Source organism: Tauraco erythrolophus, chromosome 2 (assembly GCF_009769465.1).
Source record: "Tauraco erythrolophus isolate bTauEry1 chromosome 2, bTauEry1.pri, whole genome shotgun sequence".
In the NCBI taxonomy this organism is placed as follows: domain Eukaryota; kingdom Metazoa; phylum Chordata; class Aves; order Musophagiformes; family Musophagidae; genus Tauraco; species Tauraco erythrolophus.
In genome coordinates this window covers 61,860,761-62,004,939 of record NC_141466.1, presented here as the reverse complement: position 1 = coordinate 62,004,939, position 144,179 = coordinate 61,860,761, and the positions used below count along the sequence as shown (strand labels likewise).

General features: G+C 41.9%; 3 protein-coding genes across 11 annotated transcripts; 2 read left to right on the top strand and 1 right to left on the bottom strand.

Moving 5' to 3' along the window:
- The first annotated feature begins 4,275 nt into the window (after nucleotides 1-4,275).
- Nucleotides 4,276-4,960, top strand: LOC104379853 (rho-related GTP-binding protein RhoA-B). Its single transcript, XM_009987213.2, has 2 exons — nucleotides 4,276-4,297; nucleotides 4,365-4,960. Exon 2 carries the CDS (start codon nucleotides 4,367-4,369, stop codon nucleotides 4,958-4,960), a length of 594 nt encoding a protein of 197 aa, XP_009985515.2. The 5' UTR covers nucleotides 4,276-4,297; nucleotides 4,365-4,366.
- Nucleotides 4,961-30,088: 25,128 nt separating this feature from the next.
- LOC104375681 (b(0,+)-type amino acid transporter 1) lies at nucleotides 30,089-40,854 on the bottom strand. The gene is made up of 6 exons (XM_009982083.2): nucleotides 40,111-40,854; nucleotides 38,099-38,232; nucleotides 35,233-35,362; nucleotides 33,064-33,188; nucleotides 32,174-32,261; nucleotides 30,089-30,322 (listed from the first exon to the last, which is right to left on the bottom strand). Exons 1-6 carry the CDS (start codon nucleotides 40,852-40,854, stop codon nucleotides 30,089-30,091), a joined length of 1,455 nt encoding a protein of 484 aa, XP_009980385.1.
- Nucleotides 40,855-53,790: 12,936 nt separating this feature from the next.
- On the top strand, nucleotides 53,791-133,141 carry PUM2 (pumilio RNA binding family member 2). Of its 9 annotated transcripts, none has more exons than XM_086631412.1 (21): nucleotides 53,791-53,810; nucleotides 82,561-82,629; nucleotides 88,738-88,843; nucleotides 89,140-89,327; nucleotides 89,974-90,146; nucleotides 94,835-95,105; nucleotides 95,393-95,486; nucleotides 97,427-97,552; nucleotides 98,707-98,846; nucleotides 100,597-100,735; nucleotides 108,692-108,835; nucleotides 109,897-110,178; nucleotides 114,993-115,229; nucleotides 121,728-121,995; nucleotides 122,552-122,681; nucleotides 124,571-124,705; nucleotides 124,941-125,078; nucleotides 126,741-126,866; nucleotides 127,844-127,965; nucleotides 129,238-129,430; nucleotides 130,160-133,141. In XM_086631412.1, exons 2-21 carry the CDS (start codon nucleotides 82,579-82,581, stop codon nucleotides 130,289-130,291), a joined length of 3,195 nt encoding a protein of 1,064 aa, XP_086487538.1. In that variant the 5' UTR covers nucleotides 53,791-53,810; nucleotides 82,561-82,578; the 3' UTR covers nucleotides 130,292-133,141. The 9 variants fall into 9 exon arrangements, with proteins under 9 accessions (XP_086487538.1, XP_086487544.1, XP_086487541.1 ...); XM_086631418.1 differs by lacking the exon at nucleotides 53,791-53,810 and adding an exon at nucleotides 54,195-54,248; XM_086631415.1 differs by lacking the exon at nucleotides 53,791-53,810 and adding an exon at nucleotides 54,216-54,248 and having other exon boundaries at nucleotides 97,430-97,552; nucleotides 124,571-124,699.
- Nucleotides 133,142-144,179: the final 11,038 nt, after the last annotated feature.

Sequence of the window (144,179 nt, the reverse complement as noted above, 5' to 3'; positions counted from 1 at the left end):
CCGTATGTGCCAGTAATGGCGTACTGAGTCCTGCACACTGACTTGTACTGTAACGCTAGCAACAAGCATCCTGTAGTCTTCATGCAGGCAAAGCTCCTCAATGAAGTAAGGAAAGCAGGAGCTAGCTAAATATGAGCAGTTTACAGGCTAGTGTGAAAAAGCTCTGAGTAGATGTGGGAGGACAGGCAGGAATGATAAATACCTGACTCTAAGCTGCTAAGAATTTCTGGCATATGTAGGAACCAGACCACTTGTTGCATGTCACAGCAGGTCCATTGCTGTCCAATGTCATAGAATCATAGAATCATAGAATCATAGAATCATTAGGGCTGGAAGGGACCTTCAAAGGCCATCTAGTCCAACCCCCCTGCAAGGAACAGGGATATCTCCAACTAGATCAGGTTGCTCAGGGCCTCATCCAACCGGGCCTTGAACGTCTCCAGGGATGGAGCATCCACCACCTCTCTGGGCAACCTGTTCCAGTGTTCTACAACTCTCATGGTAAAAAATTTTTTCCTAATATCCAACCTGAATCTACCTCCCTCTATTTTAAAACCATTACCCTTTGTCCTATCACAACTGGCCCTCCTGAACAGCCTCTCCCCATCTTTCTTGTAGGCCCCCTTGAGGTACTGGAAGACCGCTATAAGGTCACCCCGGAGCCTCCTCTTCTCCAGGCTGAACAGCCCCAACTCTTTCAGCCTGTCCTCATAGGAAAGGTGCTCCAGCCCTCTTATCATCTTCGTGGCCCTCCTCTGGACCCTCTCCAACTGGTCCATGTCCTTCTTATGTTGGGAACTCCAGAACTGGACGCAATACTCCAAGTGAGGTCTCACAAGGGCAGAGTAGAGGGGGAGAATCACCTCCCTCAACCTGCTGGCCACGCTCCTCTTGATGCAGCCCAGGACGCGGTTGGCCTTCTGGGCTGCCAGAGCATATTGCCGGCTCATATTGAGCTTCTCGTCCACCAGTACTCCCAAGTCCTTCTCCTCAGGGCTGCTCTCGATCCATTCTCCGCCCAGTCTGTATTTGTGCCTGGGATTGCCACGACCCAGATGTAGGACCTTGCACTTGGCTTGGTTAAACTTCATGAGGTTGGTACGGGCCCACCTCTCCAGCCTGTCGAGGTCCCTCTGGATGGCATCCCTCCCTTCCAGCGTGTCGACGGCACCACACAGCTTGGTGTCATCGGCGAACTTGCTGAGGGTGCACTCCATGCCACTGTCCACGTCACCGACAAAGATGTTGAAGAGTGCTGGGCCCAACACGGACCCCTGAGGGACGCCACTCGTGACCGGTCTCCACTTGGACATCGAGCCGTTGACCACTACTCTCTGAGTGCGGCCATTGAGCCAATTCCTTATCCACCGAGTGGTCCATCCATCAAACCCATGCCTCTCTAGTTTAGAGAGAAGAATGTTGTGCGGGACAGTGTCAAAAGCTTTGCACAAGTCCAGGTAGATGACATCCGTTGGTCGACCCTTGTCCACCGATGCTGTCACCCCATCGTAAAAGGCCACCAAGTTGGTCAGGCACGATCTGCCTTTGGTGAAGCCATGTTGGCTGTCACCCACCACCTCCTTGCTCTCCATGTGCCTTAGCATGGTTCCCAGGAGAATCTGCTCCATGACCTTGCCAGGCACAGAGGTGAGGCTGACCGGCCTGTAGTTGCCCGGGTCCTCCTTGTTCCCCTTTTTAAAAATGGGGGTTATGTTCCCTCTCTTCCAGTCATCGGGGACCTCGCCAGACCGCCACGACTTCTCAAATACAATGGCCAGTGGCTTGGCAACTTCATCCGCCAGTTCCTTCAGGACCCGCGGATGGATCTCATCAGGTCCCATGGACTTGTGCACCTTCAAGTTCCTCAGATGTTCCCGAACCTGCTCTTCAAGTACAGTGGGCGGTGGTTCATCCTCACAGTCCCTGCTAGTTCTTTCCACAGCTTGGGTGGTAAGACAAGAGGTTTTATCAGTGAAGACTGAGGCAAAAAATTCATTGAGTACCTCAGCCTTCTCTATGTCCCGGGTAGCCAGAGCATCAGTACCCTTCCGGAGGGGGCCTACATTCTCCTTGGACTTCCTTTTGTCCCCTGCATACCTATAGAAGCATTTCTTATTGCTTTTTATATCCCTTGCCAAATTCAATTCCTTCAGGGCCTTAGCCTTCCTCACTTGATCCCTGGTCACTCGTACAGTTTCTCTGTATTCCTCCCAGACTATCTGTCTCTGCTTCCACCCTCTATAGGCTAACCTCTTAATTTTCTCTTAATGTCCCTGAAGAAAAATAGAATTGAACTCTCAGATCCCCTTGTGATCAGTGCTCTCAGCAGAGAAGTCAGACTGATCTACCTACAAACTGGAATGCCAAGGCACAAAAAGAGAAGGTGAAAAAGACCTGTGTATTTTCATACAGAAGTTTAGGCTAAATACAGCACACATAAAAGCACATCATCCCAAACAAGAAATGCCTTCGTTATCCTAAACAGCTGCATGGGACCCACTGGCATCGCTCTTCCAGGAAATAAGTGGGGCAAGCCAGAAGCTGATGACTTTAATTTGTCAAGTTCATATGGCAAGACTACCAGATTTGTACTTGAATAAGACTCAGGTCTGACGGAGTGAAATTAGACCACCACAGAAAACTAAAGTGGCCTCAGGTCTCCAGCTGACTTCAAATTAAACAAAAACAAGTTCCTTATCCTTAGGGTAAAATTTTTAGACCTAAACGCCCTCCTCTCAGTTGAAGAACTCTTCTGTAGCTGTATGAAATAAATGGGCTGACCATGTAACTGTACTAATGAGCAGTTACGTATCTGCATCACCAGTAATGCCTTTGGAAACAGTTCTCTCTGCAGAGAGACCAAATTAATTAAGTCTTTGTCAATAAATTGCAGTCTTTGTCTACCGGGAAGACTGAGACAGAGAATAGAAGTTACTTGTCTGGTGCCAACAAGATAGCAGGGAGTTCAGTCTTCATCTCTGGAGTTCAAGGTAGTATCCTTAACACTGGACAGTACTTTCTCTTTAGACTCTCCAGTTGATAGACTTCATTTCATTACTTTAATGATCAAACACTGGAAAAGGCTGCCCAGAGAGGCTGTGGAGTCTCCATCCTTGGAGATATTCAAAACCCAACCAGACACAGTCCTGAGCAGCCTGCTGTAGTTGATCCTGCTCTGAGCAAGGCAGGGTGGACTAGATGATCCTTTCCCACCTCATCCATTCTTTGATTCTGCAATTAATTTCCCTACGATGCCTCAGCATATCTGGAAATAGGTGTCTTGATGGTCTGTCTGGCAGGTCTGCTGCTGTTTTACACTCTAGTACTGTCAGCCCCACACACAAAAGTAGTTTGGCACTCAATACTGAAATACTTACTCAGGATGAGTCTTTGGCAATAGGAACAAGGAAATTTCTCAGGTAAACAAGCTGTGATTTGTTAATGAATTGTGTAACTTCCACCTTATTGACAGTAAAGTAGGTTTCTTTAAAAACCAATGATGTCAACATGTTCTCTTTGTAGATTGGTTGGCTATATTAAGAAATATTGACCTATTCCTTTAAATACTGTGATCATGATGATAGTCTTTGAAGAGTGGTGGTAAGTTCTCTCTGCAGGGGAACCAGTGACCTAAGCAAGCTGAGGCAGCAACAATACTAGAAGAAGCCAATCAAATCCTGAACATCTGAACATCGAGAAAGAGAAGAAAGTTGATGCCGGAAATTACTATCCTGTAAGTCTAACAAACCTCTATCTCATATAAATTAACCATGAATATATGAAGACTGAGAACACTTTCGTAACTCCCACAAGACAATAGATCTATGCGCAAAAGCAGCATGGACTTACATAGTCTAGCTGTCGCCATTGGTAGAATTCTACTAGCAGACCATGGCAGGAAAAATGTAGTCAATAAAACCAATCTGGATAGTTGTTCAGTACCATGTTTTATACTCCATCTCACTCACAAAATTAAGTCATTCAATCTAGAAAATGAAATCTGTTATGGACTGAACACTGACAATAAACAATGTCTGAGATAATAAAACAGAAATATAGGGCACTGCAGGAATCTTGGTTACATCCAGACTTGGTTTATACCTTCATTTTTTGATCTATAATAATAGTCAAGAGCAAGGTACTCACAATTTCAGAAGATTCTGATAACAGAGAAATTAAAAGGGGAAAAAATAGGGAATGAAGGTAAGATAGGAGTTTGGAGAGAAAAAAGGAGATAAGAGGAAGAATGCCAAACTAATGGGATTTCTCTCCTCTTCTCCTTCTACCCTCCACAAAAGCTAAAAAAAATATTAAAAAGCCCAGCATGGGAATAATCCATTTTGTACTTTATCTTGGTTTTCAAGGGATGGCTGCTCTTAGGAGAAAGCTAACTGTAGTCGGAGATGACCGCTGTGGTAAGACATGCCTCGTCTTTGCTTTGCGTCACGAACAGCTTCCCAAGTCCTACGAGCCAACTCTGTTTGACGCTTACGACACTGACACAGAGGTAGACGGGAAGGAGATGAAATTAATTCTCTTTGATGTGGCAGGGAAGAATGAAGTCAGTTACCGAAATCTCCGCTCAGTGTTCTACAAGGACACCGACGTTATTTTAATGTGCTTCTCTGTGGACAGGCCTGACTCACAGCAAAAAATCCTTGAGTTTTGGGTACCAGAAATCAAACTGCTCTGCCCTGCAATACCTATTATTCTGGTGGCTACCAAGATAGAGCTAAGGGATGATGAACGTATTAGGAAGAATCTAACTCCTCCAGGCAATGGGCCAATTAACACTATAGAAGGAAAAGCTTTAGCTGACAGCATTGGGGCACATGCTTACCTTGAGTGTTCTGCCAAGACAAAAGAAGGTGTTGATACAGCCCTGGAGATTATTAGCCAATGTGCATTAAATGAGAAAAGGAGAAGAAAGAGGCACTACCGATGCTGCCGAATTTTGTAAGAGGAGTGAACATTATTTTGTTGTTGGATTTCATGACATGGAAAGGTGAGTAATGTTTTTGTTGCTGTTGTGTGAGTGCTGTAAGGGCTGCTTTTATGTTATAGGAGGAAAAAAATGCCTTATGTCTGCAAAGTGTCACACTTGAAAAGTTGGATTGGTTTCCTTCTCCACCTCCAAAACGGACTGAAGAGCACAGTTCCAGATGTGAGTTGAATACTGGTCTTGAGAAATGGAAATTACCAAGCTACATACAGTTCTCCACAGAGGTTTTTTGGTCAAGGGAGATGCACACAAACTAGGACAGAAACCTACAACAGAGCTATTGGGAGAAGCACAAGAACATGTTGTTCAGTGAATCCTGGTGGCAAGACTTAGTGGCTAGCAGCTGTGCTGAGCAGGTTTCCTAGTATGCACTGCCTTCTGTACACTTCTTCCATACACTTCCTTGTAGGATGCCCTTAAGGAAAGGAGTCACCACACACACACACACACATATCCAATAGTCTGCTGTGCCGTGGGTTTCTGACTGGCAGAACTGGTCTGACTTTAAGATTCGTTCGTAAAGCTGGCCTGGGCTTGGTTCCGTAAATGCATCAGGAATGCAATGTATAGCATAGGGTACAGTGAAGGCAGTGCTATCTCCACTTCTTCTTCAGGCACAGGTAAATAAACCGGGGTAAACCAGCCCAGCTCTGGGGTACGATAATCCAGTTCTTTATAGAATTCCTACCTTAAAAGGAGAGAAGGAAAAAGACCAGACTGCAGTTTCTAAACCTCTTTGTCCTTATGGTCTGAATATATCTTAAATCTTTCTGTCTTTCCTTAGCACTTGCAGGCGAAGACATGAAGTAAAGGGAATGCTAACAACCACGCTCTCAGCTTTGCGAGTCATTAACAATCTGGAAAGAGACTGAGATGTGCTGTCAACCTAAGCAGAAAATCTGAGAGAGGCACAGAGATGGACCAAAATGGAAAGACTTTGAGTGCATCTCCATGCTCCTCACTACTCTGAAGCACTGAGATTGCTGGCAGCCCCGGGGATGAGTTATGGACTGACATTAAAGGTGCAAGTCTGGGAGCAGGCAAATAATGTGACTGCAGGATTTGAAGGCACATGCTGTAACACAGTAAGTGGACAGAAAAATGTTTTAAGGTAAAATCCTTCTGATCCTGAAGTAAAGGTACACAGCTAATTAAGCATGACTGTCATGAACTAGGAGAACATGGAAGTCTATCACTTTCTTTTGCTGACTTCCTCAGTGGTGGTTTCATCACTCTTGGTTACAGTTTCCCAGGGGGAAACAAAACAAAAGTAAACACAAATTTCTAATCTGATTATGCCACCTGGAGCTGTACACTTAGCAAAGTAGCTTTTCCAGGTGAGAGGCCTAATAAAATACACACGTAAGATTTTTTCTTACCCATTCTTCCCATCAGTATTTGCCTATTGATGGTATCATGGGTAGAAATACTGAGGTTGGCCAAGTATTCATTATTGGGTGGGTTGCCACTCTCCTTCTACATCACTTTTTAGTAGCAATTTTGAAGTCCACAGTCACACTGTGGAATAATAACAAATGCTTCAAGGATGACACTTTACATTTCCAAAAGTACCTTTCTTCCAAGAATCTCTGAGCATTTTTCAACATGAATTACCAACCCACCTCTTGGTGATAAGTAGATGTTATTTCCATTTTCAAAACTGAGTAACTTGAACTGCTGCCTAAAGTAACTGTGAACCATCTACTCCTTGGAGCTTTCTTTTTCTTGACTTGTTTTCCATGCCCTTTCCCTTTTCCCTCCTGCACCATTCTTACCTTCAATTTCCCCTCCTCTCTGTCTATAATTATCCCCTCGGTGCAACCTGATATTGTACCCAAACTTTAAAACTGTTGTCCCCATGCAACTGGGATGTGAGGGTGTGCTGTGCATAAGTGCTCTTCTGATTCAGCTAAGGACATACCTTAATGCGTTTTAAAGAGCTGTTTTTATGTAGATAGGTTTAAATTGTTATTTCCATTTTATATGTGTATGTGTGGGTGGGGAGGATTAGACTGCAGAGAAGTTAAAGAGCACAGGTGTCTCAGGTGCCTCTGATGTGGAGTACTGAACTGGAGAGAGGCAGTTTTCCAAAGATGCTGAGCACTTGCGGCTCCCACTGCTTGGAAAGCTCAGACCACTTTGGCAAATCTGAGCTTGCGCTGCCTGTCGCTTAGTAGGACACTGGTCAGCGTGTTGACTGGTGTCTGTTCTCAGTCTAAACAAACAAGTATTTTCCTCCAGAAGGGTGCTTTGTTCAAGATCAGGGTATCTGGTTTCAGTCCCGGTATTGACTGTACATATCTGTGAATTGTATCTGTGAACTGTACATATCTGTGAATTAAACTGTTGTTACACTGATCTTAGTGTCTATTTCTTAATATTAACTTTTTAAATTGTTTTTATGTGAAATAAAAAGCTGACAATCTGTTTCCACTGTATACTCCTCTGCAACTGGAAAAGAGAAATCCGTGGGAGATCTTTCATCATCCTTTTGCTAAAGCTGTATAGATTCTCTTTTTCCCACTTTTGTCAAAAAATCCTAATGCTCTTCCTCTTTATCTGTCTCAGAGCACTTTTGCAAGAGCAGGTGACTATGTGGCTGTTCAAGAAATCTGTTGGACAGTTGTCCATACTTTAGAGCATCTGGCTCCCATGAGAAATCCGCAGACTGGGCAGTTTCCTCTTTTGTATTTTAGCATTGGCCTGCAATTCAGAAAGGAGACATAGCCCAGTAGTCAGGACAGTAGCCTAAGACATATGTATCTGAGGTTGCTTCTCTGTTCCATCGCAAGCCATGATCTGTATGATCGTACAGAAGAGACTGTGCACATCTGCACCGCAGAGCAGCTGGGTGGAGGCAGTCCACCCATAGCAGCATGGAGCTCCACAAGTGCTTGTTCATCCTTCCCATTTAGGATTGTGTGTTTAGGAGCCATTGCAGCCTGCAGCATCCTCCAGCCGATGTTAGGCTTCCTACTCCCAGGCCTGCTGGAACAGTGCTTGTTCTCAGGCATGTGAAGAGCTCAGATATTAGCCATGGGAGAGGTAGAAAGTCTGTATGAGACTGACGCTGGGAAAGTGATACATGACCATAGCTTAAACCTGGAAAAAAGATCGATAGTGACGAATCCATACAGAAGCAAACTGCCAGCAGTCAATATCCAGGCTAGACTTGAGCCAGAAGTGCTATCCTCTAATGGAAGTCTTTCTCCCAGCGTTGGAGGGGAGAGGAGGGGAGGGGAGAAGAAGGAGAGGAAGAGGGAAAGGAAAACAGAGAGGGAGGCAGAGATGGAGAGGGAAAGGGAGAGGGAGAGGAAAGGAAAGGAAAATCACAAACTGTTTTATTAACCTTTTTTTTTTCACTTTTGTGAATTTAAATATTAAATATGACTTTTTATTAAAGAAAATAAAAAGCAAAGGAAAGAATTACTGTGGAAGAGAAGATGGAAATTAACTGAACATTCATGTATCATTCAACAGGGCCATTTCTAAGATGAAATACACTGTTTACTCCCACTACAACAGTTTAAGACAGATGTCCAATTGAAACAGCAGGGGAATTTATACTATATTAGTTGGATATGATGATATGTATTACAATTAAGTAAGAGCTTCTATGCAATTTCAGTGAAGTAAATATGCAAATAAATGATATTGATGTCTTTCAGTAAAAAGAAAGAGAATCAGTATATTATAATAATAAGGGAGTACGTGAGAGCAATTTTCCATTTTCAGTGCAAAGATAGTTTATGTATTTCATGCAACAGTGTTTTAGTAGTCTGCATGCCTAAGAATGTTGTCAAGACAAGGTTTGTAGACAAGCTGACTTTGTTGGGAAAAAAAACAGACAAGCTCCTGGACACTAATGTCCTCAAAAACCTCTCCCAGATCTTGTCTGATAAAAGACCTGACTTCTCTCTATACAGCTCTAGCTATTGTGATAAGCCACGAAAGCCATGACAATCTAGAACGCGTTTTGTACAGAGATTTAGGCAGAACCTGTAAGCTTCAGTAACATCTACAAAGTGACATATCAGTAGTGCTTTAGCAAAAACATACCCACACAGCACAGGGCTTTGGAAAGAAGAGAAGTTTGAAACTAAAAAAAGCCCCATGTGTTATTTCCTTTTCATTGCCTGTTTCGCGGATGGAATGGAGAGAGGGCAATATGTCTTACTTAGCAAGACCGTTCTCCATTTTGTATTAGTTTCCTGTGTAAATATGTCTTCCCAGTGGACAATCTATCAGTCTACCTACTAATTCATCTGTTTATTCAAAATTATCATCAGACAGGAAGCATGCTATATTTTATGAAAATAGATTCTCCGAGGCTTTTGTCTCAGTTTTCTTCATAACATCTTGCCACTTAATCAAATTCATTTTCTGAAATGTACTGCATCTGTTTTAAATAATTCATCAGCTTAGAGTGTATCTCCGCAGTCACTCGGAGAATGACAAACTGATACAAGAGCCTGTAATTTGTTATTATGTTTTGATGGAAATAAGGGGCTGGATCATGGTATTCCTTCACAGCAGCTCAGAGTAGCGTGTGACAAGGCAGAAGGAGTGCAACTTTATTTGCCGAAACTAAATTTTAGGTCCCTAAGGCCTTGGAGCCTCTTTTTGTTCAGCTTCATCTCTGCTAGTGGACACGTCCATCATTTAAACTATCTCTGCACAGCTGATGTGTTCACATTTTAATCATCTGCTCCGTTCCCGAATATATGCTTTATGCCAGCTACCTCCTGTGTCAGGGTGAGACAGCTTTTGGAGGGGACTTGTCTCAGCACATCCGCAAACTGGTAGAGGAACATCCAATTCATGAATCACACCAATGACTGGTTTCTGAGCAGTTCGATGCTCCTGGGAGCAACTCTGTCAGCTCAGGTGTGTCTGAACCAAGCCGTGTCGCAAGGTGGATGTGCCCAGGTGCTGGGAGCAGGGGATTTAACTGCCTGTCATCACCTAACTGGGTGGGAGGGAGCTTGCAAGCTTGAAGGCATTAAAAAGAGCAATCTTCTCCCTTTCAGTCCTTCTGCTCAGGCAGTAGGATAGTCTTTGCAGAGGCTATGCTTGGCTCAAACCCAACTGCCAGCCCAAGTGAACAGGTCATTGCCACAGGCTGACGAATCCAGTAGCCTGGTAGAGTCAAGGCTGCCACAGCTCCCTGCCCCTGGGACCAGCTGGCAGTGGGGCTGAGCATGTATCCCCAGTAGGCACATGAGCACAAACACACATATTCAACACATATCTACATATATACACGGCCAGCATCACAGAATCATAGAATCATAGAAATGCTCGACGCACACAAACATTACCAAGGGCCTCACCCTGTTCTGCTCTCTGGCTGATCAGGATGAAAACCCATTAATGGAATATATATATATTTATACAGACACATGAACAGTGTGGATCCCTCTAGCCATTGGCCTGAAACACTGTCATGGTTCAGGCCGATCCGGCAACTAAACTCACACAGCCGCTCTCTCACTCCTTCTCCAGTAAAGTGGAGAGGAGAAAAATATAATAAAAGGGCTGAGGGTCAAGACAAGAACAGAGGGAGCACCCACCAACTATGGTCCCGGGCAAAACAGACTCGGCTTTCTTAAAGCTAAACAATTTATTAACAGTTACTTAAAAGAATAAAGACAAGCAAAACCAGTTACTTGAGAGGATAAAATGAAAACAAGGACAGATCTTAAAAACAACACCTCTCCACCCCCCCTTTCCTTTTCTTCCCGGCTCTACCTCCTCCCCCCAGCGGCGCAGGGGGACAGGGAATGGGGGAGTGCAGGTCAGTTCATCCCATGTTGTTACTGCCGCTCCTCTCTTAAAGGAGGAGTCCTTACACCCTCTTCCCTTGCTCCAGTGGATCCCCTACTCACGAGGAAAATCCACAAACTTCTTCAGCATGAGTCCTACCCGCAGGATGCAATCCTTCCCCATTGGATTGCTCCGGTGCGGGCTTTACCACAGTCTCAGATTCTTAGGGAATTGTTGCCACTCGCTCCGACGTGTGTCATCACACAGACTCTAAATGCGTCTCTACCTGTGCCCATGCTTCACAACTGTCCTCGGGCTCAGGCATCTCCTCTAAACAAAACACCTCCCCACTGACGGGGGTCGTCCCACGGACTCTAGATGCGTACCGTCCTCAGGCCCAGGCACCTCTTCTCCGACGTGGGTTCTCCATGGGCTGCGAGTGGGTCTCTGCTCCACTGAGACTGTCCTGGCTGCAGGGGGGCCGTCTGCCGTCTTGCCACCGGTTGCAAGGGAAACTCAGCTCCGGCACACCTCATCCCGTTCCATCTGCACTGACTTGGTGTCTGTGTGGCCGTTTCAATCAGATGTCAGTCCTCTCTGGGTGAACTCGGCCCGGTGGGCACCCTGGGAGCGGGGCTCTCCCCGAGTTCCCCAAGCAGTTCCGCCACTGCCATCCTCAGCGGGTGGCACCGGCCTGGCATGAGCCGCCGCCCAGCCAGGAGCTGGGAAGTGAGGGCAGCGCCCCTCTCCCCTCTCCTCACTCCTGGGAAAAGGCACACCTTTCCAGTTCTTTTGTCCCAATGTAAATAGGGCAATTCGCAGAGGCGCCGATTGGCTCAAACCCCGAGGGGGATGGGAGTCCAATCTGGTGGCCAGCTCCTGCCACCAGAACCTCCACCCCCACAACAAACCATCACAAACACTCAGTCTACACAGTGGCTGGCCCCTGGATCATCTCATCTCCAGTTGGCTCTTGCACAAACTCACACAAACAAGTCTCTCAGTTGACTTCCAGACCCCACAATCTCCCCAGTAGCTGGCCAGGACCTCGTGGTCCCTCCAGTAGCTAATGCACAGATCTCACATGCCTCCAGCATCCAGCCTAGACTTAAGGTTGCTTCAATACCTGGCTCCCAAAGCCTTTTATGCTGCTTGCCAGCTAGTCCAGTTTGACATTCACCAGTAATTCACCTAGAGCCCCAAACACATGTGCACACAGAGTAGAGAGCCACTCAGCCAGGAAAAGCATCTGAAACGGAGGTCAATGAGAAGACAGGCCTTACTAACCAGGCATAGGGTATGGCCAGACAGACATACTGACCAGCCACCTCTTTACATGGCACTGGCCCCTTTTATCCCCTTATCGCTCTCTTTTCCCACAATTTTTCCTTCCCAAACCACCCAGATCCCTCTCTTTCCCCGCCCTTGGTTCCTCCCCTAAACATCCCACAGTAAGTACTATACAATCTCAGGATGCTCCTCCATAATGTATCCCGCACCCCCAAGGCAGTAACTTACCCTCCTCAGTCCACGAGAGCCCTCCCTTTAGCTCAGGGTGCTGGGTGTCTCCCTGGACCCTGGGCTGAGGCTTCCTTGGGACAGCCTTGCAAGGGGACACATTGGGGGCTCACGTCCCCCACCGGGTTATTGGGGTTCTTCCCTCCACCTTTCCTCTGAGCTCCTTCATGTTCATGGGGTGAGGCTGTAGTCACATTCCCCAGCCACCATGGGAAGATGCTTTTGGGTTTCCTTCCTGCTGCCTGGCCCTGCCCATCGTTGACCGCTGTTTGCCACCACTTACTCCTGGAAGGAGATGAAATGTGGCTGTGTTTAAGGCCTTTGGCAGGGTAAGTCTAAATAAATATTTATCAGCAGCCAAATGTAGAAGAGAGAGCTAATAAAAATGCATCTTTTGGAAGGATCCCTGTCCACCAGTTTTCTGCAGGAAGGTAAATTTAAATTAATGTTGCACTAAAGCACTGCTTTGCTATTAAAAATGATGAATGGGTCCGGGTACATTTCCAGTGACTTGCTGTAAACTTGGTATATGCTGCATTAGTAGTAAATTGTCAAACGATGATAGTGCACTGGAATACAACGGAGGCAGCTCAAACATTTGCTTCTTTTCATCCCAGTCTTGTTGGAAAGGGCACACTGGCTTCTTCCCCAACAACTGGAGCTCAAGGCCCACAGGACTTGGTCAGCCCCTGCCGTGGTTGTCAGAGCATTGCCATGGTCCCCTTTGCTAAGCCAATGCTTCAGCCTTGAGTAGGGGCCACGAAGGGAAAACTGAGGGCTCAAGAATGAGCACCACTCAACATCTCGACACCAAACTTGTTATTTTCCTCTGCTACTACCCAGACAGCTGGATTCCCATCACAAGACAGATTTGGCTTTATAATTAGATGGATACAGAAAAGTGGATCTAGTGGAAGGTGTCCCTGCCCATGGCAGGGAGGTTGGAACTAGATGACCTTTAAAGCCTCTTCCAACTCCAACTATTCTATGATTCTAAGTCTCGTGGTATTATGTATCAGGCCTTTCTGACACACTTCTGAGATGATATCCATATGGATCAAGAGACAGGATTGCAAACTCGGCACCATCCATGTTCGTACAGTGCCTAACATGAGGGGCTGAACCACCTCAGAGGAGAGGGAGGAGCTCCCATGGTGGCAGGGTCTCATGAGGTCCCTTGCTGCTGCCTGGCCACAGCCCAAATGCTTTAAGACAAGAGCAAACAATCATGCCTGGTAAATTCTGCTAACCAGAGATCTTCCCAGATCCTCAATCTGTTAAGAAAAGAGGCTAATACAGTGCCAGCACCACAGTTGCTTCTCTACACAATCGTACATCCAATCTCAAAGACCCCTGGGGAGAGGAAGAGCCCAGGATCAATTCTTACTCACTGTGACTCATCAGGAAGCTGTCCACCCAGCACAGGACCCAATCCTGGCACGCTGCTGAGCCCTAACTCAGCTACAAATTAGTGTTAAACATAAATGTTATTTATCTCTAATTAATTATTAAGGCAGTATGTAACAGCTCTCAAGAAAGATCATACTGGTATGTGTCTGGATGCAACACAGCCCTCCCTAAATCACACTGAAAGCTGATTTTCCTCCTGCTATATAGCAGATTACTTCAGGCTTGGTGCTGGTACATAAGGAGAAAATTTGTTACCCTTCTGGAAAATCAATAGGCTCTTGGCAAACTGGATTCAGTGCTGTTAATCATCTTGATGGCACCATCTGCCTATGTACCAATGTACAGCAGGAGAACCACCCCACTGCCTGCCAGAGGGTCCTGCTGCGGGCACAGAGGACCTCTGCACAGGGACCTGCTCAGTGGCTGCAAAGCCCTGGCACAGCCAGGCTGGCACCACTCACTGCAGCCGAAATGCTTCCAAGCCCAGCTGAAGTTGCAGGAGGATCAGGGGACTGTGAGTTCAGAGCTCCCCAGGGCCTCTGCCACGTCCCCACCATGAACGTTCTGCTCCGTAGATGAGGCAGTGCCTCTGCCTGGTGCCCAACAAGCAGCGGAATGCTCAGAGGAAGAGCGGAGGAGTCAAAACCGCTGAAGAATATCCAGGCACTTGAGGCAGCAGTGCTGGAGCGTGCAGCGCCTCAACATCTCACCGGCATGTGGAGGACGTGAGAAATCCCACGGCAGAGCTTGCTGGCTGTGGACCATGGTTTGTTGCCATATGAGGCTCTGGTATGAGACGTCCCCAACGAGGCAGGGTCTTCTCGCTCCTAACAGAGCTCAGTGCTTCTCCAGAAGGCAAAAGCAAAAAGCTGAGTGAGGACCTTTCCTACAGGGCCAGGATGGGTTGGAGAGGCTGGAGCCAAACCCGAGGAAGGGATGAAGCTGGTAACACATTGTAGCTTGAGCAAAGGAGCACTGTCCGGGCTTACAGGGGGCATAGCTGTGGCAAAAGTCCTGGCTGCGGCCTCTGGAGATGTGTTCAAGAGCAGCTGGGATGGGGAAAGGACCCTCGCACCAACACACGCAGCTTCCCCATCCCATCTGCCAGGTCTCTGCCTTCCCCCAGCACCGGCCGGCATCGCGCATGACCTGCAGAAGGCCAGGCTGACTCCAGCGATCTAGGGGGAAACGGGCAGGAGCAAATGGCAGTGGCTGGCTTGCTCCTGCTCAGTATTAATCGGCACTTTTCTGAATCACGGACGTGGCTTTGTCTGTGGGATATCAACTACAAGATTCAGAAATTAATTCCACTTGGGAGCTTTGGATGACTCAGACTGCTATGAAAACACCCCAGGGCAGAAATGAGATGTAGGGCAAATTCGCCCTAGGGGTATCTTTCAATGGAATTTAACTGAGGATAAATTTAATTTGCAGAACTGAAGCATATTTTATTTACTCTTTTTAAGTAGCGTTTTAAATTGAAATATTCAAATAGACAATCAAGAAGGTCTTAATGGGTTGCATTTATTGAAAGCGAGTTTGATTGAAATTCCTCCACCTCGGAGTCCCAGGCGTATTTTATTTCCCCACGTGAACTATCTGCTGAATTTCTCTATTGCACTAACGTATGAAAATCTGAATTCACCAAATAAATAGACAAGATGACACAGTGCTGATGTTAGGTTGCCCACAACTCACCCATTGATCCTGCTGGAAGATGCCTGGAAGTCTCAATGGAAAAGCAGAATGCAGTAGTCATATGTGGTTTTAGGAGTTTGTAAAGATGGAGCTCTTTCTCATGCATCACCAGGCTCCCAAAGATGGCTCTAAGTTATATCAGCCCTCAGGGTTCATTTAACTGTGCTGCCAAATGTCTGCTTGGGAAAAAAAAATGTTTTGGTAGTTGGAAAAATATTGAGGCAAAGGATTTGAAACGCTGAGCCACATGGACTCCTGCCTCAGCTCTCTCAGTGCAGCAATACTTCATCACAGTCAATAAATGTTTCATCACCATTTCTGGCTCAGTGTAGGGACGCTGTAAGGAGCCCAAGCTCAGTTCTTGGCTCCAGTCTCCACTCTCTGTGTGCTTTGAAGAATCATTTCAGGTTAATAGAACAGGACTTCAGTGTCCTGTTGTCTTCACGACAGGCAGGCTGTATGCTGGGGACTCCAAAGGAAAAAACGTGGAATTATAGAATCATAGAACAGTTTGGGTTGGAGGGGACCTTTAAAGATCATCTAGTCTAACCCCCCTGCCATGGGCAGGGACACCTTCCACTACACCAGGTTGCTCAAAGCCTCATCCAGCCTGGCCTTGAACACTTCCAGGGATGGGGCATCCACAGCTCCTCTGGGCAACCTGTTCCAGTGCTTCACCACCCTCAGAAGGAAGAATTTCTTCCTTCAATCTAATCTAAATCTCCCCTCTTTCAGTTTAAAGCCAGTACCCCTTGTCCTATGACTACATGCCCTTGTAAAAAGTCCCTCTCCAGCTTTCCTGTAGGTCCCCATCTAGGTACTGGAAGACTGCTAGAAGGTCTCCTCAGAGCCTTCTCTTCTCCAGGCTGAACAGTCCCAACTCTCTCAGTCTGTCTTCATAGGAGAGGTGCTCCAGCCCTTGAATCATCTTCGTGGCCCTCCTCTGGACACACTCCAACAGCTCCATGTCCTTCTTGTGTTGGGGACTCCAGAGCCGAACGCAGTATTCCAGGTGGGGTCTCACGAGAGCAGAGTAGAGGGGCAGAATCACCTCCCTCGACCTGCTGGCCACGCTTCTTTGGATGCAGCCCAGGATACAGTTGGTTTTCTGAAGTGGAGTGAGAGACTGGAAGGGGGTCTGATGCAGCTCAGGGTGCTCAGGAGGATCAGCCTGCTGCTCCCTGAGTGTGGGAGACAGACAGGCAGCAGGCTGCGGCAATGGAGAGGAGCAGGCAGTATTTTGGCCATACCTTCTTCCCCTGGAAAGCCAATGCTGATGTACATCATCAGAGAAATCCCGACAACAAAATCTCAGGAAAGATCTGGGAAAATTCCTTCTGAAATAAAAGCCTCGTGTTGGAGTACACATCTGGATCCCATTTGTTCGCCGCCGTCTCTGGCAATGCATCAGACTGTTTGAAAGCTCCACTCAACCCACCCAGTCCGTGAGAGACAGAGAGCTGGATCTGGCTGCATTTTCATAGACTAAAGTCTGGGACAGGACCAGGGGCTGAAACTTACTTGAGGGAGGAAGTTCAGAGAAACCTTTGTGTCCCTGAAAAAGGAGCTGCACTGGCCTTCAGGAGAAGCTCAGCAGTAAGTGACGGGCAGTTTGGCCACGTCTGTCCCCAGAATGGCACTGCTGCAAGAGAGGGCTGGTTTTCAGGCTTTGTGACTAAAATGATGAACGTTTTATATTGGGTTTGATTTTCTTGCTTTACTGGTGGTTGTGCCTGCTCGTCCCCTACGCCTCTCAGCCAGGGATAACGCAGCACATGCCTGAGCCAAGGGAACCAGAACGGCTGGCAGAGAGGACAAACCTTCAGGTGAGACTCCTGCAGGAAATCAAGGGACGAGTGACGTTCCTGCTGCTCAGCGGAGAAGCACTAACTGCGCATACGCCGGGTCTGTTGCAGTGCCAAGTGCAGGGCTCTGTGTGGCACAGGGAGCACTCCCACACTGTCCCTCTGTGTGGGACAGTGACATCCTCCTGCTGGGAAGTGACAGAGTGGCTCAGGTCACCTAAGCACACCCCAATGCTCAGCACCCATCCCTGGCAGCCTCTACCATCCACCTGGGGAGCTCAGTAGCAAGCAACAGGGCTATAGGGTTGGAGGGAGAGGATGGGCCAGAAGGTCCATATGAACCTCCCCAGGGGACCTCCTCAGTGTCACGGTGGAAAGAAGAAGCGAGATTTCCACCCGTGAAGCAGCAGATCACTCCATCTCTGGTCCAGGACAGTCTGCTCCCTGTCTCATCACTTTGGGGACTGCAGGCACTTTGGGGCACAACTCCCATCGCAGTGCCTGACTTCACTCAAGGGCTCCAGCCTCAAGTACCATCTCTAGCTACTGCTTGCCAAACACATTAGAAATCATACTAAATACAGCAATGCTGGGTGGGAAAAAGTCTGTTTTCTTCAGTTCATAATATGAAGATGCAAGACTATGTCTAATTTGTACACTGAATTAATCTTCACCCTTTCCTCCACTCCTTCACCTTGATTTCCACCAAACCCTTTTTCTCCTTCTATTTGGTAGCTGCAAAACTGAACTCTCCCCACCCGATGGCATTGTAGGCTGTGGAGTTGTCCCTGCCCCAACAAACTTCTGGCTCTTTCATCTCTTGCTCTGTGTCTCCCAGTGACTCCAAAAAGCCATCCAGATTCATCTCCCTGCTCTGTTCTCATTTCTCCCTTCTTCTCCTGACTGTTTCTTTGGGTCATGTATTCACCACGAGGCAAAATCCCTGTGTTTTTTTCAAAAAACCTCAAGATAGAACCCGTCTAAGCCAAAGCCACCCACACAAAATGCTGGTATAGCATCCTGCATGGCATGGATCTTCCCACAGAAAGGACTCTCAGCATCCCAGAGGCATCCCAGGGCAGTGGCTGGAGAAAAGCCAGGTAACGCATCATAACCCTGGGGAATTCGCTGCTCAGAGTAGTAACAAAGAAACAGCATCATTACCAGGTCGAAGTAACCTGCTAATATTCAAAGCATTTTTAGTGAATTAATTAGCTATAGCTAATGCCTTTCATGACTGCCTTACTACATCTGCCCGGAATGTTTTCAGAGCAAACAGCCAACGTTTTTTCACTTTCTTTTCTTTGTCCTCTTACAAAAGAAAATAGGTACGTTGTTTTTGCGTGTATTCTTTGCTTTGCAAGCTTTATATGAGTTACACATCTCCATTTCTACTTGAAGCTGTAGCAATACAAAACAACTCTGTGGCTGCTGACATGTCATGAGCAGGGATCCAGGTATTCCCTACAGGAGAGGTAGGGGAGGGGAGGGAGATACATCCTCATGGACAAGTTGAGCTGGTGGACTGATAACTCTGTTTTTCTCCTGCCCCACTGTCCTACCTGAGGGAACACTGGAAAGGGAAAACTGAGTTTGTTTGCCAGTCCCAGCTCTTCTAAGAAAATGTTCCTGGAGGAAATACTGTCCCAGAAATCATTTCCATGTGTCATGATTTGCATGTGTGATCCAAAGCATATTGAATTGCACAGTAATTGGGGCTCTGCATCCACTGAAAACAGAAGTATGTTTCTTCTGCACAGTTCAGGCATTGTATAGTGCAGTTATGCTGAGAGGATCTCTGGCAAAAGGTTTAATTTTTGAGGGGATGCTGCTCACCAGCCTAGGCTGCGGCTCTAAGGGTGTCTCATCGCATCTCCCACAGCCAGGAGGAAGTGGCCCACCTTTTGTGGGAAGGGCCTAAACCTTAATTAGGTAATTACCAATTCAAGCCAGCTGGATGATATACATCAGCCTTCAGGAAGGCTTTACAGTTCATTCATTCCAACTCCAGCACGCTTCCCTCTTTCAGGGTAGCGGCTTTACCTTCTTTATCAAAGGACTTCTCGCTCTGGCTCTTTTGGCTCTGGCTCCAGCTCAGGAGTCGGGGTCGAGGTCTTCAGGGTCTCTCGTGAGGATCACATCAGGGTCACCAGATGTTGCTCACCAGCCTAGGCTGCAGCTCCAAGAATGTCATTGCATCTCCCACAGCCAGGAGGAAATGGCCCACCTTTTGTGGGAAGGGCCTAAACCTTAATTAGGTAATTATCAATTCAAGACAGCTGGGTGAGATCCATAAGGGGGCTTCTGCATACGTTCAGCACCTAGCAAAATGCAGGTCCTAATTCACAGCTACAGCTTCTCTGTGTTATGGATCAATCCACCAGAAATAAATGCTAACTTTCTTCCACCAAAGCACGAAGCTATGGAAAACATACACGAAATTGACCCTTTGCCATTATCTCATGTGTTTATCTGTTCGTGCTCACCTTGGACAGTGAAACCAAAAAGTCAAATTCACTTTGTGCTCGGTTACACAACTTGAGTCTTGAGTTTTACCCTGTGGGCTTCCCAGAGCTGGGCTGGGCAGGGTCCTGCACGCTCCGGGAGGCAGCTCCTGCTTCCCAAACAGCTTTGATCTCAAGACAAGACAAAGAGCTGGCTTTTCAAAAGCACGCTACAAAAGTACCTCTGGGGGTATCCAGCTCCAGCATGAAAACATTTCATCTGGATTTCCAACATGGCAGAGGAATGTTTCTGTTGCAAATACAGCCATGAATAACTCAGTTTTCATGAATCTGCCAGATTTCACACGGACTCGTGCTGATCCGAGCCTGGCAAGCTGTCTTCCCTTCTAACCGCTACTACTCGAAGCGAAACAGCGACGGCCCTCAGGAGACGGCCCTGCGCGGGGCAGGGGGGGCGGCTGCAGGGCCACAGTCGCAGCCCCAGAGAAGTCTCCGCGATGCCGCTCCCCGGGTGGCTCCGGTGGGCGCTCGATCGCGGGTGCCCGGGCTCGGGCAGCGGAGGGTGCAGGGCCCGGGAGCCCGCTGCTGAGGGGGGCAGCGCTTGTCCCTTCTCCCCATCTCCCCTCCGGCCATAAGATCCGCTCTCCTCCTCGCAGCGGAGCCGGCGTTTGTCTGAGCAGGGGCAGAGCTGACTGATGTCACTCACTGTCGTGGTTTTAGGCTGATCCAGCAACTAAAACCTAAAACTCACACAGTCTCTCCTTCTCCAATAAAGGAGAGAAAAAAAAAAAAAACAAAAGGACTGAGGGTTGAGGCAAGAACAGAGGGAGCACCCACCAACCATGGTCCTGGGCAAAACAGGCAGCGTTTTTCTCAAAGCAAAACAGTTTATTAATGATTACTTAGAAGGACAAAGGGAAATAAAAACCGATTACTTGAGAGGACAGAAAGAAACAAAACCAGATCTTAAAACCGACACCTTCCCCCCCTTCCTTTTCCTCCCGGCTCTACCTCCTCCCCCCAGCAGCACAGGGGGCAGGGACTGGGGGAGTGCAGGTCAGTTCATTCCGTGCTGTTACTGCTGCTTCTTTCTTAAAGGAGAAGGAGTCCTTACACCCTTTTCCCCTGCTCCAATGGATCCCCTACCCACGAGGAAAAAAATCCACAAATTTCTCCAACGTGAGTCCAGCCCACTGGAAACAATCCTTCCCCACAGATTGCTCCGGTGTGGGCTATACCACAGTCTCGGGTACTTAGGGAGCTGTAGCCACTCGCTCCAGCGTGGGTCGTCACGAAGACTCCAGATGCCTTTCTGCCTTGCCGTGCCCCCAACACGACCATCCTCGGGCTCAGGCATCTTCTCCCCACGGGCTGCGAGTGGGTCGCTGCTCCACCGAGGCCGTCCTGGTTGCAGGGGGGCAGCCTGCTATCTCACCATCAGCCGCAGGGGAAACTCGGCTCCGGCACACCTCCTCCCGCTCCATCCTCACTGACCTGCTGTCGATGCAGCTGTTTCTCTCAGATCTCAGTCCTCTCCAGGTGAACTCAGCCCAGTGGGCACCCTGGGAGTGGGGTGCCCCCGAGTTCCCCAGCTGGCTCCGCCGCCGCCATTCTCCGTGGGCGGCGCCGGCCCGACGCAGGCAGCCGCCCGGCCGGGAGCCAGGGAGCGGGGGCAGTGCCCTCCTCCCTTCTCTGGTCGATCCTGGGCGAAGCACCCTTTTCCAGTTCCCTTGTCCTGACTTAAATAGGGCAATTCGCAGAGGCGCCCTATTGGCTCAACCCCGAGGGGGATGGCAGTCTGATCCGGTGGCCAGAACTAAGCCTAACCCGGATCCAAAACCGGGGAGGTCGCAGGGAGCAAAATCCCTCTCCTGCCACCAGAACCACCCCCCCCTCCACATCAAACCATGACACTCACCTGCCCCCAAAACCCGCCTTTCCGCTCTTTCAGTGACGCGAAGCGGACCGCGGCACCACAGAGCGGGCTGCGGGTAAGCCGGGGGCTGCCCGCTGCCCGCCCGCGGCTGCGCCATGACACGAGTCCTGCGGTGGGAGGGCGAACCCCCGCCGCCTCTCCTGCCCTCCCGAGCGCGACTCCGCTGCTTCTCCCGCTTCGCCGCCCGCCGCAGGCGCGGGGGGAGGAGGCTGATGCCACCGAGGTCTTCATCAGGTGGCTGCCACCGCCATCTGCCGGCACCTCCTTCCTCTGCAAAATCATCTCCACGGCCTGGGGCTGCCGGACCGACGCCCTCAGCTCCGAGAGCTGCCCGTGGGCAGCGGGGTCCCCACCCGCGCCTCGGGGGCACCGCACGGGGGTGCGGGCACAGCCGGGTGCGGGAGGTAACGGAGGGGAGAGCTGAGCGGGGGTCTCAGCCCGAGGCTGTGCGATGCCCGCCGTGCCCGCCTCCCTCCCGGCAGCCGCACCTCCACCGCGGGTGTTCCCCCACCACCCTATCCCAGCCCTTGGCTCGCGTTCGCGTCTCCCGAGAAAAATGTTTCGGTGTTGCCTGGGGCGGCCTTTTGCCTCGCAGATGCGAGGAATGGTGTTTTTCCGCACAGAGTGGACGGACAGGCAGCTGCTGGGCGGGTTGGCAGCACAGCCCTCGGGGCAGGAGGAGCAGGAAGGGTTGGTGCTGGGAAAGGCAACCCGCTGGGAAGTTGGAGAAGGCTGCGGGGGATTTTTAAAGGCCATTTCTGACCACACAGTGGCTTGGAGTCCAGGCAGCACCGAGGGGATGAAGAGTCACCATATTCTTCTTCATCCACAGTCACGGCTGTGCCTGGTACACAGGGAACCTGATACAAACCCGCAGCAGGATCCGGTCCAAACTCTTCCGCTCAGTCCACGGGGCTCAGCTCTCTGCCTCTCTTGTAGGTGTGGGAGATCCCAGGGACCTCGATCCTTGGAATGTTTTGCAGCACCACCTGGACATGTTCAAATGCACATTCCACATCCCACCTGCTCCACGCTGTCTCGAAGTGCAGGAGGCATGGCTCCTGCCCGCACAGGTGCCTTCGCTGCCCACATCGCCCTGATGGATGGCCGTCTGTTCAAGGACACCAAAGTGGTGGTCCATCTGGATATGACTTACAGGAATGGCCCTTCAGCCAAAATGAAACCCTGCGTATTTTCTGCAGGCTCTACATACTTAATATGACATATAGGTAAAAGGGGCTGCTTGGCCTAGGGAGAAAGAAGCGTTGTTGGTGCCATTTGACCCCCCCTCTGCTTCCTCTTCAGTAATATGATTTCTTACTTTTACAAACATGAATGAACTAAGCTTCACAACAGCCCATCGAGACTGAAGTCTCATTAGCCTCCTTTTAAATAGGGTGGGATGCGAGTGGAAAGCTGAGCGTGCAGAGCCCTGGAGTAAGGGCACAGCAAAGGGAGGACAGCAGGACCAATACTCTGAGATTCCCGGGGCAGGTCTGAATCCCTAATTCAGGGATCAGAAGCAATGGGGCTGTGGTGATGCCCCTTGTGCCAGGGCTCATACTTTCTGCTGAAAACCTGTGTTCATTCTGGAGCTGTCTCTTCAGAGGCATCGTGACCTGTTGATGAAGTATGGCAACCGCAGACTGAGGAATAGGAAAAGGCAAAGTACTGAACTGTTGCTCTACTTTGTCCGTTAATGGCACAGATGTGCCATGCACTACAATATACGCCCAGAACATACAAACAGAAAGGAAAGGAATCACTGCTGAATAAACTTTTATTCTGGCATTTTTGAACTTCCGTGCATGTGTCTTTGCTGCTTAGGAGTTGTCCATGTCTGGATTTTACATAGGTAATTCAGACACACAAGCCAAGGCTTGCACATACAGGAATTCTCTTTCAATCTACTACTCATTTTCCCTTTTCTCAGGTCCCCCATTGCCTGTCATCTCACTACATGAAACCAGGGCATAGTCCATGAAATTAAACAGTAAGAATTAATGACCAACCTATACAAGAAAAAGATGATCATTTATCTGTCCAGCACTCAAGTCATAGGGTTCACTGCCTCTGAGGACAAATCCGATGGGGTAGCTCAGTTCTAAAAACAGAAGGACTATTTCACTATCCATGAGTCTCACTGCTAGTTCACAAACCCAAGACCACACATTTATTGTATGACCCTGGGTCTGCATCCTTTTTTAGCAAAAAATCATTCCTTTGGAAGGAACAAGTCACATACACAAAGACTCTGATGATATTCAACTAACTAGTCAATACACAGTAAAAGTAAAAGTACAAGATACAGATCCTTCTAAACTGCTAGACTGAGTCATCCTGATGGGTAGATTTATCACAGCCTATCCAAAGTTTCTAATACTAGCACCAGCTGTATAAAATAAGGGTTTGCTGTTGCCTTCCACTGAGTCAGCTGAAGCTCCTAGAAGTGTTTACCTTTATATAGCAAGCTACGCCTACACCAGTGACTTGACATCTGGTCAGCAGCTGGTGATAAGCACCACAAGAGTTGAACGTGAGGCCAATGTTGCTCAGTATCTTCATGGGCAGCCTGGATGATGCGACAAAATGCGCTCTCAGCAAATTTGCAGTTGGTACTAAATTAGAGGCAGTGACTGACACACCAAATGATGGAGCTTTGATCCAGAGGCACCCAGAGAAACTTGAGGATTAGGCCAGCAGATGCATCCTGTAGTTCAGCAATGAGAAGCATGAGTCCTGCATCTGGACTGGAATAACCCCATGCATCAACACAGGCTGGGAAATGACTGGCTGAAAGGAGCTCACGTTATACATAGTAGCCTACATTAGAACGGTCAGCGGATCAAGGGACATCAGTGTCCCTGTAGACTTGACACCTGTGAGGGCACACTTGGAATGTTGCATCCAGTGTTCTGACCCCTCCCAAGTTCAAAAGGGAAGTGAAGGAACTGGGGAGGGTTCAGTAGAAATCTGCCAAGATGTTTAGAGGCCTAGAGTATGTCACCTACATGAAGAAGCCGAGCGAATTGGGCTTGTTGACTCTGGCAAAAAGGATAAGAGGCAATCTAATAGCAACCTACAACTCCATGAAGGAGAGTTACAAAAATGATGGAGCCAATCTCTTCGACAGTAGCAGATGATACAGTGAAGGGCAACAGCCACAAGCTGTGGCTTGAGAGGTTCAGACTGGACTTTGGGAAAATTTCCTTATCAGGAGGGCAGTGCAGAGAGATGGTGGGCTCTCCATCCTTGGTATTTTCCAAGACAGTCACAGGTGACCTAGTCTAGTGTGGGGAATACTCCCGCTCAAGCACAGAGTTGGACTAGAGACCTCCAGAAGTCAATTTCAACCCACACTTTAATGGTCTATGATTCCCAGAGTTGACTGTATTTATTTCCCCTCTGAAAACAGAAGCTCTAAGACCCCTCAGTGTGATGACCTGAAGAGCAAGTTAGCACTGCTGGGAGGCTCCAGCGTGACCTTGTTTACTCCCTATGTCCCAAGAAAGCTCAGGAGAGACTGAACACCAAACCCTCTGCGCTGGCAGTGAGCTGGTATGATAAATCCAGCCAATCTAAGCAGGTGAACTGTGTTCCTGCAACGGAGGAAAATTAAAATCATTACCAATTCTGTTCTGTCTCACCCAAGGGGAAATTTATCCTCAACCACAAATGATGACAATCACTTGAACTTGGGCATATGAGCAAGGCTTATCAAAAAATCACCAAAGGAGAATTTTCTGTACCTTCTCACACACTGGACCATCCTTGACTGTCCTCAGGTGTATGCCATCTCTGATGCTTCTAAGAAAGTCAGGAAAAGACCCAGAATATATTCAGCTTTGTGCAGGTGCTGGGTTTTTGGTAGCAGGGTATAGCCCCTGTAAAGAGCTGCAAGAAGCTTCCCTGACTAAGTTGGACCTGCCTCTGACCAGACCGAGCTGATCAGCGCCTCTGTGAATGACATATTTAAGAAGGGGACCAAGAAACCCACGCCATATGGGACCTGCAGTGAGGAGCGAGATGGGAGGAAAGGGGCTGGCCCCCCCCAGCCTCCCGAGCAGGCATCTGCCCATGCTGATCCGCCACCACTTGACTGGTGGCAGCCACAGCCGCGTGGCTTGGAGAGCCCCGAAGCTCCCCGCTCCCGGGGCACCCGCTTGGCAGGGTTCATCCTGCCGGGACTGTAGAGGTTCATCAGGCTGGTCGGGCCCCACGCAGCTGCATCAGAGTGAGGACCGAGACCTGAAAGAAACAGTCACGCAGACACTAAGATGGAGCAGGAGGAGGTGTGCTGGAGCTGAGGTTCCCCTGCAGCCCATGGTGAGACGGCAGCAGCCTCCCTTCAACCATGGAGATTAACGGTGGAGCAGAGACCCACACACAGCCTGTGGGAGAAGACCCCACGCTGGAGCAGAGATGCCTACGCCCCAAACTGTTTGTAGAGCACTGTCTCCCATGGGAAAGGACCCCACACTGCTGAGAGAAACAGTGGAGCAGAGATGGATCTGCAGTCCATGGAGAACTCTATGCTGGGGTAGGTGGCTGTGCCCTAAGAAGCCATGACTTCATGAGAAAAGCCCATCCTGGAGCAGTCTGGTGGGTAAGGACTGGATTCCGTGGGAAGGAGTCGTGTTGGAGAAATTCATGGAGAACTCTCTCCTGTGGGAAGGGACCCCACACTGGAGCAAGGGAAGAGTGTGAGGAGTCCTCCTTGAGGAAAGAGTGGCAGAAAGAGCGTGTGACAAACTGACCTGCAACCCCCCCCATTCCCCGTTCCCCTGCGCTGCTGTGGGAGGAGGTAGAGCTGGGAAGAAGGGAGGGGTGGTAGGAAGGTGTTTTTAAGATCTGGCTTTGTTTCTCGTTAACCTCTCTGAAGTAACTGTTAACAAATTAAATTGATTTGTCCCCAAGCCAGTCCATTTTGCCCGGGGTCATGGTTGTCGGGTGATCCCTACCTGTTCTTATCTCGACTCTCAGTCCTTTTGTTCTATTTTTCTCCTCTCTACCCCACCAAGGGGGGGAAGTGAGCAAGGGGCTGCGTGGTGGCTTAGCTGCTGGCTGGGATAAACCACGACAGTGCACCAAGGTAAAGCTCCTGACTGGTGGTTGCAAGTTGCCAGCTGAATCACGGGATTCAATTATACTCAGGGTCTTGAAACAAAGTCTAGATCTTATGATTACCTTGAGGTCCAGTTTTCCTCAGAGCCCATGAAGGAAGGGGCTAAGCACAGGCCACAGGGATCTGGAGCTTCGGAGACAGACAGGACTGATATGATCTTATGGTACGACCTGTACACACAACGGCAGCTGTAGAGCTCTGCCCACCATCACATTTGTTACTGTAGTAATGAACGGTGAGGACACACTGCCTCTTCCTCACACTGCTAGTGTCAGTGTCTAATGAAGGAAAGAGAGATTCTGATTTGCATATGCTGGGGCTGAAATAGATAGGCAATCATTTTGAAAAATGAGTGTAAGCACATATAAGCACCCGTGCATGTAGTTAAACCTCCCACCCAAGAAGAGATGAGCCTGATGCTGCTTGTTTATGTTCATGCAGTAACATTTCCATGGAATTGCTTTTCTTGGATGAAAAACAGAAACAACCACGTCAATGCACTTCATTTTAATGTCCATTTCATGTAATTATCTTGCCATTCTCTGAGCTTTCAGCATCTTGTTTTGGCTCTATAAACACCTGTGCTTGAAAACCCTAGGCAACGTAAATAAAAAGAACATCTTGTTACAACAATATCTATGGAAAATTAGATTGGCGAAAAATATGATACTTGCAGCTTTTCAGGTCCCCTATATCCATACACAAACCAATAACATATAAAGGCTACTTATCCAAAGTGTTAAGTCTTCCTGTGTTCATGATTACTGTTCATACGTCACAGGTGCACAAAAAGAAAGGATGGGCTACATAATAAGATGCTCGACTGGACCTTGGGAGAAACAGTCACATTTTCCACACATTTCTTGTGTGACTCTGAGCAAGACACTTAATCCTTTCATCTTCTCATCATCTATAGTATATCACACTCACAATATCAAACAGTGGCAATAACTCCTGTTCCACAAGAATTATGTGCAGACAATATCCACCCTGATCGTACTTAGGTACGCAAGGAAAAGTGGCAAAAGCTGCAAATATTGCACGTCTAGCCTTTAAATAAGTCTTTAAATTCCCACTTTTTGGATATGGACTGCAGATCTTCAAAAGAGCACAGTCCCATGTGGTAGGATCCATAAATATGTGTAGGAAACAGAGATTGTTTCCAAAAAATTACAATCAGATGAATAATATTATCCTCATTTTTAGATAAGTAGCTGAGATGCAGCTCCTTTAAGAATCATAGAATAGTTAGGGTTGGAAGGGACCTCAAAGATCATCTAGTTCCAACCCCCCTGCCATGGGCAGACACCCTCCACTACACCAGGTTGCTCAAAGCCTCATCCAACCTGGCCTTGAACACTTCCAGGGATGGGGCATCCACAACTCTGGGCAACCTGTTCCAGTGTCTGACCACCCTCAGAAGCTTGCTTGACATCAGACAAAGAGCCTAGGGCAGTGGTGGGAATTTAACCTAGAGCTCCTGAGCTCATCAGTCCTTGAAGTACACACTCTCCATCAGGGTATACAGGTAGGGGAGCTAAGGTGGCATCCCAAGAATTTTGCATTGTGATAGGGTTCAGGAGGGAAAACTGTTCATTCACTGGCCTTTGTTGACAACTCTAGTAAAAAAATAGTGGAAGGAAATCCTCCTGAACACTGTTTAAGCTAAGGATTTAGAAGAGGAGCAGCAACTGGCTGATCCCATTATCATACCTAACACTTGGAAATACTGTCATTGCATCTCTGTAGCTGCTGATATCAGCACTCAGAGGAACAGAAGGGGTGGCATTGCAGAATGAGATTGTAATCAGATACACAGCTCTGAAATGGGCTGGAAGAGGTCTGGAGGATCAAGTGACCCTGTTTCAGGAATGCAGTATTAGGTACAGCTCTGCAGAAGAAACGCCAACAGGAAGTTGACCTGAGTAACGTTCAATACTTTGAGACACAAGACATTTTATGGACTAAAACTTAGACCTTTTTAGCCTATGATAGGACAGGTCCCATCCGGGAACAACCTGGACAAATGGAAAGAAAGCAGAATATAAGGTCTCTCTTTCCCCTGGAACAAGAGATAAAGGGTTGAGCCCCAGGGTAATGGGAAAGAACAGCGACTGCAGTGTGTTAGGAGTGGGTGAGAGCACAGCCCATGACTTTTTTGTGCTGTGCCTTTGGAATCATGGAAATTGGCAGAAATGGCTGTAGTGGAAAATGCACAAAAACTGAGATCTCACCACCTTCCTGCACACTGCTCCAAGGTTGCACTGCCCTCACGGTGAAGACATTTTCCTGAAGTCCAGCCTGAACATCTCAAGCCACAACTTATGGCTGTTGCCCCTACCAAGAAGAGCCTGGCTCTGCTGTCTTCACAACTCCCTCCTGAACAGCAGAGCCCAATATTGGATACAGCATTTCAGGTGTGTCCTCATCAGCGTTGACTCCAAAGAGACAGAGTATTTCCTTGATCTGCTGGCCACACTTCTCCTAATGTAGCCCAGTATGTGATTACTTTAATTCACAATGAGATTATCTTGCTGGCTCATATGCTGTATATTTTTTTTTTCGCATTTTATCACAAGAGAAATTATTCGTCTTTGGGGGAATTAAGGGAAGAGGGTGACTGTTGGTACTTCAGTGATGTCGCCTGTGTCCTCACCAAATGAATGGGTCCCAAATGACAAGTACATTCTCAACGGAGTAAACTAACAGAGCTTTAAAGAACTTCTTGTCTCAAGTCAGAGGTTTTTCTATGGGAAATGTAGGATGATTTGGGCTGAAATGTGGTGGAACCATGTACTGAGATGGAGAAAGGACTGTTGTGACTGTGCACCTGAGATGAGAAGGAGCAAAGGAAAAGCATACTCCCAGAGTGAATACCTGAGTGGAAAAGGTTTTCTTGTTGTCAACATGATGTGCCCATGCTTTATCTATTTAAGAAGCTCTGCGGTCACAGTGAGCAGAACTAGGTGAAAATAATTAAAGATATTGCCAGGAATGGCTTAGGGTCACAGGCTGCTATAGCAATAATATTTCATTGTCAGCCTTTTGTTCCCTGTTGTCTTGAAATATAAGTGCTAAGGTTTTGAAGAACAGCTGTTCTTGGAACGGAAAATTCAAAAGCACATATTCCTTTGGAATTTGTACGTAATCTGCCAAGGCAGAGCTGAAAATGAGAAAAATATGTCCCCAAAATTTTAAGGAAATGTGAGGAGTCATGGCTCCAGTCTCTCTCAGCTAGACATTTTAGTGACACTTCCATTCTACTCATTCTCCCTTACAGAAAAATATTTTCTAAGCCTTGAAAACCAAGGTGCTGGGATAAACCATAAGGGGCAGGCAGCCATATGCCAGGAGGACGTTATCTCAGTTTGCATCACTGGTGGTCGGAGCAACTTCCAGGAACAACTGGAGATGTAAAGTGAGTTTCTCTAAAAAGCGAGGATGGCGCTTGAAGCGAACCAGTGGAAAATAGAGGATGATGCCACTGAAAATGAACAGGACAATGTAGAGGATCTCAATTTGGGGCTGATCAACGATGGGAGCTACCACCAGGTACACAGCCGCCATCAGCACGATTATAGGGATGATAATTGGGACCTGTGAAAGCAAAACATCAGTGTAAAGATTCATGTAATCCTGGGCCAATGAATCCAATGGTCTGGACAACCCTGAAACTTATGCAGAAGACTTTTTAAATTAAATCCTGCTGCACCTTGAGGTATTACTCAGAAATCCAAATTCATCCAGACATCCTGTTTCCCAGCCCACCCACAGTCCAAAGTTGAACTTCCTTGCAAGAGCTACATCACTGTCACAGACCCTAACCCCTGGTCTTCCCTGCCATCCTAGACCTGAAGATGCAAACTGCTGGTTTTAGTGCCATATCTGTTCTTGCTCTCCCTACTACCTTGCATCCAAAAGCCGAGCTGTAGACAAAACACACACCAATGTGCACAAATGACATAAGTGACCCTTAACATCCGTGGGCAAAAAGGTTTATTCATGTGGACAGCCAACCTCAGAGGCTATTTCTATAAGCCTGGTCATAAAGCATTTAAATTTGAAGCCAACCCCCCTCAAAGTGAATGCACAAGACAAAATGATTTCACAACAAAGTGAAAAACTGAACACTCTAGCTGAGATTTTCCAATTTTTACTTTCGTGTCTTTTGTCCAACATGAGAGCACTAATACAGACCAAAGGAAATGTTGTTCATGGCTACCTGGGAGAGCATGGAGAAGACCTGCTGTTGGCTTCATCTGCCTTAGTGGGATGCTCCACTCTGCTCCCTCCCCACCATGTTCTAACACTTTTGACGCAATGCTAATAAAAACAATTGTTTTCAAGACAAGAGAAATCTTACCCTTAATTATAAAACTGCAACACACATACAGATTCTGCAGAACATCAGCCACACATTCCTGAAACCTTCAGACATGAGCTGCTTCTAGTTAAGGAAAGAGTTAAGCCACCAAGCCAAAGGCTGCAGCAGGCTGACGTCCTCAGGGGACTGACCTGGAGGACTGCAGAAGTTTTATATAGTGTATGAAACACTATTGCAGAATCAGAACTTCTTCTTGAAGCCCATTCAGCCAGCAAGTTGAGTGAATGTCCTCATCCAGCATCCTAATTTCAGGACAGAGCCACAGAAGCCAGGGACTGAAAGACTTAATAGAGCACTGCTCTTCTCCTTCATGCTAAGCCCCATAGGACACACCGTATTACTTTGCACAGCCTGGCAGTGTCAGCCTGTCATCTGTCTCCTGGAGGAATCCCATGAAAACCAGTGTGTTCATTCATCTTGTCTCAGGGAAAAGTCACTGTTCTGCATTCACCGTCTCATGACTCCTCTCTGTTTCTAGGACTTTTTCCTGTAAAAATACTTCTCTCAGTCACTGAGGAAGCCCTGCAGCTCAACTCGCTCATGGCTCCAGGGAGAAGAACAGGTAACTCCTGATTTCCTTCCGCTGAGCTGTTTTAAGGTGAACAAACCAAACGTGTCCCCTGGCTATTTCAAAGTACTTGGGGCATTCTGGCTGAGTTTTCTGTCCTTTACAAGGCTCTCACATCTGAGCTACCCTCTGAGGAGTACAACTGAGCTCTGAGAGCAAAAACAGGCAAATACATCGTTGATTGGAATCATCCTTCATTTTCCTCTTAAATCTCTAAGGAAAAAAGAGGTTGTGGTAGATATATTTTCCACAGGGAGAGGGCGGTGCATTATTAACTTAGCAAGATAAAGAATTCAACCTTGACTTATGCCTGTATATTCACACTATCCTGCCCCTCTTGACTTTGCTGAGACAAAACATGAAATTAAAAAAGAAAGGAGAACCACACTAACTCTGTAAGCAGCCATCCCCAGCACTCATTGTTTTCTGATAACACTCTTTTAGTCTTTTAGGCAATAAAGGAGAAGAGTTTGAGGGTTTTATGTTATTACTTCACCTTGTAAGATCTTGGCAATTCTGGTTTCTTGATTTTTAAATACAGGAGACCAGAAATAGTCATGCCGTAGAAAAGCCACGCTATAAAACTGGAAGAAAAAAAAAAAAAAAAGAAAAAAAGACAGCATGAAATTTGGAGTGAGATCATCCAGGAATGTCAATCCTGCCTTCCAGATTCCAGATGTTCCTATCTCCAATTATAGAAGGAGAATATTGATATAAATTTAGTAGTCCTTCTATTCATTTCCTTTGCAGCACAAACAATGAGAACTTTACAATGATCTGTATGTTTCAGATTCATTTCAATATGAGGATGAATCACATCCAGTTAAGTATACAGTGACAGAAGCATTCACCCATTGCAAAGATTTATAGATTCGTAGATTTCTAGGTTGGAAAAGACCTCAGAGATCATCGAGTCCAACCGTCCCTAATCCCCATTAAACCATATCCCTAAGTAGATCATCCACCCTATTCTTAAACACATCCAGGGATGGGGACTCAACCACCTCCCTGGGCAGCCTATTCCAGTGGCTGACAACCTTTCAGAGAAGAAATACTTCCTAACATCCAACCTGAATCTCCCCTGACTAAGCTTATACCCATTTCCTCTTGTTCTATCACCCATCACTAATGTAAAGAGCCCTTCCCCCACCTCCCCACCATCCCTTCTCAAGTATTTGTAGGCTGTAATCAGGTCTCCCCTCAGCCTCCTCTTCTCCTCCAGATGCTGGTTCCTATGCTCTTTCTTTTCTTTCTTCCCTCCCTTCCACAATATTGGTTAGAAAACAACAGCCCAGGCTCAAAAAAATATTACAAGAAAATAAATCTAAAGCAATGTCAAAAACCAGGACCACAGGGAATGCAAATGGAAATGTTACACATACATACCTGAAAAAGTTCACGATACTGGTGAAGTTTCCTGATACTATCATTATTAAAGACATAGCAGATGTAAACAGCAGAGCAGGGGAGGGCGTGAGGCATCGCACATGAGCCATAGACAGAATGTCTGGCTGAAAGCCAAAGCAAAACAATGTACCGTCATATCACGTACTTGGAGATCCTTACTCATCCCCTCAGCTGCTGGTGGGAGCTCTGCCTGCAGCCAGACACTCTTAATCATCAAATAAGCACCATAATACAAAAGCAGTTCAGCTCCGAGAAGTGTAAACATGGAAACCCCTCTCAAGGATATTTTTATTATATCTCACTGATTTCATATCATATGTGCTCAGTTTAGGCAGACAAGATGAGTTTTTCAAACTCCCAGTGTGACAGACTAAGGCTGAGTCAACTCAAAACTTTCCTGATCATTGTCAGGACCTTGTACATGGTCCTACTCTTCTGCCCTCTGTCACGTCTCTCTGGGATTTGACTTCTCTTGGGCTGGACAGAAAATGAGACAAGGACTACTCCTGAAACATTTATGCAACCAACCACAGAGCAAACCAGGATTTGTTCCAGAACATCGAGAGAATTATTAGCCTCTTTACTGCTTGGTTCATTGGGAAAGTTTAATGAGAAAAGCTTCTTTTTTTTTTTCTTTCCAACCAAAATAGACTGCCAGCACTTCTGCTAGAGCTGAGTGTCTGACAAATGGCATAAGAATTCAGCTCTTAGTCTGACATGGTCAAATTCAGACCATCTGTGAACTGCTCAGCACAGAGCACAGCTCACCACGCTGTCATCAGTAAGACAAGCCATGGAACGAGTAACCAGCAAAACCAGTAACCACCAACCCAGTCACCTCCACCAACCTGGTCATTCACATACATAAAATAGTCCCTCTTGTGTAAAAGGAGCAGAGCAGTTGCAGAGTGCTCTCCTTCGCACCTGAGAACAAAAATGCCAGGTGGTGTAGGGAGGAAGGACCAAAGAAGCAGAAAGGTCTGGGAGGAACACAACATGCCGGCTTCAAAACAGAGGAGGACAAACGCAGCTCAGCTCAAGCACTGAGAGGGAGAAGAAGTGAGAGGAGGTGTGTGGGGGTGTGCCTGTGAGTGAGGGGGTCCGTACCAGCAGCTGGAGCAGGGCGGCAGCCTCGGGGACTTGTACGCCCAGGGACCAGCAACTGGTGAGACTGGGATCCAGGGGTGGCTACTGGGCAGACTAAGCATCTATACCCAGCTGCTGGAGAGACTCAGATTGTACATACGTTTATATATATATTTCCCACTAACAGACCCCTGATCAGCCAGAGAGGGGAACAGGATTAGGCCCTTGGTGCTGTTTGTGTTAGTGTTTGTGTAAGGACTCAGTGTGTGTGTACGTGTAGGTCTGTGTGGCCTGCTGTCTGTATATGTATATATACATATATATGTGTGTATATATATGGTGTCTTCTTGTGTTTGTGTGTGTGTGCGCATCGGGAATACATGCTGAACTTACCGGTTGGACCAGGGAGCACAGAGCCACAGCAGCCTGACCTCCGCTGAGCTACCAGATTCAGCCTCACCCAACAAAACCAATTAAAAACCCCAGCTGGGGTAGATGTAAGGCTCAGCGTCATCTTGTAATTGCTATGAAGCTTGAAGAGCAGGGATATCCTATGTTGTATCTGAACTGGACTACCCCATGGGAAAGGCTGGAACATCCCTGAGACCAGCTTGTGCAGCCAGTATTGCCCCCAAAGGCAGCGAGCTGGCAGGGTGCCAGTGCTGGGCTACCTTCCCAGTGGGACCAAGGGTGTCTTACAACACACAAGCATGGCCAGGTTTCCCCTCCCTGGCAGGTATATTGGCTAGGTCACCCCAGAACCTGTGCTAGGTGCTCCAATACAGCAGTATTTCAGTTGTTTGTTTCAAAGCTGTCCTTAGAATTCAGGCCAGATTAATTAAGTATCTTTCTGAAATTACATGGCTGAAGAAGAAAATCAAGAAACAGCATATACATTACATCTGCAAAAGACGGGGAAGAAAGTCTTTGAGCAAGAAACAAACCACTGAAGAGTTACCACTCTACTAGTTGAACATACACGGTGTTTTCCTCTCTGCTTCAGTGTCACAAGAAGGTAAAGTTGCTCAAAGCAAGGCAGACCCCTTTTTTTTCGGTCCTTACCATATGGCCTTCCCTTGCAGCAATGTAGCACACGCGGCCTCCGCTAAAGAACGTGCCATTCGATGAACCAAACGTAGACAGTGCCACCGACAGGGAGATGAGCCATGCCCAACTGCCCAGGACTTTGTCCCTGAGGTGGGAAAAAATTCATAGTATAACATTCAGCTTACAGATATATCAAATACTCATCATTAAACAGACAGGTTTCTTCCTTCCATTATGCTCACTGAATTTTTTTCCAAAGCCTTTCTAATAATTTAAAGCCTTCTTCCAGTTCCCATGATATGAGTCGTTAGTAACTTTGTCTTGTCCAGAAAAGGCACCTTTTCTTCCTGCCTGATGTATAAATATCTACATCCATCTACATTGCAATAGTGTACAAAGCTGTCACAACAGGCAAAACCCACTTTTCTGGGTACAGATGCTGTGGCACAAATCCTGGAGATACTGCTATTGCAGCCAACAATATTAGCTTGGAAATCAAAGAAAAACTGTTCCTACCAGATCTGAGGAAATATCCTGTATTATAACTTCTTCCCCAACATGCATAAGAATTTAACCCTTTAATCTCACATGTGTGTTGTTTCTGCTACTCTCTGAATGAGGCTTAAGCCAAAGCAACAGTTTGAATTTCAGAAGTTTGGTTCTGTTCATGTTCAGACATTTATGGTTTACTTTCTCCGTAACAGAAGAAGTAGCAGGGTTACAAATAGAGTTTGAGGTAAATATTTGGAGGATATTATAATTTTGTCTTCTAAAAGCGGAGCTGGTCTTCTGGAATGAAGCAGCATGAGAATACACGGTTCATCTAATTGGCAAAAATCCAAAATTCAAAATTTTTTCAGAACGTTTTATATTTCCATCTGAATTGTATGGCTTCAAGCCATACGTACTCTTTTTTAGTATCACCTATCCCAAAAGTTGAAAAATCAAGAGTTGGGCTTTCCCAAATCATGGCAGGAGCTTACCTACCACAATGATTTCAAAAACGTAGTTTAGAAGCTTAATATCTGGTTTATGGGCATTCAGGCTTCAAGTTACTAAGCTACTTGCAGTAACCAGAACTAAAATTTTTCCCTTTTCCAAAGGATCACATGATCATGTGGCTCCATAACCTTAAGATCTCCAGGGAAAACAACATATATCACAAATTTAATAATAAAATCTTTAACAGTTTTTTGCATTTATGAGATTGGTGCTTGCTGCTTGGACCCTGAAAATGAACTACAGGGTCTACTGCGAGTAACTTTTTACAAGCAAACGGAGATCTGCAGTTGCCGTCTAATCACTGGCATCAAAGAAATGGTGGGAATAGCTTCACGAGCTCCTTTTGTGGCAGCACCTCTCATCACTGAACAATGTTTCTCAGTTTTCTTGTTATATGGGAATAAATGCATTTAAATGTGGTATGTCCTCCTTTGCTTCTTTATACTCGTCTCATCCTTTCTTAATGACCTGAATAGCTGTATCTCTTGCTCGTGAACCACAGCCATTACACCCTCCTCAGCCTGGGGCTATCTACCTGTCCTCCAGACTTTTGAGTGCCCAACTTTCTGGTTGCTAGTTCAATGTTTCCTCCTGAATGGCACTCTCGGGGTGAAAAGGTTAATCAGGCAGGAAAAAGAGGTGTTAAAAAGGAGGAAGCTCAAAAATAACTTGTTAATCAGGAATGATGGGAAAGGAAGTGCAGAGAAAGTTCATGACACTGTAGCTTAGTGAGGCTTTGTAACGTGTTCAAACAAAGCACTATACCTTCAAAAGCTCCTGCTTATAATGACATGAAAGGCTATTAGAGAACACATCTAGTAAGAGCTCAGTCAGATCTTCAAACTGGAGATCTCGTGAAATGCACACAGACGCAAAGCTGCTGTTGACTTTTTAGGAAGAGGATGAGCAGCTATGTAATCTCTGAATATACTGTGTCATTTCTGCCAGATGACTCAATTGGGGCTATCATGGATTCTGTGCCTCTGGAAATATTTAGACTAAGGCTGGATGTTCTGGTGGAAGATCATCTGGTTAGAAGTTGATGGTGCCTACATCTTTCATGACGGTCCCTTCCTTCTCTTCCTAAAATCTTTGTCTTGCACAGAGGCTGTTTGATATCACCAAACACTTCAGGTTGATGGAAGGTACAAATAGTTTCTATGCAACTCTGGAAAAGCACAACTTAAAGATACAATTACCAAAGGCTACCCTCTGTGTATAACACTTCTCGTTCTCAAAGGTGGTGTAGAGATCAGTGTGATTTCCCATTTCCCCACAGACAGAGAAACTGAACCAAAAGACTCCGGTCTGGTCTAATTTCCAGGTGTCGAGCAGACATGATTCACCCAGCTGGCTTCTGTCTCACTCTCAAACCATTGCCTCTGCATTAGAGGAGCAGCACATTGTCCTCTCCACTCTTCTGGAAACATCTAAAATGTGGGGCATCTCCCAGTTCCCAGGTCTGGATATGCACCCTCCCTGCATCCTCACTGTCTGTGGTGAGATGGTCCTGGTGTCCACTTCATCCCTTCTTTATGGACACTCTCCATGGGGAAAAATGTGAGCTGGAGGGTAGCCACAGGATCCCTGTGGGAATGAATGCGAATGCAGAGTAAGATGCGTGCTGTAGAGCACCCCATTGTGGCAGCCGAGGTGCACACTGGAGACCTAGACGGGGCTGGTCAGCCTTGGCCTTCGGTGGAGGAAGGCTATGCACTGTCCTGAAGGTGACAGAGCAGGGACTGGCAGCATGCTTCCCTGTAACACGGCCTGACAGGTCTTCCTCCCACTGCGAATAGCACCTAAACCTCCTGAAACTCAGGAGACAACCAGTATTTTACAGGACTGCATTGGCTGTGTTGCCACAAGCAGGGCTCACCCCCAAGTGACGGCCACAGCCTCTGAGGACAGCAATTCAGATGGAGTCATGGCTGCTAAGTAGCTCACGTTTACCAGCAAATACAGGCATGTAACCAGAGGAATGGCAATCATCACAGCTCTGGGAAGGGTCACCTGGAAAAGGGATGACAAGAGTGTTAGGTGCAGCACATTTACGTCTGCACTGGCCTTTTTTTGTTTGTTTTGTCTTTGCCACCACCCACGTCTCTCGTTCAAACTCCTTCACTCACTGAGCTTTTCCAAAGGATAAGACTTAGATACAGATTCACATGGCAGTTTTCACACCAGTCTCCCGAAGACATCAGGCAAACAGTAAGGCTGACATTTCAAAAGCTAGTTTTTAAAAAACAAATACACCACTACCAAAAAAAAAAAACCCAACCAAATAAACATTATTAAAAAATACTTTGGTTCATAGCTGCCCAAGACGTCTGTCACATACTTCTTGATTACTTTAGATTTGTGGATTCTTCCTTGATTATTTGTGGAAGGATACCTGAGAATCAACAGACATGTGAACAATCCAGCCTTTCCTGGGAGCGCGTGCCTGGACGCAGAAAGGGAATTTGACACCATGATGACGTTGCTTCCGGGATGCAACCAGTCATACTAAGGGGTGAGCTATTCTTTGTATTGTAACCAATCACAGATTGCCAAGTCTCGTTTAGAAAGCTATAAAGTATGCTGAGTGTATGCAAATAAAGGTTCACTTGCTTGATCACATTGATCGTGTCAGGTGTCCTCACTCATCTCCCGCAAGTATTGATTTATTTGTTACTAGTGTATTATGCTTCCCAGTGTGCTGCATCTTCCCACGGACATCTCACTGACACGGATGAAGTACCAGCGTGTGTTGCATCACATTTAACTGCTCTAAGGGCTAAATCAAAAGTGGGCAGCACAAGGGAAATTTGCTCTAGGAAGGAATTCTTTTTTTCTTCCTAGTGACAGGAACTTCGTGGACCATTTTAAGGCTCAATAAAATCAGCAAACATTACCTTATGCAGCAGAAAGCACAGGAAAAAAACAAATAGCATGATGATCATAGAGTAAACGTATTCATCTAAAACTCTGAAATATCAATTTTTGCATTACCCATTCCTACTGTAGGACAAGATACAGCAATTCCTTATGTTGTTGCCTCCACCTCACAAGGATCTGAATATCAATGCTCATGGTCCTGCGGGAGAGAGTGCCACATGATCCTAGGATCTTTGCTGCCATTTAGATTAATATTTAACTGTATATTTTCATTTAATCTGTGAAGTCTTGTGTGCTGCACTGGTAGAAAGCACACTCAATACACTCTGCACTCACATGGCTCTTTCTAAAAAAAGAGTTTTCACTGCTGTAGCGTCTGAACTGTGAAAAGAGGTAATATGGCACAGAGAGGGCTGACGTGAGATGCAGGCGAGCTACTTCAGTGCCTATAGCATGGACAGAACAATGCCTAAAAAGCAGACATTTAAAGACAAGGGCTGTTCAGAGAGTTAGATTCCCTCTCCAGTGAGGCTTGGCTTGCTCTGAAGTTCCCCCTCCATGCAATGAGGAGAGAGAAATGTTTTTTTGATGCCTACATTATGGATCAGGTCTTTTAGGGAATATGTGGCATTAAGAAACCTTTACAGAATATAGCAGTGAGTGCTTTTCTGCATAAATCTAGGTGTGTATAGTGAGATTCTCTGAACACTAAGACAAAACTTCATCCCCAAAGCACAAAGCATGCAAGTGCTGCCTAATAGCTTTTTTCCAGTCAATGAGGTATTTTAGTGCTTTCTTGTAGGCAGACTGCTATCTTGCTTAGAGATTCATTTTTATCTTTTCTGGACACATCTATAGGTGTCTTGCTGCAGAAGACAGAACAAACCAGGAGGAAAACTCAGAAGTCTTTTGTCGATGCTTTAATCCCTAGATTACTCCTCTTAACACAATCATAGAATCAAACATATTAGCAGCAGAATTAAATAAGTAAAACCCAGCTCACTCACTCACCTCAGGCTTCTTAAGCTCCTCAGTTACATAGTTCAGGTTGTTCCACCCATCGTAGGACCAGAGTCCCTGGTAAAACGCCACTCCAACTGCCCCGATACCTGCAGTAGTGTTTTGAAAAGCATTTTGAAAACTCTGGGTTTGGCCCTTGGCCAGCAGCACCAATCCACCCACCACGATCACCAGCAAAGCCAAGAGTTTGGCAGCTGTAAAAATGTTCATAATGGACGTTGCCAGCCTCACGTTGAGACAGTTGATGATAGTTAGAAGCAGGATGCAGGCAGCAGCTGTACATTTGACGACAACCTGTGGAGATGAACATCCTGGGTAGAACGGGGCAACAGCGTATTCAGCAAAGCTCAGACAGACAGCTGCCAAACCAGCTGGTCTCACCAGGATAACAGAAGTGTAGGCAAAAAGGAAAGCAGGAAAAGAACCAAAAATCCTCAAGATGTAAATATATTCTCCTCCAGACTCTTTAATCACGGTCCCAAGCTCAGCATACGACAAGGCTCCAAACATGGCCAGGAGACCACATGCTGCCCAGATAAGCAGGCTGCTGGCAGGGCTCCCCATATGATATAGCACCCACTCAGGGGACATAAAGATCCCCGAGCCTATCATGGTGCCTGCAATTAATGACACTCCACTAATCAGGCCAACCTCTTGCTTCAGTCTTAATTTCTCCTTCCCTTCACTCAGATCTGTGGATGAACGAGGTGAATCTGTCGTCTTCCTCTTCCTCATTGTGGAAATGTTAGGAGATGTTGTTAGGAGAAAATATGGAATAAGACTGAGGCATTTGAACAAGGACTATCTCAGATGGTCAGGGTTGAGTTAATAATTACAGAGGTCATGCTGAACACTGTCAAGAAACACAAACTTACCTTCCGCGTTTTGCATTCTTTCATCACCCATTTGATCTTGAGAATTTATCACGGTTCAGATCCGGCCAAGCTTGATTATCTTTGACTGTCATTGCAAGCAATGGTAATGGATAGCATTCAGCACCACCTCAGAGTCACGCAGTACCTTACTGGACTGTGTCCCTGATTACCTCTCCTTTAAATTATACTTCAAATGGCATCTGAAATAAGGATCAGTTAAGCAAAATCCCAATGCAAACCTGTACTTTATTCTTTGATTAGAAGTCAATGCTCAAGCACCTGTTTTAGTGCTCAGTTGTATTTTCATTTCCCACTACAAAGGGATCAAACAAACCTGTCACCCGACACGCTATGGCTTTGCTCAACAAGGAGCATTTCCAGTGTCTTGAAGAAAAAGAAACGTTGAGCTGAAAACAGCCCAGAGCCTGTTTTTTCTGCACAATAGTAGGCAGCAATTCCAGCTTTTTCAAATCTTAGGAAATGCAGGAGGATAAGAGTAAAAAGGCTATAATCACATTTTTATGAGCCCTTTTTGCTAAGGTACACGAGGTATGCACATTCTTATCAAACCATGATCTTCATAGGACTTTGTCACTGCTCATTATATACACATTTCAGAGCACACCCAAGAGAAACATAGACACACAAGCTTTTAGAAATGCCACTGACCCCTACTTAGGTATCTAACATGTAAAATTTCCAACTTTGGGGAGGGTTCTGCTATAAATCTGAATATTGTGACAGTGCATTAGGGTGTATTTTGTGATCTATAATATATATGAATTATTGAGCAGAAGGGAATGTCCATATGGAACTCTTTGAACTTAAACCTAAACTTCACTGACTGCAACTGTAAAGAAGGAGAGTTACTGTCCTTGGTGGTCTCTTGCAGACTTCTGTTGTGATAAGTACCAGAAAACAGGAGTGAGATCTTCCTCAGCCCTTCATGGAAACAGCAGACCTTGAGCCTTTAAAACTGTCTGTCCTCCTCAACTATTTGAGCTAAAAAAAATGCATGAATATAAACGGAAAAGTATCTTTATTGTTTGTCTAAAAATTCCTTCTCTTCTAAATCGTTTAGATTTCTCTTTCCTTGCTCTTTTTTTTTTTTAAAAAATCATCTTACCAACTTTGCAGTTTTCCTCAAGAAGAGTCCAAGATAATGCTTGGACTCCTAGCAAAACGCATGGGCCTGTAAAAAAAAAAAAAAAAACCAAACATGTACAAGTCACATAATTTCTCATGTTAAAGTAAATAAAGTTGCACAAATTTTAGTATCAGGCTGAAGGGCTTTAATTTCTTCAAAGAAGCAAAAAAAAGAACTCAAATGTCATAAAAGAGTAGGGGTTTTTTACAGTATAAATCTTATTATTAGGTAAAGGAAATAATGAGAAAAGTTTGGGTGGTTTGTAAGGGATACTGGAAGCTATTCTTGACACCAACTCACTAGAATTCACTAGGAAATGGATCCCAGCTGGATCTCTCCTAATTTTAAAGTCCCTTAGAAAAATTCACAGTTGATCAAGTTGTAGCTTTAACAAAAGCGAAAGGTTACTTTATCCATATCAAGTAGGTTCTTTAAGTCTTCCTAGCAAAGATGTGAGCTCTGAGAATAAACATAGGCACCTTGTACTGCCAGGATGCAAGTTAATGCAGTTCAAGTTAATGGTTTGCAAAGTGCTTGAGAGCTTGGAGAGAGGCATCCCAGTAAGGCAGAGTATTTTGGTTTACCTCTACTAAGTGACAGTGCTCTTGTTAGCTGGTTCAGCTATTTGTAGCATATTCTTTTAAAAATTGTGAATCACAGTGTTAGGCGATGCTGGAATCCTTCAGAGGTCTAAAGGTCTGTTTTTTTCTGCGCTATAGGCACTCTAATTTTGTGTGCATCCATACATGTATTATGTATACCATTCCTAATTGAAAATGCATTCACAAAATATGGTTACATCAATGCTAAAGGAAAATTTAATATGACTACAAACAGTTAAGTATCCTTCTAGTAAGGATATATTTCCATAACTGTTCTTCTGTTTTAATGAAGGAGCTTCTTTTCTACAGTGTAAATGCAAGGTTCTTGGAAGGCCTGAGAGGATCTTTTCAAACCTTTACAGTTCTGACTCCTAGAAATTAAGAACTTTAAATTTAATGTTGTAGAAAGAATCACAATTTCTTCAAATTTGATCATGTCAAAAAAATGTCTATAAGACCACTCAGATAACCAGGATTAATTAACTGGTATGTCAATAGCCTCAGTCAGTTCCTAAAGGGAGGTCTATTTCCAATCCCAGCATCATTGTTACTCAGTTCTGCTTCCGCCTAAAGTAATAATGAATCTAATTAATCATGAGAAGAACTTGAAGCTAAGACAGCCTGATTGTTTTAGATTTTTTCTTCCATTGACTTGTTCTTTTTTTGACTGGTATCATCAGTAAGGAGCAGCCGTAAGAAATTTTAGCCAAATGGATTGTCACAATTATCATTTGTCAAAACCGGCTATGCAAAAGGGCATCTCACTGCTCCCCTGCAAAAGATGTATATGACCAGGAGTAAAAGTAAAGAACTGTTTTCTTCTTATGTGGAGTAGCAAAACTTTATTGCTCAAGCTGTCACATAATAAATTCCCTACCTAAACAACTCCCGCTTTTCATTTACCTTTGACATTGCAATGGGTGGTTGCCATCTACTGGTCTCAAAACAATAAGGCAGCTTTGTCCAGTGAAACATGGCTCACTCTACATTTGGTTTCGATATTTTGCATTACTGATTAAAAAGAAACCCTACAATAAGTATTAGCTCTTCAATATTAAGGTAACACAAACAGAAAGTATACTTGAGTCATGAATGAAAATCCTCCTTAACGTGTTTAGGGCTATTTTTATCCCCACAATAGCTACAAGGACTAGAGAAAGCTAATTTAAGGTAAAGGACAATGTCAGTGGTAAGAACTAGACAAAACACGTGGGCAAATATTTTGCAATATTTAATTTTAGGTCCCAGGAGTGGTATTTGGAACACAGTTATGGGCTTGGCTTCCCTGTCCCATGCTTGGAAAAGAGTTACAAATCTCAGAATGGGGATTAAAAATAACCCACAGTCTGAGGATGAAGTGGCCAAAGCCATTGCCCTTAACTTTCTTTGGAGGTAGACACCAATATTATACTTACAAATTTGTGCAGGGATGGAGAGTATCTGTTTTTAAATACAAAAAAAATACCAATATCAAAACCAAACCCAAGTAGCATGGGATGAACTAAAGGTTAGAGAATTCATCCAGGACATAAGATGTGGATTCAATGGTCTTCTCTACTTGAGAACATGGAAACTCACAAATTCAAGTTGAATACCCTCACCTCCAAAATGTAGGCTTTGAGCCGCAATTGGAGGCAGATTTTGTTACATGCACTTGTGATATAAGTAGAGATACCTGCTTGAAAAGAGGGAGGAAATAAAGGCTATGAAAGTGGAACTCTGAAATAGGTCTTGGGCCCAGAAGAAAAAATGAGGCAGGAGAAAACATGTCCCAGGTGTCCTCTGTGAAAACAGAAGAAGGAAAGGGGACTCATTTAGAGGTTCCTGCCTGGGGAAGGAGTGCCCTATAGTGTTTGACTCTAAGCCTCTGCATCTCCAGTGCGTCTTGGCTCTTCTCACATCTGAGCCTCCAAACCGTGCAGCTTTGGGCATCCACCCTGCTGGAGATGACTTGGACTTGCCACCTCCTTTTGGGGTGCTGTCAGCCCCTATGCACCCAGGGGCCAGCAGCGCTTGGTTGCCCCCAAGGTCCCAGGCATGCCTTGCAGCAGAGAAGCTCTGGCTGGGACTATAAAAACACCAACATGAGCTGCAGCTGGCAAAAACAAAAACAAAACCAAAAACAGCCTGGGCTACTGGGAGCAGGATGGGGGAAAAAAAAAAAAAGGCATTTCTTAGGATGCATGACAGCCCTGGGCTTCACAACAAGAATAATCACCAAAACGGAGCTTGTTTAAGTTTGGACAGCAACTGCCTTTCTCTGTCATGTTACAATAGCAGATCTGAGCCCAAGGGATTAAGAGAGAATCTAAAAAACCAAGAATTTACTGTAAACTGAGTTAGTGCTTCCTGCCCGAGTCCTCAGGCAGCCTGCAGCAGGGCAGCGGAAAGGTGAGCCCCAGGCTCCCCGCTCCCGCTCAGAAAGGGCTCAGCTTGCTCTGTGTCTGCTCTGGGTCTGCAGCTGTTAAACTTTGAAAGATTTGCTTTTGTTTTACAGATATTCTGCATGACAACGTAGTTGGTATCCCACATGATACTGACACATACAAAGATCATCTGAGGGCTGGAGCACCTCTGCTATGAAGACAGGCTGAGAGAGTTGGGGCTGTTCAGCCTGGAGAAGAGAAGGCTCTGGGGTGATCTTATAGCAGCTTTCCAGTACCTAAAGGGGGCCTACAGGAAAGCTGGAGAGGGACTTTTTACAAGGGCGTGTAGTGATAGGACAAGGGGCAATGGATTTAAACTGAAAGAGGGGAGATTTAGATTAGATATAAGGAAGAAATTCTTCACTCTGAGGGTGGTGAGGCACTGGAACAGGTTGCCCAGAGAAGTGTGGATGCTCCATCCCTGGAAGTGTTCAAGGCCAGGTTGGATGAGGCTTTGGGCAACCTGGTGTAGTGGAGGGTTTCCCTGTCCATGGCAGGGGGGTTGGAACTAGATGATCTTTGAGGTCCTTTCCAACTCTAAACATTCTATATGATTCTATGATTCTATGATGCCAATCAGATACTGAATATTTTGGTTAGTTATCTTACTGCATTCAGGAGGAAACTACTAGTGCCATACTGCGTGTTCTTTGGGCTGCTTCATGGAGCTGAGCATAGGGCAGTACCAGTCTCACTCTTATACATTGCATGGGTGTACTCTTAAATAAAAGAACCGCTACAGAAAATAGTGGTGAAATAACCCAAAATAAGAACCACAACTGAAAAGAAAGTAATTACAACTTTCATGAGTACTGATCCCATCACTGCTGGCAAAGGTCAGGAGTTGTGACTTGAAGTTTAGTTCACAAACATTTTATTTTTATTAGAAAGGTTTATAACAAATTTTTATTTGAAAAGTTTGTTATAAAACTAGAAAAGATAGTGCTGCTTCTGATATGATTAGAGCAGCATTCTCAAGTTAGACAGGAAAATAAGGATTGCATTTTTACCCCTAGACACTGCAAACACTAGAAAGCAATACAAGACAAGATCCCTGGCAAAGAAGACCTCAATCTTAAGCTTGAGAGCAACAGAAGAGTATCTGTGTGTTTATTGCCCAGGCTGGTGGGGCAGTGACTTCACTAAAAAAAGACAAAACCAAAAACTACCAAAAATCAACAATCTTAGACTGATGCTGGCTCCAGGATTCCAGGTTTTGGCTCTGCAGGCAGTTACTGTATCAAGTGCCATTGCTACGTTTTCTTTCACCCACTGAGGGAATATTATACAAATTTCTTCCTTCATTCCTGTTTACATGCATATTTCCTGATTTTATGGCTATATATATACACAGTGTATATATGTGTATATATACACAGCATTCCAAACCTGTCCTGTTTCCTTTTTCTCTTCCTAGCAGTGCTTTAAATTACTGCAACAATTTCTTTGCATTTGTTTGTACTCTTGAGAACTCCTTCTAAATTTCAGAATCAATTTTTAATTTATTTAGTAGGTTTAATTCAAGGTTAGACTATCTTGTCCTATATGAAGTCTGTTTTGCAGAATCATTATCAAATGAATGCTGTCAATTTAAATACCAGAATACAAACAAACATTTTCATTAAAACTTTCTACCAAGCAAGATAAAAAATAGAATTAAAACATGGCTATATTTTCAACTCTGAAATTCTGCTTAGTCAGTGAAATGCATTCCTACAGTTATGAGTAGATGTATGATAATGCTTTCACTAACACTGAATAGTTTTATTATTTTTAAAATAAACTTTTACAACACATGCTTAGAGCTTAACCTATAACTTTGCAGTCACTGTGTTGGGTATCATTCTATAATAAGATAGTGTTCTCAGTATGATTCTTGTCAAAAACATCATGATAATATGGGCCCAAATAATTCCATTTTTTCTCAGGTGAAAAGGGGACATAGTAACTGAAGGTGCTTAACTTAGTGCCTTAAAGATTTCACCAAAACTGATACCTATTTTTTAATGAAACCCTGGATTAGAAGTCACATTTAAGGCCCACAGAAGGCAGCTCCCTTCCTCAGCCCACTCCACTGCTGTCAGGACAGCATCTTCTTCCCAACAGCCCAAACAACTGGAGGGCTGTTTGCTCTCCTGCCTCTTTTCTTCATCTTAATCGCTGGGGCAAAAGAGAGGGAGCATCCAGCTTTGGTAGCATAGTGGAGCAGAGGACCTGCTCTACTACTAGGGGCCTACAAAATGCACTCAGAGAACAACGGCCAGACAGAAAAATAGGGTAACAGTGCTTGCAGCAGCTCATGAAAGTTTTGTGGGCTGCCTCTGCCTGTTTGCTTTCTCTCGGTCACCGTATGAAGCACCGGGTGGGGCTCGGTAGGCTTATCCCTACACAGCACTGACTGCTGTCAACACGAGTGGGGCAGATCACTCTTCCACTGCTCTTCCCCCACGCTGGGGTGGGATGTGCTTCAGCACGCAGTCAGGGCCAGCGTGAGGTCGGGCTTTGCCCCTGCGTGCCCAAACATTTCGTTGGTAGAGTAGGTATAAGCTGTAGGATGGGCTCTGGACCACACTTAGAGCACTGTGAAGTTGATCTCCTGGGATAAGCTTAGTCAGGAAGAAGGGGGTTCAGCCTATCTCCGTGCCAGCTACTGCTTAGCTTCTCAAAAAGCTAGGACAAGGGATTAATTTTAACATTCTGTTTAATTATAACCTTGCTTTGACTCTGCCAAATATCAATAAAAAAAAAAATTGCCTGGAAAAGTCACATAGTTTATGACACTCTTTTATATCTCTGGCTGGTACTTTCTGAAGTTGTAACAAACATGTACTTTGCAGCTAATGCTTCATCTTGTACAATTTCACCATCAGAAAAACTAATGAACTCGGGAAGATAGTGATGTGTTGAGATTGTAATTACTCCCATCTGTATACTTTGGTTAAAGTTATAAATAGATATGAATAAAAGGAAGGATGAAACGGATTACACATCTTTTCTTGGCCTTCCAGGGGAAGTATGTGCGGGAGATGGGGACCAGGTTTTAATTCTATTTAGTAAATTTTCATTTTAGATTGTATGAAGAAAGGAACTGTGCGTAAAGGCTTGGAGGACTCTCTGGTCCCAGATCATGGCTTCCGAATTGATCTTTTCAGTGATGCAGTCAGCTGACCAATTCATGATGGAATGATGAAGTAGTATTGCTGTCTTGAATGCAAATTGGATGAACCTACTATTGGATGTCTCCTAATTCTTAGCCCTTAGCCAAAATGAGTGGAAAGGTGCTCTTATTTACACATACCAACTTCCTGTTTTGCAGTCCACTAACAGGATGTATTACGAGGGAAGAAGTTTTCCAGCTGAACTGGATTTCCGTCTGGAGCCAGCTCAGGCCAGTAGGCAAAGCAAGCCGCAGGCTGCGGGGTGTGGTCTGGTGCCTACTTTTCCTGTGCCAGGGAAATGGGAATTGATTATTCCTGTTTGAACAGTTAATCTCTGCTTCCCGTTTTCAAAGCTCTTTGCTCCCAGTGTTACAGTGGGTGGTGGGTTCCACTTCCAGCAGCTCCCGCAGAAAAACCAAGTGCTGCTCTTCCTTCTCGCCCTGCCTTTTCTATTTTCTGCTACGGACACAGGCTCACCCTTGGGCCCCCACCCCAGCACCCGGGGGTGTAGATGCACCAACAGCTGTTGGGCCCTGATACGAGATTAGCTGAAGACAGAGGTGCTGTACTGCAAGAGAGGGAGAGCAGACTCAGAAACAGAACTTCGAATTTTGCATTATTACAAATTACCTTATTTCAGCTCAATGAGTTTTTTCTTTTGTCCTGTGTTTGACTGACGGCCTAGGAAGAGGGATGCATTGGAAACAGAAGAGGTACTTTAGAAGTCTGTAAAACCTGCAGATGTAATTAAAAGTAAGCCCACATATGTATGAATACACTGACACTATATTTTTTTTTAATACTTTGTGCAATACATGCATAACATTGACACCTACTTTTCAGTGTTACAGTGCTCAACCATTTTGTTTATGCTCAGGAAGCAAGCTAGGATTCCCTTTCCTGAATATATCTCTGGCATTGTATATTCACTGCGCTATGCCTTGTTGCTCTGAAGGCATGTTTGGCCCAGAGTAAGGTTTGGGTTCTCTATGTGGAAATGGGGGCCAGTGGGTATTTCTTCATGCTATAATGGTGAGTCAGATCGGGGATCTTAACTAGCCCTGATCTAATATGGCTGTGCTGCATTTTAGTATTCAAATAATGTGTCTGGTTAGATATCCTGTTGCTTGTGGCCAGCCTCCTTGATGGTGTGTAAGAACAGGAAATTCTGGGGAGCTTCAGGTATGTTTAAGATAGAAGAAAAACCTATAGACTAGTGATTACAACACAAGAGCAGAGATGACTACAGATGTCCAATGTTACCCTAAGCAAAGTCCTCTTGGTATTGGGCTACTTCTTCAGAGCCCTATCAGAAGAACCTACTGCAGTTGGGAGGATCAGTATTTGATATGGCAATAGGTAGAAGGGTAGTGATGAACCTAAGATGGGAGAAATTATATAAGCCGAAGTACTGTTGCGAATCTCTCTTCTAGTTTATCCTCTGTACTATAGCTTCTCATTTTTGAAGACAGAAAATTTCTAGTTCATGCAAGTTAAGTTGTTGAGACTTTATGCAACAAAATTAAAACTTATGGATATGCTTTTAGGATTCTTAGAACGTTTATCCTTAGAAGAGAAAAAGAAAAGCATTCTTCCCACTCTTTCTTGTTCTGATATGGCTGAACTATCTTATGCTAAGTGCACAAAAAAAATACTGCCTCCTATTCAAAGCTCTTGTGATCGCTTGCATTGGCTGTGATATTTGTTTGAACTTTTTTCCCTTTTTAGAAATTAGAGTGTTTACTCACTACTGCTTAATATATGAAATGAGTGAGACTCAATTCGATGCTCATCTTTGAGGTTTTGTTCTTTGTACTGAGTATAATATGCAATCTTCAGTTCTAAGAGCCACAGTCTACCTTCAGTGTGAAGAGTTTCTGGAACTGAATTCTTCACTGGAAAGAAAAATATACTTCTATTGAGACAGCAGGCTTTTTTCTTAAGATAAGCACTGATAGCCACTCTGTTGTGAAGGAAGTGAATGTGAATGTAAAAAACAGCTGTCGTTATCTTTGGCTTTGCCACTCCAAAGCTATTCACATTCATGTACATGAAGTGAAGCATTAGCTCCTCTTGTTGTGCTACAATGACTGTCTCTGGTGGTTGTGACTCTGAGGTATGTTTATGAGGCCTGTTTATACCTCAGCCAGCTACAAGGGGGTGAATGACTCAGGGACAAAAGCCGTCTTGCCGGTGAAACGAGTCTTCAGCTGACACCTTCTTGGCCATTCTAGCACAGACTTACTTGGCAAAGCACTACTACAAGAGACACTTCTTTCTTGGGACAAGTTCATGAAGATAGGTGTTGCTGGGCTGTGCACTCCATTCGCTGACATCTCTTCTCATGTGTTTCCTTTAATCTTCCTGTAGAACAGCTTCTTTGGAAAAGCTGATCATGTCTACAGGACCAATGACCGTGTAACTGAATGGCAAGTCAGCGCCCGTATGCTTTAAAACAGTAGTATAGTAATAAGCAAGTCCAAAAAATGGGATTAGTAACAAAATTTATCATAATTCAGCTGTGAATTTTCTGTTGGTCCTAAACTGAAGTATTCTTATTTGCACTAGCTCAGTATGTTATGCCAGTTGCTAGCTAGCCCAAAAGAACTCCAGATCAGCACACCTTACAGAGATGTAGGGAACAAGGGATGTGCTAAGGATATAAACCATCATTCCAGAGCCTTTCTCTGGAATATGGACAGATAAGTCTAATTGCTTTCGAGCTGCAGTGCTGCGCTTCTGTGAAGGTGGGTAGTTAACTGCAGCTGTTGTTTCAGAGAACTGAGCAAGGCTCACCTATCTATGACCGCTCTTAAGCAGTAAGATGGTGGTTAGACTGAGGATTAGACTGGGGGTGGTTAGACTACTGCTCTTAAGCAGTAAGATGGTCGTTAGACTGAGGATTAGACTGGGGGTAGTTAGACTTTGGGATTGGACTAAAGGATCATTAAAGGTCCCTTTCAAACCAAACCATTCTATGTTTATATGACTGCAAGGCCAGCAAGGCCATTAAGTAGAAGATCTGAGAAGAAGATCTCAAATTTTTCTCTGCAGAACAGCCCAGCTGCAGCAGAAGGCAGCCAAAGTAGTCGGTTGTTTTTCAGAACTCTCTAAGGAAGTCGGATCTGTGAATCTTGAGCAAAGGAATCAAATCCGGGTGCTCCCCAGCCCTGGGAGTGAAGGGGGTTGTACACTTTGTCTTAAGAGTGCAAGTTTTTGTAGGAACCTGTGTCTTTTCTGGAGATGCTTTGAAAAGGTCTACCACATCTAGTAGTTTCATTTTCCTGGAGGAAAACCTTGGTTTTAATTAACACAGGTTAATTATTTGCTACCCTGCTAGATCTAACAGCACCGACTGTCAAAACTGCTGGGGGATGTGGATGTTGTGGCACAGCAGGACAAATTTTGTTCATATAGAGAGTTTTAGGCCCTGAAGTTTGTGGCTTTAGAAAATGTAGACACCATCAGGATTAGGCAGTAGCTGAGCGGGGGTGGTTAGCACTGCAGCTTTCGACTTCTGTGAGTGCTCTTCAGTCAAGTAACTTGTCCAAGGTCTCAGAGAAAGACTGTGGAGGAAGGCAACAGCATCTGGGCTTTCCATATCCTTGCCTACTTTTCTAAACTGTAGACTGTGTATTTGTTTAGTATTTTTCATTGAGGATGCTTATTCACAGGAAAAAAACAAAGCATAACTGTGTTGATGGACTTCATCTAAAATGTTGGGAGTGTAAGCAGAGTCCAGTCAGCTGTTAACACCTCCTTAAAAATAGGAATAGCTAGGAAAAGCATTTTGTAATGGAGTGATACCAAGTCAAACCATCTAAAGTATTAAGTACTTTTAGAAGTTTCCACGCAGAACAAAGGTAAGAGAGAAAGACTTTTCTTGAACTGTTTTAGCATGAGCCAAAAACTTTAGTGCCATTATTAAATTGTGAAGCGTGTAGTAGTGGAATTTTTTTTCTTTTTTTAAAAAAAAAACGCTTCAGAAAATAACCAAGCAATTGTATTTCTCAGATAAAATCCCAAACTGATTGCACTTCAACATTTTTCTGTTTCATGATCAGGCTGAGTTTTCCGGTACTGAGCAGCAGCGTGATGTAGAGGTCGTTCAAGGTTATGCTTATCAACTGCATGTTGAGTTCTTCCTGAACATTTAATGCTTTATACAGACAGTGATCGGAATTATCCAGGACAAATAAGGTCTCCAAAAGGGTCTGAGCTGGAGAGTTGGTGTAACATAGACCAACCGCCGTAACTGTTTGGAATGGCAGAAGCGTACAGGGTTTTCTTCAGTTCCGGCCGGTCTGCATGAAGGGAGGGGCTGACTTGGAGGCTGTGACTTAGAGGCCTTCTCTCCTCAATTAAGCAAAGGAATTGACTTTTTAACCCTGCAGCCTCTCTGGAGGCAGCCCAAAGGTGGCAGCGGGACAGGACACTGGAGATCACAGGGATTAGCCACGCAGGTAGCAGCAGACTACAGGCGCCTGGGTACTTAAACGACTAGTATTAAGCTGAAGAACTAATTTCCATTTCTTGCGAAAACATTTCTGTCTTTATCAGTAGCTGGGAACTTTCATGTTTTTAACGATGTCTGTAAATACCAAAAACAGTGAGTGTTTCTTCCTTTGAGACATCTCTATTTTTAAGAACGCAGTTAGTATCAAGTTGGAACGCATCTTGTCCCCACAACTGCTGCCGCCAGCGGTAGCACGGCTACACGTGGTATCCCTGCACCCCAACTTGCCTCCTCTCGCCCTGCCGTGCCCAGAACGAGTCAGAGGGACCAGCAGAGGCGGCCTCCTTTCTGCCTACCGAAAAAACGGCCGGTAGCTGCGCTTGGAACAGCCGCCGCAGGACTGATAACCAGGTTTCGTCTGAAGGTCTGATCTGTGGATGGCATCTGTGTGCTGTTTCCTGAAACGGAGTACTCTCTAACCAGACTTTAACAACCAGTAAAAAGGCAAAATAGTGGATTTTGTTGTGAAGTCCGTATTTTAAAATGTTCCTGACAGGCAGAGCTCCCTTTCTTCTTCAGAGGCTGCTAAGTAAGTAGAATTTATGCTGATATTGAGTGAGGCTTCTAAAACCCATCACTAGCAGTGTTTCCTAGCATCCAGTGGCGTATTTACCAACGGCAACCGCCCAGCTGTATCGGAGATCCTGTATTTAACTCTCCAGAGGGAAGGAAATAATTTGGACTCTTTTCCCAAAACCATCACACATCGACTACCGGCACAGCAGTCAATTAATAACTACGGCGATGCGTTCCTGTTTATCGCAAAACCACGGTAACCTTCCCTGCCGGCGGCGCGGGCAGCGAGGCCCTCGGGGGCCACCGGGGACCCCTGAAAACGGGCCTCGCCCTCCCCTTTGTCTCCCAACCTCCGGCCTTCGGGCGGGCACCGCCTCCCGCCGCCCCCCAAAGGCGAAAAGTGAAAAATTGGGGGAAAAAAAAAAAACACACAAAAGCCTTGTTTTGATCGGTACGTTCGGCAGGGAGCGATACGTCCCTCTCCTTCGGCGCCACCGCGCCGCGGGGCGGAGGGCGCGCTCCGGCCGCCGGCGGCGCATGCGCGGCGGAAGGGGCCGGGGGCCGCCACCTCCCTCCCCCTCGCTGCCTCCCTCCGGGCCGGAGCGCGCATGCGCTGTGGCGGCGGCAGGGGCGAGCGGCGGCGGCAGCGGCGGGGGGAGGTTTGCCGCGCTCTCGCTGTCCCTCTTCCTCCGTGCGCGCCGGGCTCGCCCTCCCGCCATGTTGTTGTGAGCCCCTCGCGGCCGAAGGGGGGGAGGGGAGGCAGGAAGGAGAGGCGCCGAGAGGGAGAGGGAGGAGGAGGCGGAGGAGGAGGAGGGGGGCGGCGGGCGGGCAGGGGTGTCCCAGGGCCCGCTCCGGCTCCATCGCAGCGAGCAGCGCCGCCAGCCAGCCCGTGAGTATCCTCGGGGGCCGGGGCCGCGCTGGGTTAGGCCGCGGGCGGGCGGAGCGGGCGGGCGGGCCCCCCTTCTTCCAGCCCCCTTTTGTCTCCGGCCTCGGCTGCGCGCCGAGGGAGGGGAGAGGGAGGGGAGAAGGAGGGCGGGAGGGGGCCATGTTGTGGCAGGTCACCGGGCGGCGCGGGGCCTGCTCGGCGGCCGCCCGCGCCTCGCCGTCTTTGTGTCCTCCCGGCTCGCCGGGGAGCGGCGCCGAGGTGGGGAGGGAGCGCCGTGAGGGGAGGCGGCGGCGCCGCCGGTGTGAGGGCGGCGGGCGGCGGCGATGCTGTGGAAGGTTGGAGGGGGGGGGGGTGGGCGGCGGCATTGTGCTCTCGGCGAGCCGAGGGGAGCGGGGGCTCGGGGAGCAGTTTCCATCGCAGTGGGGCTTGGGGGGCGAAGTTGTTGCCTGAGAGAGGTCCGGAGGCAGGGCTCTCGGAGGCGGCCGGGCGTGCCGGTGGGAAGAGGTGGCGGGGCGCGGACACGGGCGAGGGTGTCCGAGTTCGGGGCAGGCCCCGGGGGGCGGACGCGCGGCGTCGGGAGTTACCGTGGGCAGCGGGGCGAAGCGCTGCGGGGGGACGCGGGGGAGCCGGGGGCGTCGTTTCGGCAGCCCCGCGGGCAGTTGCGTGCGTGCGGAATTTTGAGAAAATGGGCTTTGTTTAAACGTACCGAAAGCCTGAAAACTTGTATTATTCCTTTTTTAGTGCTCTTAAGGACAACGACTGTTTTCTGAGGGTGGATCGAGAAGGCCAAATGCTTTTGATAGTTGATACCACACAATGAAGTGTTAGGTTTTAATTTTTCTTCAAACGTGTCTGCGCAGACAACAATAACAAAAAGTTGAGAAAAATGCCAGCTGCCCGGAGTGGAGCGTGCTTGCAACTAACAGTTTGGGTTTTAATCTCTTTGGCAGTCGTTGTGCAAAGATGTAGGGGTTTGTTGTTGGTGGTGGTTTTTTTTTTTTGGCATTGTTCTCTTTCGTGTATTTCATAACCTCAGACTCTTTTAATTCCTTGAGAGAAAATTAATATACTCGGGACGTTTTATATTCTTCTGGCTTTACTGTTTGAAGCAAGATGGCTTAACGCGAAAATGTGTAGCGTGTTTTATATGTGATGCGATAAAGAGGTTACACCAGCTGATTTGGGGATGCTTTTTTCTGAGTAATGTAGCCGTGTATGAGGTATATAGGTCATTGCAAATGAGAATCGGTAAAACTTCTTATATTGCCTAATTGCTTGTCGCTTACAAGCTACGTGTTAACAAAATACTTTCAGATTGCTTTTAGTTTCTCTTTTGCTGAAGTCTTTGTTGCATCTCAACTGAGAGGTCAGGCCTTTTTAGTTACCGTGACTTGATGGTATACCTCTTCAGGTATGTGGGATATGAATGCATTTGAAATATAATTGCTACCCGTTTTTACATATAAACCATATTATTTTATTATATTTAGTTGTGTCTAGGTTTAAAACCAAATGTTAACAGCAGTCACAGTTTGTTGAGAAGCTGAGAGAATTACTGTCTACCTTTCTCTGGTCTACAACTCAATTTGTGTCAACGCGAATAGAAATATGTTAGGTAGGTGGGAGAAGGAAACTCGAATAAAAAAGGATAATTCAGTGGTGGTGTAGTCTGGGTTATATGTGTAGAAATGACACTAAATCACCTGACAGTTTTCTGAAGTGTTCAGAGCGTTGAAAATTTAGAATTTGTCCCAGCAGAATGGTTAGTAGGCAATTGCATGTGAGAAACTGCTTGATAATGCAGATTCTGCAGTTTATTATGTGGATATTGCATGTAGGAAAGTCCATTATTTTTTTCAGCATTAATGGAGAATGGTACTTTTTTCTATAGAATCACTCTGTGGTACTTGATATTTTTCTTCTTGGGGATATTGGCACAGTGCTGAGACAATTATTATTGTATCTGGTATCATGATTGAGCTCATAGTGCAAGAAGCAGTTGGCTGAAAAAGTTGAACTTGCTGGTCTTTTGATGAGAAGATACCTCTTATTATGACAGTATATATTAAATCTTATATAGGATCGTTGTGCACGTTAAAGCTTTATGTACATGTTTTCCTTAAGATTTGTGCTCTCAAGGGTTTCTTTGCAGTGTTCTCATTGGGCCAGGTACTGCTGATGTTTGGGGCAAGTATGTTAACAGGACATCAGCTCGTCGAATACTGCAAATGAGACCTGATTTTCAACAGCACTTTCTAGTTCACTTTTAAATATTTTTTCCCCCTATATTTAATGATATATGGGCGTGCATCGAATAATCAGCATATGTAGAATTTTCCAAAAGCATTCCCCTTTATAACAACTTCTTTTTTTCTTTGTACAGTGGTTTCTAAAACTCCAAAATGATTAGACGGAGTTTTTATACACAGAGGCAAGTAATCTAATAGGTGGTTTGAATTCATGCTTTTTTTTGAATGTGGAATTATATAAAAATTCACTGCCCATTGCAGTAAAAAGAAACCTACATTCTCTTGAATGTTAATTTATTTCTGTGTTGGGAATCTCCTGTGAAACAAGCAGTAAAACCTTGTATTTACTTTTTTAAAAGTTTCTAATAGAAACTCTGCAAAGGGGACAGCATAAAACTGTGAAGTAGACATGCTTTATAAATACTTCCCATTTTATGTATTGTGTGAACAGATATGTGAGAGTTATCAATCTTCTTTCTCTTCTGTTCAATAAATTTAGTTGAAAATGCTTACCTCATCTAATGTGTTTTCCCCACCCATAACATAGCTGTTGTCTTGATTATTCCACACAATGCAACCATTCCAGTGTTGTCACAAAGCCAGTGCCCAGGCTCTTGTCTCAGACATGGGACAAGAAGTCTTTCGTTCAAAACCTCGTTTTCTCCTCCTGTAACAACAAGTACCAGTTATGTAGTGCTTCTAATAATGAAGCGGGAGGCACTTCACGGTCATATAGCAGAAAAGAGTTTTAAATGACATCGGAACATGTAAGGGTATTCAGTTCTAGCTGCTTGTATGTCGTTTCAAACAAGTTGTATAAAATTTATTTTGTAGTAGTGGCTTGCATACTGAAACTTTATAGCAAAATTTAGTTTGAATCGCACTCAGAATACCTGCTGTGGCTTTTAGAATAGTAGGCAAGAGCTTTTCAAGCTGGTATGTGAAATGTTTAGCTTACAAATAAAGACCAGATGTCATCTCTAGCAATATCTTTAAGGATTATATTTCATTATTGTTTAGCAGAGTATTTTTTTTTCCAGACGTGGCTGTTTAAGAACAGTTGTAGACGTGTAGAAGAAATATGTCTGAAGAGGTTATGACGATCATCTTACGAGTTGAGAAAAAAACGTAAAACTCTAATATAGCAAAAGTATCTCTGTGATTTGACTTTTTTGCTAGCTGTGCTATATATGCATCTTTTTCCACTGAACTTTAAAGCGGTGATACGACCCTCTGTCCTCTACTGGCTGTGCTAAATACCACATCTGCAGCCTTTCAAACAGGCAGGTTTTCACAACATGTATTTGTGTACATTGAACTAAATAATCTGGTGTACTTTTTGTAATTTTGATTATTTTACTTTTTAGTAACTTCATACAGTAACTTAGAACTTCATGCAGTTCTAAGATAGGTTACCTCTTGCTTCATCAGCATTATTGAGATATTGGCAAAACTCTCAGTTACAGGTAATAGGTCTGGTTTCTTTCTAGTATAAAGCTCTCAGCATGTAAATCCTAATAGAAATAAGGTTGTGTCAGACATGTTCGTAACTTTGCTCTTAGATTTCATCCATGTTATTTCGAGGAAGAATTTTGAGTGATACATTGAACTAGTTGTATACATTTTTTATTTCTTTTCATGACTGGTCTGAAATGTAATACAGAATTTCTTCACAGATCTCTTCAAAGAGGAAATGAATTTTCAGGAGCTCAGTTGGTGTGTTTAGTTCCATAAGTCTTTTTCATGTGTGTATTGATTAAATACAAAGCTAGACTTGCTGGAGATGACTTTATGTAGTTGGGCGAAAAATAACGAGTCTGTGTGTTTTGACTCATATTTTTCAAGTATTTCGCTGCTTATCTCAATTATGATATGTGTTGCTTAAACTGGAGTTCTGGGCACACTACAATGGCGTGTTAGTCACGCAGTCTGAAGAAGTTGCAGAACTGATGTTAACAGGGTATTTTGACAATAAGCAAATATCTGCTGTAGCAGGACTAATGAGAGAGTAGCTTTAGATCTTTTGTGTTTTGAAACCAAGATTGTTCAAGATTATTTAAAAAATACTCCTACTGTATATCTATCTATCTGTATATTAGATATCTCCTGAAAGATTGGACATTCAGTAGTCAGTAAGGTTAGAATAAAAGTGTAGAGGGATTAGAGGACTCTGGTTTCTTTTGTCTACATCTTTAGACCTAAGTGTTGTATTCTGGTTAATTATCTTTGCATATATGTCAGTTTTAATTGTTTGGATGTAACATACTTGTTTAGCATGAAAAGTGAGATGTTTCTTGGACTTGAAAATCAATATTTTTTTTTTCCCCTCAAAAAATACTTCGTTAAACTTATAGGGGATATTTTGGGCTTTATATATGTAGTCCTTTTGCCTGAAAAAGTCCGTTTACGTACTAAAAGATTGACGGTACATCAGTTGTGCTATATTAAGAATATGTGTTGAGATCATTAAGTGTATGTGTTCAGGGGTGGGTATTTCCTGCAGAGGATTTTGTCAATATCAGAAAGAGATTTTTGCTGTTGTCATTTATACTTGTTTCAAGCCATGACTTAAATGCTTCAAAAATGTGTTGGCAAACTTCATTTTAATCGGAGCTTGAAATCTTTATTTTGTGAAAACATTGAAATGTACTATCATTTGGGTTAGAGAAGGTTAATGTCAATTACTGTGCTAGAATCTTACATAGCTTAACAAATTCGAAAGAAAAACTGAGGCTGGCATGTAAGAATGAGATGGAGTTCAGACAGAGGAGTTAGTTTTCTGTGCTACTTAATTACATAGCCTACTAACATGTAAAATCAGGCATAGCGGTGTGATAGAATTAGTGAGTTTAGACATCATGCTGAGTAATAATGTAAAACAAACTGCTGCCATTATGGTTAAAAATCATATTTTGATTTTTTTTTTTAGCAAGGAAATATGTGGGCAACCATTTATCATATATGGAACTGTATCATATTAATATATTGTCTTGTAAAAAAAAAGTAGTACTTTAATTGTTTATCTTAGAGGCCTAGATTGGTAATGGTATTAAAATTTAAAGTTTAAATCAATAAACATTTTGACAATGCATATTGTTTTTGTATAGCTTGGCCTTTTTTAATCTGAAGAACTGCATACTTAAAGATATGTGGGAAAGCTTTTTATGTTATCAAGACTTTCTTTTATGTTTCTATGTGGAATGAGGATTCCATGTGTTCTCCTAGGCATGAACGAAGTGGCCTGGCAGGAGACCAGAGAAATGATGCATGTGAACATTGGTCAGGAAACCAGTGGGGTTGGAGTAGGAGTTGTCTCAGCTGGAACAGTGGTTGGAGTAACATCAGGACCTAATTCAGGTGGAAACACTTCTCACACCATCCCTACAACTGCAGTGTCAGGTGCTTCCAGTGTCCAGGTACCCCTTAGTGGGCCTTCTCAGGATGGTGTCACAGTCAGGTGTTTCTTCCAGAGGCAGGCTGGTGAGTGGCTGAGTGCGTACTCCAGCAAACACCTCTGGCCCACAGGAGATAGCATTCATATAGATCGTTTGGTAGGTAGGTTATTTGTTTTTCATTGCGATAGTTCCTGTGTTTTGTGTTGAATCCACATTTATTTCTTAAATATAGGTGCGAGTTAAGCTGTTTTTTTCAAAGTCTGTAGTAACTTTAACTCTAAAACTTCCAGTTAATTTTGTTACAGCAGTTATAAGTGAAACTGCATAAAATAATTGAGAAACGTTCAGTCTGAACCATTCATTTAACTTTTACAAGCATTACATATTTCTGGGAGTACCTGTTTTTTTATCAGAATACCGTCAAATCATTAGGTTTGAATTTATGCAAAACAATCGATTTAGTTTGAAAAGGGACTAGCTTCTGATAGGCTTTGTAAGAAGTAATATGGATTTAGCACACAATCTTGTTACACTTGCAGGTAAAAAAATTTTGTTCAGGTAAAATAGTAGTAGAATTAAGTGTAGATCAAAACTTAATTTTCTCCTTCTGCAGATAGTAACCTAGAAGAAAAAAATTCAGTTTTAAGCTTTTACCTCCAAATGTTTAATTGATACAGCTTCCTATTTTTTCATTAAAAACTTCATTTTGAATTTCAGATATAAATGGCTTTTTTCCTCAGTACTCGTATGTAACGTTCTACACTTAAGTTTGTGAGGAACTTTTTGCACCTTCTCAAGCCCAAGGACTTATGGAATGTGTTCAAAAAATGCAGTAAATCTAGGAGCAAATGTGAATAAACAAAATTTGCTGACCTTAAAAGCAGGAATATCTATTGTGTCTGTTTTTTTCTTCATCTCTTTTTTTTCCCTCATTCTTTAATTTCTTTTGGCTTTTTTTCTGGTTTTACTCTTCTATTTTTTTCTTCCTCTTACATAGATATACAGAGCAAAATAAAAGATCTTTTCATCTGACATTCTGCCTCGTGCTGTATTGTATTCTGTATTACACTTATGCAGAAGCTGTAAAGCAGTTCTGTAAATACAAAATTCTGCAATATTCTAATTGTCCACTTGGACACACTTCCTGAGTATGAAAAGCTTGGGTTTATCCTTGCCAGCATTCAGTCTGTTATACAGGCAATGGTGCCAGTTTTCACTAGCATTTCCCAAGGCTGATATGTTGTGTAGGTAAAATTACGCACAGATAAGGAAATGCTGAGTAACAGTTGCATCTGTCTCCTGCCACCTGCTTTCCATCTCCAATGGGAATCAGAGCCATGTCTTAATCAGCAACTTTATTTAATAGTTAGGTCCATTAAAATATTTGAGTTCCTCCAGCAGGTAAATGTCATGAACTCGTGTGTTTTCTGGTAATTGGGGATGCAAGGGGACTACCTTGATTTTTTTAAAGTACTTGAGTGGTTTTGTGCATTATGAAGATTTGATGAAGGGGAACCTGCTCTTACTCTTACTTTACGGTGCATTGTTAGCCATGTGAAAATAGTCTTTTTCCGACTTACTCTATTCAGTACTGCCTCTATGTTCTGCCATTTTTCAGTTTCCATTCTTCTTTAGCAAAATCAACTAACAGAAATCAAGTACAGATCAGGAGACTTCTCCATTTCAGATCTTTGATTTGAGTGTTCTGTGTACCAGTGTTCTTGAGGATTTTGTTAAAACAGAAGTTACTGTGGTTTTTTTTATTTTTTTAAAGAAAAGGTAACTCTTGAGTTAGAAGTACTGAAGATACGGGTTTTCTAAAATTATGCAAACTGTGAAAGAGTTTAGTTGCAACTTGTTTTGTGAATATTGGGTAGACAGAGTCTCTGTGTAGATAAATATATGAAAGATGGAATATTTTGATGCATTTCGAGAAACTGAAAAGAAAAATAATAGAAATAAGTGTAGTAGATAAATATCATATAATGGTTGAGATTGGAAGCGTCCTCTGGAGGTCGTCTGATCCAAACCCCTGCTCAAGCATGACCACTTAGAGAACCCAGTTGCCCAGATTATTAGATAGGTAAGAAGTAGAATAAAGATATTGAAATCTTCGATTCAACATACATTGTCTAAATGTATCTTAAAACTGTGGATTTGACACAGATTTTAGCATGCCGTAGTGCAAAGAATGTCAGACAATGCCGAAGTAATAAAAAAACATTTTAGATGAATCTAGCAAGACTGAACCATTTTTTCATGAAGACAAATGAGCTCTAGCCCCACTGATTCCATAGGAACTTATAATGTGTAGAAAGTGAAATACAAAAATGGAAAATTGTAAATTCAGCAAGGATTTTTCAAGCAAAAATAAAAAGTAAGAAATTTTCATACATTGAAAATAAGGCTAGCTGAAGTTATCTTTTGAAGCCGTACTAGTTTTCTGGGAAGTAACTGGCATAATCCTGAGGCCTTAACAGGTGGATTCAAGTAAATACAGAATGTGGAAAAACCTTGTGTTTTCACCTATTCTGGAAGGTACCTGATACTTTTGACTGACTCTGAATGATACGTGAAGTGAGTTGAAAGAGGAGTTGTTGTGAGCAATTTGTTTTTAAGAGGAATAGATCAACTTGACTCTGAAATCGCTGATGGATTTTAAAGAATCTTCAAATGAGTTGAAGAGCTAAAGAAGTCAAGTAACCCATTCTAAGTCAGTCAGAATAAGTTAATAAATAATACTTGATTAATTCCAAGAAATTAATTCGTGACAAGACTGGGGAAGCGTTATTTTGGTCTTTTGAAAGCCATCTGAAATGTCTTCAAAAGAATGAAACGTTATTAAGCATAAGGAAGGACAGCGTCTTTAGTAAAGATAATTATTTGTCTCATAGGATATTTAATTTTTACTCTGGTTAAAAGACTGAAGAATTGGTTGTCAGTGTCCCTCATAAGGGATTGCTGAGAAGTGAACTATGGGAATTATCAGAGACATGTCAATAGTTGGAGGGCAGTTTGTGCCCTTAATAAGATGCTTTAACTTTTGGTCAGCCCTGAAGTGGTCGGGCAGTTGGCCTAGAAGATCCTTTCCAACTGAAATATTCTATACTAATACACAGTAGCATTAGAGGGCATTGATAGCACAGGGAAAGATCAAGTGGACTATCCTGGAGTTCCATGGTACTACTAAGACTTAATGTGTGCTGATTTTGAAATTATCAGGACTATGATGGAAAAACTTCAGATGCCACACGTGTTTGAGAGAAGAGCCGGAATTCCGTTCAAAGACACCACAGTTGAATGGAATTCAACCCTTAGTTGAGATGGAAACATCTTTTTTCCTAAGTGTACGCCTGACACCTTGGTGTCTAAATTAACTAGCTGCTGTGACTCAAAACTAATATCACTGGCTTATCGAACATTTCAGAATAAGAGGCAGAAATGTGTGATATCGTTAACATTCACATTCTGTCTGTGTCCTTCTATGGTTGCTTCAGCTGTAGCAACAGAAAATTAAAGTGATGGACAGCAGTTACTCATATGCCAAAAACTTTGGGAAGTTGAACTACTTTTCTGGCAGAGGGGGAGGCTATACAGAATAATTGGCAGCATGAGGGAGGGCAGAGGCTAGAGGAGCACTCATTTGCATGGGAGATGATATCCAGAAATCTTTGGACACTCAGCTGAAAGTTAATGCATGCGCAACTCCTTGATACAAGATGTCAAAGCTGAAAGTGCCGTTTGAGTCAGGAGGCTGCCGTTGTCACCCTTCAAATTAAAACAAGAGTGAGGATCTAGTCACTGACTGGCAGGAGTAAGTATAAACTTGTTAATTTAGAAATAACCATCCCTGGGTCTCATTCGTCATCCTTTTAAATATTTAATATTGGAAAGACTTATAAAGGGTAATGAACTAAGTATCAGAACTGTTTCACTTGGGGTTTTGACTTTTTTCTTTCCCTCAACCAAAAAAGCACTTCAGAATCTTTGATAGCACAGCACCTGAGCAAGACCACTGTCTACTGTAGCATCATCCTTTTGTTAACATCCCTCTGGGGCTGCAGATAGATTAGTGATCTGTTTGTTATTAATTTACATCACTTCTGGGATGAAGGATTGTCTAGGATACAAAGGCTTAGCGATCAGCAGTCAGTCCACAGTATTTGGACTTAAGGCAGATGAGGTTTTGGGGAAGCTCAGGATGTGTTTTCTTGGATATCAGAGTACTTGCAAATATTCTTCCCGCGTGCTGAAGCAAAGAGCTACAGCAACATGATACTGCCCAAGCTATTTGTCCTGTCTTTTCCCCGATCTACTTCACTCCCTCATAGCAAAGGTACTTAAGCCCTTCAGCAGTTTAAGCTAAATACATTGCGTTATAAATTTAAACATATTGTTTGCTTCCTTTGGTCTCTCTGCCTCCAGTAGAAGGAAAAGGGTAGGAACTGACAGTGAAAACTTCGGAGTCCCAAAGTCTACCAGAGCCTTTGTCAGATCCTGAAGAAGCAAGAGTTGATCAGCAAAAGAATGACAGAAAAGTGCTCTGATTTTTAGCAGCCTTTTCAAAGCATCAGAAGGATAGTGGTGCTATAAACAGAAAAATATAAATTTTGTGTTTGCACAAAGCTTCAGTTGGGCTGTGGTTGCTGTAACTCATTTGTGTTAGAATTTACAAACTTCTCTGGAGAAGTTTTGTGAACAGCTGCTGAGACAAAGAAATACCCCTTTTTTGCGGGGAGGGAGAGAACAAAGGAAAGACCCTTACTGAGTTCAAGAGCTTTTTACTACTTCTGTGGTGTGGCCAAGAAGCTCTATGTATGAGTTTTTGCAGGTATTCGGCATGACTTCCATGAGGATCTATTAGAATTCATATAGCCATGATAAAATGCGTGGATGTTGGGCATGGCCCAAGTCACGGAAGGCAAAGGCAGGGACTGAGAGAATGAAGAACCGCCGACTGTAGGAGAAGATCAGGTTTGAGACCATCTAAAGAACTTGAAGGTGGACAAGTCCATGTGACCTGATGAGGTGCATCCACGGGTCCTGAGGGAACTGGCAGATGAAGTTGCTAAGCCACTCACTATCCATCATATTTCAGAAGTCGTGGCAATCTGGTGAAGTTCCCAATGACTGGAAAAAGGGAAACATAGCCCCCATCTTTAAAAAGGGGAAAAAAGAAGACCCAGGGAGCTACAGGCCAGTCACTCTCACCTCTGTGCCTGGCAAGATCATGGAGCAGATCCTCCTGGCGACTATGCTAAGGCACATAGAAAATAAGGAGGTGATTGGTGACAGCCAACATGGCTTCACTAAGGGCAAATCCTGCCTCACTAATTTGGTAGCCTTCTATGATGAGGTTACAGCGTTGATGGATAGGGGAAGAGCAACTGACATCGTCTACTTGGACTTATCCAAAGCATTTGATACTGTCCCACACGACATCCTTATCTCTAAACTGGAAAGATATGGATTTGATGGATGGACCAGTCGGTGGATAAGGAATTGGCTGGATGGTCGCTCTCAAAGAGTTGTGGTCAACGGTTCAATGTCCATGTGGAGGCCAGTGACGAGTGGTGTTCCTCAGGGGTCGGTACTGGGACCAGTGCTATTTAACATCTTTGTTGGAGACATGAACAGTGGGATCGAGTGCACCCTCAGCAAGTTTGCTGATGACACCAAGCTGTGTGGTGTGGTCGACATGCTGGAGAGAAGGGGTGCCATCCAGAGGGACCTTGACAGGCTGGAGAGGTGGGCCTGTGCAAACCTCATGAAGTTCAACAAGGCCAAGTGCAAGGTCCTGCACGTGGGTCAGGGCAGTCCCATGCACAAGTACAGGCTGGGCGGAGAATGGATTGAGAGCAGCCCTGAGGAAACGGACTTGGGAGTGCTGGTGGATGAGAAGCTCAACGTGAGCCGGCAATGTGCGCTTGCAGTCCAGAAAGCCAACCATATCCTGGGCTGCATCAAAAGGAGTGTGGCCAGCAGATCGAGGGAGGTGATTCTGCCCCTCTACTCTGCTCTCATGAGACCCCACCTGGAATACTGCATTCAGCTCTGGAGTCCCCAACACAAGAAGGACATGGAGCTACTGGAACGAGTCCAGAGGAGGGCCACGAAGATGATCTGAGGGCTGGAGCACCTCTGCTATGAAGACAGGCTGAGAGAGTTGGGGCTGTTCATCCTGGAGAAGAGAAGGCTCTGGGGTGATCTTATAGCAGCTTTCCAGTACTTAAAGGGGGCCTACAGGAAAGCTGGAGAGGGACTTTTTACAAGGGCATGTAGTAATAGGACAAGGGGCAATGGATTTAAACCAAAAGAGGGCAGATTTAGGCTAGATATAAGAAAGAAATTCTTTCCTCAGAGGGTGGTGAGGCACTGGAACAGGTTGCCCAGAGAAGTTGTGAATGCCTCATCCCTGGAGGTGTTCAAGGCCAGGTTGGATGAGGCTTTGGGCAACCTGGTGTAGTGGAGGATTTCCCTGCCCATGGCAGGGGGTTGGAGCTGGATGATCTTTAAAGTCCCTTCCAACCCTAACCATTCTATGATTCTATGTTATTAAACTGAAAAAATGAGCAAACATTTAACATTATCTCCAGGATAAAATGAACAATTTCTAGTGAAAATTTTGCCTTGATTTTAAACAATAAGATTGTTTTGTTGTTCAAATACGATATGCTAATATGTTTGTGCAATGGAAATTGGGAAATAATTTTCCCATATGAGACCTCACAGTCATGTTGCCATCCCTCGGAACGATGAACATAATTTCATCATTCAAATTGGGAACAACATAATCTGTTTCCTGACCTTACAGTGGGAGTTGAATTTTCTGAATCATTAGTTCTTCCATTTATAGATTCTACTTAAAACTGTCCCTAGAAATCTACGTGTGCTTGAAGTCCATATTTTTTTTATTTCCTGACTTTGTTTGCAACTTTTACTTAAGTTTAAAAATAAAATATAATTGTGAAATACACTATTTTAAAATGCTTTCAAAATAACTTTCATAAATAGATACTTTAAGAATTTTTCAAGTGCTGAACAGCTATGTGGCGCAGAAGTACTTCACTTTTCTTGCTGGTCTGTCATAGTAAAAGCTGAAGTTTTATCTTAGCTTTCAACCCAAACCATTCTGTGATTAGCTGATTGAGGCCTCCCTCTTCTTTTAAAGTTAACATCCATCTGAAGCTGTTTTGAAGATGATTTATTTCTGTTTCTGCAATCAACAGGTTCTGTAACAACTTTGTTGTATTGTCTTTCTGTGTTTGCAGTGGTTTCAGTTTTTTGTTATTTTCTTCTATTAATTACAGTAGCATTTAACTCCACTTAACTACAAACTTAGATTATGAATGTCAAATACATGATTTAAGTAGCTTCTCAAACTTGCAAATTATTAAAACTTTTCAACTCTTAGAAACTAGGAAAAGAAATCTTAGACTGGAAGGATACTCCATTGTGTTTATGGGAGAGGTGCTGGGAGGGCATTTGATTCCTGTTTTGGAAAATGTTATATGCCCTGTTGAAACAACCTTTTTAATAAGTTCTTGGTAAGATTTTCCCATAACACTAGTGCTGTATAATTTGGAGCAAGTATCATAAGTTTTTCAGGTGAATTTTAGGGTTGTGGCTTTTTGTGTGTTCAAAAACTCTGAATGCCTTGCAACCTGTATCCTTGAGACATCACCTTATTACCTGCTTGTGACTCTCTCAGTTCTGGCAGCAGACATAGATGGGGTAAGGATAACAGTTATCTGTCTTTCCCCTATCTTTGATTTGAAATAGCTAAAAAGGAATGTTTTGTGACATACTGCAAAGTGTTTTCATGTAATTGAACTGAGAGAAAAGCATTGGGAACTTTTCTGTGGTATTAAATCACTTCCCTAGCTAGAGAGACTAAAATTGCAGCATTTAATTTTGCAGATACTTGATTAGTATTTTTAGTAGTTTCAAGCATGTAGTGTGGGGAATAGACATCTTAACATTAACTGTCATCAGGACAGGAGTAGTTGCAGTCACCTGGCTTGTTCAAACAAGTTTGTTCCATGTAACTTGTGTTCTTCAGAGACTCTTTTCTTTAATCACCCCTTCCAGTCACATTTGCCACTTTGATGCATCTGCATAGTTTCTGACCTTTCCACCAACATTTCAAACCACAGCTGATGGTTTCAGCTCATGAGATACTTGATCAATTCCCACCCACTGCATATTGTTTCACAGCTGTCAAACTGTGAACTGCTGCCTACCATCGTGGATTGCAGTATTAGTTGTGTCTGTCTTGAGTATATTCACAGGTGTGCTTGTGCTTTCTTCAGCTTTTTTGTGCTTTCTCACATACTACTTTTGTTAGTGTCTAAATTTTCTCCTGCCTTGATGTCTCCAAATACCTGGCACTCATGCCTTGTTGTTCACATTAAGGTACTCAACTACTTAATTCTTTCTTTACCAATTCAGTTTCTCGTTGTATCAGTCATCATAATTTGTCTATGCTTAGACTGAGAGCTCTTTGAAGCAGAGTCCTTCATGCTTTAGTGTTTATTCAGTAATTAGAATTGGGATACTTGGGTTTGATGCTACAGCAAAGCAAATGGGATGTGGTCAGCAGTGCATTATCTTTGATGTATAAATAAATTACCCTGTATACTTGTGCAGCAATAGCTCTGTGTAGAACCAGTTCAGGTCTGCGAGGAATTGACAGGAGCATAAATCCGAATGGTAGCACGTGGAGGTAACATGGGCTGGAGGCAGCCGATACGTATTTGTGCACCTTGGAGCATGACGTAATGGGAACCAGAGACCTGAGCTGGCTGCTTATGGAGCCAGCTCAAGTTTCTTCGCATTTTATTCCTATGTGCTCCAGGTTCTAGGTGGGATTATGAGTGAAGCCTCATTCCAAACATGGTGGTTATGTGGTAGTGGAGCTTTGTGCCAAAGCTAAAACTTGTTTTAGGCATTCCAGGGGAGTTTTGTGTAGACATCCAGGATAAGGTGGTGGGAGCGGTAAGCTTGGGAAACAGTGGCTGTGTGTAGTTATTCAGGCCTTTTGCCTTTATGGCATGTTCCTTCATATTTTCTTATTCACGTCCTTCTATTATTCAAGATGTCACAAAAATTAAAATATTTTAAATTTTGGTCAGTGTTATTTATTTTGCTTAATTTAAGTTCTTACCTGCAGGTTTAGAATGTAGTTTGCCTTTTTTTTAGTGTGATTAAAATTGGGGCTTATGAAAATGTGTGACGCTGCTTTCTTGTATGTAGGAGATACTTTAGTTTTCTGAACTAGTGTCGTGGGTTAGGCCGATCCGGCAACTAAACCCCACGCAGCTCTCCCACTCCAGTAAAATGGAGAGGAGAAAAATATAATAAAAGAGCTGAAGGTCGAGACAGGAACAGAGGAGCACCCACCAACCATGGTCCCGGACAAAAGAGGCTGTTTTCTTAAAGCAAAACTATTTATTAACAGCTACCTACAAAGAGAAAAGCAAACAAAAACGGTTACTTGAGAGGGTAACAAGAAAACAAGGCCAGGTCTTAAAAATAACACCACTCCCCCCCCCTTTGCCTTTTCTTCCCGGCTCTACCTCCTCCCTCCAGCAGCGCAGGGGGCAGGGAATGGGGGAGTGCAGGTCAGTTCATTCCATGTTGTTACTGCCGCTTCCCTTAAAGGAGAAGGAGTCCTTACATCATTGTCCCTTGCTCCAGTGGATCCCCTACTCACAGGAAAGCGTGAATCCTACCCGCTGGGAGGCAAATCCTTACCCCATCGGATTGCCCCAAGTGTGGGCTTTACCAGTCCTGGACTTTTAAGGAGTTGTTGCCACTCGCTCTGCCATGGGTCATCATATAGACTTTAAATGCACTCTGGCGTGGGTCGTCATATCGACCTTAAATGCATCTCCGTACAGACTTAGATGCGCAAATGCAAAATGTGTAAATGTGCCTCGACCTGTGCCCATGATTCACAACAGTTTCAGGCTCAGGCATCTCCTTTAATGAAACACCTCCCCATCGGCGGGGGTCATCCCACGGACTCTAGATGCGTGCCGTGCTCAGGCTCTGGCATCTCTTCTCGATGTGGGTCCTCCACGGGCTGCGAGTGGGTCTCTGCTTGCTCCACCGAGGCCTGGTTGCAAAGGGGCTGCTTGCAAGGGGGACTCAGCCGCGGCACACGTTCCGTTCCATCTTCACTGACCTCTTATCTGTGTGGCCGTTTCTCTCAGATCTCAGTCTTTTCTGGGTGAACTCGGCCCGGTGGGCGCCCCGGGAGCGGGGCTCTCCCCGAGTTCCCCAAGCGGCTCCATCGGGGCCATCCTCGACGGGCGGAGTACCGGGCCATGCCCCCCTCCCTTCTCCTTGCTCCTGGGCAAAGACACACCTTTCCCGTTCCTTTGTCCCTTCGTAAATAGGGGAATTCACAGAGGCGCCGATTGGCTCAAGCCCTAAGGGGGACGGGAGTCCGGTGTGATGGGCAGCTTCTGCCACCCGGACCTCCCCTCCCACTTCAAACCATAACAACTACCTTGGTTTGATACAGTTTACATTAAAGTCAGAGTCATGAGGGCCCTTCTGTATCTTTATGAAGAATTATGGGAAGCAGGAGGGTGGAATTTGTGAGGAGCAAAGCAAAGTAGTGGATAAATACGTGAAGGGAAGCAAAGGGGCAGCACATTGGGTAAATTATTGGAGGAAATTCTTATTTTCGATGAGAATTAATAACCTGGAATTTAGACATGTAATCAGAAATTTTGCCTGTAAGATCACCTCCTTATACTTTTTTAGATGATAATTTGAAAGTGGAAGGGATTTGTCCACAGTTACTGCTTCTGCTTGCCCTAAGTTCTGCTGTTTATGTACTGATAGCTGCTTTTGCATAGAAGTGCTCCTGAATTTTGGGCTTCTTAAGTGAAAAGGTTGAAAAATTTAGCTTTAAATCCATCATAACGTGGATGTATTCATGCCAATCTTTGAAGTAATTTTTGTTAGAAATTTTGAAGTAATTTTTGTTAGAAAGCTTTTATTACAATTTGAATTGTAAATAGCCTGCTTTATTTCCAGTAGCTTAATTGTCATCAATGTAAAGTCTTTGGGGTTATTTTAGACTTATTTTTTACTTCCTTTGAAGGACTATGCTGGCCAACATTTGATAAGAGATTAATGTCCAAGGCTAAGCTGCTGTCCTTACTGAATTAGAAATGAGCCTTATTGAATTAAAAGTAGTCTCTTTAGTTTTTTTACTGTTGACTGTTTTTTTTTTTCAGTTTTTAAGTAATTGTAGAAATCTGTGATTAGTTTAAATACACATATTGTCCAAAGAGAACATCCTTAGAAAACAGCTGAAAAAGTTGATAGCAGCAATTTCTTTGTGTCCATTCCCCTGCTGTAGACAGATAAAGTAGAAAACACTTATGTTTCCATGTAGTAGTTATTATAAAATACATTATAAGAAACATGCTTTAGTGTTCTCTGGCTGTCCTTGAGGTTATATAGAATTTAAAACCTTGAAGAGTCAAGGCAGGTTTTGAAGCAGACTGGCATATATTTGAAACTTTTGGTTTTTTCACTGCATTTTGTGCTGGACGTACAGAGAAGTTGTGTGTTTTATCAACAGCTTTCTTTTGAAAAACTAGATACTTATAGTGGAGTGAGGAGTCAAAAAATTAGTGAGTCTCTTCTTTGTGCTACCCATGATTTAGTTCATTGCCTAGAGACTAGGTAGTTCCATTTCTTCCTCTCTCGTTTTAGCACCCACTTTGACAAGATGAGACTGTGTTGGTGTTCCTTGGTTTCCTCTTGCCTGCTGGAGGAGAAAAAAAAACCCACAGAGCTTGTTCAAAGGGTACTGGACTGCAAGAGAGAAGTCATGATGCTAGAAACTTATGCTAGAAACTTCTGCCAGAACTAAGGGGGTGGAGGGCTGTTCTGTTTCTGATTTTGTGGTAGCAAATAGAAAAGTGAAAATAATTTAGATATCTGAAGAAAACACATCAGCAAAAAAAAAGTCTTGATTATTATGTAGAAAGTTAATTTATGGACATTTAAACTTGATTCTGGGCCTGTATGTTGTAATTGTTCCAGTTCTTGTTAACAAATTTAAGAAAAGCTTATTGGCTCTGTTAGAATGAGTTATATGTTTCATTAATCATTCCAATATATATTGAGATAAATTGGCCCTAGTTCCTGCTTGTACATAGATAAACTCTGAGTTTATATGGAGTTTTCATCTTCCGAACAGGTGAAATTTTAAGCCTTTTTTTACAGCGTATTGCCTAGAACACGCTCAAGTTTTTTTTAAGTTTTTTAACTTAATAAAGTTTTTGAATAAGAGGTAATGATGAAGTAATGACTAATATCTCAAAACAGCAATGCAACGAAATAATGTCATGCTTCCTTACAGAAGTAGCTATGTAGTGTTATTACTCACTGACAAAGCCTGTCAGCGTAGAATGGAACAATAATGGTTAGAAATTTCTCCTGAATTCCCCTAAACTTCTGTTACATCACCGGTAGCACTTATTACTCTGTTATAGGAAGGTGATGCTAACTGACTAGCTTAACAAGAAGTGTAGACTTTTGAAATTAGAAAAAAGAGATTTGTCATGTACATATATTAATCAGCACCAATTAAATAATAAGCATGTTTAGACAAGAACTGCAATTCGAATTTAATTTCACAGCTTTGTTTTCAGACTTCTGAATATATTTAGTGTCTTCCTTTTTTGTGTGTGGTATATTTTTGCAGGAACATTGGCGTGAGAGATGCAGAATAACATGCGCATGTCTGAATGCAGTAGGAGGAAGGTTAAGAGTCTCATCAAACTAGACAGGATTACACCTAAACTTACTTCACATCGAAGATTAAACCTGTACATTTCTTGTATGAAAGAGAGTTCTTCAGTTTGATTTACAAGCAGTAAAAAAAAGACAGACCCTTTTTTTTAAGAATTACATTTTCTTGTAGCTCATTTAAATAATAGGCTAAAAAAGGTATTATTTTAATCAATTGTTTTAATTATTTTTTTTAACATTTCCTATTTACAAAAACATTAATTGGACAAATTTTTCTGGGATTTTTCTTCTATTTTGTAAAATTATATATAAACTTTTTAGCAAGTGTTTCTCCTCTAGACATTTTACAAACTTCTCCAACATCCGTCACCCTGACTTCCTGTTCTGTACATTTCTTAAAACCTCTCTTGATAATTTCTAGATCAAAAGACTTTGTTGGGAAACCTGCTAAGATATTTAGTGTAAACTATATGCCCTACTTACGTTGGAATATTTCACTTTAGCTCTTTAAATGGAGCAAACAGTGTAACTGTTATAAATAGTTATAAAATCTGGTTTCAGTACAGACACGTTATTACTAATTTGTGTGAGACTGGTAGTTCTGCCAGTATTTGACTGTAGACATTAAAATCCTGGTTATAATCTCAAAAGCATATGACAGTATATATATAATCTCAAAACACCTGACAGTAGTTCAGAAAAACGTGTGCTAACAGTTCTGCCGCTCTGAGGGCAAAGCTCGAACTTGTTGGGTGGGAAGACAGACATGAAAGCCTGTGCGAGGCAGATAGAAGTTTCTTACGTGATAAAAGGGTTCCTGTTCGGGGGGAATGAGTGTGATTGCCTGTTTCTTAGAGCATGTTTCAGTCCACGGCTGGGAACAGAACCCAAGGTTCCTGAATCTTGTTAGGCCAATGAACCGTCGTGTATCTCTGAAACAGGTGACAAGATGTGTGCTTCATTTTCCTCTGCTTTTCTTCATGGGAGGTGGTGTTCTGCTGTGCTTGCTCTGGATGGTCTGTATGGCAGAGGACTACTCAAGAACACCTGTAATTTCCAAACTTGGCAGTGAATTATGAGGTGCTATCCAGCATAATTTTATATATATACATATATGCTGTTGATAAAAACCTAGGAAATTCCTTTGTCCTGTGTGCATGCTTCCAGATTACTCATACTCCTATTGAAAACAAAGCAAGCAAAACATTTAGTCAGTGTTGTGTATACAAGTGTCAGATCTTAAGATCACCTTGCCTCTTTGTGACTTAGCTTTTTCAGCAGAGTGGACAGTGCTTTCGCTGAGTGTGCGTGTGCGCGTGTATATATATATATATTCTCCCCTCCTTGCTACATGCTGCAGAAACCCTGCCTTGAAATCTGCTAGTTCCATTTTTTTAATTGTTGATGTCCTCAGCACTGGTAGGATTGCTTCTCAAACTTACAATACAAAGTTCACAGGGAAGTAAAACACAAGAACATTAAGATCTGGAGTGATTGCTGAGCCAGGTCAACTAAATTTGGCTTTGTTGGAGTATTTGAATGCAAAAGTGTAGCTTGATCTGAGAATACGAGTTAAGCCCAAAATACAGGGATTGAAGAATTATTCACTTGCCTGCAAATAGTTTGAGTTGGGTTTAGAATACTATATTTTAATGCAATGAGAATTGTTAAATATTTACTGGGGGAAGATATTATGCTTTTGAGATTATAACCATGGAAATACGTGTTAGAACTTAAAAGTGTTTGCCTCAGCGTTTTGTGAGAAACGCCTAACATCTTGCTTATTCATACTGCTTAAGGAGCTGGACATTTTGAGTATTTAGTTAAGCCTGCAGTTGTGTTACTGTTCCATATGGTTCTCAGAAAATGTTACCTCTTTTCGAAAGACAGCATGCCTGTAGACTTTGAATCACTTGGGAGCAGCAACTTTTATTAACCAGTTTAGTAGTAAGCAAACCTTTGGTTCCTTGGTGCTTCAGAGAGGTATGAGAAGATGCATCTAGCCAAAGGGAGCTTTAATCAAACAAATGCCTTGTTTTCTTAAAATGTTACACAAAATATTTAGTGTTTTGTAACTAAGTTGTGTACAAAACAGCTCAGTTGTGACTCTAATAATTGTCTGTTAAGCTTCTCAACAGCTTTTGTTTTGTTGTGTTTTGTGCACTATCGGCTGGCCTTAAACCAAAATAAGGACATTTCAGGTAATTTGACAAAATATAGAAATCTCTATATACAGCCTTGAATGGCAGTGTTTCATAATAGAAGTTTGGGGATTTGCAGTTTAGGCTTGTTGTATAGTTTTCCCTTGTTGTCCTTTGTTATAAGTCTCTACTAGATTTATGTCTAATGTTTTAATTTGTATTAAAATACTATTTTTGTTTAGTAGTTTCAAGGTGGGTGCCCATTTGAAATGTTTTGGGGGTTGTTTTTGTTTTTAATATCTAGTCAAGTGTCTGACATGACTTTACAAGACAGTGTTTAACTTAATGGAGGGATGGCAGAATTGCTATGTATTGTGTTTTAAAATACAACCATTTTTGTGTTCTTAAATTAGTTTAACTTGTTAATTATGCTAAGTCTCTGCCTTAAGCACATATCATACATAAGATAAATGCTGCAGAAGAGCCACCCCTGTAGAAAAAAAGGTATTTTGCATTGAAGTCACTCAACAGAATAAAGAAAAAGGCTGAAGTGTTTGCAATGTGAAGGGTAGCTTCCCTTTCCGGTTACAGTACTGTAATTATCAGGTGTTTCGTGTTGAATTTCTGGCCTAGTACCATAGCTTCAACTGCAAAATGTGTCCTTTTCTTTGTCACAGTGGTTAGGGTATTCACCTGGAAGGGGAGAGATGAGATTTTGAATTTCTTATTGCAGGAAAGTCGTTTTCTTACTTTCTGGTCAGCTGGTTTAACCACTTTTGAATATAAAATGAAGTCATCCTATGTTTTTGTATTATATTTTTTACTTTGTTGTTGTTTTTCTCCAACTCTTTTTTTCAAAGAAGGGACTGATTTTTGCTTTTGCAAGAAAATGGTTAGAAGTTTGTTTCTTGTAGCATTCAGGGTTATCGGAGAGAGTACTTGTCCCTGGATCTGGGTGCCTGGATTTCAGAAGTGGACATTATTTTAAGCAGTGTTTCTTGTGTAATCCTAGATGACTATCCAGTCAACAGTCTGCCTCCTGAATTTTGTTCTGAGTTATGTCAGGACACGGTTTCACATTACTGGTTTATCATCTAGCTGCCACTAAGCAGGTTCTCCTACTCCATCTTGCTCCAGACTGACTTGTCCTTGTTGCTTTCTCCATGTCAAATCTAGTGGTCTCACTGCTGTGGTGTTTTACCCAGTTTAGCTGGCTGATCTGGTGAGATTCTCATGCACAGAAGAAGAAGGAAAAGAACTTCTGAAGCAAACCTTTTTCTTGATGATAACCAAGTTCATTGCGAGGGGAGTGGTAAAAGCTGTTGGGGGAAGGCTAGAAGGACTGTCCTGTTCGTCAGTAGCTGGCTGGATGTGCTTGGCTCTGTCATGAACTCAATTTATTGGTTGAATGCTGCAGCATTCAGGACTAAGTATGTCTTGTAGACATACTGTGAGGTAGTAGTGAAATACAGTAGAAATGAGATAACTACTCTTACTAGGAGTTTTGACAGAGTAAAGAGGGAGAGAGAAAGATTGTAAACTTCAAGAAGAAAGAGTCTACTAAAAATATAATTTTGTTTTTACTCTATGTTAAAATCTCGTTCCTAATGCTGTGATGAAAATCGGACTAATACATGCTGGTATGTTGTATCCAGTTTCTGTGAAAGGAGAATATCAGAATTTTCTACTGGTATATCAAAGGAGAAAAGTTCATGGATATGCTTAAACCATTCTATCTATTTAGCAGCGGCATGTGAGGAATCGTTATACCTAAAGACTGCTTTGGTGTGTAGTATCCATTTGTGTGTAATTTGGGGGCCCTGTGGAGTGTTCTGATGTGTATGAGAAGTGTGGAACCATTGCCAGCTTCTCTTAGTTGGAAAGACTTATTAGCATTCAACTTCTGAAAACTAAGATTAGATCTAGCAACTAATCCCAAAAGCAGGTAGGTGGTAAATGGAGAAATAGGAGTCTTCAGAGTGATTGTGGGGGAGAAAAAAAATCTCCAAGAAAAAAGATGTAATCAACCAAAACTAGGAAAAAATTGTAAATGTTGAGCAGTATGTTTCATAGGCCTCTTTTGATTTGTGAATTATTCCAGATGACGGAGATGACTAAAAACAGAGAAATTGTTTTGAATGTTCTGAATTTGAGCTAGAAAAAGTATGTATTAAAAATTTCTGAAGCATATGAATTAGGTGAATGTTGGCATTGAATTAGAGAAAACAAAACTTCCTTGTAATACAGATGATGCTAACCAATGTTTCTCCTTCAGGGAGAGGACATGTTTTTATATATACTAGATCTAGCTTCGTTCTCATTATTCTAAATGGGTTTGTAGTGACAGGGCTAGCATTGAAGAAAGCAGATCGTCAGAAGAGACTAGTGCTGCCTGTATTTCCTCCAGTCTGTAAACTGATCTATGAAAAGTATTCATGATATGGGACAGGATTTTGTGGGTTGCTCTTTTTGATGGAAACCAAGATGGAGACCCTCTTTGCTACAGTAAAAGGACTGTATTATTTCTGTCGCTGCTGATAGCAGTAGTTAGCACTAACAAATTTCGTGTTTGTGAGAAGGGAGACAGTGATGAAAATCGATGTTCAGTGTACTAAAGTTTATTTACAATTTCAGAAAACCAGTTTAATCTTAGAGTTGACTCTAAACTGCTCAGGGAAGAAAAAAAGGAGTTAGCTGTGCTATTACTCTGATTCTTAGATTGTCTTTTCTTAGAGACTTGGAAGTGCATGTGGCCATGTTTATTAATTTTGCTGAATTGTGCAAAATAAGCATCTAGTATTAGGTCTTGCAGCACAAAAAAAAACCACAAACAACAACAAACCAACCAAACACCAAAACCACCACCAATTAAAAAGACAAACAAACAAAAACACAGCCGAAAAATTTAAACATCTTTCCAGGTTGTTTGTTCTTTTTATTTAACAATAATTTGGGTAGTGTTTATGGTAAATAAAACTTCACAAGCATTAGCTACAAATTTTTTTTTAAAGATACTGCTATCTCAAAAGGTGATTTTGGTCAAACAGTATCTAATTTACTATTTTAGTATAATTGAAACTGAAGTGCATGACTTGAGCACGGGGAGTGGCTTATGGTGTATAATAAACTCAGCCATCTGTACAATAAAATTCTGTTTCAGAAACTTCAATATCCAAATTCAGAAGTCTCCAAAATTTGAATTTCTGATTTTTCTTTATAAATACTTCTTCTTCTGTAGCTATTTTTTCTAAATACATGCACAAAGATTTGATTATACCTTGGAGCTAATAAAAAAAAAGCTTCTTTAACACAAATTATAAATAATCTATTTTTTAATTCATTTGAAAAACTGTCTTTAGCTTTTTTAAGGATACACAAAAATCTGTTTTCAGTTTTTAAAAAGATAAAATCAACCTAATGGACTTAAATGTCAGCCCTGCTGCAAAAAGGACAAGATGCTGATTTATTATTTTTTTTCACCCCCGCATCCCCCAAAATTCAACGTCAATAAATTTACTCTTCAGTAGATCTCTGAAATTGTTGGGAATTGGTTTCAGAATCCATCTTAGCTAAAATATTGTTCTTTCTAAGGAAATATTTTTTTTGAGCTATGAAATTTCTTCCTCAAAAGTGCAGAGACACTCAGCCTCAGAAGTTAAAATGATTAGGGTTGGAAGGGACTTTAAAGATCATCTGGTTCCAGCTCCCCTGCTGCCATGGGCAGGGAAACCTTCCACTAGACCAGATTGCTCAAAGCCTCATCCAGCCTGGTCTTGAACAATTCCAGGGATGGGGCTTCCACAACTTCTCTGGGTAACCTGTTCCAGTGCCTCACCACCCTCTGAGTGAAAAATTTCTTCCTTATATCTAATCTAAATCTACCCTCTTTCAGTTTAAAGTTATTTCCCCTTGTCCTATCACTACAGGCCCTTATAAAAAGTCCCTTATTCCCTGAGAATTTATTCCTTAGACCTAATCTACATCTACCCTCTTTCAGTTTAAATCCATTGCCCCTTGTCCTATCACTGTATACCTTTTTGCAAAGCCCCTCTCCAGCTTTCTTGTAGGTCCGCTTCAGGTACTGGAAGGCTGCAACAAGGTCTCCCTGGCACCTTCTCTTCTCCAGGCTGAGCAACCCCAACTCTCTCAGCCTGTCTTCATAGCAGAGGTGCTCCAGCCCTCGGATCGTCTTTGTGGCCCTCCTCTGGACCCACTCCAGCAGCTCCATGTCCTTCTTGTGTTGGGGACTCCAGAGCTGAATGCAGTATTCCAGGTGGAGTCTCATGAGAGCAGAGTAGAGGGGCAGAATCACCTCCCTCGACCTGCTGGCCACGCTTCTTTTGATGCAGCCCAGGATATGGTTGGCTTTCTGGGCTGCAAGCGCACATTGCCGCCTCATGTTGAGCTTCTCATCCACCAGCACTCCCAAGTCCGTTTCCTCTGTGCTGCTCTCAATCCATTTTCCGCCCAGCCTGTATTTGTGCTTGGGATTGCCCTGACCCACGTGCAGGACCTTGCACTTGGCCTTGTTGAACTTCATTAGGTTCTCACAGGCCCACCTCTCCAGCCTGTCAAGGTCCCTCTGGATGGCATCCCTTCTCTCCAGCATGTCGACCACACCACACAGCTTGGTGTCATCAGCAAACTTGCTGAGGGTGCACTTGATCCCACTGTCCATGTCACCAACAAAGATGTCAAACAGCACCGGGCCCAGTACTCACCCCTGAGGAACACCACTCATCGTTGGTCTCCACTTGGACACTGAGCTGTTGACCACAACTCTTTGAGCGTGACCATCCAGCCAATTCCTTATCCACCCAGTGATCCATCCGTCAAATCCATGTCTGTCCAATTTAGAGACAAGGATGTCTGATTTGTCATGATTAGCCCTTAGTGAAGCCATGTTGGTTGTCACCAATCACCTCCTTATTTTCCATATAGCTTAGCACAGTTGCCAGGAGGATCTGCTCCATGATCTTGCTGGATGCACAAGTGTGACTGACTGGCCTGTAGTTCCCCAGGTGTCTTTTTTTCCCTTTTTAAAAATGGAGGCTATGTTTCACCCTTTCCAGTTGGTTGGAACTTCACTGGACTGCCACAACTTATCAGATGTGATGAATAACAGCAACTTCATCTGCCAGTTGCCTTCGGACTCGTGGATGCATCTTATCAGGTCCTATGGACTTGTGCACCTTCAGGTTCCTTAAATGGTCTTGAACCTGATCCTCTCCTACAATGGGTGGTTCTTCATTCTCCCAGTCTCTGTGTTTGCCTTCTGCAACTTGGGCAGCATGGCTAGAGCAGTTGCCAGTGAAGACTGAGGCAAAGAAGTCATTGAGGACCTCAGCCTTCTCCATGTCCTGGGGTAACCACGTCTCCCATTTCCTTCTGGAGATGGCCCATGTTTTCTGTAGTTCTCTTTTTATGACTGACATGCCTATACAAGTTTTTCTTGTTGCCCCTGATGTCCCTGGCCAGATTTAACTCTATCGGGGCTCTATCTTTCCTAACCTGTTCTCTGGTTGCCCAGACGATTTCTCTGTATTCCTCCCAGACTACCTGTCCTTGCTTCCACGCTCTTCCTTTTTGTGTTTGAATTTGTCCAGGAGCTCCTTGTTCATCCCTGCAGGCCTCCTGGTGTTCCTGCCTGACTTCTTTGTTGAGTTGCACCACTCCTGAGCTTGGAGGAGGTGATCTTTGAATATTAAGCAGCTTTCTTGGGCCCCTCTTCCTGCCCGGGCCTTATCCCATTGTACTCTACCAAGCAGATCCCTAAAGAGGCTGAGCTCTGCTCTCCTGTAATCCAGGGTAGTGAGCTTGCTGTGTGCCCTCCTTGCTGCCCTAAGGATCTTGAATTCCACCGTTTCATGATCACTGCAGCCAAGGCTGTCCTTGAGCGTCACATTCTCCACCTGCCCCTCCTTGTTGGTGAGAGCAGGGTCCAGCATCGCACTTCTTGTTGTTTCATGTATCACTTGGAGAAGGAAGTTATCATCAATGCATTCCAGGAACCTCCTGGATTGCTTATTCCCCACTGTGTTTCCTCTCCAACAGATGCTGGGGTGGTGGTTGTCCCCTATGAGGACCAGGGCTTGTCAGTGTTACGCTGATCCTTTTTGACTGTAGAGGGCCTCATTTGCTTGGCTGTCCTGGTCAGTTGTCCTGTAGCAGACCCCCACTATAATGTCCCCTGTTCCTGCCCTCCCTTGAATGCTGACCCATAAGCTCTCAGTTGGCTCCTCATCCATCCTCAGACAGAGCTCCGTGCACTCCAGCTGGTCCTTGACATAGAGGGTGACAACTCCTCCTCATCTTCCCTGCCTGACCTTCTTAAAGAGCCTGTACCCTTCCATTCTGACCCTCCAGTCATAGGATTCATCCCACCATGTCTCTATATTGCCAATAAGATCATAGCCCTGCAGGTGTGCACACACCTCTAACTCCTCTTGTTCATTCCCCGTGCTGTGTGCGTTTGCATGGAGGCATTTAAGTTGGTTCCCCAATGAAGCCGCCTTACTGACTGGAGCGTCTGGAATTTCTTTCTGCTGCTCTGCAGGTGCTCTCAGCTTGTCTTGATTAAGCCTGATATTATCCTCCCTCACCCTTCAAATCTAGTTTACTGATAAAGTTACTGGCTTTATAATGATTATGGGGCAATAACAATATTTTGAGAGTAGAATTTTGACAATAGAACATCTCTTGACAGAAAATTAACATTTTTCCAATGCTAAGAAAGAATTAGAAAAGTTTTTTGTGCCAGAATTTTAAAAGCACAAGATTGTTTCTTCGCCTGTATTTGAGTATTTTTTTAAAAGTGCTCTTTAATGTGTTGTCAGCTGTATGGAGTAACTTCATTTTGTTTTTTTTTTTTTTGTTAATGTAAACGGATGAGTTAACTTGGTGAAATTAACTCCTAAGGAGACACTGGTATTGGGAGGGGAAACTTTAATTTTACTTTGAACTTGAATACCTTTACCATTTTACCCTGCTGCATCTCATTGTTGAGAAAGAAGGGGAGAAACAACTCTAAATTTCCCTTTTTAATTTGTTTTTCTAAGCTTGTTGTGGCTTTGAAAATTCCTTGTGGCAATCATTTTCTCAGGAGAGAATGCACCCAGTGCATTGGATCTGCATGCCATGGAAAAGGAGATGGTTTGTTGCAGCAGCAACTCTTGCTTTAGTACTATACCTTTCCTATTTGCTGCAAACAAAAAAAGCCAGCGTACAGAGAAGGAGGAGTTCTATTTCCTGGAATAAGGCGTGAGAAATTGTGATAATGCAGTCACTTACTAGATTTTGGAAGCAATGCTTTGCTAGTAGCTTTTGAGACCTGTCTTGAGCTTTTCTTTGTTTGCTGCTAAGTATACTCAGTAATACTGTGTACAACAGCTTGTTTCCTTTCCAAAGGATATTGTATGTCCAAGACTTCAATTTCACCTTTTTTTGCATTTGCTGCAAATGTAATATTGGTCATTGTTTCCATAGTAAGTGATAGCCATCTGATAGATGAAGATTAAAATTTTTAAGTATCTCAGAATTTCTTCCATGTTACTGTATTAGCATGGTTCATTAAATTAATTGGTCACTAACTGTATCTGTTCAAGAAATCTAAACTCATGTTCAGCCTAGATTGAGAAGCAAATTTTGTGTGTGCTTTCAACTGTCAAAAATCTCGTAGAGTGTTACAAAATCAGCTTTTGAAAATATATTTGACTAATGGATCGTTCTTTTGTTTTTCCCCATACAGGTTCGATCTGTGGATGAGATGAATCATGAGTTTCAAGCTCTTGCCCTAGAATCTCGGGGAATGGGAGAGGTAATTATTGAGGGCTGAAAATCCAGTTGGTGGTTTGGAAATGTTCATAAAATTAACGAAGTCTTAAATAATACGACATGAAGCAAAGAGCTTCTCTTAAGACTAAATTGATTATTCAGGCAACTGAAGGTTTCTTTTCTAAGGTGAAGATAACTAAATACTTTGCAGGAACACTGGGATGGTTGTAGACTGGATCTACTGTGTTACTGTGTGAGTCTTACTAGATGGCTGATACTCTTGGGGAACTGACAGGGTAGTTTGAATGTTTCTGCAGTTCTATAAGATGAAGCATGTTTTCAGTGTCACTGTGTGTAAGCTAGTGAAAGAATTCTTGACTACATCTGAGGAGCCAAGGAGACTGGAAGCTGAAAAAGATTTGGCTCCAGAAAAAGCGAAACTGACATAGCCTAGCAGAAATGTGTGGTAATTTACTGTTTTTTGGGTTTGTTTGTTGTGTGTTTTTTTTTTTTTTATTTGTTTTTTTTTTTTTTTTTTTTTTACTGGTAATTACTCCTTAAAAGACAATTTTTGTCAGGGTGAAGAATGCTATTGTGTAATTCAACTAGAGGGAAGAAGGACTTCAGTTTGGTTTTTTTTTTTAGGTCAATGTACTTCTGAGGGGGGAAAAAAAATCATAGAATGGTTTGGGTTGCAGAATCCCCTCCCTCGACCTGCTGGCCACGCTCCTTTTGATGCAGCCCAGGATACGGTTGGTTTTCTGGACTGCAAGCGCACATTGCCGACTCATGTTGAGCTTCTCATCCACCAGCACTCCCAAGTCTGTTTCCTCTGTGCTGCTCTCAATCCATTCTCCGCCCAGTCTGTATTTGTGCTTGAGATTGCCCCGACCCACATGCAGGACCTTGCACTTGGCCTTGTTGAACTTCATTAGGTTCTCACAGGCCCACCTCTCCAGCCTGTCAAGGTCCCTCTGGATGGCATCCCTTCTCTCCAGCATGTCGACCACACCACACAGCTTGGTGTCATCAGCAAACTTGCTGAGGGTGCACTCGATCCCACTGTCTATGTTGCTGACAAAGATGTTACTGACCCCTGAGGAACACCACTCGTCACTGGCCTCCACGTGGACATTGAACCGTTGACCACAACTCTCTGAGAGCGACCATACAGCCAATTCCTTATCCACCGAGTGGTCCATCCATCAAATCCATGTCTTTCCAGTTTAGAGACAAGGATTTCGTGTGGGACAGTATCACATGCTTTGGACAAGTCCAGACAGACAAAGTCAGTTGCTCTTCCCCTATCCATCAATGCTGTAACCTCATCATAGAAGGCCACCAAATTAGTGAGGCAGGATTTGCCCTTAGTGAAGCCATGTTGATTGTCACCAATCACCTCCTTGTTTTCCGTGTGTCTTAGCAGAGTCGCCAGGAGGATCTGCTCCATGATCTTGCTGGGCACAGAGATGAGACTGACTGGCCTGTAGTTCCCTGGTTTTCTTCTTTTTCCCCTTTTTAAATATGGGGGCTGTATTTTCCCTTTTCCAGTCAGTGGGAACTTTATCAGACTGCCATGACGTCTTCAAATATGATGGATAACAGCTTAGCAACTTCATCTGCCAGTTTCCTCAGGACCCACGGATGCACCTCATCAGGTCCCATGGACTTGTCCACCTTCAGGTTCTTTAGATGGTCTCGAACCTGATCTTCTCCTACAGTGGTCAGTTCTTCATTCTCCCAGTCCCTGCCTTTGCCTTCTGTGACTTGGACTGTGCAGCTGGAGCTCTTGCCAGTGAAGACTGAGGCAAAGAAGTCATTGAGAGCCTCAGCCTTCTCCATATCCTGGGTAGCCAGGTGCCCCATTTCCTTCTGGAGAGGGCCTACATTTTCCCTAGATCCCTTTTTATCACTGACATATCTATAGAAGTTTTTCTTGTTGCCCTTGATTCCATGGCCATTTTAACCTTCTTTTTGATTATAACTTTCCATGATATTAAAAGAAATGTATTCATGAATAACCTTTTAAGCTAGAACTGGTAGCTGCACGTTCTTACGTGCTGCCCTCTGTCTACTTTGGAAGGTGTGAAAGGGAGGTCATGTCAAGTGATCTTCTGGGTATTGGGAAGTTGTTCTCTTCCTCGTTTTCTCTGTCTGGATAGATTTTTCTCTGAACTGAAATTAATTTCCTGTTCATAACTCTAATCCTTCCTGGTCTTTTTTTTTCTACCCAACTGAAAATCAATACTTGACAGTAGGAGGCTGTGAAGTCTTACTTTTCACATGATTACTGAAATCAAGACTGTGAATCCTAAAGCAAGTATCTCTTCCATGTGCTAATGTACAGGAATATAGTATGAAATCTGTTTTCATTGAACCATAACGTATTTTGGAAATAGTACGTACCGGCAATCCTTCTGTTAAGATATCATCAGAGCTGCATTCAGATGGAACCTGTTATCGATCAGTATCAGGAATAGGGCAGCATAATGTGAGCCAGATGTACGGTTTCCTTGATTTGCTTCTGTCTTGCAAAATTCTTTGTTAATTTATTCTGTACGGAAACATACTAAAGTTTTATTAGCAAGAGATCTGCTGTAATGCAGGCATCTTTCTCTAAATGTCTCCTAAAATTTTAGCTGTTAGATTGGTTGAACACAGATGATGCTCCTGACTTCAGCTCCCAAAAGCTATCATGACCTTTAAGGTCACGATAACATTTAGAAGAAATGCTGACACGTCGTGCTATTTCTCTTCTCTTCTCTAGGCATCTGTTGTTTGCTATTTCAAGGCCAGCATAGTGGGCTTCAGGACCTTTAGTGTGACCTAATACAGGCATACATAAAACTAATTGCCAAACAGAATATAAAACTCAGTCTTTTTTGGATGATGCCTATTCTTATAGAAACTTACAGAGTCAGAGCATACACAAATTCCTTTTTAGGGAAAATGTATCCATTTCTGGTGTCAAAACTTAATTGGGAGAAATTGTAGAAGACTCTGTAGGAATAATTTCTAGTCTTAAAAATATAGTAAAAAAATCCTTAATTCAAGAGCCAGTAATCAGGACTGTACTTATCAGAGAGCTAGTTAAGAGGCAGCTTTAGCATAACTGATTATTATCTATGTGTAGAAAAGGACTTAATCTGGCAGAGACATAACAGGGATCAGTGCTGATACTGAAAAAGATACTTAGCGTACTGATGGAAGAGCTTAGTGAGAAATACGGCAATCTTTTCCATTATTTTGAATTAGCATTAAATGTATCTTTGTAAAGTTTCTTTTTTTATTGGATTAAATGCAGGAAATATTGAGCAAAATGAATATCATCAAAAAGTAAAGCATGATGATTTTAGCTACTGGTATTAATTTGTGATGACTTCTTGATAAGTCTTTTTCAGTAGAACTAATCAATCAAGGTTTTTTTCCTTGTCTGTTAGAGGAACACAGTTGTTTTGTTTTTCTGAAAAGTACTCTCTTTTTGAGTTCTGCAATGAAATAGTTGACAGGTGCTACGACTGCTCATTTCTGTGGCAATCCAGTAGCTAAAAGATACCTTTAAAAAGAGCACAGTGTATGTCATATCCATCATCTGGCAAAAATAAGTAAGCAATAAATCTAAATCACTGACCCTCAGGGAGGTGCAAAATTCTAAACTTTAAAAAATTTAATTTATTTAAATATTTGAGGGACTTCTTTGTTGTGTAGAGTTTTTTTTCTGTAAATCTGATCGTCAGTAGGATACAGTTTAAATGTAGCCTCTTGAGGTATAGATGATGCATTATGTTTTGTGTTGAAGATATTCTGTGTTCTTTGTGTACCAGAGTACATGAAGACTACAAACAGTTGAATATATCTGTTTGGAATTTTAGAGTATGTAGTTAAAAAAAACTCCACAAACAAACATGAAAAACAGCAAACCAAAGCAAACCTAAAAAAAACCCACCACCCAAACAACAGAAAAATACCATAAACAAAATCATTGCAAAACAACCTGTACTTTTGCAGTGATGATTATTGCCACTTTCTACCAGCGGACAGGTTTTTTTCTCTGGTAGAAATCCTGCAAATGAGTTTTGAAATCAAAAACAGTATTGCAGTGTGTTCTGCTCTAGATGTGCATATTGTTCTGAACATTACATTGTCTGAACACCTGTCTGATAGTGGAATTTATTAGTTTGAGGGTAAGCATACTTTAAGGAGCTGCTTATTTTATGACACCAAAGACAGTACTTGATCTGTTTATTCTGACAAGTTTGTGTTAGGTTGGGATACCTTTGCTTTCATGTTTGTCATCGCTCTTGTCTCAGCTGGACACATTTGAACTTGTCTTAGACTGCATTTGAAATAAAGCGTGACTTTCTCTCTCAAAACCAAGGTTCCATAGATACCATGAAATGCTTGCTTTCTGTTGTACCACTATCCTACAAAATGAAAAATCAGTAGTATTGCAAACTTGAAAGCTAAAAAAGATGAGTAGATTGCATAGGCTGATCTGAAATCTCTTGCTTTTAGTTGAACTGCAGTTGTAAGATTCCATTGATCTAGAATTAATCTCTGCTGGCTACTTTTATCCCTTAAATTTGGGGTGAACTTAATACCCTAGTACTCCCAAAGTATATTTGGTAGATATCTGGTGGTGATTATCCCATGCATTGAGAAAGTGAGCATCTCTGTCAGGGCAGGTTCTGACAGTGTAATGCTCTTGCAAGCATAATACTCTCTTAGAGTTTTGTGTAGCTTTGGTTGTTGATCATCCTCCACCCTGAGTCCTTCTGTGTTCATGAATTTATGTAAGGGACCCAAGGATTTCAGTGAGTTAGCTAGTCAAAACTCTTTGGTTTTGGTATATGTCTGGGCAGCACAGAAAACCAGCAATCGGCAATCCTTGAGTTACTCCAAAGGAGCTCTCGTCACCTCTGTTTCAGTGTCTTGTGGCCTGTTAATGACAATCTTATCCTCTTCTTTAAGCTGTTTTCACCAGCTCTTTCAATGTTACAGTAAGAAATACCTAGAAAAAATACTGCTGGTAGTATGAGCCTTGATGAAACCACGAGGCAGCTGTGATGTTTAGAAAGGGGTTTTAGTCACTTAAGTAATAGGAGAATCAAAGCTCCAGAACATACTCGTTTATTGCAAAGCATTGTCAGATTTCATTTGTTGTTTTCTAAATTAACAAAATTTTAAATTGAACATTACATTTTGCAAAATTTGATGGATTACAATGCTGTCTTCAGAGCTCTTCCTTACTTTTTTTTTGCAAGTTGTTCTCATTGTAGTTTCAGTTCATAGACCTTGTAAAAGTATGTAATATATGGTCTGAGTATGCATTTTTTCAGTTACATGTTCAAGAGAAAATATAATATGTGGAGTTTGGCAGTTGTACTGCTACCAGTGGGAAAAGTTAGATGAATAGAGTAAAACTAGTAAAATAACAGTAAAAAGAATGTTGACATTTGAGGTATTTTTATTTGTGCAGTGCTTCAGTCATGTTGCACTAAGTCTTCTGTCCTTGAACAGTACAAGAAGTGATAGTGATCTAACTCAAAACTTTCTGGTTTAGAAGTAGTAATGAAAAAAAAAATCATACAACTAGGTGAAATGGTTGGTATGTGGAATCTCAAGGTTTAATGTCACAGATTTGTAACCAGCAGATCCCTATGGTCTCAAGGAGCTGACTTGCCGCCATGTGTTAGTTGCTTCCTAAAATTCGGAACATGATGCGTTTTTAAGTGAACAGAACTTCGCAATGAACTGCTGCTGGTTTTGGTTGTCATGATAGTGTTAGTTAAAGGCCAAATTTTTGAGTCAACAAGGAAAGAAGGCAGTGTTAGTTAAAAGTTTCTGAGAGGATTGACATGGTTTAACACAGGGATTAATTTGATTAGCTTCTTTGACAGCTGCTTCTACATTCTGTATCTCTTCCTCATAACTTCAGAATCTGTCTTGGGGTCACTTGAGTGGTTTCTTTATACAGCTTCAATAACAACATAACTTTTAAGTGTTTATAATTCCGTGACAATATATGTTTCCTATGTAAAGCTGACTTTGATATCTAAAATTAATTACTTGCATATCCTCGTAATAGTATTATTATTTTTGTCCATTTATAAGTATATTTGAAATAAAACCATTTTCTCTTTTGGAACAGCTTTTACCTGCCAAAAAGTTTTGGGAACCTGATGATTCAGCAAAAGATGGACAAAAAGGGATATTCCTTGGTGATGAGTGGAGAGAGACTGCATGGGGAACTCCTCGTAAGTGATCGAGGCATATGTGTTGAAATATCAGTCATGTTTACTAAATGTTGTTTCAAAGCAAATTAATATTATAAGTTTGAATTGTGTATTAAATTTGATTTTCTTTTAATTGTGAAAATATATACTGCACTGGTGATCGTGTGCCAATAACACTTCTTGAAACTGGGATTTGGAATTTTTTATTTAATTTAATTTTGATCTTGTTTAATATTGCCTCTGTAATGAAATGCAAAATCACTACAAGTTGTATGTTAAAAAACCCAATAGTTTCTTTTTGTTTTTTTTTTTAACAGACCATTCTATGTCCCAACCTATTATGGTACAGAGAAAGCCTGGACAGGGTTTTCATGGAAACAGTGAAGTAAATGCTGTGTTGTCTCCACGATCAGAAAGTGGTGGCCTTGGAGTGAGCATGGTAGAATATGTGTTAAGTTCCTCTCCAGCTGATAAATTGGATTCCCGGTTTAGGAAAGGAGCTTTTGTAAGTAATGCAGTGTGTTAAGCTTGCCTAGTTACCTACTATGGTCTGACTGCCTTATATGGTTAGATATTTTCTACTCTATTTGTCAGTTTTCCTATTTTAAACCTTCTGTTTAAAAGGAAGTGTGTAGTTGTTATCGATGTGTATTTTTTGGTTGGAGGGGGCAGAAGAGGGAAGTGGTTTGGGAATCTTGACTGAATAGCTGTCTTAAAGTGCTTTTCTAGCACCTTTAAATAAAGCTAGGAAAAAGAAAAAGATTGCAAATAGCTTAATTTAAAATGTGAGATGGGCTTTATTCTAGATTTTCCTATTCTGTGTTTCCATATGGATTTGTTTTGTACTAGATGTTTTAGCTGTATGAAATAAACTTTATCTAATTCAAAGTGTTACTGCTTTAACAGCACCGCTATAGTTAAGGTTGAGTTTGCTCTTCCATTATAAATCTTGGCATTCCTTTTCACATTTTGGCAGCTATTAATTGCATGTGGTTGAAACTTGATGACCAAGTTACCCACCAAATGCAATTTCATTGAAAACAAACTGTTTGTGTTGTTTACGTGCACTATAGTGTAGAATTAGGTCACCTTGTGGTGCTCCTATTGTGTTCTGTTCAATATTCAGAATCAAACAGATTCTTTTTCCTCAGGGCACTAGAGATGCTGAAACAGATGGACCTGAGAAAGGAGATCAGAAAGGCAAGGCTTCTCCGTTTGAGGAGGACAAAAACAGAGATCTTAAACAAGGAGATGATGAGGATGTTACTAAAATAAATGGCAGAGGTTTGCCAAATGGAATGGATGCCGATTGCAAAGATTTTAAGTAAGCTTTTAACTGTTTCTCAAGAAGACGAGCGTGTCTCTTAAGGGCGTTATTACAGTTCTGGTTTGTGTGTCAGCTTTAAACGTTACCCAACTGCAGACTGATTTTTTTCGTACTTCACGTCCTCCCTTTCCCACTGTGCCACGTTTCTTAGGATGTCATTAATGTGTGTGTTACTTCTTCCGAGACAAATTCATCTTAATATAGTAATTATTCAAAGTAAGTGGGTACCTTCAAACTGTGGTGAATTAGAGGGATGAAAACTTTAATTAATTAAAACATTTAATTAACCCTTTTAATTTCAAACTAAATTCCTTTCTCTCTCTGCTTCTTTTCCATACTCTAACTTTTGCATTTGATTGTTGTTGTAGAGAGTAAGTCCTTCAGGATCTTGATTTCCTTCCAATTTTGCTAGTGGATACCACAGCCTAACACAATTATTTCCCCACAAAAGTCTTTATAGAAACCATTTATTTGACGAAGGAGAAACAATGTATTTCCCTATTCACGTGGTTAAACGTCTCACCTATTGACAGTATAGAATGATGCTGTGGTTTGGTTGTTTTCTTAGAGGAAAAAAAAAAAATTGGACCAAGCTTGAGCTTTTGAACGGTGAACTCCTATATGACAGCACAGCCAGCCTGTTTTCCTAATTCTAAACTACATTTGAAATTGGGTATTTTTAGAGGACTAGTCTTTGTTTTTAAATTACTCTGATGCATTTGTAACTGTCATACAGAAGAATTAACAAGATTAGAAAACTAGAATGCTGCTCATAAATTTGTATTAACGTGATGAACATGACCGAAATACTTGTGGTTTCGTTAGTAATTGAACACGTATATTAAAATGCATGTTTGAATCCCATGTGTAAGTATTTCCTACCCTTTAAAGAAATGTGTTTACCTGAGGCTAAGGAGGGATTCTTCAAGTCTGTTTTTCAAGATGTATTATTGAAAAGAATGAAATACTGAACATATTAGAGAGCTCAAATTAGCTCCTTTCAGATGCATGCTGCAATATGCATGATAAACAGTTACCTTCAATATTATATTATATGTAGAAAATGCAGAATAAATTTTGTCCTGCTTTTCTTTACCAGTATATATTTCAATTTTGAAATAACTGCTTGCAAAGTACCTTTTGTATTACTTAACGAGAGAAATTATTAAAAAAAATACCAAGTGCAAAAAAGCATCCAAAGCCAGTAAGCCTCTCAAGAAAAATAAGGCCATCTAATTTAAATGGCCTGTATAAAGTGGGTGGTATAAAGCCTTCCAAACAGAGGTTTATAATTGAAGTATTGACACAACTTTAACTATAGCAACAGAACAGCACCAATATAACGAGCAACCTGTATTAGGTAAACATGAGTATTAACAAAGAAAATTTGTCCTGTCATCTTCCTTGTATTTTTATTGTACTTACAGCTTTTTTAAAAACTAAAATATGTACTGATATAACTGTGGATTTTCCTTTTGTGCTTTGCTTTGTTGATACTGTATGTCACTTGGGAAGAATAAGGAATATTAAATGGCTTGAGACTCAAGTTTTGTATGTTGAACAAGACATGGTTGCTAGTTAGGGTACTTAGTAGCCAATATGTTATCGACTATCGTCATGAGGTTGGTTGTTGCATTAAAAAAACTTAGTGTAACTGCTTTGTAGTAACTTTAAAGTATTTTATCTAAAGTAATAGATTATACAGTATTGTTGAATAAACTCCACTAAAAGACTGCTTTCTAGCTATACAGTGTTTAGCATTGGTATCAGCAAATACATAACTACTAGCAGATTTTGCATTAATCTTGTGCCTCAGTGAGGAACAGGTGCTTTCAGCCTTGGAGCCCTGAAAAGGGAGGAGAACAGGTAGTAGTACTAAGACTGTCTCTATGCTAGAATTAGCAGTATACCATACTGTTCTGGCAGTGTACCACTGGAATAAATGTAGTTTCAACCTGCAAGGTGACATTTTATATTTGAGCTCAGCTTTCACAAATAAAGCAAACTTAACTGAAAGTTGTATGTTTCCTGAGAAACAAGTGATAATTATTGAGTTCTGCCAACACACAGTAATGCAGTTAAGGGATCATAGGTTCTACAAGGGCCTACAAGAATGCTGGAGAGGGACTTTTTACAAGGGTATATAGTGATAAGACAAGGGGCCATGGCTTTAAACTGAAAGACGGTGGATTTCGATTAGGTATAAGGAAGAAGCTTTTTACATTGAGGGTGGTGAGGCACTGGAACAGGTTACCCAGAGAAATTGTGGATGCCCCATCCCTGGAAGTGTTCAAGTCCAGGTTGGATGAGGCTTTGAGCAACCTGGTGTAGTGGAAGGTGTCCCTGCCCATGGCAGGGGGGTTGGAACTAGATGATCTTTGAGATCTCTTCCAACCCTAGCTATTCTATGATTCTTTCACGCAACTTTTTCCTAATAGTTGGCTTAGATTTTTGCCAGTAAAAATTGGTAGTCTCAACCATGTGGCCTGATGCAGAAGGTGGGTAACCACTCCAAATTAAAGTACCCTAAGCCTAATCAAAGACAGGATTGGAAGTCTGTTCAGGATATAAATCTGTTGACGTCTCACTTCAGGTGATTGCCTGTAGGTGTTTATAGGTGCATAGAGATTCCTCTGTAGTCAGTGAGGATGTAGTCAATAGAGCTGGTGGAGGTAAGAGAACAATTGAGCTTTTACGCTAAAGTAAACACCTAGCGACTGGTCAGTTGAGTTGCTATCTAGGCTCTGCCAATGGTATTGACTAGATTTGCATCCTCTCTGTGGGAATTAAAACACTAGTGCACCTAGAGATGTGTAAGTGTAGCTATCCTACATCTCCATCGCCATCAGCCCTTCACATTTGAAAACTGAACTTTCAGGGGTTTGGCATAGTAAACGATTTCCAGCTCCATATTTCTGTCTTACTGTTAACAGGAATCAAACATCTACATTTTGCTTCATCCTAAAGATTTTTCTTGTGGAACAACAAGCTACATTTACTCATCGGGCCCAAAGAGTGGTGGTAAATGGGGCTAAATCCGGCTGGAGGCCGGTCACCAGTGGGGTTCCCCAGGGCTCAGTGCTGGGTCCAGTTCTGTTTAACATCTTTATCAATGACCTGGATGAGGGGATTGAATGTACCCTCAGTAAATTTGCGGACGACACCAAGCTGGGAGGCTGTGTCGATCTGCTTGAGGGTAGGGAGGCCCTTCAGAGGGATTTGAACAGACTGGATCGTTGGGCTGAGGCCAATGGCGTGAGCTTTAATAAGGCCAAGTGCAGAGTCCTTCACTTGGGGTATAAAAACCCCAAGCATCGCTATAGGCTCAGGGAAGAGTGGCTGGAGAGCTGCCTGGCGGAGAAGGACCTGGGGGTGTTGGTTGACTACCGGCTTGATATGAGCCAGCAGTGTGCCCAGGTGGCCAAAAAGGCCAATGGGATACTGGCGTGTATCAAGAATAGTGTGACCAGCAGGAGCAGGGAAGTGATCCTGCCCCTGTACTCGGCACTGGTGAGGCTGCACCTGGAATATTGTGTCCAGTTTTGGGCCCCTCGCTTTCAGAGAGATATTGAGCTCCTGGAGCAGATCCAGAGAAGGGCGACTAAACTGGTCAAGGGACTGGAAAATAAAACTTATGAGGAGCGGCTGAGGGAGTTGGGGCTGTTTAGCCTGGAGAAGAGGAGGCTGAGGGGAGACCTGATTACGGCCTATAAATACTTGAGAAAAGATGGTGGGGAGATGGGGGAAGGGCTCTTTACATTAGTGATGGGTGATAGAACAAGAGGAAATGGGCATAAGCTTAGTCAGGGGAGATTCAGGTTGGATGTTAGGAAGTATTTCTTCTCTGAAAGGGTTGTCAGCCACTGGAATAGGCTGCCCAGGGAGGTGGTTGAGTCCCCATCCCTGGATGTGTTTAAGAATAGGGTGGATGATCTACTTGAGGATATGGTTTAATGGGGATTAGGGATGGTTGGACTCGATCTATAAGGTCTTTTCCAACCTAGAAATCTATGAATCTATGAATCGGGAAACAGATGAAGTCAATGGGATTATATTAGGAACACGTTTTTCCCCTGACCAATCATCTGGTGTAGTGTAGTCTATTAAATGAACTGTGTCGGAAATAAATGTTTTAGTCAAATTCTAAATGAGGCAGTTATTAGTCCATTTTACTCAAGGTAAAAAATGGATTGCTTTTGAGATGCGAAAGATATTTGCTATATTGTATGTTTATTTTTTCCAGTCAAAGTTTTATTGTCTCTTCTTCTCCTTTGGCATGAGGTACACTTAGGTGTTGTTTTTTTGTTTTTAATTTCTCTGCAATATGTTTTCTAATAATTCCTGTGACTCCCAAAATACAGTAAAGCCATACCAAAAGTTACAGGTGACCACAGTTCACTCCATTTCACTCAAAACAGCCTCAAAGATTGGTTTGTTTTTCTCACAGTGATTTGAAGAGCTGTATAGTCTTAAAATTAAAAAAAAATAAAATAAATAAAATCATGCTTTGAAATTAAATGTGTCGTTTATCTTGAGCCATCAATACACGCTGGTTAAAATCAGTCTGTAACTACTCTTTGTAAAGTCTCTGAGTTCAGAGATCCTTTTAAAATAGGAATGCTGTTCTCTGTCCATGGACAGCTTATTTAAGACTGAAGAGTCTATCTTGAATTTTTTCTAAACAGTCGTACCCCTGGAAGTCGACAAGCCTCCCCGACAGAAGTAGCTGAACGCTTGGGCCCCAATCCTAGCACTGCAGAAGGATTGGGTCCACTTCCCAATCCTACAGCCCACAAGCCTCTGGTAGAAGAATTTTCAAATCCAGAAAATCAGAATCTAGATGCCATGGAACAAGTTGGTCTTGATTCTCTACAGTTTGACTATCCTGGCAATCAGGTACAAATGGACTCTTCAGGAGCTACTGTAGGACTTTTTGACTACAATTCTCAGCAGCAGGTTAGTACTGGACTTGAAAATGTGCCAAATTGATCCTTTAAATTGTGCATTACCCTCTTTGGTAATCAGTCATTAAGGCATGTAATGCATTTGATTTTGTTTTGTCTGTGACATACATTTATTTTCCTTTGACTGTTTAATCTAGAAGAGTATCGTTCCATAGATTTCTAGTTTAGCAACTTACTAGGATAGAAACTTGGTTTAAAATCTTTTTTGATAAGTAAATCCCGGTATATTACAGCCCTGACTTTTGAAAACTGAAATGCGTCTTTTTTCTTTTCCAATAGCTTTTCCAGAGGACTAATGCTCTGACTGTTCAGCAATTAACAGCAGCCCAGCAACAGCAGTACGCACTGGCTGCAGCTCAGCAGCCACATATAGGTGAGGTTTTTGTGGAATATAGCCGGCGTCTCTGGGAAATGTGGGTGTGATGCTCTGCTGTAACCCTTTCAGTTTTACCCGCGGTATTGATTCATATAGAGACTGATGGATTGGCCCATTTCAGCACTTTTCCTGAAGACTGCTCAGAACGACTGCATAAGGCTGTCCAGCCCTTAAAGAAAGTTCTCTGTTGTGTAGAGTTTTGCCTACTTTGAACTGTTGTATGCAAAGAAAATAAAAATTATTTTTCTTGTGTAATACAATAGTTGAATTTTGATGGGAGAAGTAAAAGCTTTTCTGCTATAAGTAGTGATAGAAACACTAGCTTTATTTACTAGAATAACAAAAAAAAAACGCAATTCTGTTATTCTGTTGCAGCTTAGCATTTTTGATAATCCAGTTAAAAACCATTGACAGTAAGATTTTGAAATCAAACTTTTGTGTTCATTCTTTCTTGTTAATGGCACCTTTTGAACAGATGGCTATTTTTGCAGATACTTTTCTTTGTGATGGAATTGTTCTTTAGCAAGCATTTTTTTTCGGTCCTTTTAAAGTAATTCAGGGAGTTAATTAAATGCATAAAGTTCTTAGTGTGCTGGCAACTCAACAGAGAGGCTGTATTTCAGTGACAACCGTTTAAGCTGCCGCTATGGGGAAGCTGTGTGTTTGGGGTGAGGGAGGTTGGAGTGCATGTGGAAGCAATCCTTATTTAAGAAAGGGAGCTCCTCAGATTCTGACGCTGTAGGACAGGTTTAAAGGTTCCTGCCCTTCCCACTGCCCACCACTAGGCCGTTGAGGTGTGTGCACCTATTTTCCTCTGCGAGGGAGGGAAAAAGTTACCCGGATAAGGGCAGACAGAAATAGGAAGCAGTATCTCCAAAAGGATGTGTCCGTATTATCCTGTGATATGGTGACAGCTAAGTTTTTCCCCGAGCTTGTTTAGCCAGATTGTGAGGTCTGTTCATTCAGGCATCAGCAGCCTATAGCTGGGGTTTAAAAGTGGCAGCTCTTAGTGTTGTGTAGCTGACTAATACAGTCTTAGAGCTGAGAGCATGGCAGATTGAGATGTTGGTGTGAGGCCACAAGTCCAGCCTTATGCCTCTGACTTCTAAACTGCAGAGAAGCCCCTACTTTATACCAAGTGCTGACTGAGCAGGCAGCTGTATCTTGCCCCTTCAAAAGGCAACCTCTTCTGATAGGCATGTCTGTAAAACTTAGCAAGAAGCCTCCTATTTGGAAGAAGAAACATAAGTTTGATGTGCCGTGCTTGCTGGAGACTAGTTGCTGTCTCTGTGTTGGAGAAAGAGCATGAACCTGACTGACGGGGGGGAAACTCTGAGTGGACAGTGCTTTATTTGGTGACTGAGTTTCTTCAGTTGTCTCTTTCCGTTACAATCCTTATATTAAATTTAGATTCTGTAAAGTAAGATTAGTATTTCATAACTGGCTGTTTAAAAGCCAGGTATCTGATTTAAACTATCTGGTTAGATTTGTTTTTTTCACCTATTGTCAGTGAAAAGAGATTTGTATCTCTAGCAGATGATTCATTCTCTCTGGCTGATTCATTTAGGCACTAGATGATGTATCTGATACAGATTTAGCTGTAAGACTAGCATAACTTTTAGATAGTTAAAGTTGGGCAAGGTATGTTCCACTTTGAATAGTCCCTTCTATACAAGGGTGGGGAGGTACATATGAGATTAATTTCCTTGGGGTCTGTAGATCCAGCAAAACAAAGTTGTTAGGCCTTGGGATTAGTAAGAAAGGACTGGTGAGAAGAGATAAAGTGTTGATTTCTGTAATGGTGTACCTGCTCTGAGAAACTTCCAAAGTACAAGCAGTTCTGATTTTAACAGGTATGCTTTGTGACTTGATTGGTTTGAATATGATGATGCTTGCTAAGTATGTTAGCTGTAATTAAACTCTGTTTATTACTGTAGCAGGCGTATTCTCGGCAGGCTTGGCTCCAGCTGCTTTTGTGCCAAACCCATACATTATCAGTGCTGCTCCTCCAGGTACTGACCCATACACTGCAGCTGGATTAGCTGCAGCAGCTACTCTAGCAGGTAACTGAACACTTTCTAGTGTCTATCTTGATTATTTTACTGAATGAGATTAGAAAAAAGTGGAATCCATCCTGTTTATTCTCTGTAAATACATTTCTAGGAAGTAGAGACTTGTAGGAAAATTAATATTGCCGTTTTAAAAATTTTCATTAAAACTTAAAGACATTTAGTTTATTTTATTTATGGATTCTGAGTATTTCTTTCCACTGGACTTTTAGATGCGACAGTAAGGTTTCCTTTGTTCTAAAAATGTTCATCCTTAATAAGGTTTCATCTGACATTAGTCATATGTATTATTTTGAAGAGATGAGACAGCTAGCCTTTCCTTGTATGTTTTTACTCGGTGCATTAATTTTCTAATTCCAGGTTTTCTCATTCCCAGTGGGCATGAGAATAGAGATGGTCTCCAGTGTGCTGAAAGGCCCAGACAACAGATAAACCCCAAGCCCAGGAAAGTCTCTTAAAGTTAATAGATATCTCTGTGAAACAATGCTACTGAGTAGTCAAGTCCCAGCTAGTGCTGAGCATAACATTTGGAAAAAAAGCACCTATATCTCCAGTTGGTGGCTTCACAGGAAAGGCAGTAGGAAGAACTAAAATGTAAATATACAGAATGCATTATGTGTGCAATGCAGTGATACAGAGGGCTCATTCTACGAGTTCTTTATCGGTAGACTGGAAGAGGTCTATATGCCCACTCTGAAGAGCATGACATGGTAGGCAGGGGAGGCAGAGGCGATAGTTGTGTTTATAAGCAAAGGAAGTGTACAGAAAGAAGGAATAATCCAAGTCAGTATATCACTGTCAAGAGGATTCATTTGGCTCATTCTGTGATGTTCTGAAATTATCTTTTTTCCAACCATGAAAACTGATTTTGAGTGTTCTTTGGTGTACAAACTTTGATTACTTTTTTTGTCACTTGAGTGTCACAAGGGTATTTATTTTTTCAGAGAAGGTATGGTTTGATGTGAATCCTTTAAATTAATCCATTTGTGTTCATATATCATTTTGACTAATATGGGAATTCATTTCTTTTTACTACTGATTTCTGTTTTGACCTTTAGAAGATAGATCAATGAGAGATGCTACAAACAATGTAAACAATTATTTTAACTAGCTGCAATAGATGGAATAATCATGTTTTCTGGTTTTAGGTCCTGCTGTGGTTCCGCCTCAGTATTATGGTGTTCCATGGGGGGTGTATCCAGCCAATTTATTTCAGCAGCAAGCTGCAGCAGCAAATACTACAGCAAATCAGCAAGCGGCTTCGCAGGCACAACAGGGACAGCAACCGGTATGTTCTTCATAAAAAGGAGATGTGCATTTAAAGCCTTACCGTAACATTTTCAGCATATATAAGGATCAGCTTCTAGAAAATTTTACTTAATTGAGATGTTGTGTTGTATCAATTAATAAATGAAAAATTAAAAACAATCAATTTCCTTACATTACTGCTTATCATTGCCTTTTAAAAAATAACTTACTGCATACTAAATAGTTGACTTATTTTGCAGTCCCAATTTTTAAAATAACATTAAAAGTGATTCCTTTTATCCAGGTTACTGTGCTGTTATGTTTATATCTAGATAACGCTACCTGTACTGTTGTTCAAAAATTAATGTGAAGTTAAATCTAGAAAGCTAACATAATGGGGTGAAAAGAGGTGTGTTAGTAATCTTAGAAGGATATTTTTTCTTTTAAGCCTGGGAAAAAATTGATCTACTTTTTTATTAATTAGCTGGAAAATTGGATGATACACATTTTTCTTTGTCTCCTTAAAAAATGGGGAAATGAAGGTGTTATCAGTAGTTTTATTGCTTCATGAAGAGGAAGGTTGCCCTGCATATTGTTCTGTGACAGAATAATTGTATTACAACATTACCATGTGCCATATGTTATTCTTGCCTTAGTAAATCAAGAGTAAGCAATTATTTCAAGAACTTCTTGAAATTTCCATTTCTTTAAGTAACTTTAAGAAAAATGCTAGTTTTCTATTGTTACTCTGGATGTGTTTTTAAAACCATTATATGATCTTTTAATATAAACAAATGGCCTTTTTCCACAAAGGAAAAACCCAGATCTTACAATGATCTTACGCTGAATGTAAATATTTTAATTACTTTTTTTTTTACTAGCAATATAGTTAATTTCAATGCGATTCCTAAATTTAATATGCAAAGTGATTTTGAGTTACCATGAAGTTCCAGAGTAACTTCATCACTGCTTTAATATTCGGGTGGATCTTTATTCCTACTGATCGTTCTTATCAGTGAACTGCATTGATAACTGAACGTGTGCAATCTCTCCAGTGGTTTTTTGCTTTCTCTGTAAAATTGATATCCAATTTATGCAAATCACATGTAGGATATTTTGTGGGGATATATTATAAATTGTGTTTCCTTCTCGTTTTGGACTTGGAAAAAATTATTTCAACCAAGAGGAATAGAGTAGTTACAAGAATTCAGATTGCTTTTCAATGAGATTCCTAGAGATATGCTGTCAGAAGATAATAAAATAACCCTGTGTTGCATGGTGACAGAGTATTACGTGAATTCTTAAAACTTAGTGGCTGCATTTTTTTACAGCGCTGTTGGCAGCACAGTGTCAATTATTTAGATGAATTACTACAAGCTCTGAAGTATTCAGACTTACATCATTCAATTGCCTGAAAATAATGTAAACAAATGCATTTATCAGGGAAGGACAGGTGTTCTGTTAATAAATAATGCAGATCATAAATGTGTCACTCTTACAGATTTTTCTTGCTCACTTTATACTTAACTACCATTGATGGAACACGCTTGAGTTCTGCTGTCCAGAGCAGGGCAGATATCTTATTGTCACATTTGTCAGCAAAGTAGTTTATGCTTTTTATTCTTTGTACGTATATATCCTTGAAACCAATAAGATGGAGTATTTCCAAAATGAAATTCAGTGCTAAATGGCTTCAAACATGCAAAGCAACTGTTCTAGACCTTTTTTAGCATATAATGTGCTTGCTTTCTTACCTTTTAAGGAAAGGGTGTTGTGCTGGTCTTTTCCAGGTTCTGCGTGCTGGAGCAACTCAGCGCCCCCTTACTCCAAATCAGGGTCAGCAAGGGCAGCAGGCAGAGTCACTTGCAGCAGCTGCAGCAGCAAATCCAGCTTTGGCTTTTGGTCAGGGTCTTGCTACAGGCATGCCAGGTATGTACGTTATCAGTGGATTAAGAGAATCACTGCAAGTTAAAATATTGGTGTTATTAGATACCAGATTAACTGTTAAAAGTCCTGCTACATTTATGATAAGCTGCTTAGAATCGAGTTTTAGAAAAGTTTGTGGTGTTCAGTTGAATTAAAATACTAGCATGAGATTCTTAGAGCAAAAGAAATTCCTCTAGCATTTTTGATTTGGATCATGTTCTCTGTATATGTAGTTACAAATGTATGCACAAGGAGTACTGTAGGTTTTTGCAGGATAACTTCATATATAATGGAGCAAATACATGCTGTCTTACAAGGTCACGAGTTGCCTGAATGGTTACTCTGATGCAACAGGAAGTATAAATTTGTCGTTCTGAAGTAATTTTGTACTTGTGGTATATAAAAATAATATTTAAAATTCAGAATCCAGAATTAGGAAACTTAAAAGAAAATTACTGCTTAATCATCTCGGAAGATCACAACATGCTTGAAGTGGAAGCACTCCAAAGCTTGGAGCCTCGGATCCTTTTAGCGTGCATGTCTTCTGACTTATCTGGAGAATGGTTCTTCTGAGTCTCAGTACAGTGCAAAGGTGTGCAAAGGATAAGGGGCAATGGCTTTAAACTGAAAGAGGGCAGATATAGATTAGATACAAGGAAGAAATTCTTCACTCAGAGGGTGGTGAAGTGCGGTAACAGGTTGCCCAGGGAAGTTGTGGCTGCCCCATCCCTGGAGGTGTTTAAGGCCAGGTTGGATGAGGCTTTGGGAAACCTGATCTAGTGGAAGATGTCCCTGCCCGTGGCAGGAGGTTTGGAACTAGGTGATCTTTAAAGTCCCTTCCAACTCAAACCATTCTGTAATTCTATGATGCATGTGTCGTAACTGCACAATGTATTAGCTTGAAGTTCAGCATCACTTTTAAGTGTTTGGAACAATTACCTGAGGAAGAACAATTTAAGTATACTTTGCCATTCTTCTGTATGAAAGTTAAGATTTTACATAGTTAAGTTAGATAACGTTGATGGTAGCTGCAAATGCATTTGACTTGTAGAGGTTCTGTCCTCTGTCTGCACTACTGTGAAATGCCTCACAACCTAGAAGTCAGCTAGTTTGTTGCTGGATGCTCTGGGACTGTGTTGTGCACTTAGCCTCACATGATCAGATTTTACACCTCTAGCTGCAGAACAGACTGGCTCTTGTGGTTTTTCATGTGTGTTTTGTTTTATAACTGCCATTTTTATTTCTTCTCATGCAATAGTATCTTCAGCTTTTAGCATCTTTCTTTCACCTGAAATGAGGAATCAGCTCAGTGTGCTGTCACAGCACCTGTCAAGTGGTATCTCTGTGCCTCACCAAAGCAGTGGAGAAGGCCTGCCAACAGCAAGGCACATCAGAGATGCTTTAAGCTTCTTTGCAAAAGCCTCGAAGGCTTAGCTATACCTTTTTGTGTGGTGTTCTTTTCTGGGGAGTGGGTGTTTGTTTGTAGTTACTTTAAGTTCTTGCTTTGAATATGGAGCTCTATGACTGTGGAGTGGTCCATGCCTTGCAAAAAGCCTGTGACATTTAACTTGAGTCAGATCAACATCTGAGACCTTGACCCAGCCCAAATTTGTGACTTCATTATAGGATGACGTGAAAAGAGCATTATTTTTAAAAAGTATCTGTCTTAAATAATACAAGGGTAGTTCTTGAAAGCCACAAGAAGGCCCCCTCTCCAAATGGATGATTGAAAGTAATAGTGAGCGGTCAAATACGTGAACTCGGTAATGCAAGAACCTGTCCTATGAAGACTGAACTTGAAGACTTTCTTCTTCCTCCACAAGCCCCAAGAGGTTTTCTGTGAGGGCAGGAATATTTGTTCAGTCTCCATTGTAAGTTGCTGCTTTGTCCCATCTGCTGCATGCCTGGATGGCCAGAGAAAGACTTTACTCACGTGAATGTATTTCAGACAGTTCTGTAACAGGAATTGTGTGCAACTGGCTTTCAAACTTGCTCACTGCACTCTTGTGGGAAATGGGGCTCAAAATATAAATGTAAAGGACATTTATTTCCTTGATTATCATCAGCTGGTTTTGTAGTGAGTCATAGGGAGTGCTGGTGATTCCTCTTTTTAGGCGAAGTGTATAGGATGATGAAATGAATACAAGCTATTTTAGATGGGAATCATGATACCATTTTAGATGTCTGTATTTGAGCCAGATGCTTAGGGCTCCTTTTATAGCTAGTGAAGAGAAATAGGAACTTCTAGTCTTGATTTGTCTGACTCTATTTGAGTTACCTGATTTAGAATAAAGTGAGTTTTGCTCCAGTGGTGCCTTTTTCTGTTCACTTACGAATCAAGATCACTAAATTACATCTAGATACCAAAATGTGATTAAGTGAATCCCAGGTAGTAAACACTGAACAACACATACAATGTAATAAATAAGCAGAAAATGTGTGGAATTTTTGTTTCAATGGACTTAGATGTTTTACAAGAAAGCATACATCCAAACTGAGTTTCAAGCTTTTGAATATTCTTTGGAGAGAGAATATCTGTAGTTTCGCTTCACTGCAAGCTCATAAAGAGCTTATTATAATAATAATCTCATAAAGAGTATACTATTCAGCTCATCTGTACTGCTGTCTTTAAATTTTCAGCTGCTTTCTCCTTTCCACAGCCTTCATGAAGTTGAAATTAATGAGCTATCCCAACTATGGTATTGTTTTATTTTTCAAATTTCAGATTTCAAATATTTCTGTATTAATTATTTAGGGAGGTGTGTTCATGTAGCACTTAAGGCACATCTCATCCTAAGTGCAGAGAGAAAGCATCTGAAATCCACACTGCTTTTCACGTGATGTTTGTTATGTCTCTTTTCAGAAAAATTCAGGTTCTTTTTTAAAACCATTGAAAGTAGAATACATTTTGCATTGGAGTTGTGCAATTACATTTTAAATTCCTCCAGTCCTAATTTAGCAAGTCTTTCAGTAACAAGGATTCTTAAAAACCAGACAGTTTCTGATTGAATAAATGTGCAAGACAAAGTCAGAGGGTACTCCCAGTTTCATCACAAATTGTTCAGTATACATTCTTTTTGACGAATAAAACCAGTCCTCATCACAGACAACGGCTGGACTTGCTTAGTCATCCAAATACAGGAATCTGCATGTGACCTCAGTTGTCTGAGGAGCCATTGTGCTCAGTGGAGATATCCATAATGCAGTTGCTGTAGAGGTTGCAGAGCTGCTCAGCTTACCCTAAAATAGGTGTCAAGCAGTGGCGGGTCAGAACCTCTCTGGAGGCTTCATTGTGACTGCATTGTCTAGATCAGGTGCAGCTGATTGTAATGGTGCATCTAGCCTGCAGGTGGGCAGGTAAACTGAGTTGTCTGAAAAACATGTATAAAACATTAAAATCATCGGTTTCTGTCCATTGGCATTGCGTTTTTTATTACCTGGAGGCATTTGAAGTGTGACATTGCAGTGGGTCATGCGTTCTGTGCCTCCAGTTAGTATGAAATAGAAGTCACATTTAATTGTGGCAGGCATACAGGAAGTTACAGTATTGGTGAAGTTATAGAAAACATATAAATCATTTACTGGGAGGATAGTAAGTTCTGAATTTGATTTCTTAGAGGACCTGTACAGAGATAAGGCTGCACATATCTTTGTCAGAACAAACAAAAGGTTATAGTGGTTCAGGTTTTGGTGAGCTTGGGAGACTGAAATGAAGACTGCAGCATTTAAGAAAAGATGGAAGATTAAGAGCTGAGTAAATTTTCAAATCTACGTTCAGGGCAAAATAATTGGATCTTAGGAATGTTGAGAAGGGAGAAGCTGTAAATTTTCTACGTAGAGAGAGGACTCTACAGTGACTTGCAGGTTACGCTCCTGAGTGGAGAGAGAGAGAGAGAAAGGAGTGTCAGGATGGTAGTGTTAAAAGGGGCAGAGAATTGAGTTGGCAGTCGGAAGTGTCACACCTGTTAATTTAAATTGAGTAGAGAGAAGTGACAAACTGACAAACATTTGGGTGTCAGTGAGGGAAGTTGCAGAGAGGGAAGGGAGTAGGAGATCTGGGCAGAGTTTTGTGATATTACATACAAAAATGTGAGAATCCATGTGTGTGGATGTGGATTTTGAGAATTTTGATGTGGATTCATGGATGTGGATTTTGAGAATTCCAAAAATGTGTGAAGTATCCAGTGAAAGACACGAAGAAATTACTGCATGGATAAGAGCAACACTAAGAATGGGCTGTACAAGCCAAAAGAACAGATTTCCTCTCATTCTCTCATTTAAGAACATTTAAGGTTTGTGTGAAAAGAATCCAGAAGTTTCCAGAGTCTGTGGTTTTGGAGGCATTCAGAAATCATTTCAGCGAAGCGCAGTACTGGTAAACCAGATTGTTTACTTTCATATTCCCTGCTGATCTGGAGTAAGTGTAGATAGAGCAGGTGAATTCTAAAACAAAAGGTGTGATTAAGAACTGATTAGGAAGCAAAGAATATGTTTCAGGTTTTTTGGTTGCAGGGGAAGACCACAATAAGCTTGACTGTGAAGGCACTGAAGTCAGTGTTGATAGTTGTTAATTTGGGGGGGAAATTGCACAGCCACAGGGAGATGATGTGATGAAGAGGTAATAAAAACTGAAACGGGAGGAGAGAGAGAATTAGAGAGGAGGTCCAGCAAGTCACCATTTTATCTTTGATGAGAAAGAAGGCTGGGAAATAGTTTTTATCTTTGTGCTCACCTTTCCGGGGTGGGTTGCCAAGTTTGTAGCATAAGAAGGGAAAGCAAAGACTTTAAGTTTTGCTATGAGAGCTGTTCTCAAATGATTTAATCTGATCTGAGATGATCTCTCTGAAATCATATTTTTGATATTAAAGCAAATAATTTCATACCTTTGAGGCTGCAGGCACACTTAGCAAGGTCTCAGCAATTTCTCAAATAGTCTTGTGTTGCTTTGTTTTAGTAGATTTGAATAGAAAGCTGAAAGGCCTCCAATTCCAGGTCAGAATGTATTCATTTCTGAGATTAGGAGCATAAATGCACCCATCAGTTCTCATGTATAGCTTGAACCTTCTGTAATGAATGGTATCTTGATGCTAATGATTTAGCCTATTATTCTAATTTTAAATGACCCGTTTGTGAGTGGCATCAGACAGGATAGTGGCAGGGAAGTATCAAGAGAAATTGAGCCTTTTCTACTACAAAGAGCAAGTGCGAGTTGCTTCCTTTTTTTTTTTAATTCAGCAGTCATACTAGTCAACTATTCTAGACAATCTAAAATTAATGGTATTAAACTGCATTAGTATTAATCACAGTAAATTTAATTTATGCAATTCTGTGTAAGTTATCTTTTTTCTCTTCCCCCCCCCACCCCACCCCCCCGAAGTATTTTGCATTGGAAAATAGGCTTGTTTACATTGTGGGCCTGAAGTCATCTAAAATGCTGCTTGTTAGTTTCAGAGGAGCACAAGGGTGTAAATACCAGTCCTTTTTTATACAGTTACAGCATTATCTGTGGGTTTGAGCATTTGAAGAGGGTAGGTAGACGAAGGAAATACTGGTAAGTGTTAGAAAATTTCAATTTCTGAAAAAGTGGATTTATATGATACAGCAGTAACAAATGGCAGGACCAAGACGGTATTATCAATTGAACATACCATAAGTAAAAATAGAAATTATTTAGGTAGTAGTAATTAAACATTGCAAATGTGTGTGGGAACATATATGGTTTTATAAAGAACTTTCCTACTGTGTCACTAATCTTCTAATATTCTGTGCTGTGTTCTCTACAAAACTACAGTAAAACAGACAGCAGTCACTCTCACCTTTCCCTACCTTGGGAATGTAGCAGTCTTAGTGGTGAAGGTGGTAGTGCAGTACAGCACAGTTTTGCAGGTGGAAGAGGCAGTGGCACTTATGATGTCAAAATACTGTGGGTTAGAAATTAACTCTACCAGACTTGAGGAAATTGCAGAACTAGGATCTTAAAACAATGTACCTTTGTATGTATTTGTCAAACGCAGAAGTTTAAAGTGATGAATCTCTAGTTTAATCAACAACCCATGAAGAACTGCTTAGATTTGCCAAAAGAAATAAGAAACTAGAGAAAAGGTAATTCTAGCAGAGTGAGGTCGTGACCACTGACTCACAGACCACCTATCCCAGTTATGCCACTGACTTGAAAGAAAAAGAGTGGAAGAGAAGAACTAAGCGTGTGTATCTCCACTCTGTGGATTGGCTCTTTGCACACCAGATGATGAACCCAAGTTTTGGGACACCACCTATAGCGAAGTTTTCCTAACCAATACAGTTGTAAGAACCTGTTTGGGTTGTTTGTAACTAGCCAGGCTTTCAGACAAACTCTGTGGAGGACAACTGTCTTCCTGTGCTGTTGGTGGGAAAGAGAAGGTAGATGCACCTGGAGTGCAAAATAAGCAGTGAGCAGTGTGAACAAACAGATTTGGAATGATAGTAATGACAAGTTTTCACAACCAGTATAGTGCGTTCATCTCCAGAACCATGAATTGAACCCAAAGATCTCAATTTTCATCACTTCTCTTCTGTTCGGGTTCTATCTGAGTCTCCTTCATATCTTCAGGTTTTCTTAGTGGGAGAGAACTTGGACTTGGGTCTTCAGCTTCCCTGCAGAGTACCGTAACCACCAGGCCAGTAGGTAGATGGTGTTTCCAGCTCTGTTTTTGGAGCAAGCCATCTAGGCAGAAGAGATTACACAGATGTTTTAGAAACTGAGGAGGAGAAAATATGACTTGGAAGCCTGGTGACTGAGGTACTCACTTGGAATTAGGGGCCCAGGTCTCTATGTTCAGGTCCATATGTATTTCAAAGCGAACTCTGCTAGACTTAGTTCTGAACATACATGGAAGCTGACTTAAAATGGCGTGTAAAATCTTGGATCTTACATGTACAAAAACAGATGTATGGTTTTTGCAATCTTGACTTTTTTTCTTAATAACAGTATATTTTTGAACATGGGAGGAATACTGAAATTTTCTTGGGTTTTGTTTTATTGCTTTGTAAGATTAGTCAACCTAAAAATTAGACGATGTTATGTTTTCTTTGTCAGCACCCTTTCTTAGATTATCCTAGCTCTTGTCTTCCATTTTTGGGGGATTCTTATTCCAATTCTTATACTTCATTATGGAGTGTGAGAGCTTTAAAATTAATTCTCTTGCTTTTGTCCTAAATAAAGGGGTTTTTGTTTTGCTTTTTTTTCTCTTTTGCTTTCCTTAATTCATATCTTGTATCCTGTTTTCTTTCCTACTGCTTACTTTTTTCCTTTTTCAGTTCCTCCTCCTTGTTTCTCCTCCAGTTCCAACTCTTAACTGTCAACTGAATGAAATTATACTTGGATTACAGTCTTTTTTTTCTGTGAAACTGACTGGTGCAAAGTATTCCTGCACATAGAGCATTTCTTTCCTCATGTGTTTTTAAAGACAGACTTTTTAAGTGTGGCTAGGTAATGTATGTAATTGCCAAACTTGCATTTAGGTGAGGCCTTTAATTGTTCAGATTTCAATACCTTTTCCATGTACGAAGGAGTACAATAGGAATATAGAATATTTTAAATTGCTCAGAGAAGTTGATTTGGTAATGATACAACTATGGCCAGTTGTGTTGTTCCTGTACCTTTTCACTATGGTGGTGTAAACTTACTGTGTTAACCTTGAAAATAAAATTCAAGTCTAGACTACTAAATTTAGCTGTTGTTATAGTTTTTAAAAAATGAAAAATTATGTAGGGTGTTCCTAAATAGGATTTTGTCACACGGTTTTATAATATTCGCTGTTTTTATTTCTTTTGATGTCCAGTTGACATTCTAAGGCAATGTGACAGAAATGCTGTTTCCCACTTGTAGTTTGTTGTCAGAATATTTCAAGGAGAGAAGAAATAAATGCTGACTATATGATACTATCTGTAGTACCAATTCTTGTATTCTCTGTTGTGTAGGCTATCAAGTACTAGCTCCCACTGCCTATTACGATCAGACTGGTGCCTTAGTAGTAGGCCCTGGAGCAAGAACTGGCCTTGGAGCACCAGTCAGATTGGTGGCCTCAACTCCTGTGATAATCAGTTCTGCAGCAGCACAAGCGGGTAAGAATTTGGTCTGGCATGGAGGTTTCTTCCACTTTTGTACTGAACCTTAACAGTAATGTTGGTTGATTAGTATTTGGTATTGTTAATGTGTTTTGTATGCGTCTGTGAAGTTTTCTAGTTGCGAAGGATACACCATACATGCTCTTTCTTACTATGTTGCCTCCCTTTCCTTGAGAGACACTACTGTTTCTTAGGGATGTAGTTTTCCCTTTTTAATTCAAATTTACAGTCCTCTCCCCATACACATACACGCATGTTTCTGCAAATGTTGCTTGTCAGATATGAACATTTTCCTTTTTTCCTCTCCCCATGCATATAACATGCACTTCTCATCAGTTCCCTAAATGGTGTCCTCTAGGAAGCATCATTTCATTGCTTCGGCCTGGCAGAAGATGATGGAGTGCTCTGGGGCCTTGCCATACCTTTTCTCTTGAAAGTATTTTCTCCTGGAAAGTGTGGCAAGGAAAAGAACAGTACAATGGACAGCAGAAGAGGAGAATTAGTTAAATTAAAAATCTCTAGTTTTCTTTTACTCTTTTTATCCGTGATAGGATCTGGTACTACTTTACTGAACCATTATATCTATTGCATTTGTTAAATTAAAATCCAAAATACTAATATCAGATTAATTAAATTGATCTGTTCAGAAAATCAGATTTTAAGTTTATCTGTAGCTTCTTTTTATACACAGAACTCGCTTCTGACATTAGTAGCCAAAGATGTCTTTGAATGACTCTTAGCTGCAACTCTGGTATTGCAGCTTTGGATATAAAAGTACAGTTCAGTAAACAATAATGTCTTATATGTTTACACTGAAAAATTCCCTCAATTACATTAACAATTCTACAGCCTTGATTAGCCTACAACATATGCTGTCTTCATTTTTTTGCCTTGTGTGATTAAGATTGTAATACGATAAAGTCTCTTTGAGTCCTTTAATATATGAATTTCTGCTTGTTTAAGAGGGCTTCGAGAAAATACGATTTAGATCTGAATAGTCAATTTTCAGCCAGAAATGTTTAAGAGAGTAATTATGATTGAAAACGTGTGTTTTACAGCTGCAGCTGCTTCAGCTGGAGGAACAGCAAACAATCTCGCGGGAGCCACGAACGGTCTATTTCGGCCACTTGGTGCCCAGCCACAACAACAGCAACAGCAAACAAACAGTAGCCTACAATCCAATTCATTTTATGGCAGTAACTCTTTGACCAATAACTCCCAGAGCAGTTCCCTTTTTTCACATGGTCCTGGCCAACCAGGAAGCACATCTCTTGGCTTTGGAAGTAGCAGCTCTTTAGGAGCAGCTATCGGCTCTGCACTTGGTGGATTTGGCTCATCAGGTAGGTTACTAATATAGTGAGGAAATTCTGTGAGACTTTAATGTTAAGCAAAAAAATGTATCTATATCCAGATATATTATATACACATACATTTCTAAAAAGAATACAAAAACAGGTTATTCAAGTTAAAAATAAATTATAAGGAAAGAAAAAGGATTTTTTTACTTCACTTGGGCTCTGTATACAAGATGCATTTTTGAAGAATATCCTGTAGTCATAGATATCTCCAAAATACTTTTCCATATTGAGCACTGTACTCTGCCCCAGAAGTTTGTTATTGTTTTCAGTAAGCTTTTTTCGTTTTCAAGGAAATATTCATTCTGTGTTTAAAAAAACAATTGATGACTTTTGAGATGTGCATTCTTTTGTTGTAATTTTCATGTCAGGAAAATTCCTCATTTCTAAAAAAAATAATAAGTAGCATATGCCTTTCTAAATTTGATCTAATATTGAAGTGTTTGTTTCCATAACGTTTTTAATAGGATTTATAAAATGGAAAGACTTAATATCCAAGAATAGTTCTTGCTAACTTCAGTAAGTTTAATCTTAGATACAGTTAAGCATAAATAGTTCTGTGCAAGTTTGGGGCCTTAAATTATTTCAACAGATGTTCCTGAATATTATCAACTTGTTTGTATTTTAAAAAATAAAAACAAAAACAACAAACAAAACAAAACAAAAGCACAACAAAAAATCAGAAACAAAAAATATTGCCACTATGTTGCTGCTCTATGGCAGAAGTTTTTATTCTCACAGTTTTTAAACATGTAAGGTAGGTTTTCTTATATTTCAAGTTCAATATTAGTAAGGCAAGCAAAATATCTTTTCTAAAGAATCTTTCCTTTGGCTATTAATCTCTAAGGTACAGAACTAAATTGCTTATTATTGTTAATTATTTTAATGAAATCAGTGGAACGTGTTTATAATTTTACGTATCTTGCAGATGGGTAGAAATTGGGGAAAATCTGTGTGCTCTAACAATGTTCTTTTCAAAGTTAAAAACCCCAAGGGAAATAATTTTTAAAAAAATTGTTGAAAGAAAGATTGTTACAAGATAGCTTAATATATGGAAAAACAGAAGGAAAAACACGCCCTTCAGTGTTAAAACATGATACTTGTTATTTGTTAACTAAGTGGAAGTGAATAGTGACATCAGGTATACCACACGCTAGCACCGAGATTTTTCTCAGTGTTTTTTTTCATAAAATAATATGAAAAATTATTTACTTTAACAAAACTAATGCTAGGAAATCCGGAATAAAGTTTTACACTGATACTTTCTAATATCTGATTTTAAAGAGTGGAGTAGGAGACTCTAAACATACCATCTTTAATTTCAAATAAATAAATAGATAAATAGAGACTACTCAGTTGTGTAGAGTTTCTTAATTTTCCATAATACCACAGCAGGTAAATCTTATTTACAAAGTAATTGTGCTATCCAAGTGCTGTATTTTGTAATATAATTTGTCCTGAGCTACTTGTAGGATTTCAGTGAATTCTTAGCAGCTGTGTTTCGCTCTAGGTGCAGTTTCATTCCATTGATAGGTAGCGATCATAAGTTTACCTGCATATTTAATGCAGTGCACCCATTTTAAGTCTCTAGATAGAATAGTTTTAAGTTATAAAAGTCTTTATCCAGCATTACCACAACCCCCATAAAATACAAATTTTAGTTGTGTATCTACTTAAGAAGAATCATCATAGTTCTTTCTGGCACAGGAGATTAGACCTTTTTCTTGTAGCAAAGGTCAGTTCCACTGCTTTGTCCAAAGCCTTTCAGCATAGACAGCATGCGCTGAAATCTTGCAGCAATATCCTAGGTGATTTAATTAGCATAGTAGTTTCCACAGGGAAGCAGGAAGCCTATGCTTTTGCGGTTTGAGAAGTGCTGATGAAAGGTGCTATCTAAACCTGAAATATTTTTAGTAGTATTGTTGGAATAAAAGTATATTGAAAGTGCCCTTCTGCCAAGTATAAATTGTACTTGTCATAATAGCCACTTAAAAAATGCTTCCGGATTATTTTTTTTAAAAGAGTTCCAGAGCTGTATGCAATATGAATTGAATTCCACAGATGAGTACTTACACAAATAGCATTAATGCATGTTAAGGGAAATTAAAAACAAGTTTAATTCTATTTCCCAAAGTTTCAGCTTCTTTGTAACTCCAGTGTGTTGTAAAGGTTGAATTTCAATTTGAAGACTGACCGATAGCAGTACAGGTCTTGCCCTTATGTTTTCAGTTGTTGCGGGGGGGGGGGGAAGCTTTGCAAAAAATGCAGAGGTGAGCATGTTCTAGCTGAATGACTGAACAACAAAGTAAAAAACAGGAAGAGGCCAGCATACCATATGAATGGCTGTATGTACTTTACAGTCGGTGCTCTTCTATTGTAAAGTTATTCATACTCCATCTTCAAGGGTGAGGTATGTGATAAGTTACTGCAGCTTAACAGGTAACTAAGAATTAGATCAACTACAGCAGCTTTCCAGATGCCTGCTTCTGGCTTGTAGTAAGTGTAAAGTAATTGCATTAGCTTAGGCAGTGGTGAAGAGGGGTGAGCCTAATTCAAATTATCTTCTGGTTTTTGTGAGCTTTGCTTGTGTGTGTGTGAAAATGCAGCTCGACTGGTTCATGGTGACTTGTTAAGCTGCAGTAATTTAGCTGAGTAAGAAACCCTGAAAGAAAGCTAAAGTTTGCTTAGCTTTTTTCATAGCTGGAAAAATAACAAGCTATCACGTAGTATTGTATTAACATTCACATGGTTACCAGTTGAGCCAGAACCTGTAGAGCTAGTCTCAAATCTTGAGGCTTCTTTCAACTGTTGCCTTGATTTGCTCTTCTGATTTCTTGTTCTCAGTCTCCCTGCATAGTTAGTGCAGTATCTTTTCCTTCTGGCTCCTCCTGTAGTATACCTTCCTTCCCAGTTTCCACACAACATTTATCTCCCGCTTCCCCACCCCCTCCCAAATATGTTTCTGTTTCTGCTTGTACTGTGTGATGTTTCCATCATCAGCTTACTATTCCAGTCTTTTTGCCCCACAGTCACATATACCTTCTGCAGCCTAACTCTTCTTTAGATCTGCTTTCTTTTCACCCTCAGTCCCACTGGTTTTGAAAGTGCTTGCCAGTTTTTCTTGCAGTCTCCTTTGTCTGACCTTTCTCTCCTCCTGGTTCTGTGTTTTTTCTTTCTATCTCTTTTTTCACTGGTCTATTTCTTATGTTTGGCTTTTGTCTCCTCTGCATTTGAAGTAGAAAACCTTCTTTCCACACTGCCTGAAGGGCCTCCCAAACAGAAGGTGGGATCTTGGACTGCAGTTTCAGAGACATTTTTGGCATGGCACAAGGAAGCCTAGAAGTTCAATTGCAGGGAAAACCTTTAGGAGTCGTCTCAGACGTGCCATGTATGGACAGGAGGGTTTTTTCAGCTATGAGTCTGTAACAGATCTGTGCTGAACTTCTGTGAACTGATTGTGCTAAGATTTTTAGCTCAAAGGAGCATGAAACTAAAGGTCTCCTGTTGCTAGCATATCAGTCTGAGTACGTGAAAGCATTAACTTTGAATAATAGGTAGATGGATTATTTTGCTGAGAATAAAGCATCGTTCCTTTTCTGTTTTTTTGAAATGGCAATATTGTTTGGGCAGACCTTCTTTGAAAACTTTGGTCCAAGCAGGTACCTGCCATGAAAAGTATTAGCCACACTCATAACATTAGCCTAATGTTATGAGAAAACAAATTAGTGTCTTGAAATGGGAAGTATCAGGTGACCTTTATATGGGGCCATGCTGCCAGCTTTAGCAGGAAGGTGCCTGACAAGGGTAAAGATTATGGAAGTATAAATTCTGACTTTTTCCTTTTCAAGTTGAGTAGAAATCAAATTCAGCTTAAGAAGCGTCTTTGTTACCAAAATATCCATAATCTTGGTTCTGTTTGTGAGTATAATAATGTTCCAGTGTTTAAAATAGGCACTCTAGTTTAATATTTCACTAGTATGGAACAGATACTAGAATTTAACATTTCTAAAAACTTTGTATTCTCCTAATTTATCCTAGACTGTTCATCACCCTGCTGAATGATGCTGTGCAGGATAACCAGTCCTTCACTAATACACTGTTATCCAAAGCTTCTGGTCTAATTTGACTTTCAGAAACACTGGTAGCAGTAAAATCATATTTTTGGTTTCTGCCCTTAATTTTCCTCTCTCTGCTCTGCTTCTCATCTTCTTCTTAGCCTATTCCCTCTTTATAGTGTCTTTTCAAAACACTTCTTTGAGAACCATAATTCTCATAGGGAATTTTAAGTAGTCATTTTTTTCCTACAGGTGAGGGGTTCCAGAAACAGCTGAACAGCAACATAGATTATTTTCTGAACCCTTAAACAGCAGCCACCAATTGTCTCTAGCCTTTTTCCTGAAATCGAGTATCACTGACTAGTAATTTATAGTGGAAAACTTTATCAAAGAGTTTAGTGGAAATATTTTTAGAATCATTTATTCTATAAAGTGACAGTGTAATCAAATCTCATGAATTCCATGTTTGTCCCAAAGCCTGAAGCCAGGCCGTTAAACCAGAGTACTGCAATATTACTAGAATGAAATGTTGAAAGACATGGGCCTTGGTGAAATTACTTATCAGTGGTATGTTTATACCCACTTAGATGTACTTAAAAGCATGTGTGGTTATCACAGTAATTGTCTTTGTCATAACGATTGCTGTAATTATTGTGATCGCATCTGTTATTGCCCAGCTGTAGTTGGGGATAGGTTTTATTCAGTTGACACTGTGTAATTAGGGTCTTTTTATTTCTTCTTCAGTTGGCAGTTCTGCAAGTAGTAGTGCCACAAGGAGAGATTCTCTATCTACTAGCTCTGACTTGTACAAAAGATCTAGTAGCAGCCTAGCACCCATAGGGCAGCCATTTTACAATAGTCTGGGATTTTCCTCCTCTCCAAGTCCAATAGGCATGCCTCTGCCAAGCCAAACGCCAGGACATTCACTTACGCCACCGCCATCACTTTCATCACATGGATCCTCATCCAGTTTGCATTTAGGTAAAAAAAACAAAAACAAAAAACCAAAAAAACACTTTTTGTTTGTATGTGTGTATGTATTTCTGTGTGTAAAATATATGTTGCATAAGAGATGTCACATTACCTTTGCTGTTAAACAGTTTTGTAATGAAGAGGGGCCATTCCTGAAAGGTGAAGAGCACGTTCAAATGCTCATTGATCTGGCAGTGGAGGGCACTCAGCTTTTTACTGTATTGGGCCAACAACTGACTTTCTTCCCTTGCAGAAGCCCTATAGAGAGCCCAGTAAGAATTTTTGGTCCTTTTTGTATTATGTTTCTACAGTATGGCACACAAAGGTGCATTATTTTTGTTTCTACTTCAGTGTATTGCCACTTTAAGGACATTTTAAGATTATGTTGTGTTTAACAGTGAAGTGACTTTCACTACTGCCCCTTGCCATGATCAAGTAGAAAAGTGAGCAAAGCTCTCAGTGTATTGAGCTGCGTATTGAAAGGTGATTTTTGAATCAGTGAGCCTACTACCTCATGGCCCAGATGCTTTGCCAGGAAGACAATAGTTTATTACCAGGCTGGTGGAAAAAAAGAAAATGCACTTGTGGAAGAAGTAGCAAAGGCTTTGTCAGTGGTGGCGCTCTGTTCTCGGATATATATTTTAAGGAATGATAGTGGTAATCTTTTAAAAAAATTTTGAGTGAGTTAGATGACATAGGAGCTCAACCTTAAAAAACAAACAAACAAAAAAAACCCTAAAGAAACCCCACCACAGCCTACAGTATATTTAGAAGAGAATGCCTCTAACCTGAGGTTACTTGATAAACTTTCCCTTTTATCTCTGCAAATATTTGGGGTCATTTGATTTGGATGCTAAAATCATACAGTAAAACTGGATATAATTTCAAGATTCTGTGATACGAGTTGCCTGTTGCTCTAGTAACTATTTGGTGCACAGTTTTGTGCGTGTAATAGGCAACCTAATACCCTGTACTTCTGTTAGTGCAAATAAAACAGGAAAAAATGTAAAAGTGCCTACCAAAATACACTTCAACTGAGAAATGTGCAAGTGATTTCTATGACAAGGTTAAAAGTAATTTAAATATATTACATTTACAGTTCATTATCCCCTTCACATTTAAGTGCTGAATACCCGAAATAATACTGGGCAAGGGGATGTTTCAGCACATTTTATTTTTTTTACTTACCTTTTTTCCTTTTTCAGGTCTACAAAGTGCACCTTTGGGCTGAGACCAAGCATGGAAAGTTTCAGCCCAAATGGAGGCTTTTGAGAAAGTTCTGAACATCTGACAATGGGGTTATCGTGGAAATCTTTTTCTTTCTTTCTTTTCAAAGTACTCTCACAATAGTTTTCATATTACTGAAAACTATACTTAAACTAAATTTTGGAAGGCATTATCTAAAATTCAAAACACTTGAAAGTTTTGTGTTGTTTCACATTTGATAAATGTTAAAAGATTTTTTTCAGTTCTGAGAAAATATAAGCTGCAGTCAGTATAGAGGATTACCTCTATCAGAAGAAATTTTTAAGTACTGATTTTAATCAGTTTTGGACTGTTTGGCAGTGTGAACTAAGCATAATAGTTTGTTAAAATCATGTACTAGATTAGTATCTAAAGGCCAGAATATATAGTTGTACTCTGAAAATTGACACAACCTTGTTGGCTTCAATGTATACTGCCTCTTCATCTTCCAAGTGAAGTGGACCTTGATTATGGGTAAACTTTTTGCTACCTTACCAAATCAATAGGAAATTTGGAAATTGAGGTCTTTGGATTTTTGATTTCACAAAAATGCAGTAATATTTTTTTTTAGCATTTCCTGCACTCTGCCTTGTGTCATATCTTTGTGCAGTTCCTTTAAAGGTGCACCGTTGCAAAAAGTTGAAGACTGTTTATGCAGTTAGTTGTCTTTCCTGTTAAATTTATTCTGATGTGTTCATCAGCCACTCTTGGAAGTGTTTGTTTTGTTCTTACATATATAATAAAAAATAAGAAATAATAATAAAAAAAATTAAAAAAGGCAAAGCTTTCTCACCAAATGGGAAGTTGTACCTGAAATCAAACAGGGAGTATATTTTAAGAAGGGTATGATTATCACATAGTCACTTTTCAGAGTAGAACAACATTGTAAGTTCATGTCTGCATGCAGTTTCCATTGGTATTCTGATAATGCCTGTCAAATGCAGCTCTCCCTCCACCTTCAAAACTTGTTGTCCTGCCTGCTTATATCAACAGGTTCAGCTAAGTTTAACTCCTATTTTAAAATGGGCATCAAACTCGGTTGCTCCTGTCTCAGCCACCAGAATACTAGAGCACAATACTGGGAAAGGTTGCATGGTTTTATAACCCCTTTGTCAGACACTACTGTAATCTGTAGCTTAAAAGACCAAATCTCCCTTTTACAAGAAATTTGTGTTATCTTACTGTTTTTATCTCTTCTCAGGAACTCTTATCCAACATGCTGAAATAGGAATGTGCTAATTACTTTGTGCTAGTGTCAGTTTTCCTGTATTTGAAGGGATTTGTCAGTTGTCTGTAACTGCTTCTTTTTCTGTAATTGGTTGGAGCAGTTAAGGTCATGAATTTGAACTACCCTTTCACTCCCAGGGACAAAAAACTACAAGAGGAAGTATTTTTCCTATATTATAAAAAAAATTCTTTTAGATTGGTAGTGCTTACTCTGTTTGATAGTACATTGCAGCATTTTAAGGGTTTGTAGAGTAGGATTTTTAAAATCTGGACTTCTGGAGGTAATTATTTTTTGTGCATTGCAAGCCAAGCTTGTTAGTAGTTTAGATTGATGATAGTTTATCTTCAGAAGTGGTCATTCTGGGCAAGGGTAAAGGTTGCTTGGCAAGACAGGTCCCCCCCAGTATGTGGAACTTTGCGTTGCCTCTGCTGTGTACCTACTCTGTAGGACTTTGGTAAACCAGGCGTAATAAGCACGTTGCATTGATATGTATGTGTAATTCTGTTTTCCATATGAAAATGAAATTTTTAGCTGAGGATGAGATGAAGCTACTTCTTTACAGACAAATACTTTGTAGAAATCGAGTTCAGGTTGTTTATATACTTGTACGTGTTTTACTAGAAAATAATATTGCTGACTGATTTAAAAAATAGTTACTGTGCAGTAAATCTATTTCATGTCTTGGTTAGAAACGATTGAAGAAATAATTTGGTAATAAGCACTAACAGACTAATGCTTTCAAAATAAATAGATCTAGTTTTTAATATTTTTTCATGTTCTCCTTTACATTTAAATATGCTATCCTTATTAAGGAGTTAGTAATTCAACATGCTTTGTGTCTGTGAAGCTTGGTAAGGCTCTGGTTTGGATGGCCTATATCCCCTTTACACCTCTGTGCCTCTTCTTCCTTATGGACTAGCCACGGGGATTTAGGTTCTGTTAAACTGTGAAACAACTTAATAGTTGTTGCATCAGAGACTTTTGCTCTAGGAGATCAGAAATGATAGCTAAGTGATTATCTGGAGAATGAACTGCACGCTTTATTCCCCAACAATTTGTAATTGTGTGGATATACTGATGCCTGATAAGTCTTCTAAATCTTCAGTGTTTGCAGTGAAACTTCAGTTTAGACTGGTTGCTTCATGCAGTAGGCTATGTTCCCCAAATAATTGGTATCAGAACCTGTAGAACAAGTGTGCTGAGTTCTTGAAGAGCACGGGGATGCGGTAGGCTAACCAGGAGAATTTGTGTAACTAGAATTCAGATTGCAGTTTTCCATTTCTAAGCTGTTCACACTCAAGAGTTTTCAGGAAGGAGACCAGGTGTCCTTAATGTCCACACTAATGTTTTGGTGGGTTTGGACTCAGGAAGTAATGAGTACAATATTTAAGAAATAGTCCATTGTATACAAGAGTATATCTGCATGTAACAAGTACCTATGAAAAGATGCTTTTATTTTGAGGGTTTTACTGTTTTTCAAATCTGCAAAGTTGCCACTGAGCTATAACACTGCTGCTGTAATAAAAGGTTACATTAGAAGAAAAGCTAATTAATTACCTGTTAAATTACTGCTTTTTTGTAAGTGCCCAGAGCTGTACAAGGTTAAGCTTTGTGTGTGCTTTGGAAGTATGACAGGTTCCCCTAAACACAGTGGATATGTTTTCAGCCTTCGAGTATTATGATCTTGCTTAACTTGATTGTCTGAAGTAGTTTCACAGGCTGTACAGGAGTCTCCCAGTTGCAGCATGGTCGTCTTACAAGTCATAAAAAGGGTTGGTTCCCAAATTAGACTGAAGAAAGGCTTGATAATCCGAAGTGGGAAGTGTCTTGTGTACATGCAGTTCTACTACATACATATATATATATAGTGTATTAAAAGCTACCAAGTTTCTTAATTTACACTAACATGAAGGCCCAGTTAAAAAAAAAAGAAAAGCTGAAACAGTTCCTGATTCACATGTGCAATTCCATGGCTGTATGCGAACTAGAGCCATGCGATTTGTGAGCATATAATCGAAACTACCCTATTAGTTTCTGGCACAGAGTTGAGCATGTGACCCGTGGAGCAATAGAGATGCTACAACTGGAAAGTAGGCTTCAGGAATTCCTTTTAAAAGGGCTTTGCTGCCCTCTCGTGGCATTAAACAGTGTTATTTCACAGCATTTACAGGGAAGCCAGGATTTCATTCATATATTTAAATAATCTAGGTAAGAAATACCATCATTTCAGGTGCATAACTTTGTTCTTCAGAAGGCAATTCCAAAAGAGAAATGGCTGTAGAGTGTCACTCAGCATACTGCTTCACGTGCAGAGTGCTGGGTTTCTTTTTTCTTTTTGTCTGTTAGTCTCATGTCACGGTTGGCTCTTTTCTGGAAATAGTAATTGACAATGGAAACTTAAAATGATAGTTAAAAAAACCTTGATTTTTATGGCTGTAAAGAACTTAAGAGGCTTTAATTTTCAAGAAAACCTAATGGTTTTTAAAAGGTATTGTGGGGCATAAAGGATTTTACTGAGTCTTAGCACTGAATTTTCAAAACTAATTATAAAATAAATACTGATTATTTCTATTTTAGGCTATAATCCTACACAGTGCAATAAATGCAATGCTTGAGACATCTTGCAGAGCACTAACATCTCAGATTCTGGTATTGTAATTTGACCTTTTGAAAAAGATACTTTACCATTAATACATTACCAGCCCGCTGTAACACTCTTGTTGCCTGGCCTTATAAATACTCAGAAAGAAAAGAAGGCTTGGCTGGGGCACTGTCAGATGATTTATTTTTTTTTTTTTTTTTTAAATAATTTTGTAATAGAGCACCATTCAAACAGCACATACTGCAATTTGTTTTAAATTCAAATGTAGATATTTCTTCTGTTGACTTTGAAAGGGCTTTCTATTATTATGTCACCTTATAGGTAGAGAAACTGAAAATGCTTTCCTTTTCCAAGTCAAACTCAATAATTTTAGTGTTTTGGTTTTTTTTTAAAAAAAGTAGTAGAGTTGAGGCTTCTAGGTGGGAATTGCCTTTAAATATTTCTGCTTGTAGTATAGTAGCAATATCCCTTTTAAAATCATACTGTAGCTGGGAAAGATACTTTGTTTTGCATGCTTCTGTTGATAACTGCTGCCTGTTGTGGAGGAGAGAGAAGCCTTCTGGAGGAGTTCACAGAGACATAAACTGATCAGAGAGCAATATATGAGGAGAAATTCACAGGACTAAGAGGATGATAGCTGTAGGTGGAATCATTAGCAAAAAGGAGTAGGACCTAGACATAGGAAGGCAATTCAGTTCTTAGAAAGTAAGGAAAGACAAATTATAGCATGAGTAATGAATGTTTTCACAGCAAGGAAAGGACTTCGTATTTCTAAAAGGAGCTTCAGCTTGATATGTCTTTGGTTGGTTTAGAATGTAGAGCGTTCTTAGTTACCTTGTTTGAAATTTGACACACTTAGTGCTTACAAGAGATACTAGATTGAAAGCCTGGGATGCTGAAGTCATCAAATATCCTGCAGAACAGGTACAGCATTCAAGAGGCACCGTGTGTGCCTCCCCAGAAATGTCCTTTTACACTACAAGTTTGCAAGGTACCTCAGTAGGGACTGAAGGGTAGTTCAGATTTCATGGTCTATTTTGAAACAATTGGCTAACTTCAAGACTACTAACAAGGGTATAAAGTCAGTATTACTTGTGGAGTGGAAATCTGCCCACTAAGCTAAGGCCCACCCAGTTCTAAAGTTTCTGTAAGTCTGAGTGGGTGCTCACTTTACCTGCTTTGTTATAGTCTTCTAATGACGTTTCTTTTCCTGATGCCCTTCACATAAAATAAAAATGAGGAGGAGAATGGTTTTATTTATTGGAATATAAAGCTATCTAACTCCTCCAGCTGTAATGAGGTAAATATAAATAACAAGACAACACTGTTGTTTTCTTTGGCTCCAGGGTGTATCCATAGTTCTAGTACACTTACTGTTTTGCTGTTGCTTGTTTTCCTTACGGCTTTTACTGACAGAACTGCTTCCTTGTAGGAGGACTGACAAATGGTAGTGGTCGCTATATTTCTGCAGCACCTGGAGCCGAAGCAAAGTATCGCAGTGCAGCAAGTACCTCCAGTCTTTTTAGCTCCACCAGTCAGCTCTTCCCTCCTTCACGCCTTCGTTACAGTAGGTCTGATATTATGCCTTCTGGACGTAGTCGATTGCTGGAAGATTTCAGAAATAATCGCTTCCCTAATCTTCAACTAAGAGACCTTGTTGGACATATTGTTGAATTTTCCCAGGACCAACATGGTTCTAGGTAATTATTATAGTAAAGTTAACTTAATAATGTTTTACTGCTTTGATATTGTTATGTTAACATCAAACATTTGAATGAGCTGCTAGTCATCTTAATACAAAGCATGCCATTACTTGGAGCACATGGTTTTTCACTGATCTTTTTTTTTCTCTAAGAAATTTCATTATAAAAATAGTATAAATGTAGCTTGTAGAAGTTCTCAGTGTAGAAGTAGCCTCATAACTAGACTAGTAAACTCTAGTATTTAAGCATCAAAAAGGTGTTGATTAAGAAAACAAAATATCTGGCATCTGGAATGTAAGACCATTTTTCAGCAATACATCATCAGATACTTAGTTATTATTCTTTTCATCTTTAATCTTTTTCAAGTGAAAGTTTTAAAGTATAATGTTACCAAAATGTATCCTTTTATATGCAAAGGCACTACTTTCATTTTAATGAGTTTTATAAATGTTAAATACTTGCTTTAGAATTTTTGAGGTGTCTCATTGAAACAGTGTTTGAGAGGTTTTCCTGTTGTTTATGTAAAGCATAATGTACCTTTTTTTGCACTTAGATTTATACAGCAAAAGCTGGAGCGAGCTACTCCAGCTGAGCGCCAGATGGTATTTAATGAGATCCTGCAAGCAGCATATCAGTTGATGACTGATGTGTTCGGAAACTATGTAATACAGAAGTTCTTTGAGGTGAGCATAATGCTAAGTGTATGAACAGGAATGCGAATGAGATGCTGTAAAATCTGATTAAATTTAACTGTTCTTTCCTTAACATCATAGGAGAATTCTACTGGACTTTTACCACAGAACCCAAACGTGTAACACTGCACACGTGTTCTCTGTTCTGTATCCCCTGCTTTTTTTCATAACAGGCACAGTTTCTCTTTACACTGATGGTGCATACATTGGTGAACGTACAGGCTTCACTCTCAGGCTTTGCAAGCCTTTTAGAGTAATTTACAGAGACTTTCAGCAGATAATGGGGAACCTAAAGATTTGAGGGATACTTTTTATTGGTTACTGCATCTTGGTAAAGAGTGGAACATGCTGGAAAGGTCTGGAAAATGCTCTTGCACCCAAATAAGTAGCTGTGTGAATGTCAGTACTGTATATGAAAGAACTCACACAGAATGTATTGAGGCAGAAGAATTTTGAGAAAGCAAGATCATAAGATACATCCAATGTTACTAAAACTAGTATTTGAAACAGCTTTGGTTTTGTTAAAAACTATGGGGTGAAAAAACCAACCACAACCTTTATCAAAGTGACAAGATTTGACTTACAGAGAGAAGAAAAAGCAATATGTGTGTGTGTCCTGGAAAAAAGTTATATGTAGGAAAGGTATCTAGCGTAGTGTACTTTAAATCAAGGACCATATCAAAGTACCTGAGTGGATAGAAGGTGAAATTGGAAAACATTCAATAAGAAATAGGATGTTTGCTGTAAACAGGAATGTAGTTTTTAATGAGTAATCTACAAAACAAAGTGCTCAGTTTGGTTTTACTTGGTACTCTTTTTAACAAATCAAAATATTTTCTGAAAAGTGTGGCTGATGCATAGTACACAAGATCTTGATCTTGCTCAAGAGTCATCAATTGCTGTTTTTTCCATAATGTTAAGTCGGATTAATACATAGATAATCATAGCCAGTTGAGTGTTTTCATCTTAATTCTGCGGAAGAGTTCTCAAGAAGAAAGTGCACTAGGCCTTAGGTGTATTAAGGGACTTAGTTCATTATTTAAGTAGGAAGGAGAAATTTGAGCTTTCTCCAGAGCCTTAGGTGACTACAGGTGTGAGGTTTGACAGTTCTCAGCAGCGCTGCATGAATGTTGCTTGTGCCACCCAGCTGATCACTTACTTCTGTGTGGTCTCTTGTACTGTGCCAACTCAGGAGCTTGCATGGCCATCTGGGAACATGGTTGCGTGTATTATTATAAAGTTTGACTGCTTTCTGCTCTGCTCAACATGGAGCAACACAGAAGGTTGTAGTAGCACTGTAGAAGGAATAATATGGGCAGGAATTAGTTACTGCTGGAAGACATTGATTGAATTACACTTTATACAGCCTGTGTTCAAAACCATTTTGATTTTGCTCTGCAAAGCCAAGTGTTTCTAAATTTCCCAAAGCGTCCCTGGTAAGAACGATCCTTCAAGCTGCGTGAAGTTACCAAGAAGCTACTTCAGGGGTTGAAATCTTACTCCCCCATCCCCTCCTGTTACAGCTTGCTTACTGTATGCAAGATGTAAGATACACTGACCAGTACAAATTTGAGATATCAGAGAAAATCTGGTTTGAGTTAATACATTATAGTAATCCTACTTTGGTTTCTTCTGTTGTCTTTCAAGGTCATGCATTTGATAGCAGGTATGTGACTGGGAAGTGGAATATTACAAAAGGTTGCATTTAGAAAATAAAAGCTTCTAGTAAATATACCCACCAAAAATACACAGGGTAAAATTATTCAAGGCACGCAGTAAGCCTGTAATACATCATAATAAAGTTCTTACTCTGACATGTAAATTCCAGTATGCTGCAATATGTCTTCATTTGTTAACAGCATATATATATTTTCTTCTAGTTTGGAAGCCTGGATCAAAAGTTAGCCCTAGCAACACGCATACGTGGTCACGTTCTGCCATTAGCCCTACAGATGTATGGTTGTCGTGTTATTCAGAAAGCACTTGAGTCAATCTCACCTGACCAGCAGGTAATTGTAAGTTAGAGCAATACTTTTTTATTTTATTTCTTTTCATTGCATCCGTCTTTTTACTTGCTAAAATTGTTGATCATTCCCTTCATTATGAAATGCCCTAAAGACTAAAATTGTTATTTAAATTAAAATGTTTCTGTAAACCACCAGTGAATATGAAGATTGGACATTTAAGATGAAATGGAATATTCCTTTGAGGAGGGGGGAAAAAATAATCAAGGATAATCTTTATTTCTAGAATGACATGGTGAAAGAGTTGGATGGTCATGTTCTGAAATGTGTGAAAGATCAAAATGGAAACCATGTTGTACAAAAATGTATTGAGTGTGTTCAACCCCAGTCACTCCAGTTCATCATTGATGCATTCAAAGGACAGGTAGTGTCAACAGTTCATTTCCTCTTCTGTAGAGTTGCTTTGATTTGCAGATGTTTTTCCATTGTTTGCATATACAAGATAGCGTTTGACACTTTGCAGTCAGCTTGTTTTAAGTAGGATAAAAAAGGGATGGTAAAATGGAAAAGCCGTTGAAGAAACAGTTAACGTGCTTTAGAAAGATGGGTCTGTTGGGCATGAGGCTCTGGAAAGAACTTGTTTGGATGTATTATAAATACAAATAGAGATGTTTGGTTTAAGGCCAGGCTTTCTGTTTGAGTTTTGTGATACGCCATTTCAGATTTCCTTTATAACTTTTAATGTTGCCATTTTTGATGTAATGAAGTATCTGCTCTCTAGCATGTATTTTTCATTAAAATTTCAGTTTTCTTCTGTTGCTTATGTTGCAAGTCTGTCTTTCAGTGTTTCCCAATTAATGTCTATCATTAAGGAAATGCTTTGAAGAAATACATTGATCTGTTCCCTACATATGGGCTAGTGTTAAGTGAAGGGGGATGGTATTTGCTTATTTAATGTTGGGGTTTTTGTTTGGTTCCAAAAAAGTTATTAATATAAGATTGATGTTGTGCTGCAGGCTATAGAATATGCTGCAGCTAAATAAGACTTCAATACTCTGAGACAAATGCATACTTTTATAGTCTCAAAGAATTGTAAAAATCTTACTGACTTGGCTGCGTTACTAAATTTTACTTTAATGGATGGCCAAATGTATTTCTCAACAAAATCTACAATATCCTTCTCTCACATTTTACGCAACAGCAATACCCAGATTATTGTTGTACATAGTAGTAAATGGCATACCAGGGTTTCTAGGATCGGGTCTTTTTGCATCAAAAAGGCGGGGGGGGGGGTAAATGAGATACAGTTTCTAAACTGTAAATAGAGCCGCTTGACTAAAATGTGGCTGTTTATTTACTGGACATCTACCCTCAACTCCCAAGAAATTACATATTAAAAATATCAGCTAATCTGAAGTGGCAGATGAAAAATAGCACACAACTCATGTCATTTACCGATGCACACCTTTTTCATTTGCCTGCATCGTTTGGATCTATGTCTAATCAGACAAGACTGTTCAGTTCTGACCAATGCTGACTCTTAAGTCTTTTGAATTAATCCCTGAAACACAAACCTGGCTTCTGGAGAAGCAATCGAAAGGAATAAGCAAGATTTTGACTACATATTTTGAACGCTTATTTACAAGCTTGGTATCTGTAACAGGGAGCCTGTTGCATATGCTGAAACATGAAATGAGTGAAAATTAGCCACAATAATTGAACTCCTTTTTGTAAATGTCAATATCTTAAAATTTGAAAAAGTAGTACAAAGTTAAAAGGAAAGCTTGAAAGGTGAACAGTGCTTAACTAAGTCTTGTGCTTCCAGGCTTTCCTTTGCAGCTAAGTAGGCTAGAAACATTGTAATGAAAACTTGGGTTCTTAGTTGTATAACTGCGGGAGTCCTTGACACACAAAAAACTGCATTTTCATCTTTTCCTGCCTTCTGCTGTAGATGGAATTCTGATAATGCCAGACAAAACTTTTTTATAGAAGTAGTTGGCATGGTCGGTTTCATTTCGAACGTGGTGATATTACTGTATCTGTAAACTTTGGTTGCTTTAACTTCAGTTTGCAATCCTATTTTAAGGTATTTGTACTTTCAACTCATCCATATGGTTGTAGAGTAATTCAGCGTATTCTGGAACACTGCACTGCTGAGCAGACTTTGCCAATCTTAGAAGAACTGCATCAGCACACAGAACAGCTAGTGCAGGTTAGTGCATGTATCCATCTTTTAATGCATTTTAGAGCTTTTTGTTGTTGTCGTAATTTATTCCTATTTCTTAGTTTAAGAAGTAGTTTAAATGCATTTGCCTCTTTTTAGTTTTGTAGATGTTGATTTTTTGTTTTTCTTTCCTTCTGTAGTTTTAATGAAAATGAATTTGGAAGTTGGGAGGCAAAGAAGATATAAAAAGCCTTTTTCTTACACTTTTGACTGTAGCTTCGAATATACATTGTAAATGCACTGAATTAGTGTATTTTTTTTTTTATTTCAAAGATTGCCTTTTTGTAGTTTATCTTGATTCACTCACATGTCCCTCAGATAACTTCTAATTATGTCTAAACACATACATTTCAAAAATATACATGTTGCATATTCTTACACAAAAAGAGCATCTTTTCTAAAAGAAGGCCAGAGACCTTACACAGCATGATTCCCTGTCTTGGTCTCAGAGGAGTAAAACAAGTGCTACAAATGACTTTGAAATCGAATCGGTTTAAAATACTGGAAGGGACTTGGTGTTCAGTACAAATTTCCACACATAAAAAGGCAAGAATTGCCTTTTGCTACCTACTTACAGTCTAGATTATGTCTCAGTGGTTTCTTGTATGTACAAGTCTCTAGTTAAAACATAACTGTCTTGGGAACCAAAGTTCAGGGAGATATTACGGCTATTAAAGAATGATGATCTTAATTTTGAGGACTTCTCTCTTTAAGAGGATAAAAGGTACTCTAGCAAAATTCTGTTTTTACAGATTATTTGCATTTTGCATGTAAATTTTGTGGCTCGTTAAGTAATTAGTGATGCAATATTTCTTGCATCACTTTATTTCTAGTGTTGTCGGTATTGTATTTTTACTTATATCTATACAAATAGTAATTTGAATGAACATTTATATAAATGTACAAAAGCTGTATGGATTACTTGGTGTGAACACAAAAGAAAATTGAAGTCATCTTATTTTCAGGATCAATACGGAAATTACGTTATTCAACATGTACTGGAGCACGGTCGTCCTGAAGACAAGAGTAAAATAGTTTCAGAAATAAGAGGAAAAGTTCTAGCTTTGAGCCAGCACAAATTTGCCAGGTATTGCACAGCCTTCATATATTAAAAATTCACTAACCTTTTGAAGTTGTAGTACTGGATTTATTTATTGTGTTACAAAAAGGGTATGCTGGGTTTTTTTTCTGTTGTGTAACCTGCCTCCTGAAGTGTCGTATTTTTATAGAGATGAACAGTAGTGGTATTTTCGTACTAGATTTGGGGAAGGTGAAGTGCTGTTCTGTAGCAAAACAAAGAAGATTCTGCAGGCTTGTGGGATGGTTTTTGTTCACCTTATGCAAGTGCAGGGAATGGGTTCCAAGTCTCCATGTGAGGATTCCCAGAGCCAGGTAAAAGCTCTCCAAGAGCTTGCTTGGTACGCTTATGATGATGAGCTGGGACTTCCTGACTGTCAGTCCAGCCAAGCAATTTACAAGTATAAAAAGGCTAACCTTGAAAATTGGTGGTTCAGCCTGATGAGGATCTTACGCGTTAGGATGTGTCAAAGGCTATTGTAGGAGTCCTGAACTACTCTAATTTTAGAACCTAAAACTCATCCTTCAGTGCTTTTAGCTGAAATATAGATTATGTGCTTTTTGCTAAGGAAGACACACCTCAGGATTTATCCTGGATGATTCAGCAAGACGTAACCTCGTCATCAAGTAGAACTGCACTGTGACATTGTGGGGGCATTTGTTTTAAAAATTGATTGTATGCAAACTAGCAAGTTTATCTGGATTTTATTTTTCTTTGCCTAAATAGAACTGTTCATAATCTTCCCCTTGGAACTTGCCTAATTTCTAAAGTATAAACTTAGGACCAGAAAAACTTTGCCATCTTACAAGCATTGATAGCCTTTCCAGCTTCTGAGATATCTGGGAGGTCGGAGGCTTCCTCTACAAAAAAGTGTTTGACAGAATGTCTGATCTAGGCATGCTCCTGAAAAGTGCCTGTATTCAAAAAGCTGGAAGCCTCGTATCTGGCTTTCTCTGTTGTGTCTTAAAAGGGCCCACAACCAAAGTAGATGTGCTAGAACACATCTGCAACTTGAGGTCCAGTGTATCTGCTGCAGGTCCAGTGGAAAATCTCTCCTACAAGATAATAAGTATCATAAAATTACTTTTTTTACATGAATAGGAGGATATAATCCTTTAATTTCCTCAGTCCTTACAGACCAAAGACTTGGAAATCAGGACTTGATGCGTTTACAGTGCAAGCTTTAGTGGCCTTAAGACACTTGAACTGTTCAGATAAATATAAAACTGCTACTTAGAAAAATGCTACATCTGAAGTCACAGAATGCATTTGTCTTTTCAGCAACGTGGTAGAAAAATGTGTAACTCACGCTTCTCGTGCTGAAAGAGCTTTACTTATTGATGAGGTGTGTTGCCAGAATGATGGTCCTCACAGTGCCTTATACACCATGATGAAGGACCAGTATGCCAACTACGTTGTTCAGAAGATGATTGATATGGCTGAACCTGCTCAGCGGAAGATAATAATGCACAAGGTATATTTGCATGTGTCGTTTATTGGTTCAGAAAATTTTCTATATTAATTTTTCTGCTAGAATATGTTTCCCTCTAGATGTAAAAGTCACTAGTTCTGTAGTCAGAACTTGATGTATAAACATTAAATTCAGTGGAGCTTGATAAAGCAGAATATACTCAGGTCTGAGCACTGAGCTAAAAATGTATAGCTACAGAAAAATTTCAAAAGTTGGATTTCATCTCCTCTCTTTGTGTCAGCTTTTCTGTGAAAGTACTTTTAATAAAAAAATGTGGTATCTGTCATCTTTATTAATATAACAGAAGATAGGTTTCTCTTCTTATTTACTGGTTGCTGGTATAAATCCATTCTGCAGTTCCCCCAAAAGAGATTCCCACACTTCCTAACATATGGGCACGTTTTCTACTTAAGAATACCCAGACACGGGCAGAAGTGCTATTGCCATAACTGCCCAGGCTCCTTAACGCAGGGCCCAGTATATTCCTGCAGGAGCTCTGCTTCCCCCAGTCACCAGCAGGACACTCCCACAAAAGGGCTCCCTCCCTTTTCCTGCGACAGGTACGTCAGTTGTTCAGTGAGTCGAAATCACTGATTTTACACCTTTCCAGAAACTTCCAAATTTTTGAAATACAGGCTTCTGACATTTTTTACCTAATATTTTGAAGTGTACTAACCTCTACTTAAAATTTTTGAGGGAGGAAAAAAAATAATAACAGATTTCTTCTTACAGATTCGACCCCACATCACAACTCTGCGTAAATACACCTATGGCAAACACATTCTGGCCAAGTTGGAAAAATATTACCTGAAGAACAATGCTGATCTGGGGCCAATTGGTGGACCACCAAATGGAATGCTGTGAAAGACAAAAAGAGGTGGAAGAAAAATTGAATTGTGAATGATCAAAACATACAACTTAACTATAAATGTTCTGATTTTTTTAAATCTATTTATTGACTTTGTTCATCCATTTGTAAAATTTTTATTCTTGTGTATATTTTTGGGGAGTGAATTGTTAAAAAAAAAGAAAAAAAAATATCTCCAGCCCTGATCCGGAGACCTATCAGATTGGATGGCTGGCAAAGCACAGAATGCCTGTATATGATGTAATTGTATCAAAATAGCTGTCACATATTTTGTAAATTTTTACCTTGTAAAGTCACTGAAATAGTTTTTAAAGGGAAAAAGTACAGTATTCTTTTAATACACTGTCTTGCAATCTGGTAGGTCTACCCAGCATCATAGCACAACTGGTTTATAGAGTTGTATATAGAATTAATCCTTATTTTTCCCTTTTGTGTGAAGTCTTTTATACCAGATTAAAATTGATCAGCTGCATAAACATTATTTAACATGTTGAAAAGTTAAGTTGTATTTTGGTGGTTCACAACATACTATCCAAATAATAAACAGGGCACAGCAAATTCAAGTAGGGAGTAACAGAACAATGGAAATGTTAAGACTAGCTTTTGTCACTTGCTGTGGATACAGGTGGTTTGTTTTTTTTTAAATGGTGCCCTAAGGTTTTCTCTAGTGATGTATTAAAAATAAAAGTGCTGTATATACGTATATATTTAATTGTTGTACAAGGTAGAGGGATTAAAATGATGGTGGTACTTCCGCTCAGTAAAGTACACTGCTGGAAAAGGAGTGAACCGTGTATTAACTTTACAGGCAGTTTTACAAGGCAGGAAGGGTAGGAGATTTGTATTTTTTTATTTTGCATATAGAATTGTAAGGATTTGAAGGTGTTGAGCATTTATTTTGCTTTCTCACTGTAGATGCAAAAAATAGGTATTGATGAAGAGAAAAGGGGCCACTGAAAAGTAAACTTGATAGCTCAACATTTAAGCATGATTGATTAAATATTCAGATAGCTTTTTTGCTTCCTATAAATATATGCATTGTATACGTGTAGTTAATTAATAGGTGTAAGTTTACAGTTTGAAAACAAATCTCTCGTTTCGATGTTTATTACAAGCCTTGCTAATTTAGTAGTGATGCTTACCTTGGTTGTACAGATGTACATTTGTAAACCTTCATGCTGTAAATGTAATTTGTTTTACCCCTTTTTGGGACAAAAATTTGCATTTTAGTGTATATTCATATCCCCGTTCCCTTTTCTCCCCCTGGCATATAGTGTTGTATAATGTAAATTTATTTCAGCAAATCAAGAGTGATTTTTTTAAATTCTATCTTTATATGGTTTCAGAAATATGAACCGGCTTTCTTTTTATCTATTGTGAGAAACATTATGTTTTGTTTATAACATAGCTGTTGATTCTGTTAATATGGACACTTTGGGAAATTAATCTGTTCAAATTTTAAGTCGAGATAATAAGCAGAGTAAGAAATGGACTGAAATATTTGGTTATTACAGAAACCAATGCTTCTTCCATCTTAATAAATGTGGCATGATTTTTTTTGTACAGAAGAGTACTGTATTTTTGAATAGCCTTCTCCCAGCGTAAAGCAAATATGTATGATACTGTCAATTTTTTTCTCTGGACATATGACATTGTAACAGTAACATAAAGATGATGTACATTTACAAGCGGCCTTATGTACATTTCCCAATGATCTTTTTAAGGCGGAATTGTGACCATATGTGTATAATTAAAATCCTTTTTAATCCTTTGCCTATGGAAATATTTTGGAAAAAGCTTACTTTGTATATTCAGTTTCTGAAAGATAAAGAAAGTGCTTTGTATGTTGTTGAAGTAAGTATTTTGTGTAAAACATTCATTTGGATGGCTTAACCTAAAGTTTTGAGCAACGAGATAGTTTAAAGGCAATGTCTTGAGCATTGATCAAAGAAAAGGCTGTATGGTAGGGATCTGATTGTGAGGAAGGAAAATAGTGGTGGTATAAACTTGCACAAGGAATTCTGTCGTATTGCTGTTTACGTTGGGTTTACAGAAATCTTTAATTAAAGCTCACGTCTGAGGCGCTACTTTTTTTAATGGTAGCGTTAACTCCTTAATAGGCAAATAGGAAAGTTTGTTCTGGCCTACTTCCAGTTCCTGAATATGTCATTCAGTGACTGCGTTAAGCGACGTAGTAGGCCTGATTGTTTTTAGTTAAGCACAGTTCTAATTGCCCAGTAGTTTTTGCACAGCCTTTCGCAAAATTCCTCTTGAGAGGTACAAGCCCTGTCCTTGGAGCCAGAGCTTTCCTATAGTTACACAGAGGATGACTTTTGAGCCACTTCCTTGGACACATTAATTCTCATCAGTGACTGTTTTTACCCTGTGTACAAATGCTGTGTCTCGTAATCCACAGAGCCGACATTCTCTTCAACGTGTAAGACAGTAAGTTGGGCTTTCGAGGATGTCCTGGCAGGAACTGGTAATGTCCCAGTACTTTGTCCCTGTAGCACTCATGCCATGGTTGAATTTAAACAGTCCTATAACTTGTCATCTTTAGTGCTTTCTGTATCTTGAACATAATCTTCCACTTGCTCTCCTAAAAATCATTTTGCACAAATTCTATCCAGGAACATGTGAAAATCACTGGTTTTCCTTCAACTCTTTTAGGCTTTGGGTAGAACCACTAGACTTACTGCTCAAGTATCGCTTTTTGATATAGATTGTTTATGGACCAGTTTGACTAGGTTTGACTCCAGGTGGCTCATATTGAATAATGTAATGTTCACATGTATATACTGTAAAAATCAAAATGAAAATGTGTGAATAACACTGTGTGAAATACATCTGGTCTTGTGTTTTTCCTATAGGAAACCAGCCATTCTTTATATTCTCAGTTGCATGACTTGTCTGCTGTCTGTGGAGCTCAGCTTTGAAAAGGTACCGATTTCTGGTGGTCTGAGGGGAATCAGTCAATTATTGAAGAACCCTGTCTTAGATCATGAAGTTTCCAGAGGCCCGTTCTGTCAATCAGTTCTGTTCCATGAGACTGTTTGATGAACTAGTAACTAGGAAAATGAGTAAACAGTGAGGTGACAACAACTCAACCATGTCATTCAGGGAAGTAAAGCTGAGAGAACAACTGCAAAAGCATTTTAAGAGCCAGTGATTGGTCACGAAAATTGCAGCTGGTGTGTAAGTCACACCTGGGGAGAAAACCCAGTGTTAACGAAGAACAATTTGCTACCGAGTGCTTGCAGTCAGGTCAGCCACCGTGCTCTGATGCCGAGTTTTATACGGAGAGCAGTGGCTGGTGGCCGCGTACTCTGAGAGTGGCAGGTCGTTTGTAGCTCTGTTCAGCGATTACGTGGTTCTGTGCTGCTGCTTGAGGGAGGAAAGGGGAAAAAAAAAACCCTTCTGTACCTGATGGCAGCTGTCCCAGCCCTGGTCCCCAGCCCACAACAGGGGAGGAGTGTGTCAGTTTAATGCCAAGGTTCGCATCTTGCCAAGCTACTGGTAGCACTTGAAGCGATCCCAAGGTCTCGTTAGTCTGTGGGCAACGCTGATGTTTCGATGAGTGTGTGCTACAGGCAACGCTTTACTTTGCCTGAAGAGTTTCAATTTGAAGTATTTTCCGTGGTTGGAAACAGTGTCAGAAACACTCAGAGTCACTGTGTGTGCCCAAGGATCGCTGATTCAAGCATCTCTTGGCTTGGGGGTGGGGAAACTTGGTTCCTGTCAGGGATAGTATAACCTCAGGGATATGCTTGATCTCCCAAAGGCTAGTGTGCAGAATTGGGCTAGAGAGGTTTGGGAGAACTTAGCAAATGTAGATCCTGCTACCCAGGAAGAGACAATTGGAGCGATGCTGGAGAATGAGCCTGGGGCGTCAGTGCTCCTGTGTGGCAGAGCAGCCCAGGCCTTTCCCACTCCAGCAGAAGGGGTTAGGCATCAGCACCATTACAGTGGAAGGACCTACCTTACAGTGGTAGGTCACCTCCTCCCACGCAGAAAGGATAGAAGGACATCCATCAAAGTGCTGAGAGCACTCCAGAGCCAATACAGTACATGGGCTTCTCCCTGCTGGCACAGCGCCTGCGTTAAGCAAAGGAGGCAATTGCTTTATCCAAGAGTGAACCAAAACCCAATGTTGCCTATTAAGTTTCAAAACATAGAGGCTGTCAGGAAGCTACCATCCTACCTCGAGGCAGAGAGCCAGTAGGGAAGACCGAGCTTATGGTTTAACCGAACTGCTGGTGTTCCTCAGTGAGGTGGTGCAGGTGTGTTTCCTCCATCAGCCCTTTGGACAGAGCCTGCTCATTTTGCGTGCTAGCTCTGTGGTGAGGGAACTTGCCCAGCAAATGAGATGCTTGAATTAGTCTCCTTTATCAGCCTCAGGGTTTTGAACCCACCTCCCTCACTTCACAGGAGTATGTCCTAACCACAAGGAGCTGGGCGGGTTCACTCTATGCTCCTTAATTTGGGCTGGGCTTTTAGCAGTGCTTGAACCATGCGTTGCATCACAAACAGCACAAGATGGAGCATGACTCCTAAAGCATGTAGGTGGGAGTGGGTAGGTTCTGCTCTCCAGATCCTTGTCTCCACCTCGATTCTCCCAGACTCGCTTAATGCAAAATATATCTTGGGAGCAGCATTCCCCCGTCATTAACAAATTGGAAATGCTCCAGAGGCTTTTTATATAGCAGCTGAAATGTAGGAAGACCTATCCCTAAAGACCTATCCCTAAAGACCTTCATTTCATTAGTAAGAACGAACATAGAAATGAAACATTCACCCTCACCAGTGTTACTACTCCAGGCACAGGAGGCCTTCTGCCTCGTCTTCCTCTGCTTGCGCAGTACCTGCCCAGCCCTGAAGTGTCTAGATCTGCAAACAAGGATCAGGGGCATGTTGCTGGTGGCACAGCTGATGTACTAGACCACAGGACAGGGAGAAACCCCTTACTAAGCTGAGCTGAGCAGCCCTAATGAGGTTCATCTGAGCTTAAGACTTGCCTGGAGGGTTCAGATTTTCTGGCAGCCACACAGCACCGCAGCCCTTCCCCAGCTTGGCTGCCGGATCTTTTCCCAGCCAAGCCTAAGGGGAATAGGGAGGAAGACAACCCTTCCCCAGCACAACAGTGCTCAGGTGATGGAGGCTGTTTAGGGACCGCAGCCTGCGTGGCCACTGGTCACAAGGCAGGTTCACGTGCTACGGTTTCACAAAGTGCTCGCTTAAGGTTGCTGGCTACAGATCGTATGAACAGCAGCTCCATGCTGCTGTGGTACTCAGCCACTGCAGAGGAACGTCACTGGTGGGGACGAGTGAGGAATTGGCCAAGGTCCATCTCCTTACAGGTCAAGTTTGCTGCGGACAGTCTGCTCCTGTTGAAGGGCTTTGCACAGTGTTACAGAAGCAGAGCCATTTCGGATGTCACTTAAAGTACGTCCCAAAATAAAGTAGGATCTCCAAAGATATGTAACTGCTTACTGAGGGCCAATGGGAGCTGCAAGAAGGAGGAGTATTAGGGCAAGGGCAACACACAGGAGGGTGGTGTCATAAAGTACCAGCCAGCCTGGCCATGGAGAGAGGTGATGACAGAAAGCACATTCACAGCTGTATTCTCTTCTCCCACAAGTGCAAACATAGGCACCGTGTTCCTCGTCTACTTCAGGAGAACCAGAAGTTAGAGGTTTCCTAGTGGGAATGAAGACTTCTCTTTCCTCCTCTATATAATCCTTATCTCCCTTTCTCTAAGAGAGCTAAAATACAGCATCAGAAAGTCTTTGCAATTCTCCTCCCACCCAGGATCAATCCAGAAGGAGAAGTTTCAAGGAGACCATCTGCTCGTACAAGCTAGGATCTTGGGGAAGAATTCAACCCAGTTGCTTCTCTGGTGGGTCTGCCTCAGTGCTGTTCCCTGCTCCACACGTTTGTACATAAACTGGCTTCCAGAGGCTGGTAAAACAATCAGAGCAATCACTCATTTAGCAAGGATTACAGAGGGCTGAAGAGTTGAGGATGGACAAACTCAATGCAAGCCACAGAGTCGTTTCCAACCTCCAGCATGGAGACATGGCATGAACGGAGCAGAGTTCACCCCTATCAGAGCTGCAGGCTATACACTGATCTCATTCAGCTGGGCCATTTGGCTCTTAAAAAGCCTTTTTGTTTGAAAACTGACTATCATAAGTGCTCCAAAATTCACATGATGTCTGCCATTTCCTTGAAAAGTCATGTGTCTCATGAGAACCAAGGGTTTGATTATTCATCCCAGTTTGGGAGTCATAGGAGCTGGAGCTCACATCATCCAGCCCTACTCAGTGTACCACCCCCTCCACACATGGGGAACCAAATGCCCAGAGATCTGATCAGGGTGTTAAATAAAGGTCACCCGCTCTACGCTTCTGTGAAATGCTGCACAGCTCCTGCTGTCCACTTGGAGAAGGGATCCTCCCACAAGGGTCACGCAGCTATGCTCCATCAGCAAGGCTATGGGGGAGACATCATCCCAGATTAAAACCACTTCTGTTTAGGTGTAGACACTTCCATGCAGACACATACACTGGGAACAGATCCTGTTGTCTACTTAGGTATCTGGTGACATTTGAGAGGCCCTTGAGCATCCAAGACATCTGGACAGGGCAGGTGAACATCCTCCAGAGCTTGCCTCAGCCTAGCCTCTACCTTTTACTCCAGAGGGGCACCTAAGATGGCAGTGGACACCTTTATATAGACAACGGGTCTCTTCACCTAGAAGGTATCAGAAACCGATATGCAACTTTTTATAGATCAGTGGTTAAAAGGGGGAGGGAGAGAATAGAAGGCAGGAATAGGCCTAAAGGGTTTGTTGGGGGTGGGAGTGAGAACAGCTTTATATTGCAGAAAGGATGGGAGATGGAGGAAAAAAGCGTACACATCCCCATACACACACTCGGAACTACAGTAGCCACCACGCAATAAACAACCATAATGACTCTTTGGATTATAGATACTGAGAGAGGGTGAGGGGGAAGGGAGAAGGAGAACCTTGGGAATCCAATGGTATCTTTAAAAAATCAAAATAATAAAAAGGCACCTTCATGCACAGCAAAACCATCATTCCAGGCCTCCCTGTGAAGTACAGCTAATTTCACAGTCACCTAAAAAGAAACCAAACTTCAAAAAGGAAACAAAAAAGCAGAAGAAAAAAAGCAATTAAAATATCTGTCTTCACCCTACCAGACTCAGTGCTGCTTGGAGTTGGGCAGGCAGCATCCGTACGTGCCACACAAAGCTTAAAGCCAAGGTAAAACCCCAGCTCTCTCTTCCCCAGAGACACGTAGGTCAGCACTGCAGAAACCCACCCCACAGCCCAACGACACTGACTGCCTTTGCTGCCCTCCTTTCTTGCAGTTCCTCACCCATGGAAGTCCCCTCCCGTACCCCCCTGCTCTCATCTCTCTGGCCATGCATCCTGCGTTCCACCTGGGCAGATGTTCCCATGGTGGTGGTTAATCACCAGTAACACGTGCTGACGGACAGAAAGCTCAAGGACAGCTTGGTCTCTGCTCCAGCCTTGCACCAGCTCCATCCCTGTGGCACAGGACCACAAACCTATCTGGGGGTAGGGGTTACACCAAGCCCACTCCCAGGTGGGGTGACAACAGGAGCTGGGCAAAGGCGTTCTCCTAACGAATGCGTGAGAAGGTCCAGGATGAAGGATGAGACAGGATGGGTGGGGAATCAATGGGTGAATCAACGCTATGACAGCAAGGGCTGAGCGACGCTTGTACCGCCTGGAGGGACGCGGCAGTGGAGTGACTGCACACAGCCCTGAGACAGCCGGTATCTGCGGAAATGGGTGCGTGGCCTCGAATTGCTAAATGAAGGATGATAATTACAGCAAGATGCATCCTTTTGGTTAATCAGGAAGAAAACCTGTATGTTATATCCTACCAAATTCACAGCACAGTCATGATCGGTAGCAAGAGTAAACGACACAACCCAAAGTTAACCCAAGAGACCCTCAGAAAGTCTGGGGCCCGGATCACATCAGCTTGATGAAAAGAAAAACAAAACAAAACGAAACAGTATTTTTCACAATGTTGTAAACATCTGTTCTAACTGACAGTTACTGAAATTGAACTAAAACCTCTGATGCAGCCTAACCCTGCTCTCATCACTGCTCTGCTACAGCATCTGCTTCTTCCAAGACCATGGCTGTTTTGCATACGTAGGAGTATTAAAGTTGCTTTGGCAGAATTCCTGGAGCTATACGTGCTTACTCAAATTCTCCATGCAGCAGAAACACCTAACCCAAGTCACCTGGCTGTTCAAAAGTGACAGTGTGGAAGCATACAGTTAATGTGTTTCATGTGACTGAATACTTCTGTATTTCGGTTAAAACTCTTCAGTTTTCTCCTTCATTTGGAACTTTTTAACCAGCAGTACAGTACTGGTTTATGCAAAACCTGATAGCTAACTTCAAGAGTACATTGTATATTTGGTATGGTCAGAGAGAAACAGGCACCACATGCCACTTACAAAACTTATTAAAGTTTTATGTGAATTATTTGAGCATCCAGGAGCCTCTGTCACAAATGACGACAGTAAAGGAACACACAGAGAAAATACAGGAGTCCTTTGATAAGAGATTATACCTCATTTGACCTGGAGTCCCCACCTCTCCCAGGCAAATAATGGGTCTCTGTGGCACTGCCAGAGCCAACTGTAGGATTAAAACCATACGTATTTTTATTCTCATGGCAGTCATTGAGGCACTAAAAAGGTGCTAAGTATCACAGTCCCTATTTTGCAGGATGGCAGGCACCTATGAAGGGTCTGACTTATCATCTGCGGTCAGAGGGTTTGGAGCTTAGGCATCAAACCTGCGAGTCTTGGTCCCACAAGGGACCACGAGATCAATGGAACCCCCCCAGAATCGTAGAATGGTTTGGGTTGGAAGGGATCTCAAAGATCAGCTGGTTCCAACCCCCCTGCCATGGGCCGGGACACCTTCCACTACACCATGTTGCTCAAAGCCTCATCCAACCTGGCCTTGAACATTTCCAGGGATGGGGCACCCGCAACTTCTCTGGATAACCTGTTCCAGTGCCTCACCACCCTCAATGTAAAAAATTTCTTCCTTGTATCTAATCAAAATCTGTTCAAGCTGGCTGCCAGAGAGAAAGTAAGCAGGTACCAAGCAGGGGATGCCATGGAAATAGATGGGCTCTGTCCTCCCTGTGCCTCTTTCCTCTTCCCCTAAGGTCCCAGCAGCAGCAGCCACTCATCTGTATGCTCCTGGGAATCGTGTCACCCTTCTCTCTGTGCTCATTTTCACATCAGGGCAAATCCCGTCCTGTGCTCAAGTTATTTCGGGTCACAGAGGTTGAGGGATCACGCACTGCGAACCAGCGCTAGTCACTGCAGGCGAGTTGCCCTGAGTCAACCACATGGGTCAGTGAATCACAGAAACACAGGAGAGTCTCTCCCTGGGCAAAGGAAAAAAAAAAGAGGTTATTCTGGTGACTGCCTTGAGAAATATCTGCCTAGTTGACAAGACTGTTGAGCCAAAACTCTTGAAAAGTGAAAGCACCAGCCAGTGTTCCAGCAAAAGACCTCATTAAGAGAGAGTCTTTTCTTGTGGGCAACATCCACGTAACTTCAGCCAAACCCCAGCGAGGCTAACGGGAAACCCCTCCGTAGATTTTGATGTACCAGACCCCGAAATCCAGTTCTGAGGCTCTCTGAAATGAGCGTGCAGGATCCTACGAGGCCTTTACACACAGCATCAAAGAAACGCAGCTGTTTTTATTACAGCTGTTTATGAAAACTATCACAAAGTGGCACACCACTGCCAGCTGGTCTTTTGCCAAAGGAAGCTCTGCTAAATTAGGTCAAGAAATATTTGGTTGGTGGCACAGACACATTTATATATAGTTTTCAGTGTTCACCCAGAAGTTCTTATTGGCAGGACCCAGGGAAAGCGGATGGAGGAGAAGAAAAAAAAGCCACCATATTCTTGGGAGAGGCAGCTGAGTTGATTCAGTCTGTGTCTGTAAAGCCAACATCGCAGCTACACTGACACTTGGACCATTAAACATGGCATTATTCAAGCTGAAAAAAAAACACCCTCAGAGTTGTTGCAAGAAGCTTTATTCTTGTCCAAATAAGCAAGTTCACCCCTTCCACCAGAGCATTACATGGGGGAGAAGAAAGTTGATCAGAGCAGACATGCCCTCAGGCTAACTTCCCACTCCATGCCTTGGGGTGGGCCAGGGAGGACCCTCCTTTGGTCTCTCACTTCCTGCAGCGAAAGCCAGGAGGCAGATGGAGTTGCTCAGAGATGTCTGACTCACTGCAAAGGCGGCCGGACAGAACAAGCAAAATCATAGAATCATAGAATCATAGAATCATAGAATCATAGAATCATAGAATGGTTAGGGCTGGAAGGGACCTTCAAAGGTCATCTAGTCCAACCCCCCTGCAAGGAACAGGGATATCTCCAACTAGATCAGGTTGCTCAGGGCCTTGTCCAACCTGGCCTTGAACGTCTCCAGGGATGGAGCATCCACCACCTCTCTGGGCAACCTGTTCCAGTGTTCTACCACTCTCATGGTAAAAAATTTTTTCCTAATATCCAACCTGAACCTACCTCCCTCTATTTTAAAACCGTTACCCCTTGTCCTATCATAACTGGCCCTCCTGAACAGCCTCTCCCCATCTTTCCTGTAGGCCCCCTTGAGGTACTGGAAGACCGCTATAAGGTCACCCCGGAGCCTCCTCTTATCAGATATCACCCTGCAAGCCTTCTGGGTGGGTTCAGGTGATCCTGCTATAAATCACAGCCGGCATTTGAAAGGGTCAGAATCAATTATTTCTACATCAGTGCAAAAGGACATCCGAAACGAACTGCACAGGATTCGCCAAGGCACGGGAGCAGGCGGGAAGAGAGTTAAGGATATTCGGTGCCACCACCCTGAACAAAGCGTGACAGCCCTGGGAATCGGCGACTGCGGCGTCTGGGCTCCCAGAAGATGAGCCAGCACAACGACTGGATGCCAAATGTTGCACGCTGGCAGACAAGCTTTGGTAACGCAAGGTCGAAGGTCCAGGCTGCTTCCTCTGCAGACTTGTTCTTATACTCGGTACTGATTTAAAGAATGGGCTTTGTTACTGCATGGAGTTAGAAAGAGGAGGATGTGGTGTGAACCACGGGTAACAAAGGCATGGGCCAGAGGAACTTTAGAGGGGAAGGAGTAGAGGAGCTCCAGGCTAGCAGGGAATGAAACTTTGCAAACATTCCTGGTCTCCACAGTCTCCAAACAGACCATCAGGCACATTGTCCTAACCTCCTCTTGGCCCTCTCAGAACAAACAATCCTTCCTCTTCCATCCCCAGGTTTTAGACCCCTGATGAAGACCTCTCGTTGCCAGCTCACCGTTCTGAGGCATCACTCGAGGGAAAAACCCAGATGCCAAAAGAAACATCGATGACAGTTACTTCAAGCCCTCACCAGACACCATCACATGTTTCGGGTGCATCTCCCACCTCGCTCTAACCAGTTTCTGGGGCAGACTCAATTTGAACGTGTTTCACGAAGTGTATTTAACATCCTGTAACTGCCCATGTGTCTGAAGGCCCCCTCTATCCTCTCTGTCCTGTTCAGCACAGATTCAGGGCTTTCACTCAAAGCCTCATCTACACATTATAGGTGAGAAGAGAAACACAAGAGGACCTGTGGGTTTCCCATTTTTATAAGCCCCCTTTAGTTAACGGAGCTACCAAATAGGGGAAAAAAAGAGTTTTCTCTCTGGCACAAAAGCAATGACTGAGAAAACAGCAACCATCAGCAGGGAAGGCAACCATCTGAAGCCAACCAGAGACAGCACCCATTAGCAGTGAGCTGTCAACTCCACGACCCCAGCAGGCAGGCAACTGCCTCTACACTTAAAGCAATCTCAGTATTTGTATATACTCTAACCTCCCACCATGCGTTAGGTAGACCTCCCCATCTCCATTCCAAGGTGTCAGGCAGTAACATCCTCAGACAAGTTTGTCAATAGGTGAAGTCACTGAGATGTCACATGTGAACCTCTTCAGATTGATGCCACAGGTACACCTCTTCAGCTTGATGCCACAGGTACGATCGAGGCCTTGTTAAGGAACTCGGAATAGAATCACCTTTTTCTAACCCCACCCCATCTGATCACAATCTGTTAATAAACCATTTAAGGACAGACTTCAGGAGAAGAGGCAGTTATCTGCTCTGCAGGCTCCACCACTGCAGGTGGGAAAATGTGAGGTGAGGACACATGGTGATGGTAGCCGCATCCTCACACACTACTGCAGGTAGGTCCGACACCTGAAACGCCAGCACCTGGAGCTGCTCCTGCTGCTGTGTGATGCTCACATTCCTTAGAATCATAGAATCACAGAATGGTTTGGATTGAAAGGAACCTTAAAGATCACCTAGTTCCAATCCCCCCACCATGGGCAGGGACACCTTCCACTAGATCAGGTTGCTCAAAGCCTCATCCAACCTGGCCTTGAACATCTACAGGGATGGGGCATCCACAACATCTCTGGGCAACCTGTTCCAGTGCTTCACCACCCTCATTGTAAAGATTTTTTTCCTTATATCTAATCTAAATCTCCCCTCTTTCAGTTTAAATCCATTGCCCCTTGTCCTATCACCATATATCCTTGTAAAAAGTCCCTCTCTATCTTTCCTGTAGGCCCCCTTCAGGTACTGGAAGACTGCTATAAGGTCTCCCTGGTGCCTTCTCCAGGCTGAACAGCCCCAGCTCTCTCAGCCTGTCTTCATAGGAGAGGTGGTCCAGCTCTCAGATCATTTTTGTGGCCCTCCTCTGGACCCACCCCAACAGCTTCATGTCCTTCTTGTGTTGGCGGCCCCAGAGCTGAATACAGTACTGCAAGCAGGGTCTCACCAGAGCAGAGTAGAGGGGCAGAATCACCTCCCTCAACCTGCTGGCCATGCTGCTTTTGATGCAGCCCAGGATACAGTTGGCTTTCTGGGCTGCAAGCGCACATTGCTTAAGGGATAAGGAATGATGGCTTCTGCTGCAGAACACCGTGAAGAATGGTGGCGGTTGCCCAAAAGCAACGGTTGCCATCCCTGTTCCCCCCTTGCCTCTGGTGGTGGCGGAAGCAGCAGGCTGGATTCCTCCCTCGCCTGCATTTCCCCTCTTCCCATGGCAGGACATAGTTCAAACCAGCCCCTTATCCCTGGGGAGGCTGAGTTCAATTGGGCTACGCTGCTGGAAGCCCTTGATCCAGTTCTGGGAAATCCCCACAGCTCCACTGTACTGGGCAGAGGCAACCAACTCCTATCATCCCCTGAGCTCAGGGCTGCCAAGAAACTCCTTTCCATACAAGTCTCATCTGGCTTTTCAGCATGGAACTCTTTTGACTGAAACCACAATGCTTCGCATGCTTCAATGATCAAGCAGAGGGCACGGGAATGTCACTGAAAACACTTGGCTTCCAAACGCAGCATTGTTCTTCCCTTACCCCATTCACAGATCCTGACCAGAACATCCCGATCAAGCTCCAAATGTTTTCTAGCAAATCCAGTGAGAAGTATCACAGCACTTGTGGAGGTATTTCCTCCCTCCTCCGTGGCTGCAAGGGTCCATCAGATGCAGCCTTGGCTGCACCAGCCTCTGCTACACTGGAATCATCCAAGAAGGCTGACCGTGCCCAGTATGCATTTCCCAATTCCCAGTGACGCCATCACAGCTGGATGTCATAACCTGCCCACCAAGCCCAGGCTATATTTTCAGCCTCACGCTCTGCAGGCCCCAGCACCATGCATCTCTGTCCCAAGCCCCATCTCAAAAGTCTCATCTGCAGTGTTCTGGTTGAGTCAGGTTCAAG

What these genes read in the sequence shown, in the direction of transcription:
- LOC104375681 (XM_009982083.2), bottom strand. Translation starts at nt 40,854, where the DNA reads ATGAGGAAGAGGAAGACGACAGATTCACCTCGTTCATCCACAGATCTG. An exon ending in CTGCAAGGGAAGGCCATATG is followed by an intron (nt 33,189 to 35,232) that starts GTAAGGACCGAA and finishes TTTGGCTTTCAG; the next exon opens with CCAGACATTCTGTCTATGGC. An exon ending in AGTATCGTGAACTTTTTCAG is followed by an intron (nt 32,262 to 33,063) that starts GTATGTATGTGT and finishes TTTTTCTTCCAG; the next exon opens with TTTTATAGCGTGGCTTTTCT.
- PUM2 (XM_086631412.1), top strand. Translation starts at nt 82,579, where the DNA reads ATGAATCATGAGTTTCAAGCTCTTGCCCTAGAATCTCGGGGAATGGGA. An exon ending in TGCAGCAGCTACTCTAGCAG is followed by an intron (nt 97,553 to 98,706) that starts GTAACTGAACAC and finishes TTCTGGTTTTAG; the next exon opens with GTCCTGCTGTGGTTCCGCCT. An exon ending in TTCTGCAGCAGCACAAGCGG is followed by an intron (nt 108,836 to 109,896) that starts GTAAGAATTTGG and finishes TGTGTTTTACAG; the next exon opens with CTGCAGCTGCTTCAGCTGGA.
- LOC104379853 (XM_009987213.2), top strand. Translation starts at nt 4,367, where the DNA reads ATGGCTGCTCTTAGGAGAAAGCTAACTGTAGTCGGAGATGACCGCTGT.